This window comes from Numenius arquata, chromosome 9 (assembly GCF_964106895.1).
Source record: "Numenius arquata chromosome 9, bNumArq3.hap1.1, whole genome shotgun sequence".
NCBI lineage: Eukaryota > Metazoa > Chordata > Aves > Charadriiformes > Scolopacidae > Numenius > Numenius arquata.
Genome location: NC_133584.1, coordinates 2,700,485 through 2,844,663, shown reverse-complemented (window position 1 = coordinate 2,844,663; position 144,179 = coordinate 2,700,485). Strand labels below are relative to the sequence as shown.

General features: G+C 42.3%; 1 protein-coding gene across 1 annotated transcript; it reads right to left on the bottom strand.

The window, feature by feature from the left end:
- Positions 1-44,124: 44,124 nt before the first annotated feature.
- On the bottom strand, positions 44,125-106,826 carry TBL1XR1 (TBL1X/Y related 1). Its single transcript, XM_074152942.1, has 15 exons — positions 106,760-106,826; positions 62,713-62,815; positions 61,087-61,232; positions 59,390-59,609; positions 57,164-57,296; positions 56,147-56,288; positions 55,796-55,859; positions 55,597-55,694; positions 53,778-53,838; positions 52,455-52,576; positions 51,327-51,401; positions 48,614-48,741; positions 48,267-48,432; positions 47,269-47,370; positions 44,125-45,519 (listed from the first exon to the last, which is right to left on the bottom strand). Exons 2-15 carry the CDS (start codon positions 62,768-62,770, stop codon positions 45,493-45,495), a joined length of 1,542 nt encoding a protein of 513 aa, XP_074009043.1. The 5' UTR covers positions 62,771-62,815; positions 106,760-106,826; the 3' UTR covers positions 44,125-45,492.
- Between the last annotated feature and the right edge of the window lie 37,353 nt (positions 106,827-144,179).

The following is a 144,179-nucleotide window of genomic DNA, read 5'->3' as shown; positions in this document are numbered from 1 at the left end:
AAAATGATGCCCTGGAAACTGAATACCAATTTAATATGTTTACATAAAGAAGAAAAAGAAAAAAAAAAAAAAAGGCAGTTATTTTGAGGCTGTTGAACTATGTTACCTTTATGTGATGCAAATGCTTTAAGCCCATGTTTCGCACTCAGCCTACTTGCTTGTCAGAGGAGACCAACAGCAGCAAACTCAGCTACCAGAAACTATGAACTGCCAGGAACCGGCGATGTGGGTTTTTAATAAGTTACACCAAACAAGACGCTTTCGCTTGGGTGGAAAGTAGCAACGTGAGCACAAAACAGAGCAACTCCATTCCCACTCTGTCAAGTGTCATCACACCTGCAGTTCAGTGGGATGGAAAACATTTGGTCAGGGGCTCGATTGCCCAGAAACCCAAGCCAGGACTGGCATCCTTTTCCTTCCCTTAAAGCTGTGGAGCTTGTAGTCAATTATTAGAAAGCAAAACGTAAAAGGGAGGATGTAGGTGCATGCTAGGGTTAAAAAGAAGGTCTTTGGGGGACTCAGATTTCTGAGGCATCCAGGACAGATGCCTTTAATTCATGTAAGTAAAGACATCACCTAGAACAACAAGTAGACACACAGAAGATTAAACTCCCTGTAATGATGCAGACTTTTTCCTTCCTTCCATTTTGCTGTTCATAAGGATCATTTTATATTGCTTACTCAGAAAACAGTTGAGAAATTATGTGTAATAAATATTTCCTTAAATTGAACTGGCAGAATCTATTTCTTCTTTTAAAATATATTGTTCCCAGTTTACTTATTACTCTATGCTGGGACTTGCCTCTTAAAGAGAAATATTGCTTGAGGGTCTACTCCTCATTTAAACAAATGCTATTAAGCCCGAGTGTGAAGATAGTACGGAAACTACTGAAAGGCTTCCCTGGCTGCACTAAATCAAAGCTAATGGCTTGAGATAAAGTAAGTGGAGCTGTTCTTCTGTTCTTTGTCAGTATTAATATTTTAAGTTACAGGTCCTCACTAGACTCTCTCTGCTTCTATCCCCCTTCTTTTGGGCCAGAAATTCCAGAATGCTTCTCTTACATGTGGCTCACATTTTTATTCCTTGTGTTTGGCCGTTGCTTCCAAACTACCTCGACTGCCTGACATTTACCGAGCTTGGAGTAGCGCTCACAAAACATTCAATTTTTCTTCTGAATGCCATGTTAATCACAAGCAAGCACCAGGCCAATTGCAAGCACAATTTACCTGGAATATGTGGTCTGGTAAACTAATTAGGGCAACATAGAGTGCTAATGCCCTGCTTCACAGAGGGTAATAACATAAGGAATGAAGAGCTTTCAGGAGATTTTGCTGTTGAACTACAAATTATTTCCTGACCTTTAATTATTTTTTTGCCTTGCAACAAGCACGGTTTCCATCTCCGTAGCCTACATCTCTCTTGAATGCACCCCGGAGTTAAGTATTCTCATGACTCTTTCCCACTCTCTTTAACTAGAAAAATCTCTTCAGAGTTTCTTTCCTGAAAGCACTAGATGGCCTTTTTGGCTGTTTCTGAACAGAAGATTTCTCAAAGACCACAGAAACTTCCCCCCATATATTATAGTGCTTCAACTGTTTCCAATAATGCAATTAGATCTGTGTGAATTTTTTTCAGAAAGCAGTAAAACCATTAGAGAGCGCGGCTTTAGGGGCACAGAAACACTCATAAATTCACTTCCAGTTTAGGGAACAGATTCTGCCAAATTGAAGGCAAGGAGACATTTTTAGGAAAATCTGAGCACTGACTTCTGTAATTTGTCAGACACCAAAGTCAGTCAAATTGGCAGCCATCATGAAGTGGTTGCCTACCACTAGCAGCTCTCGACTCTTTGGTGGAGAAGAGGAGGAGAGCGGAGAAGACAGACCATGGATGGACAATGGTCAGGAAATGCCTACAGTGTGGCTCAAAAAATAGCAGCTTCATGTAAATAAGTGTGGGAGGAGAACAAGCCAGGACAGTTTAAGAAAGGCTGGAAAAAAGGGAAGTTCTTAGAGAGTGGGTGTTTTCTTTTTTTCCTTAGATAAATTATTTTAAGTAGTTAATATTATAGAGAAGTTACAAAGAGCAAGAACAAGGTGAGATGTTTATAACAGAGACTAAAAGCGAGTGTACGGACTAAATCAGAGAGATCAAGGCACACAGCAAGATCAAACTAGTAATAGATGTGAAGAACAAGAAATCGCGCTCAAATAACATTAGGAAGAGGAAGGAAGACAATTTATCAACAATGAGCAGAGGAAAGCTATCTACAGAGGGGAGCCCTGCGATTTCAATGACTTATTCTGAGTCAACCCTTACTTAAAATCTCCCCTTGCAAGTAAATGGTCAGCACAATTAGTGCTCTTGAGAAATGAGCAAACTCTCAGATAGACTAATGAACGTTACCGGGGTTGCCGAAAGAGCTGGCTGAAGCAATCGAAGAACTATTAGCATTCATCTTTGCGATCCTATACAGGAGGGGTAAGCTACTGGAAGACTGAAAAAAGATCAGCATAGTGCAGTTCTTTAAAAAGAGAGCAAAAAGGAGTAGCTGGGAGATTTATAAATCAATCAGATTAACTCCAGTTCCCGCAGAAACAAATCAAACCATTTGTCAGAATCGGGAAGATAACAAGGAGATGAGATGCAGTCGACAGCAGATTTGTTAAGAGGAAAGCATGCCAAAGATATATTTTATTTCTACAGCAGGTAACAAACCTGCTGGAGGTGAGAAACAGTAGATACCATTGATCTCAAAGTAAGGCTTTCACCACTGTTTTATTCAACCAGTCTCAGAAACAAACTAGGGAAAAAAAATCTTGTTAAAACTTTTCCCATGTGATAGGTGAGCAGATAGTGACAGGGTGGCTGTATCTAAAGGGTGAACATCCATGGTACAATCTCAATAAGTAAAGATATATACTGATGGGTGCTGCAGGGCCTCTCCCAGGTCTCAAATTGTTCAACACAGAATCACAGAATGACAGAATCATAGGATGATACGGGGATGGAAGAGACCTCTGGAGATCATCCAGTCCAACCACCCCTGCCAAAGTAGGTCCACCCAGAGCAGGTTGCACAGGAACATGTCCAGGTGGGTTTTGAATGTCTCCAGAGAAGGAGACTCCACCACCTCTCTGGGCAGCCTGTCCCTCACAGGAAAGAAGTTCCTCCTCATGTTTAGAAAGAACCTCTTATGTTCAAGTTTGTGCCCATTACCTCTTGTCCTGTCACTGGGCACCACTGAAAAAAGACTGGCTCCATCCTCCTGACACCTCCCTTTAAGTATTAATAAGCATTGATCAGATTCCCCCTCAGTCTTTTCTTCTCCAGACTAAAAAGACCCAAGTCCCTCAGCCTTTCCTCATAAGAAAGATGTTCTAGGCCCCTAACCATCTTTGTAGCCCTAAACACTTTCATTAATTATAAAGGTGATGGAACAGGGAGTATGTTATTAAATTTTCAGGTGAGAGGAAGCCTGGAAGGACTGTGGTCATACTGAATGACACATCCAGAATTCAAAATTATTTTAAGAAAAAAGAAAAATGATCTCTGGCATTCAACCAAGAGATGTACACTGTTCCTTAAGCTGGGTAGGGATAATCAACTGCTGAATTCCTTTGGAAATCCTTTAAAGAAATAAAATAAAATGAATCTGAGGGTTGTGGATTAGCAGCTGAAGATGGGTTGTGGAAAAGGCAAGCGCCCTGGTGGAAGGTTTAACAGGAGGATAGTCTGCAAACTGTACCCTGTAATCGTTCCTCTGGGTACCTTGCTCAGCATTAATAAGGTCTCAGGTAGAGCACTCTGTCCACGTTTGTGCCATATGGGTACCAATTGATGAAAGGTCAGGGGAAAGCCAGAATGACCAAGAGTCTAGGAAAAGCACTCCACAAAGACTGAATTATATGGGTGGGTTTTTTTCATTTGAAGAAGAGCCTGCTCTGCTGCAGATAGATCCGGAGGTAATAGATTTAAATCACAGCAAAGCAGATTCATGTTGAGTGTTAAAAAGCTCTCCAGTGGGAAAAATAAAATTCTGAAATGGACTGCCAGGGGAATGGCTGTCTTCATCCCTGGATGTCCTTAAGGCAGTTAGACAAACTCTGTAAGGAGTAGCACTGTTGGAGCTGATCTGGCTTAGGCCATGGGTCACGAACTAATCAACCTGTCCTCCAGATTCATTTGCCACAAACCTGTAATCCAGCAGATTTGCTGCCCGAATGCACATGGGTGCAACGAGAAGAGGAAAGCAGAATCTCGCTGGCATCCTCTGAGCTGTGCACAAACGCAGGAGCAGGGGGGTCCAGCTCAGGGCTGCACACACACACACCCCCACCCCCCACTCGCAGGCTGTCATTTTGGGCAGATAATACCCTGCTCTCCACTCCTTTCTCCTTTTGCAATAATCAGATCTCCTCTTACGCTAATTAGGTAAGACTAGTAAAGGGTAATTTTTTTTCCAGAAGCTCCTACCTGAGGCCATAACACAACACGGTGGTCTGTCTTTTGGTTGCTGTCTCCAGGTATTATGAAATACAGAGAAGAGTGATGCCTAAGGCGTTGGGGAATTACCTAGAGACACCATGTACAGCAGGTGGGGATGCCTCAACATCAGGCCTATCAGTCAAGCAGCACCTCCTCTCAACACCGCGAGCATCCCATTCATTTTATGTCCTGTGCAGGTTTCGTAGATGATGGTCCCTCACTGTACCTGAGAGGGCACCTCACCTTCCCCTGCTCTGCACTAGTGCCATCTGAAAGACTGTAAAAATCCTAACAAAAAAACAAATCCTCTATTTTGGTTTTTGGTTGTGGTGGTGGTGGTGTTGTTGTTTAGGTTTCTTTTAACAGAAGTAGAACATAAACCAGCACTGACCTGGGAGCAAACCATTTCTCTCTTTCTCGCTTTGCTCCAGTACCACTCGCATCTCCATGTATTTTGTTGCTGCTGGTCCCCAAGCCCCTCCTTTGCAGTGATCCTCAGCCTCCTCTCTGGCGGTTGCTACAGCTCGAGGACGACTTTTCTTCTGGTAGCCGTGTTTGCTGTTTAGTCCAAATTGATGGAAAATGAATGGCTTGGCTGAAAACTAAAGCAAGCAAAGGATTGTTGGAAAAAAAGAAAAAAAAAAGAATTTTCAGGAATTCAGAGAATTTGACAATGCTAAGAGTCCAGATACAAACAAACCAACCAGAAGAGGCACAAACTCAGCACATGACCTGAGTTACTGGTCTGTGAAGCACACATGGGGCAAAGGAATTACTCGGTTCTGGCTGGTGTTGAAAGCAACTAAGAACTGCCTAAAACCTTATTCCAAGTCTTATTATTCCAAGTCTAGTATAAATCACTAAGGCAGGAGAGCAGCACACTAATCCTCCCTTTCGTATGAACATGGAACAACTCCTGAAAGCAAAGTCAATGGCATAGATTTATCATGGGGATACGTGCTATCCTGTGGGGTAATCATGAGCTAAAAGGGATGAGCATCACGTACAGCCCAGTCCCTGCTGGAGACACCAGGTTCCCCTTCCCTATGAACACGCTCTCTCATGTAGAGCAGGTGGTGGTACCACTTATCTCCTCTGAGGAAATTTTCAGTCTTTTTCTTTGAAGTATTTTAGGGTTTTTCTCTCTGCAGACAGTGCCACAGCAGTGCTGTCCTGATTGCGTTTTGTGCCAAGAGAGATCTGGTGTGCCTGAAAAAGGCATTTTTAGAATGTGTCCAAACTAGCCTAAGCTTTGAAGCAAAGCAAAATAGAGCAGCTTCTTTGTGGATCCAAAATTTGCATACGAATGATGAGGCTGAGACGCTGAACCCTTTCCGAGTTCAGTGACATCTATGGTTACATGGCTGCTAATTGAGATTTTCAGGAGCTTGAGTGCAAACATGCAATATCCAAGTCCCGGTTTACGCTTTTTTTGGCTCTACCTAGGAGTGAAAAATATCTAGACACGTTTTCACAGCTGCAGTTCCACCACAACTACCTCAAATACAGACCATACTGTTTTCAGTGTGAAACCAACAACATACCTAAATGCAGCTGAATAAAACAGCTCTTTGTGTGTGTCGTGGCTTGACACTGCCTAGTGTTAAGGAACTTATTTTTCACAGATGCCTGTCTCTGTGAAATGGAGCCACCAGGCTCAGCCGTGCATCATGAACCTTTGCTGCCTCAGCTACCACAGGTTCTTCTTGATTTACTGTTAGAGGCTCCAGGATTTGGAGCACAAAACTTCAGCTGCTGCCACAGCAAAACTCAAAATGTCAGGGAGCAAACAATATGACCATTGGCAGCAAAATTACACGATATTTATGATTTGCTGTGCAAAGCAGTAGTTCTAAACAAGCATGAGCATTCCTATTTTCCTTTATGGCCTAATCTATACTTTCTTGTGCATGAGCATCAAGTCAGTAACGAAGAGTTATTTGCAAACACTGACCAGGTATTTGGCTCCAAATGAGTCCGAGTCTCCAGCTTGGGAATGTGGCTGTGAGAAAAAGCTTTTAAGAGAAGCAGCTTCTCATTACAATAAAGTTAATACACTATTGTGCTGCCTTCTGTCGTCAAATGGAAGACCAGGCAGAAAATGTAATGCTTTAGAAGACAGTGCATTGGAAATGATTCCACATTTAGCCTATTCGCGTTGATGGGAAGGCCTTCACACACATTTGAAAGAGCCCAAAAGAGAAACCCTGTGGGAGGAAACATAGGACTGTAAGCCCTAAAGCTTTAAAAGAAAATCATTGCCCCCAAACAATATTCTTCTTCCTAACAGGTTTAGGGGAAACGTCATTATTTTATTAAAGTGATCCATCTGTTCCTTCAGGACTGGCTCAGTGGCAGTGCTCAGGATTCAAGCTGGTGTCATGAGGTACAGTCTCTACTATAAACCTTAAAGAAAATAGCCACCGAAAATATTTCTCCAGCAGTCTTTGAAAGATGTGGTCAGACATGATCATATGGAGGATACTTTCAGGTTTAACATCACTCTCTCCAGCCTGGTGGAAGGGTGCATTCGTCTGCACAAACAGGATGCACCAAGACACACAGCTAAGAAGAAATTGAAAAAATACTTCAGAGAAGTTGTGAAATAGCATCAAATCCAATAGCAGGCAGGCTTCTAGCAATTTCTCGCCTCCTACAGTACACAAGTCTCAAGAATCCTAGTTGATAAAGAGAGAGCTTTGGAATAAGATGAACCCACCAATGTCTTCTCGGGGCCAGACTTCAAAGGAGCTTTCTTCACCATAGCATCGCATGTATCTAGGCCACTTGTGAGATCTGTCCCTGAGGGTGATGCTTATATGGGAGATGGGTTCTCCAGACCTTGTCCTGACAAAACTGGGATAAAGATTGGCTACAGGTTGCATGGTAATGCCTACTAGACTCTGCACCATATTGCTAGAACAAAAATCCATTTACAATTCAGTGTTCAGCTCTTTTAATCCAATAAAACTAAATATTTGCACGGGTACAAAGTTCCTGTGTTGGAACAGAAATTCAAGCCTATGAGTCAAATTCTTATATCCTTAAATTTAGGTGGGGTATAGAAATTAATATTTGCTGAGAATCTGGCCTGGAGATGGGGACACAATCAGCCTCTGAAGAGAGCACCATATGTTCAGTCAAACGTTTTGCATCTCCTTTTCAGAGTCTTTAACTTGACACCGAAATCAGAATTAAACGAGGTACAACCGGTGCATGTGGCAATGCAGGACAGTGTATACCTGCACTTTAGACTTTAGTGAGACTTTAGTTTCTCACAAACAGCCTCATACAGTACTAAATAAAGCACACTTGCAGCTACGATGGCCCTTCCCTCTTTCAGCACATGGAAGCAGGATGAGGGAGGTTTAATGAATTTAAGGATACCTTTCTATGCAAAATGCTGAGCTTGTGTGTGTGGACCCTCCCTGCTTCAGACTGCTCCTTCTCCTCCACGCCATAATTCCCAGACGCCTCTCAGTGGCCTTTCCAAGTCTTAATATCAGCACAGCAGTTGTCTTGTTACACTCAAAAGATAATGCTATAAGAGGGACTTGGGCTTAAAGGAAATTAAATGCGAGTCTTATGTGTGCAAAAGAGACAGGCTTTTGTTTGATAAGATGTACACTGCACTTAGCATTGTTAGTGAGCAATTACTTTAGAGGCTCGGGCAGCCTCATTTATCCTCGGATGACACAGCTCAGTCAAGTGTTCCATGTCAGGCTTACGTTTAATAGCAGGCTTTCCATTTCTTCCTTCCACTGTTGTCAGTGCTAAAAGCAAGAAGCCCCATGAACTTCCTTGGGAGAAGAGGTGCCACAGCCTGGTCCTTCCCACCAGGGAGTTTACACATGCCAAACCCCAGCACGTCCCTCACAGCACCACAACCAACACTCACCTTGTTACCTAATTGGCCTCATTTAGATGGTGATCCCCATCCTACCAGCACATTTCTCTCCGTATTGAGAGTTCTGTTTCCAAGTCTCTCTCTGTTGCAGATGTCTGTCCAGTTTTGGGCCAGTCATGTAGGATGATGAGGATGCGTAGCACATCTATAAAATAACAAGAATAATACCCTTTTACACAGGATACTTATCCTCCTAAGATAGTCAAAATTGTAAGTGGGTCTAGTGAACTAAAGAAGATCCCAGTTAAACATAATAATTTAATTGTCAACATTTTCTTGATGGGGGGCAAATTATAGTGCAATGTTAAAGAGCAAGAATTATCTTTTAGTTATACTTTTCTCTCTGTAAATATCTTTACTGTCTATGATATTTTTTACATAGGAGATCATTATCTTTCTTATTCTGAGATGCAATTAACTTCTGATATTAAAATCACAGCGGTGCATACTCCTGTCCCGTGCTTTGTGACTCCTCATTGCTTCCTGGACCATGGCTGTCTCTAAACAGTCATTTCCTCCTCATTGTGGCCTTCAAGATAAGAACTATTTTAAATGCTGAAGACTTCAGCTTACTTACAAACAAAGGTTTCTGCGCCAACGCGAGCGACTGAGCCAGACTGCTCGAATCCCCTATTCCCATCTCATGAGACTCGTGTGTCTTTTATCATCTCAGAAGTGCCAATCTAATGCACCTACAACTGGCAGGCACTTGCACATCTGCCTGCTGGCATCCCCCTCCCGCGGGAACCACGTGAAACTGGAGGTAGACAGGATTTAATAAAATATCCTTGGTGAACGGCAGCATACTTAGGGTGACGTTTCACCCTTGGACTTTCCCGCTGCAAACTGACACTTCAGCTTGATTTATTTTGCCATTCTCCCGCTTCCCTCCTGGTCACAACTACTTCTTTGGTTTCACCAGCAAAATGAGTGTTTGGCCTTTGATTTTACTGGGGACCAGAAATTCAGTGCTTGCCCTGACTGGTCAGTTCTTTCATCCAAGTATTCAGAGAATATTAACCTTTTCCAACTCTCCTGCAAGTGAATCTTACCCGGGATCTTGGCAGTAGAAAAGCTATGATTTGATTAATACTAAGCATGAGGTGGCTGTGGAAGGAGCGTTTCTTGTAAGGAAAATCAGCTCTTTCTTGTCAGTAAACGAATGCTAATACTCTTTCCCTATTAAGGCAAACTACTGCTTTAAAACTTTTATGTCTTCCATACATCATGTTTTTGGAAGAAAGTTTTGCTATTTAAATAGCTGCCAGAGTGTTACAGGCTTATATGATTGCAATTTACAGTACTTCATAAATCAGCAGACCTAAGATGCATTGGACAGATGAGCCTTTAAATTGACATCCTGTCTTTTTATGAACATTAAAAGGCTTGATCTCATGACATATTTACACAGAAGTATCCCTGCTGCCTTGTCCAAATTGTTCCTAAAGTATAAAGTACTTTACATGAACAAACATAATGGCGACAACCTGAAGCTTTGTACGTTAAATTATCTAAGTGTTACGTCTAGTCCAGAGGGGTTAGCTCCAGACCAGGAGAGATCTCCGTGGTGTCTGTTGCTCCCGCATAAAAATGGTGGAAGTGGCTACTTTGGCCTTTAAATAAGAATCACATGCGGGAATCCCATGGGCAGAGGTGACCTTGAAGACTGGAAAAAATACATTCACCTTCACTTAAACAAGAGCTGGCTGAAGGCTGGGACATCCTACCAATGGGATCAACTGCCAAATCAACACGTTTAGCATGGCACTACTGCAGTCACTAGATAAAGGCATGTCAAAAACACCTGCATGAGTGGCTAAAGATGACTATGGGAAGACACAGAATTGATAAGATTTTTTTTTTTAAGATAGTGTAAAGAAACACGTAGATGTCTTCAGATGAAAGAAGCTGAAGGGTCTAGTACCTCTGACTTGAGAGTGAAGGTGTCAGCAGCAGTGGAATATGTCCCAAAATAAAACACTGATACTGAAAAACAACTTCTTATTCTTAACCAAAATGTTTCAAATAATCAGACGCACTTTCCATATAGGAATCATTTCTTTATACTTCAGGAATGCCTATGTGGAGTGACATATGTGATGAGAGTTGACCTTGGATGCTGGGGTACCCCAATTCAGGCTTACTCAACTTTTCCATGCTGGGTTATTTTGAATGAAGACGACATAATATAATTGCAGGAACACCCCCCCCACCCCCAGCAAAAAGAACAAAGTGACTCACATGATCAAAACAGAGCAGGACCCAAGACATCTTAGCTATCTCCAAAGGCCAAGTAGATGTGCTCTTTTTCTAATTTACTTGGATCTTCCTGCATCTCTCTGCAATTGAAAAGTGCCTTTTCTGCCTCTAGCTGACAGGATAACCTGTGCAAACATCCCAGGTAATTGGAAATGCACAACCCTTTGAAGCTTCGAAGACCACATTTCAGTGCAGAGACATAACGCAGTGCTGGATACCATTACCCACGTTTCTAGAAGAGTCAGCAGACTTTCTTGTAAAATTTACTCTTTTGAGAACATATCTTCAGTCAATGCTCTGGCCCAAATCCTCCAAAAATGCATACTGACACAAGTAATTTCATCTAGCTACGGAGCGCTGTTGAAGAAAATGAGACTACATAGATATAGATAGATATAGATATAGATGATACAGATATAGCAGTGGAGTTATATACTAGCCATTTTAATAAATACATGTTTTGGAAAAGACAGGAGGGTGACAACCCCAGGACAAACTCCCTTGAATGAGAGCATATCTTGAAGTTCACAGACAGAGTAACTTCGCTCCAGGACCCCAGTTTACTGCATGCAGTTGCTGAGTCAGATCTTTTCAGGCTTCTGCCTCAAAGTTGCTTTTTTTTTGACAACTCTCTTTGTATAGACAAAGACTAAACATTCACAGACTGGGATTACCTCAGGAGAAAAATAATTTTTAGCCCCTCAGCATACAATTCACCCACAAAACTATCTATCTGATGATACATTTCAAGTAGAAAACAGAGTTGAATATTTACATACTATTACCTAACTGGGCTAGCCATCTTTTAATGACTACACATCTCCCAGCAAAGCTGGAGCCAGGTATTTCAGAGATTCTTTCCAATCAGAGGGCAACAGTCCATTTCTCATCATGAAGAAAAATGAGCAAATAAGCCAGAAAAAAATCACCACATCATTGGGAAGAACCCCAGGAGGTAGACAACTGCCTTAAATGATGTGACTCATATTGGCTGTCTGTGAAATGATACCAAAGAAATTATTTGGTTATTAAAAAGCACCAAGAAAAAGCAACCACCCTCTGGACTTTAGTTGCTGGCTCTAATCGAACAAACGTTCATTCACATCCCCTATCACTCAGCCACACACTCAAAGCTGAAAGAACAAAAGTAATCAACGTTAATAATAAACTCCAACTTGCTCCTGGTAAACCTCACTCACTTTTTAGTTATGCTTTCCCGCTTAAAAATGTATTGCTTAAAGAAATCATATCCTCCCTCCTGCCAACAAGCACAGCTAACAGAAGACGTGAAATATTACGGCTATCATTATTGCCCTTGTATGAGCCAGCCATTCTGAATATCTCCCTTCCCTACAGCCACAGAGCTGAATGGTTACAGCCAAGAGAGGAGCGAAGAGCAAGCTCTGCTATTAGTTATGCTGCTGCAAACGCCAGCAGAAGCTGAGCCTGTTGTTAACATCAGTGGAATTATTGTTACAACCACTTCGTCTCGTGGTCGGGGTGTGGGTTCATTTTTTCTAAGCACCATGGAATAAACAACACCTGCTCAACAGCCGCTTCACCGACCGGGATGTGCAGAAAGTTGTACGGGATCACAGTACACCCCGGTCTCAAAACACGGCTGAATTATGGATGAGGGAATTCAGGCGCAGAGAGATGCTGGAAGACATTAGGTACCCAAATGTGCAACGAGAAGACTCTTAAATATGAATGGATTCAGCTACCTTGCTCTCCAGCCAGGCAAGAACATCTGCATTGCCTCTACTACACAGGGAAATTACGGTGTAGACAAAAAAATTCAATGCTTCTAAAGGTATTTTTGACACTTGAGTCTGAGTCTGCCCTATCTAGTCTCAGGCACCTGATTGAGGCTCTTAAATTGTGGCTATTTGGCAAATCAAATCCCCTCTGTAGAAGCCCATCTCCCTCTGTTGACCACAACTTTCCTGACCGCAGTCACCTCTGTCACGTGTCAACGGTTTGATGGCAGAATTTCACCCCCAACTTCCCCAAATGTGGTTGCATCTTAATTACCCAGAGCTCAGCCAAGTGGCCGTGCCAGGACTGAACGGGAGCCAGGTCTGGTCCTGCTCCCAGCCACCTGCCCGCTGAAGGGCCCTGCTCCTGTGAGTCCTACCCAAATATCCACTCCTACCCAAATATCCACTCCTACCCAAACATCCTGCCTGCCAAAACACTGTGTGTTTTCTGACCCCACTGCTCCTTTCCACGGGGCGGCCAACAACTCAAGCAAGACGGCTCATGCCATGTTTCACCCATTTGCCAGTCAGTGAATATAACAATTACATCCACAGGATTAAGTAATCTCCAGAGAGTCATGAAATGTATAAACTTTAACCCTGACGTACGGTCCCAGACACACCTATCTCATCATGTTCACGTCATCATAGAATCATAGAATGGTTTGCGTTGGAAGGGACCTTAAAGATCATCCAGTTCCAACCCCCTGCCCTGGGCAGGGACACCTCCCACCAGACCAGGTTGCTCAAAGCCCCATTCAGCCTGGCCTTGAACACCTCCAGGGATGGGGCATCCACAACTTCTCTGGGCAACCTGGGCCAGGGTCTCATCATCCTCGCAGGAAAGAATTTCTTTCTAGTATCTAATCTAAATCTCCCCTCTTTCAATTTAAAACCATTACCCCTCATGTTCTTGCTCACATCCCCACAAAGGCCTTTTTACAAAATTAAACTTGGTAGAGGTGCGAAAGGACCTTTCTTTCCTATAAATACAAGTTCAGACAGCAAGCATAAGGAAATACAATAAATTTCATAACAAATATACACCATAAGAAACTATACAATCAGTGCAAACTCAGTGGATAATTTGGATAATTTGTTAGCACAGAGGAAGCAAGCAGAACAGAAAAAAAAGTAGGAATACCAGCGCAGTTTCTCCTGATCCTGATACGGAAACTCAGCCAGGCAGTCAGTGCACATCCTTTTTTGTATTTAGCACTAATTAGCAAGGTTAATCCAATATCTATCTGAATCTTTCCAACTGCTGTGAAGTGCCTTCACTGACTGTGTAACAGTTTACAAAGCACTGCCAATTTTCAACAATGGAAATCTTGACTGCAGTTGCCCCAGTACCATGGCAAAATTTGATTACTTTAAAATCATGAAGTTAAAAAAAAAAATTAAAAAAAAAATCAATAAATAATAACAGCATTTAACAATCATTTGTGGGTGACGTTTACTTTTCTGGGTAAGAACTAACTTCTGATCTTTGAAATGCAGGGTCATATTTGCTTAACGTTTTAAACTTTTCTCTGGCTCAGGAAGATGAGAGCCTAACCTTTTCTTTTCTTTTTTTAACGAAAGCTGAGATTTGCCTGAAATAATGTGATTACAGCAACCAGACTGGTTTTTATTATTGGGGTTTTTTTAGTTGCTAGACCAGCTGATATGGCTGCAGCAGAACGACTTGTTCAGCTTATTATTGTTGCAGTACAGTCAACAACAACCGCGTTACCGCTTATTTGCTTTAAAGCAACCCCAGGTGACCCACAGCTGATGTCGGGTCTTCTGCTGCACCCACACATTGTGGCAGCTGAGTTTCTGTCCCACAGGGACACAGCAGCAATAATGCAACATAACGGGAAGATGGAGAAGAGACACTTCACTCTCTCTTTATTCCTGGGAAGATAAGGCACAGCAAAAAAATATACAGTATGCCACTGTAGGGCTTTTCTGTCAAACACACTGTGCTCACCCTCAGAAGCGGCTGGACTCAGGTTGTCTCTTCAGTCACGGCCACAGAGCGTTTGCTTATGTCCAGCATGGTGTCCAGCTCGGGGCTGGCTCCCGGCAAGGCAGATCAGAGTCTGGACATCGTTGTCTCGCATTAGCCCACTCCAGACGTGTTCACCGAGGAGTGGGGACTCCTGCCAGGCCAACTGTCACTGCTGCTGGCATATACAGGAGCAAACCCGCAACTCTGGGGACATCCTGAGGTGGTAGCCAAGTTCTGCGCACGGAATGGCCAGGCACATGGGCAACTGCCAGAAAAATGCATTTCAATGTTATCGCAGGAACATTTTGTCCAGCTTCTCAAGAGAGCGCTGCTGTGGCTCTGTGTCCCCTGTTCCCAAGGCCGTGCTGCATGTGTGCGATCTGCCGGGCTGTGACCATCAAGCCCACTGTGAATGTGATACCTCCCTAACTGGAGATGCCTTGCTCTGATCTTTGGAGGTCTCTCTCGTGGAGAGGAAAACTTGAGGACAGGAAAGCAAATATTTCCAGGATGTTTCTATCTGGAGCAGTCCTGAATAGGTTCTGGGAGGGATGTATGGAAACTGAACTGCCCTCAGGAAAGACAATAGATGGTTTTCTCCTCTGAGCCAGCCCTGAAGGCACAACGGTGACTAGTGGGGTCCTTGCCCCAGCACCACCAACCCTCACGCCTTGTCTCTCATCAAGGCACAGATAAGGGAGGGCAAGATCCTACACAACAGGAGAACCCTTGAAAAGGTCAAGTTGTTTGTGTATACATTGTCATGACAAAAATTCATACCAAGTAAGTGCACTCAAAGGCAAAAATCTAAAGAATACTTTCCTGAGCTCTGTTTTTCTCTTCCTTCCCACACTCAAAGTTTATATCCTTCTGACAATCAGAAAATACAAGCCTTTTGTCATTCCAGTGCAAACTTTATGAAATTAAGTGGTTTACATAGCTACAAGCCAAAGGTTAAATTCACATATTTTCCTACTGACTTCACTAGTTTTAACCTTTGAAGTTTGGTTGTGAAAAATCCCTAGCCCATCCACACAAAGCAAACAGAAAAACTCAGAGAGCAGTACTATTTGGGATTACTCGGGGATGTTTGAGAAGGTATTATCTTTGCCTCTTTCAAAGCACTTCAAAAATGGTTTGCCTCCCTGTAAAAAACCAAGACATCCCTTTCCTATGCAGACACACATGTGCACATCCTCACAGGAGCAGGACAGAGGAGAAAAGTTACTGTTTACCTTTGCTATTTTAAAGATAAGAGTTGAACCATTCCTCTCTGTGATGTGCCACAGCCACAAGTACTTTCCTGTATCTGAAAATGCCTCTTGAACAGGGACGGCTCCCAGCAGGTCCAGGAGAGGACTTGGATGCACCGGTAACACCAGGAGAAGCAGCAGTCTATCCTACACAGAGCTGCTCCAGGGAGCTGGTGAGGACCTCAGGGACACAGACTTGCAGAGAAACCATCCTGGGCAAAGCTACCTGGAGGAGGGATGCAAAGAGGCAAAGGGAGGGAAGTTTTGGGGTATGTCTTCAACAGGGGGAAAATCTTGAGAATTAGCTCAAATATATATGCAAGAGCCTTAATTCTAGACTAAGGTTTTTATTGTATTCATGTGGTCAAACTCAAGCCTGGGAGGGAGCTGAGCGTTCACAGCTATTTACAGGTTCTTGTCAAAACCCTGTGCTGCCCTGTCCTTCGTTAAGGGTCTCCTCTCACGTCAGCTCAAGAACACGTTTGTGCTAATAAAGACAAGGTCTCGTGTGCCACATGGGATGAGAACAGAGGGGGGCAGAGATCTACAGAAAGGGCATCTTGAGGGTTACACCTCGCAGGAGGGAGTGTTGGAAAAGCAGGAACTATTTTCCAGGAGTGTGGTACATCTAATTATATTTCATATTCTGTAGTGAGGGCTACAGCATCAGGAGCTGAAAGCAACGTGGCCCATGGTCTGTATCTGCAGGAGTCCCAGCCCACTCTGGTACCTGTGCAGAGCTTGAGGTGGGGCTGACCAAGGGCATGAGCGTCATCGCCTCCTGCTCAGAAAACACCCTCATTACGGAAAACGTCCATAGCAAACAATCAATTAGAGGAACAAAGGAAGAGTTCAGAGCCAGGACTAGAAACACATCTGCATCTGTTCCTCTTTTGTCACGAGAGTCACCTTGTGCTTCCGGAGGGTCCGATCCTGCTTTCGATGCACGAGCATCGTCGAGAGCTGCATGCACAACAGCAAGGAGAGAGCGAGACCCTGTGAGCAAAATCACTCGGCGTCGCTGGAGCACATCTCGGGCTGATGACAATGCTTTTGACAAGGGAAGAGATGCAGAAGCACACCCGGAGATGCAGCAGATAGCATATGTCAACATCAGCGCTTCCCATGTTTATGAAGAATTTGATTGAATAAAAGGCCCCGGCAATAAACCACATGAGTGATTCCAGATTGCAGCACACATATCCATCACACGCCTTTTCTCCCCCAGAGTATTATATTTCACCAAATTGGTGACACGTGTTAAGCGCCGCAGACTGTCGGCCACCCACGCAGAGCGACGGTTCCCGTGCTGCTGCGCCTTCCCAGGAACAGCGATTCCTCCAGGTTCCCCAAAGCCACCGCCTTTCACGTGGGGACGTTCCTCCGCCTGCAGCGGGAACGCAGCACGGGCACATGAACCTGTGATAGTAAAACGTAATTTGTTCAGATCTTTGCCTTCGGGGTGAACACTAAGATGCTGCCATCAGCCAGAAAATTTGTGATCTAATTTAGAGGCAGCGAGGCGTGTCTTTTCTCCGAGGCTTTTGGAAAACAGAGCTGGGTTCCCACTTTTACATGACCTAGCAAAATTTTTTATTTTTTATTGTTTTTGAAGTGCTAAACAATGGTCATCTTTCCTCCGTAGGGCAGCATGACAGAAATGAAGGCACACTAGACAGGGCTGTTGGCTGGGCATGGGGTACAACCCCATGCTCCAGCTGGGATGGCAGGTCCTGCACTGGGACACTGACTTTGGTACTGGGGTTCCCCAGCCCTGTGCATCCCAGCTGCTGCTGGCGATGGTCATTCACAACCACCAGAAAGGGGGAAAAGTGGGGTTTGGTGATCCATTTTTGTCACAGCTGCCCCATTAAGATGGCTGTTCTACAATTTTCCATGCGCTTTCTCCTTAGCCCTCAATTGTCAGGAGCGGTGCAGAATAATACGGCTATAATGAGTGATAGGAGGTTTCAGCTGCAATTTTAATGCACAGCATCCCATTTCACCCGTTTAACCCTGCCTCCTGTGGAGAGAGAGCGATGGGCTTAGAAATATCACACAAACAGGCCCGGGATCTTTTTTTCCCCCGCTTTTAGAAAATTTCTGGGTGAAGTCTGCTGTTTTCAGTCAAGCTAAAAATACTGCGGGAAGAGTCTTTCATTGTGAAGCAGCACTTGGAAAGGTTTCCTAAAGGTCACAGACTGGGACTGAGAGTTTGAGCTCCTGAGATTTACACTTTGCTCCTGCACTGAACTGTTATGTGTTATATGGCTTTGTTCTCCTTTGCCCCTGGTGTACTCCGAGGAGTGAGAACCGCAGGGTTGGAGATGCCAGCATGTCCATCATAGAATCATAGAATGGTTAGAGTTGGAAGGCACCTTAAAGATCATCCAGTTCCAACCCCCTGCCATAGGCAGGGACGCCTTCCACTAGGTGGGGAGGTGTCCCACCCACAGATTGCTCAAAGCTGCATCCAGCCTGGTCTTGAACACCTCCAGGGATGGGGCATCCACAACTTCTCTGGGCAACCTGGGCCAGTACCTCACCACCCTCATAGTAAAGAATTTCTTTCTAGTATCTAATCTAAATCTCCCCTCTTTCAATTTAAAAATGTTACTCCTCATCCTATCCTTACATTCCCTGATAAAACGTCCCTCCTCATCTCTCCTGTAGGCCCCCTTCAGGTACTGGAAGGCCGTTATGAGGTCACCCTGGAGCCTTCTCTTCTCCAGGCTGAACAACCCCAATTCTGTCAGCCTGTCTTCATAAGGAAGGTGCTCCAGCCCTCTGATCATTTTCGTGGCCCTCTGCTGGACCCGTTCCAACAGGTCCATGTCCTTCCTGTGTTGAGGACTCCAAAGCTGGACGCAGTACTCCAGGTGGGATCTCACAAGAGCAGAGTAGAGGGGTAGAATCACTTTCCTCAACCTGCTGGCCATGCTTCTTTTGACGCTTCTTTTTGATCACCTTGGCTGCTGGTAGTTTGGGTGAAGAGCTTCTTTGTCAGGGAGGGCTTTCAGCAGTGGCCCTGCCCCATCTCCAGCCAGTCTCCCATGTGATACCTTGCTCTGGCTCTGTCCCCAGGAGATAACACAGCAGATGAGCAGTACAGAAGTATGACTGACACCAGAAAGCACTGGATTTGGGGCAAAGAAACAAAGACATTGGCAGATCCATCCCTTCTCCTAATGGGAGAAGTTTCTCCTTTCCATCTTTCCTTCCCACAAGGAACTCCCTAGGGACACCAGGAGACTGAGCAGTGAGGTGATGCACGTCATCTTTGCTCACTAAGGCAATGCTGTATTTTTGGCATTTCCCAGCTGGGCCTGTCACCAAAAAAACATGAGTTTTACTCAACATCCTCGCCATTCCTGCTGCCTCCCCGGGGATCCCCCCACTGCAGGGGAGGAGACACGGAGATCCAGGGCCAAACCTGAGACCTGAAGAGGAAAACCACCTCCAGTCCAGCTCCTTGCTTCCACCATGGCAGTTTCAGGAGTTATGTGCTAACCTAATTTAGCAGGAAGCTTTGCTGCTTTGGTAGGGATAATGCTTTAGAATCATAGAATCATAGAATGGTTAGAGTTGGAAGGGACCTTAAAGATCATCCAGTTCCAACCCCCCTGCCATGGGCAGGGACACCTCCCACCAGACCAGGTTGCTCAAAGCCCCATCCAACCTGGCCTTGAACCCCTCCAGGGATGGGGCAACCACAACTTCCCTGGGCAACCTGTTCCAGTGCCTCACCACCCTCACAGTAAAGAAATTCTTCCTAATATCTAATCTAAATCTCTCCTCTTCCAATTTAAAACCATTACCCCTTGTCCTGTCACTACATTTCCTGACAAAGAGTCCCTCTCCGGCTCTCCTGGAGGCTCCCTTCAGATATTGGAAGGCTGCTATGAGGTCTCCCCGGAGCCTAGAGGTAAAGCCACTGTCCTATAAGAGCCCAGCTGCTGTTGGGGAACCCACACCCCCTCTCCCCCAGTCCGGTACAGCTTAAGAGAAGCGACTGCTTCGGTGTCCCCCCTTAGGTGCTTCCAAGCTAGGCATACGTTCAGTAGATATGGAAAAAAAATAACCCACCCAAAACACAAACTGAGCCTGCCTCGTGAATACTAATTTCCAGGGAACTTTTTATCTATACAATAAAAAGGTTTTCTAGGCTTTTTTGTATTCTTCCCCGCAGCTCAGCAGCAGCGCCGGCAGGACGACAAATACCATTCTCGGCAACGCACGGCGGTAATGTATTAACAAGTGAGAAATAAGTGTGAGCCGCTTGTTCGGCAGCCGCCGCCTGCACCTTCAACCAACCTCGGCGGTGACAAGGGACATCCATCAGGGACGCGGCGACGAACCCCGCGCAACGGCTCCCGCGGCCCCCTCTCACGCTTAAAAATCTCAATGGCGGCGCGGTGGCGGGAAAGCCACCCTGCCCCAAACCCCGCGGAGCTGGGCGCGAAGTAAACATGGAAGTGCTTGACGTCGCTTGTCACCCCGCTCCGCACCTGCGGAATGCTTCTGGGGGGTGGCCGCTAGCAGTGGGGCGCGGAGGGAGGGCGGAGAAGGGGTGGAGGGGGGGCGGAGGGAGGGTAGAGGGGGACGGAGGGGAGCGGAGAGAGGGTTGGGGGGGGCGGAGATGCGCGGAGAGAGGGTGAAGGGAGGGCGGAGACGCGCGGCGCTGCGCGGAGGGAGGGTGAAGGGAGGGCGGAGATGCGCGGCGCTGCGCGGAGGGAGGGCGGGCGCCGCGGAGCGTCGGCGGAGCGCTAGCGCCACCTGGCGGCGGCGGGCGGCGCCTGCAGCTCCCCCCCCACACCTCACAGCGGGCCCCGCCGCCGGCTCCCCCGCCGCTTTGGGGGAAATTGAACTGAAATCGGTGCCTGAAGCCGCTGGAAGGCTGGGGGACCGCCAGCGCCCCGTTCTGCCGGCTTCACCCGGCAAAAAAAAAAAGGCCAAAGACCCTATAACAGCATTTTTATGGCCGCAGCCCACACGGCGCCATGGCTGTAGTGCAGTCTGTGGAGTCCCTGAGGTGCCAGGGAGGCCTGCAGTCACCTACCCACCGCCCTGTGTAATAACTCTTATTATTATAAATAATACTAAGTTACCAAACTCCTCCGACAGAGGAAATGGCCTCAAGTTGCGCCAGGAGAGATTTAGAATGGATATTAGGAAAAAAATCCTCACAGAAAGGGTTGTCAAGCCTTGGAAGAGGCTGCCCAGAGAACTGGTGGAGTCGCCATCCCCGGAGGTATTTAAGAGCCCAGCAGACGCGGTGCTGAGGGACATGGTTTGGTGATGTTTGTTGTCAGTGTTGGGTTGATGGCTGGACTCAATAATTTGAAAGGTCCCTTCCAACCGAGACAATTCTATGGTTCTATGATTCTTGCCTTTCACGGCTGTGCAGGCTGAGGACATCCCAGCAGCACCCAGAGCACCCTCAGGAGGGAGGCCAGTTTCACCGGTGGCTTCAGCAAGCAGGATTTCTCTCCTGAGATGGATGTCTCAACACATGGAAGAGCTGACACCGCTTCTGTTGTATTGATAAGACCCTCTGCTGGTGGCTGAGCAGCTCCCCTGACACAGAGCTGGCCACCCAAGCCAGGATGGTGGGATGGGACCAGCTCCTTCAGCCCCATCAGCCACCAGCCAGTAGGCTGAGGCATGGAGATGAGTTTGGGCATTGGGGCATCAGCACCTCCTCTGAAGAACCAGCCACAAGCCAAGGTGATAAGTGGAAGCGAGCTGTGCAATGCCCGATCCTACTTCCCAACGGACTTTGTCTCATCCACAAAGCTCCAGCATAAGAACTGGCAGAAATGACTATTACAGGCATTTATGCTCAATTCCTGCTCCGCAGGAACTAAGCTCTTCCAGCAATTAACGGGAGTCAGCAGTATCCTGGATAGTGTAAACATTTGCAACCGGTAATTACAGATATCACTTCCCCATCTGAGCTGCTGAATGACTGCTGCCATCTGATACCCCTCCACCCCCTCCACTTTTCCACTTTTTTTAAAAAAGAAAAGAAACCAAACATTTTGCGTTGCTTGAGCAATCACCACCCGCCATCTGAGACACACGGGACTGTATCAGTGTTTAAATTATATCAGTAAAGACAGTGTGAAAAATACGGGTTTAAACCACTCACGTACAATGGTGCCATCCCATTCCATAGGCCAAGGGACCTGAGAATATTTGTTAGGTCCTCAGCTGAAGTCTCTTGACTACGCAGCGCTGTTGGCTTTTGAGGTGAGAAGAGCTGGAACACAAAAATGGAAACTCACATTTAACTCTCGGCCATTCCCTGAGGCTCCCCCATGGCTGATCCCAGAGTCCCTTCCCAGCACCACGACCTGGACATACAAACCAGCAGATCCGCAGGGTGTGGGGTGAGTATTTCTGATTTTGGGGCAGTTGTCCCGTGGCTCAGTTTCCCAACCGTGTTGTGGGAAGACAGATGACTGCTGCAGAGGCTTTGGTGGGTGTCTGATACAGGTATTAAGCCAGCCACAAACTTTTCCCTTACACTTCTCACACATCTCAGGGAACAAAGATACCACCACGGCACCTTGCTGCTGGGAGATCGGAGAGAAGATGTGGGATATGCCCAGGAGCAGCTGCCCTGCTCCCCACATTGGCACAAGCTGGCTTGCAGTTGGGAAGCTATCAGCTGGCTTTCCCAGACGCCTGGGACAAATATTTACATTTGCCTGCAGACCCCATTTGTCTGTGTATTTAAGCCTTTCTGTCGTAGCCAGTTGGGGGGGAAGAGGGTGGTCCCAGACAACACAGAGTGAGGTGCCAGGAATCCTCCAAGCTCACAGCCCGAAGCAGGATCACAACTAGCATGGGACCAGGGTATTCAGCATCACCAGGGACTAAAGTGAGCATGAAGCCAACAGGATTCAGTGCTACATAGAGGTCGAGCTGCACATTTGGACAGTGTCTTACCCCAGAATTGCTTTTCTGGGGGAGTATTAGCCCAACCACGGTGCTTCCTGAGGATGCACTGAATAACCAGTGCTGTTCCCATTTAACAGGTGGGTAAGGGAGATGTAGACAAAAGGGCTCACTTACCCAAATATCACTCCATGTGTCCCACCAGCAAACTCCACTCCAGCACTTCCACCCAGGAACTCCCAGGCCTTAAATCTGGCTTTTATTCTAGCTGCTCTCCACCAGGGAAGATGACCTAAAGACTGAAATGTCACCTAAGGTGAACAGCAGAGGGTTTTCCCAGTACAGGAAAGTTTTCACCTCATATAAAATGAAAGCTTTCCAGAAAGCTGAATTTCTGAATTTCAGGGGAAGTACTAACATCCCAAAATTTCTTTTTAATCACTACTAAGAGAAAAGCAAGCTCTTCCATGAGACAAAGACACAAAATTTTTATGTTTCCACAATGCTGAACCATTTCATTTCGATAATGTCAAAACATCCTCAAATATTGTCTCATGCAAAACAGTAAACAGCTTGACCATTTTAATAAACAAAAATGAAACTAATTTACACAAGCAAGTCGGAATGATTTGTTTTGACTTTCTCCTTTAAAAAACTGACAAATTGCCAGAAACCTGAGATTTCAACACTAATAATACCGCCTTTTCCTACACGGTAACGCTTCCAGGCTGTGTTTTAGACCAGCCCTGCTCGTAACGGCCAGACTGGCTTCAGCCCCAGCAATACCCATTGCTTTATTGATGTGTGGTCCAAACCCTGCTCTTCTGGAGCTCCTGGAAGGGAGGCAAGGCCCATGGTGACAGTTTTTGGTGACAATTACAATGTGTACAACATGCGTGCAGTACCCTTGGGGCTACCTCTGCTTTGTCTTCTGCTGGTCCTGGGGTCTGAGCAGCTGAAACTAAAGAAAGCGGCAACCCAGGTGACAGCCCAAAAGGTAACTGTAGTCATCAGAAGTCAGAGCCTGGAAAATAATCACGATCATCTCTGTGGAATCGCCAAGTGCACGTACGGCTGAGACTGGTCACTTCAATCTTGACTTCTAGAGCTGCACCAAACCACTCAGACTGTGCTAATTTGTAATTACGAGCAGGCGATTTATTGCACATTGAGAGCCCTGTAAATCAAGCTGAAAATCCAGGCTTGTCAGAGGCTGCCTGTTAACATTTCCATTTCTTTCTATGCTTACTGCTGCTGAAGAAACTTCAGACTGTGCCATTCCAGGTCCCGCTTTCCTTTCAGTTGGCATTTTCAAGTATTTCAGCTCCTGTGGAAGCGCTGAAAAATCTGGGGTTTGATGCTGTGGGTCACGGCCAAAAATGTTTGCCCCCCAAGTCTTTTCCTCTAGAGAACACAAAAACCCTCTCTCCTCATCTACCACAGCTCGTGTCCCACATTTCAGAAACACTCAAAGACGAGCCGGCTACAGCTCCTGAAAGCGGCGAGGGCAACCAGCTACAGTGCAACGCAGGCTCAGAAAAATGAGAGAAAATGGTTTAATTTCCACAAAACTGCTTGCCAGCCTGTCTGCAGGAAGCCTGGCTCTCGTGAGCTCCCTGCCGGCTGCCACAGACCGTTTTGACAAGGGAAAGATCCTCCTCTTTGACATTTTGCTTTCCATCTCCCCGGCTGCGGGTTTTCCCAGAGTGCCAGCCATTGCATGCACCACCACCCCCCCTCTGAAGGTTTCTCCATCCATCTTACAGAAAGACAATAAAAGAGATAGATCCATTAAACACTATTAATATATTTATACCAGGTAACTACTCCCACCAGCCAGTCTGGTTGCCCTGGGGTGGTGGTAGGAAGGACCACAAAGGTCCAGGCACATTTTCTCCATGACTCAGTCTCCCCCACCAAGAGCTGTCTGGCCTTTTCCCACTTCAACACCAGATTCAGGAAATTTTCTCCCTGACCCCATCAAGTTGTGCCCTGGAACATGAAAATAGATTAAATTTAGAGATGACAATTTTTTTGTCAAACCATTTTTATTTTTTTTTATTTTCATAAATTTCTCCTGTTTAAGGTTCTTGGCTGCTTGCATACTAAATAGCCTGCCTTGTTTTCACTTTGCCACATCTTTGCATTATATTATTTTTACAGCTGACAAGCACCGTTAGACTATGGGAACACTGAAGTGTCAAAAGCAGATTGAATTTGCTGATTGCTGAAGTTCTTTGTGCTGCTCACACAAAATTTCTTTCCCCTATAATACATCTGTTGTTTGTATATTCGATAAAGTTAATATCTGTGAAATCAGTCATTTCCCTTAGCTCTAAATTATACTGCAACAGACAGAAGATTGACTTAATTGTATTGACAAGAGAGAAGTCTCGATGCTTATTATTTGTGGTGACTTGGAGAGATTAAAACAGCACACAGAATGGCTTTACCAGGGGACTGTATTTCTATAAAAAGCTGATAAGGTGATGTATGCACGTTAACAGTGGGAATAGTTAGTTTTTAACAAACTTCAACTTTTTTAGTATTTTGGGGAGGAAGAACTAAAGGAATAGTATAAATCAATGTATCATTCCCTTCCTTTCTTCATGTATCCTGTTTAACACTGGTCTCATGTGCAATATTTATGTCTACATAAATAATTCAGGAACTAATTAATCCAATTCTTTTATAATTACCTCTTATAATGGCATACAGCCCAAATCCCAGCAGTTTAATTGCTACTTAATGGAGATATTTATGACACCAACACTAGTAAAGAATATAGGCGCTCTCGCTTATTTCAATTAGGGACAAGGCTGAAGCTACTGAGCTCCCGATTTGGGTTTTCAAACACTTCTGAAGTTCTGGCATTGGAAGACACACGGGTTTTTCACTTCAGATCAAGAGGCTCCAACTCTCCTATTTTACATGTGACCTGGCACGAGAGTCAGTACCCATTTTCTGCAAGACGACAATAGCATAGTTCCATTTCTCTAGTGCTTTGGCTCTCGCCGTGGGGCTGTACCAGATTTTGGGCACGTATTGCGAGATACGACCAAGTTTTCCCAGGCTTAACATGTCGCAGATGTAACCACAACATGGATCCAAGTCCAAAAGCCTTGCTCAGGACATGGGAGCAGCCTGAGGGTTAAGGGCATCTCAGATGGGAACAGAATACGATGCACCATGAATCCTGTCTTAATCAACCACCCTGCGGACCAAATTAGACACTTACTGAAGAACATCGCTCAAACGGGCGAGAGCAGAAATGTATTGTGTAAATCTGGGAATGTTAGAATCGGGTGAAGATTTCTTGTGTACTACTCACCCCAGTCAGATAGCAAGATGGGAGGGAAACCTCCAGCTTTCCCAGTCTCCCCACCAGTGCCCTTATGCAGGTTCAGGAGTTTATCGTTTTTCATCCGTGACCAGCATCGTAGTGACCCAGAAACCTGCTTGACATGGATAACGTCTGGTGCTCCACACAGCTGCCGACACTAAAAATATAATTGGGGACCACAGATACAGAAGGAAAGGGTAACATGGTCAACAGAAGCCCCATGCCCAGCATCACCAGGCCACTCTGCGTGGTCCCCACGGAAAGGAGGTCTGGGATTTTTCTAGGTTGGAATGGTTTGAGAGGGTTTTTTGCCTTATTTTCCACATGGAAATACAGAGTTTAAGAACAGCACAGACTTACAGTAGCTGCAGGTAGCCGCTTAGCAAGTATTTCTGATAGTTACCTGCAAGAACTGGATAACCAGCTTTGTCAGCTGATAGGAGATTAGAAAACACTTGGAAAAGTAAATAGCATATAAATGGATCTTTCAGGGTGTAATACTGTGGAGCTTTTGCTCTAGTCCATCTGTCAACATTTTGATGTCTAATTTATTTTATGGCGTCAGGTTAATAAGGGAATTAAGATCATAAGCAGAGTCATGGAAGTGTGTCCAGGTGTCACTGGTCACATCCTCTTGTTCTGTCATTTATGTCTCACTGCCTTGATTTAGAAATAAAAGGAGGTTAGTTATCCCTGCTTCAGCTTAGCAGGCCTGCGATTTTCCCGTCATCCCTTCAGAGGAAAAAAGCGGGAGGGAAACCTCGCAGAAGGAGGAAATGTTTAATGAGCTATCTAATTTGGTAGTCATGCTCTTAAACGTGATTTCAGGCGAGCAGGATATTTCCAGAGCACAGTTTGATACACGCTGCCTGCTCTGTGAGCATCTTGTGAGGTTGTCTCGCACGTCGCTTAAAATAAATCTCTTTGAAAATATGAGAGCAGCATTCCTTGTCATGCAATTAAATCTGGGGTGTCTTCTCCTTTGCGTACATCACACATCTCCCTGCTCCCCTCCTCTGAGGGATGCTCCATGCTCGTGGCCTGTTTTAAGCAACACATTACAATATCAGCCTGGGAAAGGGGCCGAAATTCAGAAAGGGGCCAGAATTCGGACAGCCACAGGCAAGCGAATTTAGGGACTCTTTATCAGGGAGGGCAGCCATAGGACGAGGGGTAATGGTTTTAAACTGAAAGAGGGGAGATTTAGATGAGATATTTGGAAGAAATTCTTTGCTGTGAGGGTGGTGAGACACTGGCCCAGGTTGCCCAGAGAAGCTGTGGCTGCCCCATCCCTGGAGGGGTTCAAGACCAGGTTGAACGGGGCTTTGAGGTTGGAACCCCCAAGGGGCTGGCACCGCCCCCCGCCCAGGGCAGGGGGTTGGAACTGGATGATCTTTAAGGTCCATTCCAACTCTAACCATTCTACGAGCGTGGCGTTTCTGAGTCAGGCTTTGTCTGCCTTGGGTCATTGGATCGATCTGGTTTACTTCAGCCTCAGAAACAAGCAAGTTTAGGCAGCAGAAACAGCTATAGGGGCGTTTGCGTTTTGGATTCAAAGGACTGCATTTAGTTCAACATGAATGTGTTCTCCATTGATTTAAATTAAGGGAAAATAAACAGTTCTTAAATGAAAAATGAACGCCCCCAGATTGGCTGGCACAGGTTTAACTGCAGTCTCGGATTTTTCTGTGCAATTTTCCCATTGTGAAGAAGTTCTAAAACGTTAATGGCTTTCAACTTGCAAAAACACAACACCCTGAAACTTTGCCCTGTTACTTGTAAAGTGTGCTGTACCAAAAAAAGGTACTTGATAATTAGAGGCAATGTTCTGGTGTGAATATAGAATTCTCATTTTAAAGCCTTTAAAAGCTTAAGAATAACATCTTCAAACTGAGAGTCACTTAGTTTTTATGATTGCTTTTATCTTTACTAGCAGCTAAAGACATCCTCTGCAGCCTTAAACTAGTCCTAATCAAATGTTTTAGTCAGTGTATTTTCATGAGACCTGGCAAACATATTCCCTTGTGCTGCTATTAACTGGTGGATATTTATGCATTAGGATGCAAAGGAGCGACTCCTACAACTGCCGTTTCACTAAGGAAGGTTTTGTAATTACACCAAGAGATTGGGAATTAGGATTCCGGGGTTTCTTCGGAGCTGCAGGACAGACATAATGCGCTGTCCCCAAAGTGAGTCGCTTTGATTCCCGCACCCACTGAATCCATCGTAACGGTGATAAGAAATTATTGTGAAGTGTGTCAAGACGTGTTCAATAAAAGGACGACTTTTGGGGCATTCTACCCCCTCCTCTGCATGCTCGCTCTAGGGCATTTTACTGCCTTTAAGGTTCTTTGAGATTCTCAGGTGAAATACACTGTTAAGAGCACTTTTATTGGTGTTTACAGGTGGTTAATGAATTAATCCCTTTCTCCCTGACTTGAGTCACAAAATTGGGAAGCTGAATTTGACCTAACAACACTGGATAAGAAGTAGAACAGGGAGGTTTACAAGGAAATTAAAGAGAAATTGAGCTGTTACTAAAGGTGTTTTCAAATAGGCCCTTTTTATTTGGGGAGAGGATTACACTTTTACAGAACTATCCAACTTTTTTTTGAAAGAAAATGAAACCAGCTCCACTCTAAGACCCAAAGACTGAAAACGTCTCTATTTTCAATAAAATCTTCCAAGCTTTGTTTTTCAATAAAAAAAGAGTCTGACCTTCTATGTGTATGCTCCTAGATCCTTCACTTCCAGCACTTGATGAACAGACAGGGCAGAGAAGTATTACAGATTGATCACCTGAAGAAGCATCACGTGGCAGTTGGCAGAGGTCTCAGAGGGACACCACTTCAGTCCTCTGAAGAAATCCCCAAGGACAGCTTAGAGGGGGCTGGAGGGACCACCAGGCTTCCTCTCCCATCTCTGCAGAGACCTGGACAGACAACTCTCAACAGATTTTCTTCTAATTTCAGCCTCTCATTCCTCTGTTTCTTAATAAACCCACCCCCAAGGACAAGGATGTGAACACGCCTTTGGAGAGTCCCATATTTTTTAGTGTTATAACCCTTTCTTGTTACTCTTAGGGCAACTTCATCACCGGTGGGACTGTACCAGGACTGTGTCGTAGGACAGTGGAGCAGTGCTGATCTCCAGTGTCCTGACTTGTCCTGGGGACCAAAGAACCACTATGAAAATTCAAGAGAGGGGAACAAAACTGCGCTCTGTCAAAACCTGTCACGAAAAATGGGAGGAATCCCATGCCAGGACAGCTTTCTGCTGGTTTCCTCACCGCAGGTGGACAACCCAACCTTTGGCTGCTGCATCTGCCGGTGTTGTCTCAGGTGCAAGAAACCGTTGGGTTGAAATTTTCCACTGCAACAGCTCTACCTGGCTGAAATGTTCAACAAAGCACTCTGTAGAGAAAGATATTTTATCTCAAAGAACGTCTTGAGTTTAGTAACTCCGCTAACTTTGGTGGAATAAGTCTGCTTTCTGAGCTGATGGTGATTTATCTGCTCTATTAAGCCCAATGACAAAGCACATAGTGCTTTCGACGGGACCAGAAATTAGAGTGTCTGCGAAGAGGCAACGGACGGAGGTTCCACCTCACTTACTCTGATTTAAATGCAGAGAAGCTCCTGTGGCTTCTTTTGTGTTATTTCAGCTCTGAAGGAAGGGAACGGAGAGCGGAGCTGGGCCGGTGAACAGCAGCACCGCAATTGCTTGGGCTGAAAATAGCAAATAGTTTGAGCTCTTTTATTATGGAATTCCCAAGTGTGTTTGGGAAATTACTGATTCATTTCTCAAAAGTAACATGAATTCTTTTCATTTAATGCAAAGAAAAAACACAAATGAAAAAACCACACAAAAATCACTCATTTTTAGAATATTCTTACCTGGACACGTGTGTCTTCTTTCCACATTTCTCGCCATGTTCAATTCAGCTAATAATAAATACCAATATGTTATCCCCTGTATTTAACAAATAAAATTCTATGGTAATTTCACAATCAGCAATGCCTGATGTTAAGGATTTCATTATTAAATCTGATTGAATATGATTAAATATGGCTCATGCTTTCCAAAATAGGTTGCATGATAGATTTAAATGAACTCATTAGCGGTTAATGCAGCAAAGCGCTTTCTAAATGCTAATGTTTGGCTGCCTTTGGCTCGTTAATTAATTTGAAGATTGTGTAATTATCAGAGCTTTCAATTAGCATACGTCTACTTCTTTTTATTCCCAAACGGCAGTTGTTTGCGTGTAACTATTGGAAATTCAATTATATTTATAATAAAAAGAGGACATCAAACTGCCCAAACAAGCACACTCTGCATGGGAACAGCCTCTTTTCCTTTAAAGTCTTTTTTTTTTTTTTTTTTTTTTTACTGTTATTTTCAGAAAGAGCCCAGGCTCAGCAGCTTTCTCTCAGCACAGAGAAGGGATAGCAAAGTACATGGCTTTGCCAGATAATTACAAACCTCTGAAGAGCTGTGTGTTGTGTAAGATGCGCCGAGTCTGAAAAGAGCTTGGAAAGAAACAGGAACGGAGTCTGGCTTGTTTTCTGTCTCGTTCTCTGGTTTTGGTTTGATTATTTTTTTTTTTTATTTTTTTTTTTTTCTTTCTATACTTTGCTTTTAAAGGCCAGTAGCCATGAAATGGGGCAATGAGGCCCAAGTGGTTTATCCAGAAGAGATGAGCTGGTGTGTGCGTGCGGACACGGGACAAACTGGTGGTGGATTTGCAGAACCACGGAGCCACTGGCTTTGGCTCGGGCTGGGAAAATGGCACCTGATATTCAGGGCAATGAAGGTACTGACAGCTCTCCTTTAAATAACACAAAAGCACGGGAATAAAACAGAAATAGTCTCTTAAGCAGGTATCAGACATACGATGGGGCCATAAAAGCAACAGAAACAGAGAACTGAACAAAGAGTTTCAGTCAAAGCTCGTGTCTGTAAGAGAAAGACGCGGGTTATGAGATAAACGAGCACTTCATAAACATCAGCGTGGACTCATAAGAGATGCTGTAGGGATAACTCGAGTTGGAGATTCCCAGAGCTGCAGGGCTCTCAGGTGGAAGAAGAACAGAGTTTTATCTCCTGCAGGTTATGAATGACAATAACTAAAGAATTAAATCGACTGTCTGGATCATTTCTCCCATGCTTTTTAAAGGCATGTCTGATTTCTCTAACAAGTCTCCGTGGCTGTCTGCACATCACACGCTGAATTCACACCGGTCCTTACCACATCTAACGGGGAGCTTGTTTGCCATCAAAAGCTGCTGTTTCCACTAAATAATGGGATTCTCCGCTGTCATTATCCAGGGCCGCAAACAGCTGGAGCGGCAGAACGAGTGTAAAAGCCCAAAAAACAAACCTTGGGGTTCATTAGCATTCGTGCCACTGCCTGAAAGGAGCCCTTCTCTGCCAGCAGCTGCGAGAGCGACAATGCATTAACATACGGAATAATTAAGCCCAATAAGTAACTATTACATTTTCTAGTAGAATAGACCAACTTCATTTTCTCAGTCAACTTGTGTATCAAAAAAAAAATCCAACACTTACTTAGATAAATCATCTGATGAGTTTGGTTTTTAAATTGCTATTAATCATGGATGTTTACCCTATGCACTTTTATACCGATATTTATTATTCAAAAATGAGTAACTAGGCATGATTAAGTTGCCCTTCATACCTCCCGCCCTCCCCCGCCCCCCCAAACCCCTCAAATCGTCATCCAAGGGAAAAACCCAAGGAATTATTATAAAGCAAAACGTGTCACCTTTAATTTCTTAGCTACTGCTGTTTCAATGCCAAAAAAACCCTGTTAATTCTTTGGTTTTCACTAAAGTTGCTGACTTGCTATGTGATTCCTATTTCACTGAATTTCACTGAATTTTTTAGAGTTGGAAGGGACCATAAAGATCATCTAGTCCAACTCCCCTGCCGAGCAGGATTGCCCAGAGCATGTCAGAGCATTTCAGACAGAGGCTACCTCAATCAGTAGCAGGGGGATTAAGAAAGATAGGGCTTGGTAGCACTAATAATTGATGGAGAAATAGGAATGCCAAGATGGGAATCTTAGAGATAAAAGAAATCAAACCTCCAGTGGCTGGAAAGGTGCGTCACCAGCTTTGCTGTCACACGGAAACTCAGGAGTGTCGCTGGACAGGATACCCAGTGCTCAGCCAAGTTGATTAATGCCTGAAAACCCTCTCAGCACCTCCTTCCCATCTCCAAACCACGCAAAGCCGGGTGTTTGCAGCACCTCCTAGAAGCTGGCAGTGACCCCAGCAGCAGCTCGCAAAGCCACCACGAGCTTGAAGGGACACCAGACATAGACCAAGGAGAAACTTCATCCAGGAGCAGAAGATACAAGATCTGTTGTCTGGGCTGAATCACAGGATGGCAGGGGTTGGAAAGGACCTTCAGAGATCATCCAGTCCAACCCCCCCCCCCTCCCCCCGCCAAAGCAGGGTCACCAAGAGCAGGTTGGACAGGAACAAGTCCAGGTGGCATTTGAATATCTCCAGAGAAGGAGAAAAGCTGCTGCTCCCTGAAACAGCCCCATCAGGCTGCCCACGAGGGTGACGTGGAGAGTTCCTAACAATGTCTCAGCGATGCCCATTTTAAAGCCTCAGCCACCTCCATAGCAGCGTTGGCGTTTCAGGCATGAGGGTAAGAATTCCGATAGTCACAGAGATGACCTGCTGCTGTCCAAAACCAGCAGAAGATGCAGGAATATAAAGGGGCCAGTGAAAAATATTATTGCTGAAGGGTGCAGGGACAGGCAAGAAACAGAAAAATCAACAGAGCTTTTGCCACAGCCTCTGACGGTCCCGGCAGGGAGTGAGGAGGAGGGAACCAGGCTCCCAGGCAGCTCCCGGCACCTGTGGGGAGTCTCTTGGGCTGATGAAAAATAAATAAAAAAACCCTTAAACCACACACTTAAACCCTGGCATTGGCTTCAGGACAAGGTGCAGCACGGTTTAGCAGGACACCACTGAAAAATGACAGGGAAGTACCAGATTTAAATAAAGAATTGGAACCACTGTCTGAGGCGCAGGTCACACCAAACATCTACAATGGATTTTTAAAGCCAAAGTGACAGAGACGGGGGTGAAAATTTTGTTGTGCTGAAATTCCCAGGGATTTGGCTGTTGACTTTCATGGAGCCGGCAGTCAGCCACCCTAGAAATAGCTATAATTCCAAGAGGGAAAACTCTTCCCACCCTCCTGGATGAGAAGGGCAAAATGTGGCATGCTCAAATACCCTTCCCTGTTGCTGGTTTGGAGTCTGCCCTTGGTATTAATCATACAAACACCACTTGTAACAGCAGAGTTTTCTTGGGAAGAGCCCTCCATCCATCCGTCCACCCACCCGTCAGCCGGAAGGACTGTGGTCCCAATTCATCATCTGCTGTATCTGCCTTTCAATCTCCTTTTTTTCCTGAACTTACGGCACACTCCGGCATCTTCACTTCTGCAGATAACGAAGGCCCGCGCACCGCCACTTACTCAGCGGAGGACGAATCCGACAGTCTAATCTTAACTTCTTAACAGCTGTGTTTATTTACTAAAGTAGTAAATTGTTTCCTCTAAAGCACAGAGGGATTGGTTCGAACAAACTAACAGCTCCCCGCAATTTGGTGAGATTTGGTGCTCGCACATGCTTTCTCTTGAAACTATACATTTTTCTATCACTGAAGTATCTGAATTATAGGCAATCGTGGGATCCAATCTTTGTTTTAATGACTCCTCCGGCTGCTGTTTTGTGTAGAGGAGAAGGCAGGCTGGAAGTACAGTAAATTGGCTTAGAGGAAATGGGAAATAATAACACCACTTATGTTCTGAGTCTTACTGACTACATTTGCTCCCGTTCCAAGACGCTTTTCTCTTTCCTACTTGCTGTTGAGTTCAGATAACACAAATCCTTGCAACACCCCGTTGCTCTTTCAGCCTGTCGAGAGGTGTTGGGGTACCTTAGTGATAGTCACACACCTGCATGCTCAAAACCCCAGCCCTATTAGTCCAGAGCAAGTTGTTATCTGAGGTTTTTTGTGGAAATGGCCTTCAATAGGAGGTGCCCGGCTTCTCCCACTCCGTTGGATGCTCCTGCTCTTGCCCCAGGACCGTGGCTGCTTCGGAGCCTACACAAAGCACAACTACTGCCCAAACACTGGGGAAAAGAAAGAGAAAACGATATCTTGCAGCTCATTGTGAACCACGTATGGCGTTGCTGCAGCAATCCCAGCTGGAGCAGCAAGTTTTGGAAAACAGCGGAGAGACAGAAATCTAACGGGAAAATAACACATCCTTCTTGCTCAGCGGCAATGATAAAACAATGCTAATAAAACCTCCCCTTCTATTTCCCACTTCTCCTAGGAGGTATGGAAGCAGCTGGGAATACAGTACACGTCTACTCCCTCCACCGCTGCTGAGACTGTTGGATCCTTAAGATCTCTCTCAACTAGGGCTGATGAAGGAGATGCCATTTCTTCTGATTTACTCCCCACTGCAGCATCAGTCACACTCCAGCCCCTCAGAGGAAGGGTTCAGGTTGCTCCCCGATACAGGCAAGAGCAGAGCAGGGAATAACCCCGAGCTAGAGGTGACCTGTGGACTGAAAATACAGTTTATAACCTCTGCACCCTTTTCCAGTCATTCCCCGCGTACCCATAAACACGGCGCCACCCGCTTGCTGGGGAACACATCAGAAATCAGCAGTTGGGCCGGTCGAACAGCCCACCCTGCTGCTGGGCCACCCCGCTGCCTCCCATCTCTGCTCTTCCACTCCAGAAAGGGAAAAATATCAAAATAAAACCAGCCAGTGATTTTTCTGCTGGGTCCGTGAGCTGGAGCAGGTCACAGAGAGGACCCTCCTCTCTCCTTTGGGGAGCTTTTAACTGTTTCTGTGCCCATGAACACCTGCTGGAGGCTCTTACCTTGGATGGATAGATGCCACCTAAGTAATGCACCTGGAGCCAGCTGCTTTGGTGGCCTTTCAAGGGCTGTCTCACAGCAGCCACGGCTCAGCCACCTGTGACCACTAAGCAGAGAACTTGAGAGAAGTTCCAGATACTTGATTTTTACAACTTAGAGTTTTTCCCTCAAAATCTCCATCTGGATTGAAGTTCTAGGCTGTCCCAGTTGAGAAATGGCACCTCGGTTGGTTTGCAGGTGTTTGGGGTTCCCCAGTTCTAAAAAGCGGTACGTGTTTAAGGCTTTTTATTTGCAATAGATCTGCTTATTTTTGAATCCTTGTGACACTGGTCTATTTAACAGAAGCTCTTTGGGAGACAAACAGCCGCGTGGCCAGAAATCAGGAGCTCGTAGGTCTCTGCAGACAGAGGCAGCCTTGACTGAAATATATTTTTATCACATTAAAAAACATTGACTGCCTGAAAGCACGTTTGATATAAAGCAGCAAAAGTTCTTTCTCTCTTTTTTCAGTTCTCTTACCAAGTGTATTATTGGCATATCACTGGAGCATTTTATGGATTCACTCGCCTGGTTTGTTTCAGCGCCGGCATCACGACCATCTCCAGCTCCCAGGGCGCCCTTCCCCAGTCTCACTATTTCTGGAACATTTCTGCAGCAGTTCTGGTTTGGGAGAGTGGTCCCAGGTGGAAACCATGGGCAGATCCAACCCTCAGCCTGGTCTCCTCCATCCTATTTTGGGGGAAATACCTTCGGAGTTGTTCAGTTCTGGGCTCCCCAGTTCAAGAAGGACAGGGAACTGCTGGAGAGGGTACAGCAGAGGGCTACAGAGATGATGAGGGGCCTGGAGCATCTCCCTTACGAAGGAAGGCTGAGGGACTTGGGTCTGTTTAGTCTGGAGAAGAGCAGACTGAGGGGGGATCTGATCAACACCTATAAATACTTCAAGGGTGGGTGTCAGGAGGATGGGGCCAGTCTTTTTTCAGTGGTGCCCAGGGACAGGACAAGAGGTAACGGGCACAAACTTGAACATAAGAAGTTCCATCTAAACATGAGGAGGAACTTCTTTACTTTGAGGGTGGCAGAGCCCTGGAAGAGGCTGCCCAGAGAGGTGGTGGAGTCTCCTCTGGAGACGTTCAAAACCCACCTGGACACGTTCCTGTGCAACCTGCTCTGGGTGGGCCTGCTTTGGCCGGGGGTTGGACTGGATGATCTCCAGAGGTCCCTTCCAACCCCATAGCACTCTGTGATTCGGAGTAGGGAATTTTATTCCTAGCTTTGCCATAGACCTGCTGGGCAACTCTGGAGAAAACCTGTCACCAGCTGAAAGCCAGGAAGGGGAACAGCACTAACTTGTAGAAGAAAGGTGTTTACCTAAAAATTCCAAAAGCAAAGGGGTCCCATCTTGGCTGGGACATCAGTAATTAAAACATACAAATTACTGAGCCACTGTTTGTATTTATTATAGCAGAATTGCAGAACTGGGAGCCTTATTTCATTTTCACAGTTTCCCCCCCTCTCTCTTTTCCTCTCTGGCGCCAGAGACCGTATTTCTTATAAACGAGATTCTTATTTCAGTATTCATTAGATTGTTTGTCAAGAAGAGCAGCTGGTGTTGATGAATTGATTAAGATGTGCTGAGGACGGCTCAGCCTGGAGAAGGAAAGACACAACAACAGATTTCAAATATGTAAAAAGGCTGCTGCGAACAATAAAGAAACAGCTTTTTTTTTTTTTCTTCCTCCGTTCCGCCCCCCCCCCCCCTCCTCAATTCAGGGTGGACAAACCAGAAAGTTTTTAATTGCAACAAGATTTAGATCAGACAGAAAAGCGCTTTAAGGCTATGACGGTATTGGAACAGATTGCTCGGGAAAGCCTTCGAGAGCAGCCGAGTCCGTCAGAAACAGGGGAGCGCAGCCTGACGAGCTCGCTCTCAGCCCCGCAACAGAGCTCCCCTCGCCCTCCGAATTCTTTCATGACCCCATTATCCAAAAGCGAGAGTATTCAATTTGATCCTGCTTATTTAAAAGCCCTACTAAATAAAGGGGAATAAAATGGCTGAAAAGCTGGAGAGACGGAACTCTCCCAATTCCTGATTCCCTGCGTATAAAAACTGAGTCAGCCACAAACGACGCGGAAGAGCCACGGAACGGGCTGATGTTCAAACCAGCAGAGCACTAGGGGCACGCATTTCTTATCCTTATTCCTATTATTTCTCACTTCTCATTTCTTATTCCTTGTCCAATTCGGAGGCGTAACCTACCTGCGATGAGAAAAGCATCCGATGGAAACGCGGAGTTGATTTACCCGCCCAGCCAAGCAAACAGGAATGAACCAGGAGATAAATAAATACATAAACAGGTCTGTGGCCCCCGTGTTTCGCACTTGAATGCTCCAGGTAAAAAAAATCATACACCCGAAACGCAAACTTAAGAGGCACCAGCGACAGGCTACACCTCTGCTTAAATGACATTTCCAACGGGTACCAAACAGGGATTTTCCCTGCTTTAACAACCCACAGTTGTAATTTGAAATTTTAACACCACAAAGTTATAATTTGTTTTCTATGAAAGCTCTATTGAGCGATTTCCTGCAAAATTAGCTGCAGGAACTGAACGGGAACAGAACATCTAATAGAAGAAAATAATAGAGTATTTAATTCAGCACACGCAGCAAGATCGGCCGGTTTGAGCAGGAGACGGTAAACAACGCAACTGCGACAAACCACCACGCTCCTGCTTCCGTGCCTCGGGAATTGGCTTCTGGCCTCAAATTACTTACTGCCGGAGAGCGCTTTGTTCCCATCCACCCCAGCAGCCGCAGCATTCCAGCAAACTGAAGATAGATGAGAGGTGGCGAGAGAAAGTGAAAGAGCTGCAAAACTTCCAAATCACAGTTTAAAAAGTAAACTGAGCGTCGGTAATTGCAATTCTTCACCGTTTTCCCCGAGGTGGGAATTTCCGACCTTAAAAATGATTCACTTGCAAGGAATTAAGGGATGTACGTCAGGATCTACGGCGGCTCCTAATTTAAGAATTAGGAGCGCAGGGTTATTATATCATAAAAAAGTCCTTTTTCCGTATTTATAAAGCGTAAAGCCACAGTTCAAGCGTAAGAGCGACCAGGCGTTACGCTCCTCGTAGCTTTTGTCATTGCAAATTACGGTTCTAACAGCAGCACGACTCCATGAGCAAGAGAGAGACTGCGAAGACCCAACGCAACTTTGGAGAACCACCAGCCAGGCCCAGAGGACTCAACCCGACCTGTCCCCGGCATTTACTAACGACTGACCCGACCCCTCCAGATGTTCTTTTCAGTATTTGTTCTTCTCACCGTTTGAAGCAGGGACAAAGGTAGAAATTAAACTAAACGGAGCCCACGGGTTTAATGTTTTCTCTCAAGGCTGAGACAACACGCAAGAAGAGCAAAAGGTGCCTTAGCTTCGTTGCGTGCGCGCTTCTGCATAGTGGAATGGGAAACGGGATCTTTAATAGATGGATTTTTCATCTTTGTCAGAAAACAACCCTTCATCCACCAACATTTCTCCTCTCAGAAGTGCTGCCCTCCGTCTGCTTGCACTGAAGCAACTGGAAATTTGCCCCCAGCATCGCTGTGAGCAGGGACCTTTCAGGAGGACACTCCATCCGAGCTGCCACCAGGCTGGTGAAGGAGCCTGGAAATGTTCAAGAACATGTAATTCAGAAAGCTCGAAATGCAGCTCTCTCAAGGTAACAAATCAGGGTTCTCAGCATCTAGGACAAGTCGGAAAATCTCCGGGGAAACAAGAAAACGGTCTGTTGGAAGCACTTGACCTCTACTGAGACTTTTTGACATCTTCTTGAGAGCACAATCTTGATTCGGTACCTGAAGAATGAATCCGGGAGCTGAACACTTTCACACTAAGTCTCATCAAGAAAATCTGGTCGTCTTTAATCCTTCCAACTATCCTTTGCGGTACCAATTTCCAGTTGGTCGGATAAATAAGAAAGCCTCCGCACTGCAGATCTCCTGGGTCAGTTTTCCTTAAGGACAATTTGTACTTAGTGGAGCATCATCGTTCTCTACGGAATCATGGATAAATTCCTCTTAAATTATTATTCTGTTACAGCCCCCTGTGGGGTCATCAGGGAACCAAAGATGCTGCTCAGCCTTCATTAAATCATTTCCCTACGAGGTAGGGAACACGGACTTCATCAATACCTGAAATCACAAGTTCCTACGGAGTTACAACCCCCGGATTGTTACAGCACGAGGATAAACGAATTGCAAAGGGAAGATCTGGGCAGTATTGGCACAATGTACCTACCTGGAGCATCTCGTTAGTATCTCATTAGCACCTGCGCTAATGAAACGTCAAGACACACAAACCTTCTGTATCGTGACATTAGAGAGTACACACAGCCCGTCTCCAACGCACGACGCCGCTTCGATATTGCTCTCTCCAAACTCAAACGACAGAGAAATCCTCAAGGGCGCTCAGAGGCCGGGTGAAGGGAACCCACAACAGGTTTTACACTTGTAACGAACAGTTCCCTCCTCCATTTTCACTCTTTACCTACGTTTTTCAACCGCAAGTTTCAATGTATTAAAAACAAATTGATTTTGGTAACATTACTGATATATCAAAGCTATTCCTTTTGAACACAGCATAGCAAACAAATAGTTTGAAAAAGCAGTAATTTCAGTTTCACTAGAGCTTTATGGTGAAAAGAAACCATCTGGGTTCGCTCTCTTGGAATGTGACACGAGCCAGAATTCCAAAGGAATTAAAACACCCTTACGTAGGGACGGGTGCATGTTATTCCATGTGTAGATCGAAATAGTTCCAAATATCTAAAATACAGCAACGCAAATAACGTTCCTTTCCCTAACCAGATGGAATCTCTCCGTAGGAAAGGACCCCTCTGACGCGAGACGGCGCTTCGCTCTGTCACTTCCCCAACATCATCGTCCGCAAATCTGCCGTACCAAAGACTTCAAATTACATTCAGCCAAGGTAATATCAAAATATATTTTATTCTGGACCTCTTTCAGATCTGATTCAAATTACAGTTGTCAAAGCAATACAATGCAAAGGGAAACTGCAACAGAAAATGTGCCTAGAAGGGATATAAGGGCCTTGGGGACAAATCATTGTGATGTAGAACCAAAATACATCATAAAGTGTAATTAACATGGTCCAGGACAGTATAGAACATCTATATCAGTCTTCTTTAGACAATAATCATGAAAACTGAACAATAAAAGTCCTTTAAACAAGTACAAAAAACTGTCATGGGCTGGTTTACACTTTTACAACAGTTGTAATTTAACTGGATAACTGAAGAAATGATGCAGACATTTTAATCCAGTGCTATAGGTAGGCTCACAGAATTAGACCCAAAGGATTTGTAACTCCAAATGAAACCATTTACAACTACAATGTCAATGTCAGGAGAGAGAGAAAATCACTTCTGTATTCTAGAATTACTGCTCTGCACACTGCAGTCTGTTGAGGACGAGATTGCAAAGTACACTGGACTAGCAACAACATGCAGACTGGTTTTCTCGTATTTACCCACAAATGTCAAAAAAACATCATGAAGTAAAAATGAATGATTATTTTTAAAAAAAAAAAAAAAAAAAAAAAAAAAAAAAAGGAAATAGAAACCCCAACAAACAAAACAAAAACATGCCTCAAGTTATTGTCAAGCTTCAAACTTAAAGGCAGAGAAAGCGAATTATGTACTCAAAACTACTGCTCTGAAGCACTATTAACACTAAAAACCTGCGATCCGCACCCGACGGCAGATTTTCCTGGTTCGTTCTGCCTTCCCTCGGCCTGACGGCGGCGACAACCTGGGATTTCAGAGCTTTTCTCTGGAGGGAGGAGCGAAGGCTGCTCCACGGGCTCTCTCCCTACGGAAAAACGTCACGGGGGGGATCTCGATGGAGATTTACTGCTGTCTCCCCGAAGCCATATTTTGCTTCTAACATGCCACAATGTTGCTTCTGCTTTCTTCAGACTTCTGGAGAGCGTGAAACCGGTCCCACTGGGGAACGGCTCTACAGGACTTTGTGATGGGAGAAGCTAAGAGGGGGTGTCGATGGGAAAGGAAGGAACCCTGGCCTAAATCCGGCAGGTCCGGGGCTAAAAATCCGGCAAAAGCCCCACCGATGCCAAGGGGGGATGTGTCTTGGCTCGAGTGAGACGTGGCTGGTTTTACCTCCACGTCTCGTTCTACCTCCGCGGTTACCACACGGACCCAACGCCTCCCAAGGCTCCCTGGGGCAAGGTTTTCTGGTGAAGCAAAAGACGATGGGATTTCTGGTTGAGTAAAAGATCGTGGGGGGGAAAAAAAAAAAAATAAAAAATAAAAAAAAATAAAATAAATCGGGTCCCAAGGCTCCTCTTCGCTAAACAGACAAAAAAAAAAACCAACCCCAAAAACGTACAACCTTTTATTTACAAGCTGAAAAAGCCAGTTTGCCATTTTAAGGAAAATTCCTTCATTGGGCAGAACCAACGGCGTCTCGGCTGCTGGGATTGCTCCGAGGGCAAACCGGCACGACCGCCCTACGCCACCTCCTGTTCCTCCTAAACACAAAGAACATTTCCAAGGTACAACGTCCCGTTAGACACCCTAAAGCATGAGGTAAGCAGTGTCAGGAAAAAGGAGTGCTTTTTTTTTTTTTTTTTTTTTTTTCCATTTTATTTTAAAAAAATGAAAATGAATTAAAATCGGTAGAAATCTTTGGCCTTTCTCTCAAGATGCATTTAAAGTGTCGTGAAATCAAGAAACATGCTTCAAAATGCCATGTCATTCTGACTCTGGTAACTATTAACCTCCCTCCACCCAACCCAGAAAAAAAGAGGCACTTTTAGTGTTTCGTACAAGATTTCCAATCCTCTCGTAGACACGCGGAATAACCCTGCACAATCGGAGTCCCAGAATAAACCGAGTTTATCAACGTTACAAAGAGTCTAAAAAAAAAAAAAAGAAAAAGCTTTTATGAGGACCTAGATATTCTCTTAACTACACTAAAAAGTCCACCGGTTGGGAATCTTGACATCGATTTAAAAAAAAAATGCAGAAAAAGGTAAAGCAAAAATAGGAAAAAAAAAAAACCAAACAAAAAAAAAAGAGGAACTCAACAGAAACCTGGACCTAACGCCGAAATGAGGAAGGGGGTTCCGAGGTGGACGCACAGAAAGTCAGCGAACTCAAGAGCAGCTCATTTCTTATCCCGTCATTCATTCTGAGCCTGGTTTTCCCCCCCCCCTTTCCTTTTAAATCCCCTATTTGGATATTTGCCCATTAATGGGTGGAACTGGGAAAAAACAGGAAGCGCAACGTACGCAAAGGCTTAGGCGCACGGTTGCCTTTACACGTGGAAAAGGAGAGATTTACTACGTGTGTGTGAGACTAAGCACGGGCACACGGCTGCACAAAGCGAGGGTCTCGCCGGCGGTTGGCGTCCTCAATTTACAGGGACAATCCGGAGCCCCCGCCTCGCTACCCCGCACCGGGTCTCCGCGCGATAGGAGACAACGATTAACGTCACGGTTCTCTTTTTCACCTGGCGGCAGAACCCGGCAGGCGTTTCGGGGGGGAGTAAGGGCAGCGGGGTGAGCAGGAGCAGCACTGTGGCACGCTAGGAAAGGACAACAATAAAAGAGCGAGGGGGCCAGATCCTTCGCTTCCCCCCCCCCGTGGGAACCGGGCCTCGCTCCTCTCCCGTGGGGTGCCGGGGTGGGGAGGGGGGCGGTGGCGTTTCTCGGCCTGTGCCTCCAGAGCCCTCGAGTCAACGGATCCGACCTCCCCGAAAAACCTGTGATCCCGAAGCTCCGTTTTCTCTATTTCTGAATACGTGATTCCTTACGCTGAAGCGACTAGAACTACAACCAAAACAGCTGATGATCGAGAAAGAGGAAGATGGCAATACCCTAAAAAACATGGCTGGGTGATTTTTTGCAGCTATGTCACAGAATTCCACCACAATTGTTTCCATTGGCTGAAAGAATCATCCAATAACTTTGATGAAAATGAATAAACTGTCCGTATTAAAATACAAAAGTACTATCGAGAATCACTTCTGACTTTCAGATTTCAATTCAGTGCAATTGACAAATGCGTTGCTAAACGAAAAAATGCAGCTTAAACATACTCAAAACATTTGTGTCTATTCCTGGGAGCACAGTTTAAAATTATTGCACAGAATTTTTTTTTTTTATTTTTATTTTTTTGTTGTTTTTTTTTTTTTTTCTCCATTAAATGACAGAGGTCAGCCACAGTCATGGACCTCCAGCGATAGAAGCAATTATTTCAAGTGCCAGACGCTCAATATCTTAGGTTTCCCACATATTGTAAGTCACCGGGTAATCGCTCTCAACATTAGCAACGTGTTCCAAAAAAGCCCTAGAAGTAGCTGGCACCGAACCACCGCCGATGACTGGCTTCATGGATATGAATTTTTTGTTGGTTTTAAACGCTGTGTGTGATCGTAATATCATCCTGGGGTATAAAGAACGTATCGTTGACTTCTCTTTACCACCGGCAAATTGCTACCCTACCTTAGCCAAACTCAGACTTGCTTCAAGTCGTGTTTATTCCATGGAAATAGCAGAAATCACGGCCTAAAGAACAACGGTTAAAACGTCAAAAGCTGCATTATCTCAATTAAATCAATTTTCACCTAACTTAGAGGGGAAAAAAAAAAAAAAAAAAAAAAAAATAAAAGTTGGAGACTAGCAATCATAAGCCACAAAATTATTTGTGATTGAAATAGTGTTATAAAACCGATAACTTTGCAAAGCTCTGTAATATAAACCATTCCTTAAGTAAAATGCCTGTGACATAAATTTGACAACCTCTCTTTTTATAAATTTACACTCTTGGAATCTTATGCAAGACGTGATGCAACCTTTTCGACTACACGTACGCGTAAAACACAACCTCATGCTATCATTTACAAATAAAATCACTATCAGTATACTTTTAATCACATGAGCAGAAAAAGGTTCGCCATATACATCTGTCATTGTAAGAAAAATACTTGATATTGTAAACAGAGTAAAAGACACTATATAGTAGTGATTATTAAAAAAATAGCAGCTTACTTCTACCCTATATTTGGAAAAAAATGTAGTCACAAGATACAATAAACTGCAGGACCGGAGCAGCAGGGGAATTAGTGCAAGTATTCATCTTTTAAATAAGCTGAATCACTGCTATTAAAATAAACTTGAAGCAAGTCCTCTGTTTAAGATTTTTTTTTTTTTTTTTTTTTTAAATCTAAGGTAGTAAACATTTTGCCTCTTAATGGCAGTGTTATCAAATATATGCCAAAGATTTTATTTTAATAAAGAAAAAAATTACATGAGATACTTTTAATACTGGAGTTTGGTTACAATTACACATCTAAGCTCCTACAAATAACGATGGGCGACTCTCAGAGAAGCTGTGGCATGAACCCTTGTCCAGAAAGATCTTAAACCTTTTAAAAACGATCCCCCAACTTATACTTTGCTCCTTTTCACAATAGTGCACAATTTCACCATATTTTAGCTATGGTCTTAAAGCAACAGAAGATGCATTTTTTTTTTTTCCCTCTTTTTTTTTTTTGTCCTTTTTTTATTATTTATTTTTGCATCCCTGTATTTTTCTTTGCTGTATTTTTGTGCCCTTCTATTCTTAAGTTTGGCAGAATCATGTCCCAAATAAGAAACTACTGCATTTCAGCCATGTCACCAGCAATAAAACATAGCATTATACCCATTATTGTCATACTTCGTAGATGAGCAGGACGTGAAATATCACGCCTCAAAGAAGGATTATTTTATAATTTTTTTTCTTCTCTCTCCATAATCCCTTTTCCACCCTCCCTCTGTTCACGAAATTGTGCTCTGGGAGCCACAAAATGTACCAAACATTATCAGGTTCAATCTACCTCTTCAAAGAATGCGTTAAAATATGTTTCAAAGAAACATTGTTTTTTTTTTCCAAGGTGAAAAAAAGAAAAAAAATATAAACGAGAAACTAATTCACTCCCTTACTTCATGCATCCGTAAACTCAACCAAAACAAAACAGAAAACCCAATGTTTAAAAGCAAAGAAAAAAACCCAACAAAACTACTGCTGCAGATTTCTGTAAGTCCATTTTCTCTGTACACACAAACTGCTCAACTACTGAGAAGGAAAACAAAAAATACCCCCCAATCCATTGCGGTCATGGATTTAAAGGGAGGAAGGGGTAATGAAGGCTGCCGTTAGTATCTTCTGAATTTGGTATGTATATGGGTCTGCTCTCGTATACGGTTTATTTCTCTCTCTCTCTTCTGTTTTTCATATCCAAAAACCTTTAAATGTTATTTTGGGGCACAGCAGATTCCAGCACTTGGTGAACAGGATTCACAAGCTGTGACAAAACTCTGTCATCCTCTTCAGGGTGTAAATTCTTTTTTTCTTTTTTTTTTCCTCTTTTTTTTTTGTTTTTTTTTTGTTTTGTTTTATATACAGTATATGTATATATTTCTTTTACGTTTGGCTGTAGTGGACTGGCCATGGTTCAATTGGGACTATAGCAGTACATGGGTCAGGGACAGTCATTTTGGCTATGTACACATTCATAGTCGGTCCATGGCTTCCAACTAGTAGCGCTATTTCCGTAGGTCTAATACACAAACCTGTAAGGAAAAAAAACAAAAAAAAGAAAAAAAAAAAAAAAGAGAGAGAAATTGCAATATTGCACCAATATTCCACGTTTATACAATTCTCTGGGAAATACCTGGGCAAAAGCTACAGCACAGATTGTGCAAACGTCACCTTGTATCTCTTAACATCAGAGCGGGGGGTGGGAAATCTAGTAAAATATAATCATATAAAAGTTATGCTTTTAGTCATCAAACAGTTCAACTGTGCCTCTCTTTGCTTAATAGTTGTTGTTGTTGTTGTTGTTATTATTATTATATTAAAACCGAGGGGATGAGGAAGGCTTTCGCTAGCAAACAATAGAAAACGAAATGAAATGAACCCAACGTTTTGAAAAGAGCAAAAATTAAATGAAAACGAATCTGTTTCAAGTAGAACCAGCCTCTTGGGTCAAATTAGCTAAAGACTGTTAAGGTTACGTAGTACGGATATAAAAAGGTCATCTGGGGTGGAAGGACAGTTTCTACTCAGGATATGCCTTGAGCTTTTGTTCCGGTTATGACCTTGTCTATACTTAGAAGACTAAAATGATAAGAAAGACCATTGAAAATGAATTCTCTGGAGTTTAGTCTACTTAAAATTCAGAACTTCCTATTTTCTGTTCCGAACTCTACCCAAGCGATCTCGCCCGCCCGCCTGGAGCTGCGGGACAGGAGAATTCCTTTATCACTCCCATTTTATGCTAATTTTCCCTTTCCTTTAGGCTCTCGTCTCCTTTCTTTTAAAATCACAGCAAGAGAGGTGCAAGCAAAAAAACCAACGATTGTACTTGTTATGAAGAACTGCACATTGATATTTTACTGCAGGACGATGTCTGAAGAGCCAGGAGGTGACGCTACACTACGAGATGACAGAGGCTGTACATTTTATTCCCTACTTCTTCTAAGCCCCGTAGGCAGACTGGTATTTACGTATAGCTCCTGTCATTTTGGGGAGCTTTTTAATTATAAACACTCAGAAACTGGACTTCGTTTTGCTGCTCTTTCTGTTGAACGCGATGCAGAAGAGATTTCATTCCTCTCACGCATTACAATAATATCACCTACACTGAGCGTTTTCACTGGAAAAGGGCAAAGAGGCAAAAATGAACTGGTTTCCAGACTATAATGAAAAGACCTTGTAGAGAGGTGGGGGTCGGTCTCTTCTCCCAAGGAACAGGCAATGGGACAAGAGGAAATGGCCTCAAGTTGCGCCAGGGGAGGTTCAGATTGGATATTGGGAAACATTTCTACACGGAAAGGGTTCTCAAGCATTGGAATGGGCTGCCCAGGGAAGGGGTTGAGGCACCACCCCTGGAGGGATTTAAAAGATGGGTTGACATGGTGCTGAGGGACATGGTTTAGTGATGGGTTTTATCAGAGTTAGGTTGATGGTTGGAGTAGATGATCTTAAAGGTCCCTTCCAACCTGGACAATTCTATGATTCTATTCTATGACCAGCCACAATGAGCACATTTCCCTGGAAAGCCCCAGAAGGGACAGAAAATTTAAATTAGAGGCATCTTTGCTTTCTGAGATTTTTGGAGGGTTTAGAACAGTAACGCATTAAGCGAATAAAGACATGTTCTCTTTTCAATGATCCAGCACCTTTATATGTGAAAATCTACATGTGATGTGGCTGTATTAAATTTCAGCTACAGAAGGACATTTTGTCCCCATTGTTAGTCAAAAGATTTGCAAAAGTTGCTTGTTGTTAGAACATCAACCGCATCAGGCTGCACTTACTGAACCATCTGAAGCACTTGCTCCAACTTTGTCTCCTGCTGCATTCCAGCAAACCTCAAAAATCCCGCCTGTTCCCCGATAACTGTGAACTAGGGCACCTGTCTAAAAAGGGACAAAACAGGTAATTAATATAACAAAATCCAGGTGAACGAGTAAAATTTGGACAACGTGTAAAATTTCCCCACTGCTTTTAAAAGCTGGAATTCTCAGAAATGGCCCAGACGAGACTCCTGGACAATCTCAGCATGTGACAAAGCCAGTTATCGCCTCTATCTCTTGTGTTTGACAGGCAAAATTGGGGATGGACGTGACCGCTTCCAATCACTAAAACGAGCCTTTCAGAAATTAATATCCAATTCCCAGTAGCCAGAGATAACATCTTGCTTAACAAGGTCTTTAGATTTTCATTCGCGACCAGCCATTTTTTTTGCCAGAAACACAAAACAAGTAGTAAGAGTCGTTTCTTAGAAAATGATGTAGAAACGTTTTGTCGTCATCATCTCCTCTCACTTCCCATTTTCTTGTTTTTCAGTAAAATTCCATGAAATAGCTGATACTCAACGAATATCAGATTTGTATGTGTACATGGACGTCTGCATCCAGTCACCCTTTTTCACAGCAAACCTGTTGTATCGGGAGTTTAAAATTTAGAGTTGACAAGGACAATTTTGGGATGCAACTTGTTATTAGAGACACTTTGTTGAATATGTTTTGTTGTTGGTTTTTTGGTTGGATTGTTTTGGTGGTAGTTTGGGGTTTTTTTGCTAAGTAAAGACAATGTAAAGACAACTATTAGCTCGCCATAGTCAAACACTCAAAGAGAGAAATTAAATGTACATCCATTAACAGAAGGAGCCTTAGAAGAAAGAGGAAGCGAACCAGCGCGTTAGCAAGGACAAAGCCCTTGGTGGCCCAAACATGACGGAGAAACATAGGTTGTAAGGATCCTGACGGAAAAGACCAAACCCCAAACTTGTGAAAAGAGAGAAGAGCTGTACCTGTGTATTCCAGATGTGCACACATTTATCAAAGGAGCCGCTGGCCAGGTACCTGCCGTCAGGACTGAAAGCTACACTGTACACAGGTTCTTGATGCTTTGTCAGAGTGTGAATACAAATTCCTCTGTCTACATCCCATAACCTAACAGTAGAATCAAAGGATGCACTGCCAAGGGGAAAAAAACCACAGATTAATTACATCTCAATTTGGCATGTTTTTGTTTCTAATATAAACATAGTATGACAAAGTATCCTACGCGCTTCAAAACATTCTGTGAACCTACACACATAAAAAACGAAGTAAAAATAAAACTTAACGGGAATTTAAAACCAGGATTAAATAGTACCTTGCTAACATAAGATTGGCATTTGGATTATTTGTTCCTGGTCCTGTAGGACTCCATTTGATAGTATAAATTTCTTTGTTGTGTGCTTGTAAATCATGGACACAACTGTCTTGTTTCATACTCCAGATCTATGACAAAAAAAGGAACAAAAAGCAAAGACATTGAGCACGATATTGCACTAAAACACATTTTACATCTTCCTGCTTTGTTATCTGCAGTCTGACTGCTACCTTTTAGGCCACTCAAAATATTTGCTATGACTGCTGAGTTTCTCGAGTAATTATTACAAGTATTACTCCAGTACCCTCCCTTGAGTTATAAGTACCCGATGGGGTTAATGAGTAATAAAGGTACCGTCTAGAAAAACCAATCTGCATGTGCTAATTACAAGCCCCTTGATAAGTGCAGGGATGACAACAGATGCTAAAATGAGAAGAGCAATATGTGTATGTTCACGTCTGAGTTGACAAAGTATCACAGTCCTATTTTTAAATGAACTTCTTGCCACGCAGATTGAGTGAAATAAAGGGAGAGTAGAGAAATGTAGACATTTTCTGTTTTCTTACAGCGCCAGCGATGCACAAAAAAGCAACATGGCATTTTCCTGGCGCATCAGGATTTGCACGGCCAGGTGTTTGCTCAGTACTTCAAACAAAAGAGGGGTTCCTTCCGACTCCAACTCCTGCACGATAACCTTCAGCAAATAAAATAACTTTACTCTATCCCAAGTTTGCATTGCACACAGGAGGGAAGGCTTTTATACCTTTTCCTAAATATGAAGCTTGATACAGTAGTTAATCATCTGAATGCTTTTTTTTTAACGATATCTGGTTTAGTAGTGCTTTTAGCTCGTCTTTTATTAGCAAAAGCCAACAGGAGCATGTTTAAACCCAACTGTATTTAAGCTGCAATCGAGGCGTATGTTGAAATGAATGATGCTTTTCAGAACCGGTGCCTCACTGAAGGGGAAGCTGATTTTCAATGAGCAGACAGAATTAAAATTGTATTTCCAGCTTAAATTGAAGGGATCAAAATCTAGCTTCTCTTCCCAAAAGTAGGATAGATGGAAAAGAGTCCATATTAGCCCTAGAGAACATCAAGTTGGCATCAAAAAGAGAGAAAAATAAGTAAATAAAGAGATCAGTAGGCATCTTCCACACGCTTCAAAACTTGATGTTCGCTCCTGCTGCCATTGAAAAGTAAGTGATCTACAAGTGATTAGTGATGTGTGGACTTATCTACAAGCAGTTAGTCTTCCAGTTAACCCAGAACAAAATCATAAAATTCTTTCCAGGCTGGGCCAAAGTCAAAACAGCAACCAAGAAGTTAACTGCCTGAACCCACAAAGGGTGACACGTTCTCAGTTGTCACCTCTCCACTCACCCAGAAGCAGCAGCAACTGCTTGAGCTCTAGATTGAAAATTCATCCTACCTGGGTTTCAGCTGCCTCAGTTTTAAATACCCATCTTAACCTGGGTATTTTGGACTTAAACTGGCTATTTTGCCTCCATCCATTGCCAATGGAGAACAACTCGATGTTCTCAGAGGTTTACTCATCACTTGACTTAGACACTTAACTTTGGAAAGGATGAATTGCTCTTCAGTGGTGCTGGACACTCTGTTGACTAAAGCCGTCTGGACATCTAGCTTTGGACTGGAGGACTCCTCTTTGGCAGGGAGTGTAGTGATAGGACAAGGGGTAATGGTTTTAAATTGGAAGAGGGGAGATTTAGATTAGATACTAGAAAGAAATTCTTTCCTGTGAGGGTGGTGAGACACCGGAACAGGTTGCCCAGAGAAGTTGTGGATGCCCCATCCCTGAAGGGGTTCAAGAACAGGTTGGATGGGGCTTTGAGCAACCTGGTCCAGTGGGAGGTGTCCCTGCCCAGGGCAGGGGGGTTGGAACTCAATCTTTAAGGTCCCTTCCAACTCTGACCATTCTGTGGTTCTGATTAATCCTTAAACGTTTATATTTAGGTAAAGTGATTTCCATTGCAAGCGCCGGGCTGTGCCAGCACAGGAGGGCGTATCTTGCCACTCATGAAGCCATTCCCTGTCTCTGATTAAACTATGATGAGCAAGATGGAAGTAACTGTCCCCAGGGCTACTTGGTGGTATTTTTGGATGGGTCTCTAGTGCGCCTTGAAGTCATATGTAAAAAAATTACGGTACCCTCTGCATTGACAAGTTTCCCCAGTCCTACAAGAAAGTAGGTTGCCATGAATTATTTGGAGGAAAAGTGCAGGTGCGACTGAAAACTGCAGAACGACTGGAAAAAACCAAGGAGTGAGCAGAGTCTCTTAAGAAACAATATGCCAAAGATTTTAACTAGAAAGAAGGGGAAAACCGGGAAGGGAGGTAGTCACCCATTCTTGTATGTGTTACACGACACGCACTCCAACTCTTCCTTTCAAGCAAAAGCAACCATTGAGTGTGACAGCTTAATGTTTAATGACCCGATTCTGTAAACGGCGAAAAGCACCTAATAAATCACGCTCCGAGTCGCAGAGTGGCAGCCTGTAACGAGTTCCCTGGACCAAAGCTTGGCTCTGATTAACAAGGATTTGCTAGGATTGCCTAATCTTGTTATATTAAAAAAGAACCAATATTAGACACCACAGGAAATACAGCGATACTGGTGGATTGCCCGAGCTAATGGTGTACGTTCCAGAGCTCTGCACGGCCAAGAGCCAGTCCCAGAATTCCCAGTTACCTTTAGAGTCATATCGTCAGAGCAGGATGCCAGAAGGTTACCAGTTGGATCCCATTTGATTGCGTTTACTTCATTCTAAAATTGAACAGTGAGAATAAAGTTGGAGTCTTCACTTCCATTACAACTGACAGCTTACGAAAGATAAAGTTGGACAGAAATTATGAGTATTTGTATAATTTGTCAGTGTTTTAACATTTCTTTTTCATTCCTAGCTTTGCCTTCAATAACAACAGCTTTTTGCTACCTGTTCACCCCATTTTCCCGGGTGTGCTCTTGCACAACGTAGGCTGTGTGTAGCAAAGTCGTAAAGTTACCATCTTTCTTCTTCTAAAGATGATGTACAAATACAGGTTGGGAGGAGAATGGCTGGAGAGCAGCTCTGAGAAGAAGGACTTGGGAGTGCTTGTAGATGAGAAGCTCAACATGAGCCGGCAGTGCGCCAGCGCTGGCAGCCCAGAAAGCCAACCGCATCCTGGGCTGCATCAAAAGAAGCGTGGCCAGCAGGGCAAGGGAGGTGATTCTACCCCTCTACTCTGCTCTTGTGAGACCCCACCTGGAGTACTGTGTCCAGCTTTGGAGTCCTCAACACAGGAAGGACATGGACCTGTTGGAACGGGTCCAGCAGAGGGCCACGAAAATGATCAGAGGGCTGGAGCACCTCTGCTATGAAGACAGGCTGAGAGAGTTGGGGTTGTTCAGCCTGGACAAGAGAAGGCTCTGGGGAGACCTTATAACGGCCTTCTAGTACCTGAAGAGGGCTACAGGAGAGCTGGGGAGGGACTCTTCATCAGGGAATGTAGCGATAGGACAGGGGGATTGGAACTGGATGATTTTTAAGGTCCCTTCCAACTCTAACCATTCTGTGATTCTAAGAAAATTATCACTTTTGCTGTGCCATCCTGGCACTGGTGAAAAAATCTGCGCATGGGAGTGGTAACTGTTCTAATTAACAATAGAGACTACAGTTACCATATGACCTTAATTACAACTACCTGCATATCTCTATCTATTGCCTGTTGCCAGGGACCAACCGTTACACTAGTGCTCTATACTGGTGAACATACTGGGCCTCCCATCTCTCATTGATAAAAATATCACATAGCAACCCCCCAATTTTCCAGTACTTACTGTGTGACCCTGGAAGGTTTTGATGGGCCTATCTTGTCCTAGTTTACAGACGTGAATACACATGTCTGTACTGCAAGAGGCAAATGTGTTGTTACTCTGCCAATCAACATCTAATGCTGGTGCTAAAAGAAAAAGAAAGATATTTAAAACTCTGGTACGGATTCTGCAGGAGTTTGATTCGCAACTTCATCACGCACCACCTTAGAACAAATGCCAACAGGAAGAAAACACTAATTTTACAGCAGTTCTAAAGATAAAACACTATGAACAGTGCGAAATGCAGCCCAGACCAGTCTTGCACAAAGAAATGAAACAAAATTCAATAGAAGTAATTAAAACATGGAACGTATCTGACATGAAACAGTTACAGAGAAGACAGTGCTGTGGTTAAACCATCTATAAATAAACCTCAGCAGTCAGCGTGAGGAACAGGTTGCCACAACTTAACACACCGTCGTGCATGAGCTCATCTCCACTAACAGTCCGTGCTGATAGATGGCAGCCAGTGAAAGGGAGTGATTTATTTCCTTTCTTAATTCCGGCATTATAAGGTGTGGTAACTTGAAGCTTAATCAGGGGTAACATATTCAACATATTCCATTTGATCGAGCCAAGATATTTATGTGGGAGAGCACACGGCATGGCTTGGAGTAAATCAAGAAGTGATGGGTTTGATTGTTGTCACGCCACCGAAAACGTAGCGCAAGCGGAATAAAAACTGTAAATGAGACACGTTTCTTAAAGGCCCTTCAATGCCACGTTCCTCATCCTCGCTGCTCTGTTTTCCAGCTGATCCTGGCAGGCTGGCACAGCACGCAGCCCACCGAGCAATTTGTCTGACCTCCCGAGAGGCTGCACTCTCATCCCAGCTGGCCAGTGACCAGCCTTTCAGCCAGCTGGTCGCCAAACAAATTGGGGACAGCGCAGGACAAAGGGACGGGGAGCCGGGATTACTGCAGCAGGAGGATGACAAACCCAGCCCTGAGCTGATAAACACCGATCCTGCGTGGCCCACCCACTCCATTTGTCTGCTACTGTATTACCCCGAGTCAGTGATTTTTGGATTCTCTCATGACTTTCACAGAATTGCAATAAAACAGTGAGTTATAAAGTTATAAAAATCAGAACAATTCTATCTTTGTTTACATTCTCAAAATTCCTAAGGCTACAAACATGGGAGTCAGCATCCAAAGACTGCCTGCAAGACTTTACAATGGTGTAAATAAGCACCATAAACTTCAGATTTTTTAGATTTATTTTAGTAAATAACACTTTTTTAGTCATTTCAGATGACAGTCCTGAATGATCAAAATCAAGACTTACCAGAATGGAAAGGAAACTGCTGCTTGGCTTCGCCAGTGTGGGCATCCCAAATAATTGTGGTCTGTATTAAACATAAACAAACAATAAACAAAGTTGTACAAATCGCTAATTTCCCCACAACTACCACGATTCGCATGTATCAGACTACCCAGCCTATTCCCCACAGCCCAAACCTGCTCCTGATTCTGCATTTCTAGTGTTTCACCCAGTACTAAAAGGAATTGTAGACGATGTACAGAGAACAAGGTGTTTATCACAGAATCGTGGGGTCTGGAGGGAAGGAGGGGGTTGTGGGCTTTTCTTTTTTTTTATGTAAACAAAAATTAAATAGATTTATCTCCCTAGTCCTACTTATATTCTTGTAATCTACTCCACACACCTATTTTAACTTCAGATACTTGTATATTCAAATTGTAATTTCAAACACTCAGTTGTCCCTAAGGAGATCTTTGTATAAACAAGTAAGTCTCAGAGTTAAGAATCTGAAAGATTTGATTCAAGGGTGTAATTTTGTTCCGAGTTCTTCTCTGCCAATACTTCTGATATCTCCCTGATGAAAGAAATCTTACACGACAAAATTAGTATTTTATAATCGCTATATTCTATGCCGATGTTCCTGACCTGCCTCAATGGTCAGTGAAAATTTTGACGCAGAATTCGGTGGAAGCATGAACTGACCACACAAATTATTTATGGGAAAAGAAGCGTAAGGGTGAGCCAACCTTTCTGCTAATGCAGAATATTTTTCAAAGCATAATCTCAGCTGCTTTATCCAAGGCGTTTTATTGACTGAAACAACGAGGCCTTTATCTCCTCCGGAATATTTTTTCTGCAAATTAAAGCTGTACCTCCAACAAAGATTTAAAACCTGGCATAAGCCATTACAGCTGCCAAAAGAAGAAACCCATCTTTCTGTGCTTTGAGATATTTATTTTTCCTTCCTTTGTGCTAGCACACGCACTTATGAAGGTGGGCACTGAAGCAAACCAGGTTAAACGCGTGCAGGAAAAATATAATAAATTAAGGAGAAAATCTATTACTTTCCAGTGGCACTGCCAGTTTTAAGCATTGTGGGCTCGTGGCCTTACTGAGCTTGCAGTTTTCTGGTCTCACTAAGAGTGTAACTGTGTTTATTTCTGCACCTTGAATCAGTTACAGAGGAAAAATTAACTCCTCTTACTCCTTGAATAGCCTATTCTATTCCTTGAATTCATTCTAAGTCTATTCCTCATCACTGTGTGCCCTTCCTACCACTCATAAACTCTCTCACACTAACAACAGCTTTGAATTTAAAGACCTCGTGTGCCTTTGTTTGTTTAGAGACGGGAAATAAAACAGTTAAACAATGAGCTTCATGGCTGTGCACCACTGGCACCTCCCCAGTCAGATATATTGACTTTTCTTAGGTTCCAGCTCTAACCTTTTAAAACATTCTCAGGCTCGACTGATACCCAAATCAGACCGAACCTACTCCTCCTGTATGACTTTTTTTCTGAGGCTTTGCATAAAGCGCTTCACTAAATTTTAGATGACCCAGTTTTACGGAAGTTTAACGTTCCTGCGTTCAATGCACTTACTTCCCAACTTACCCTAACCTAATTGGGAAGAGATCCAGGGACACTGAAATCCAATAAATTAAAATATTTCAATAAACGACTATAAAACACAAGGAAACAAAGCGAGCATAACAAGTTCTTTGTAAGTACACATTTACGTCCCACGCCTTTAATTTACTCCCTTTCTATAGCTTTGCTATTAGCTTACAATTAGATTATAACGGTGAAGGAAAGAATTTTAATTTTACCAAAGATTCTCTCACCTTGTCCACTCCTGCACTTAAAATGAAGTTTCCTTTCTTGTTCCATTTTAACGCAAATATAGGACCTTTATGTTGCCCTAAGGTGCTGGCAAGATTACCTGAAAATTTATATTGATATGAATACATTAAAAAAAATAAAAAACTATGCTGTGAGCCACAATACAGGAAAATATACTGGAAATAAAAGTATTTCACTTACCATCTTTAGTCCATATCCTTGCAAAGCCGTCGTAAGACCCAGTTGCTAGAAGTGTACCTTCACTCTGTCAACAAAAAGGTCATTTGATTTATTTATTTTTACTGTATAACTCAAAGCTAAAGAGCACAGAGCAAATTTCAGGTAGAATACAGCTGCGGAAGATTTATCATATTTATTCCATTGACTACAACTTATTAAAAAGAAGTCCCCGAAGTACAATACAACTCAAAAATAGACATATTTCAGCAGCCATAGCAGAGGGTGCGCAGTTGCTGTCACTTAAAATTTGACTACACCAAATTAGAGGGAGAATTTTCTCGGGGCGTTTAGAGCGTCACCGCTTCTACTTACGTTCCAGTCCAGCGACGTCACGTCTTTGTTGCTGGGTACATCCTGCCCTCCTTCCCGTATACAGTGTCGAAGTACCAGCTGCGTAGAGCCGCTCGTGCTGTTTTCGCTGAGGTTCCATATCCGTGCTGTCGAATCGCCAGATCTACAACACGGTTTGTGAGAATAGAAACCCTTCTTTCAATTTTGGAGCTGCCCGGCAGAAAAGGACCTGGGGCTGTTGGTCGACTGTCGGCTAAACGTGAGCCAGCAGTGTGCCCAGGTGGCCAAGAAGGCCAACAGCATCCTGGCCCGTATCAGGAACTGTGTGGTGAGTAGGGCTCGGGAGGTGATCATCCCCCTGTCCTCAGCACTGGTGAGGCCCCACCTCGAGGGCTGTGTCCAGTTTTGGGGCCCTTACCACAAAAAAGACATTGAGGTGCTGGAGCGGGTCCAGAGAAGGGCAATGGAGCTGGTGAGGGGTCTGAGCACAAGTCTTATGAGGAGCGGCTGAGGGAGCTGGGGGTGTTCAGCCTGGAGAAAAGGAGGCTGAGGGGAGACCTTCTCGCTCTCTACAACTCCCTGAAAGGAGGGTGCAGCCGGGGGGGTCGGTCTCTTCTCCCAAGTCACAGGCGATGGGACAAGAGGAAACGGCCTCAAGTTGTGCCGGGAGGGTTCAGATTGGATATTAGGAAAAATATTTACACTGAAAAGGTTATTAAGCATTGGAATGGGCTGCCCAGGGAAGTGGTGGAGTCACCATCCCTGGAGGTATTTAAAAGACATGGTGCTGAGGGGCATGGTTTACTGATGGTTTTTATCCGAGTTAGGTTGATGGTTGGACTAGATGATCTTAAAGGTCCCTTCCAACCTGGACAATTCTATGATTCTATGAATTCATTCCATTTTAAAAAGGTATTTTTTTCAAGACAGCAAATGTTGTGGCATTTGATGTAGAGGGCGTTGGGGCAGGTATCATTTTAACCGGTTCCCGTGCCGATGAGCATCAATATTAGGTACAAAAATGGTAAATGCACATACCCTGAGGCCAAAAGGTCACTAACGGGATTCCAGGCACAGATGAATACTTCAGATTCATGCCCTCGCAGCACCACTGCCTTGTTGGGAGGGATTTCAACATCTCCATCTACTTCCATCATATCTGTGTGATTATCTGCATTATGGGAAACAACAGTAGAGAGAGGTGGATTTGAATATTTTGGGACAAAATAACTGTATAACTACGGTATGGTTCGTATTCTTCTGTGATAAGTGTAGCTATTAATTCACAATTTACGTGGATGAAAATATGACAAAGCCGTAATCTCCCTTTATTTTTCCAGTTCCAGTTTATGAAGTGCTATAAACAGACGAGGAGTTTCACAAACGTGAGAAAGCTCTTAGCCCTTCTCAACCTCAGAAACCAAATGGATTTAATTTTGAAACTTCAAAATGGAGGCCAAAACTTAATTTTTTTTTTTTTTTTTTGCTATGTTAAAAAATAAAGGGTGATGTTAAAAGCACTCACAGTTTCTCAGGCACAATACCGCACAGTACAATATGTTACTACTCTATCTTGTGCTTTAAAAATATGTTTATGACACATTCCTTTTCCTTTTTTAAAAAATCTCTCTTTTCACCAACTGTAGTCAAACAGGCTTTAAATCTCTGTCTCAGACACTTGATTTACAAAATGGCTTTAATTAATATAATAACATTTGGTGATACAGTAAACTGATAAGAGATCTTTTGAAACTGCACTGGCAATTACCATGGAATTGTGGCAATACATTGCTTTCCACGTGGAAATGATGTTGAATCCATATTGTTCTGTAAAACATACTGGGGGTAATTCAACTGACAAAACAGTTTTCTTGGCAGCTACCGTCAATCATTTTCTATTATTAAAAATAAATTCACACCGAGTGTAAATGCAGAACATAAAAAAAAAAAACCCGCTGAACAGTTCACCTGCTCCGTATCTATTCAACATGGTTGAACAAACCATTTCACATCTATTGCTCAATTTAAAATTAAGGGTTTCTGTCACCGTTTGTACATGTGAGAAAACAGAAAAGGCTATTAGAATATGCGTATTTTTAAGAAAGAAGCACCATATAAAACACTGCTTCAAATTAAAGAGAATCAATGCCAGTATAATTTGGTGTCCCAGCCAGCAGGGGTTGCTGGTATATCACGTTTAACAGTGGCCGAGAGCTGAAGTTTACACTTATTCTATCCAGTTCACAGTTAACAAGTAAATATTCTTTTGACTTTTTTTTTTAAATTAAAGCATTGAAGTAGAGACCTTATTTAAGACAAAGATTATATTTGCAGTTTATTTATCATAAGTAAGAAATAATGAGACAAACCTAGTAAAATCCAGCTGTAAAATGCAAAACTTTTACATGGCTTGATAGGAAAATCAAAAATATCTTTTTTTCGGGTGCTTTTACAGCGAGAATTGTAACTCCCCCTCTCGAAGGTGTAATTTTCAGACTTCCAGAACAATATTTTCATAATCACATTTTAATCCTTGAGCTGAACATTTCCATACTCAGCCTGACTGTAAGGTATGTTCCTTTGACCAGGGATCACAAATGGCGAAACGACTGAGTTTTAATCACAACTAAAATGGAACCAATGAATAACCCAAACCTGCAACCAGTTCCATCAAATAATTCTGAATAGCAAATCATGAAAACTGACTGTGATTAAGGAGACCAAGGACCCAGGATTTGTCTCAGCAACCAGGACGATCTCAGCCTGACACGGAGGTCTGTCCTACAGAGAACCTGTCAAAAGTAGTTTGTGGAGCTTCACAAGCAACGCTCGACTTCTAACCAGCTGCAGCTCAGCAGACTCCTCTCCTTAGTCCTTGGTAGAGTGGCCAAAGATGATGGAATGCAATATTTAAGGAGTTGTCTCCGATTTATTTTTTTCCCCTCTCTTTCTGCAAGAGCTCTCGGGGGATCCCGTGAAAAACCTTCGGGGTGATAGGAAAGGAGCAGGACTGGAAGTGAGACTGGTCAGTGGAATATTGTGAATTAATGAGTGCAGAAGTTTGCATCTCCTCCTGCAATTCCAAATATCACACTGGGGACAATCAAAGGTGGGACACCAGCTGTGAAAGTATCACCTACGACAAAGGTATTCTCTGCAAGGGAAGGGTTCCTAGTACATCTCCACATTCACCTCATTGTCTACAGGCTCGTGCTACAATAAATGACATTAACATAGGTTAAGGTCATTTCAGTCTCAACTTACTTGCTATAGTATGTGCTCCGTTCTCTTCTCCATTTGCAGTATTTTCCCCATTTTTCGCTGCTCCCTGTTGGTTGGTGGCGGCTGCGGCTGCGGCAGCGGCCGCCTGCTGTTGTGCAAGTTTATCTCTGTAGGCCTGTTGTCTGGTCTGGACCACATCAGGCATCACTGCATCTATCAGTGAGAGAGACTCTATCGGCCTACCATCAAACAAGGTACCATCCTAAATTCCGGCAGAGGAAGAAAACGAAACAACAAAAAAAAGACAACACCAAGTACAAGTTAACATTTCAGGCAACAATTCCAAGGAAAACCAAAGCAAAAGTTTTGATTTAATGTAATAGAACGGTTTACAAGCGGTGCTGGAAGCAATCTCCCATCATTGTTGAGGTTGAGATTGGAATTTTAGTCTAAATTTAAATGGCCAGCATCGTTATGCAAAAAAAAAAAAAAAAAAGCCACCGCAGGCCTTTGGCAGAGCTTCTGGAATCAGAAGTTACACACTTCAGGTTTGCTAAATCGTCTGCTAAAGCAAAAAAACTCTGTAAGCTATCTATGAATATGATTTCAAACATGAGCGGCTGCAACAAAAACCTAATGGCTTGTTCGAAGAGCTGCAAACATTGCAAGTCGGGTCACTGGCTTGTGAAGTTATTCTATCTTATTAGACTAATACTTTCCATAAACACATTATCTGGAGAGTTGACTAGTTTTCTTCCTTTTTTTAAGCAGGGCTGGCGTGCTTTCAAACGACAAGGAAGGATTTTATCCTGAAATGGACAAGGCCCAGTTAAAAATACCCGTATACATATGCTGGGGCTTTGTAAGGATCTATTTTTAGGAGTTAGAAGGATTCCTTGCGATAAATATAGGGTCTCCTTCTTCTATTCCAATCACTTGCCTTATTTTTCTGAGGCTTCCTAAGGGAAAGGATTTGCTTCTGTGGGACTACGAAAACTACACGTAAACAGAAGACGTAAGAGAGACTGGAAAGAGAGTAGAATTAGTGATAAAAATTGTTTCCTTTTGCAATAAAAGTGAGATTCCAGGGCTGCTAACCTTCCAGGCATAAATGAGAAGGGAAATTGAGGGCATCTGCAGCATCAGGCAGGAAGATGCACGGCTTTCCGTACTGCTGGAATAACCATTTAAACATCAAACGTAATAGATCCTGCTCAAGATGAATCAACCGGCAGAGGCAAAAAGCAAACTGGCATCTACCTTCATCCTTCCTGCCACAAACTGAAACCCTCTCTCTGTTTGGAAACCTCACCCTTGGGCTCTCGTTACATCATTATAACGAGATATCACCCAAACGAGAGCCACATAAAGTTCTCCCACCTCCTTAGCGCAGGTCAACAAAACCCCAAAATTAAGAGGTTTACTTGTCTCAATGATTCTCTTATTGCGCTTGTCTGGATTTAGCACAACATATATTAGGGTAAAAACTCTACAGACAACGGACTTTAAGCAATGAGCCAGAACACCATGGCTGGTGTTGTGTGGCTGCACTGGGCAGAACCCCTGCCCAGTTATGTCACTCTGTTCTGGGTTCCACCACTAGAGTCATGGTGAACACCAGCAGTAAGGAATCTAAAGTAAATAAATTGGATACAAGAAAGTTAAGAAAAAAAAACATACTAACATTCAAACTCACTGCAAGCAAGGACGTAACGCTCCTGCCGGCAAAGGCTCCTTACCTCATTAATACTGACTTCTGCCTCTACATACTGCAGACCTTTCTGGATGATGGAAATCAAAGCAGCTGGTGGCACCAGAGCACCGTTTATATTAGACTGGCTGATATGGCTCTCTATACCGAAGGTAAATGCTGAATGGGAAAACCCTGAAGACAAGGTAAAAACCATCAGAATTGATTTATGGATAGGCAATACTACTCACATTAAAAAATATGTAATATATATATTATTTGCAATAGAATTTACATATATTTATATATTCTAAAACTATATATATGTATTGTATCATACATCTAATTTAATAAAATACATCTCGCCAGGACACCAAGACTCACTTGTTATTTTTCCTCACTGACGAAAGTAAAACGCATCTGTACGTAGAACAGAATTCACCTCACAGCACAGCACTGTCATAACTGTGTGTGTTTTGGCACTCAGAACTACATCAGTACTGTGCGCCGATTACGAAGCAGCAAGCACGTTACGGTGCAGCGCTGGTAGTTGCTTGCTATTTATTTGATCGCCCTGAAAAGGCAAATTTAACCTAGAGAAAAATGGTTGTTTCAGAAAATTAACTTTACTCTCACAGAATTTTGTCTTAAACTTTTGTTTTGTTTTGTTTTTCTGCTGACAGGTAACTGGGAAGCTGCCTGCAAACTTTCGGATGAAGATAAAGCAATTTTGTAAGTTTAGCTTCTGTGACAAAAGCAATCTGCAGCCGGAATAAGAACGTATAATAATTTTCAGTAAATTCAGGCGGAACAATGAGTTTCTCCTTTCTTCTGACAAGCAGAGACTGAAAAACTCCGCTATCCACCACTGCTTCTGGTGCTTCTTTGAGTTTGAGAAGTCCACAAGCAGTGGACATAAGCAGTAAGGCAGATGTTGCATCACTCAAATGCATTTTCAAGTTTGTTTTCAAGTTTGACGATATTCATCTGTCTTTTGCTCTTCATCCTAAGAAGGAGTAGGCTTTGGGCTAGCTTGACACCAAAGGACAAAGCCCCCAAGAAAGAGTCCTCCAGGGAGGGAGGATTTTGAGAACCCAAGAGTCATTCCTGTAAAAAATACCCGTTTTTCTGTATTTAGATGATATTTAGATTTTATCTGTATTTAGATGACGAATGATGAGTCTCATGGTCACAGTTGCCCCTTCTTCCTTTGAAATACAGCAATGTCTGCCCTCCCAGTGTCACATTTGGGCAAGGAATCTGGCCACGCAAGACCAGCTCGCAGGAACACCAACAGAACAGGAAAACACACTATTTTGGTGGTCTTCCTTTTTTCTTCTTCAAGTAGTCCCAAAGAAAATGGTGCAAAGTGCCATCATCGCCCTGTAGATCAAAGTCATCTCCAGGAAAACGCATTTCTAGCAATCAAGTGAGTCCCGAGTTGGTTGACTGCCATCTGAAGGCTCCAAATGACTACATCTGATTAAGTTACAGAAGGTAACTTGGCAGGAATTCATTCTCTTGTTGAGAAGAAACACCAAGAAACAGTTCAGAGAGAAGCACATGCCTACTGGCAAAATAATTAAATGAGTCTGCGTTTGCTAAAGCCAGTTGCAGATGAATACCAAATAAATCACGCATTGTTTTAACAACCAGAATTGAAAGAAAAACTCACCTGATTCTTGCAAGTATCTATATACCAGGAAGTTAACCTCATCACTGCTTATACTCATCTTTATTCCCAGTTAAACCATGAGGTCACAACAAAGGACACAACCCTGAAAATAAAAAAGTAGGTCAATTAAGTATTTTTAGTATCTAGTATGTATTTCTCAACAAATGCCGTATTTATAAAGTAAGCGGCTCCCTGGCAGCACAGACAATGGTTTTATTTTATAATGCAAATAAGTCTAAGACCATAGTCATTAAAAAGTCATTTGTCTCACCACAACATAAAGGTCAGTAAATTCAATATTGAAGGGCCGGATTCTCAAATGATGCAAATTGGGATGGACTGGGGAAATACGCTGCTGAATACCAGTATTAAAAAGGCCTAATTTTCACAGTTTTTTTTTAAAGCAATAATCAAGTGAGTTTAACAGAATCAACATTATTAGTATGGAACACATTTTTTAAAACGTGGATTTCTCTCTCTCTGGCCAACAGAGAATTTGGTTTCACGTTGGTACCCAGGCAAGTTCTCACTTTTACTTTCTGATCTACTTCAATTTTCAGGTACTCCTGCTCTGGTAAAAAGGTGCAACATGGGCTACTACACTGGATCTGTTCAAAGATGTTTCGGCACTGGTGAGGCCCCACCTCGAGTGCTGTGTCCAGTTTTGGGCCCCTTACCACAGAAAAGACATTGAGGTGCTGGAGCAGGTTCAGTGACTGGTGAGGGCTCTGGAGCACAAGTCTTGTGAGGAGCGGCTGAGGGAGCTGGGGGTGTTCAGCCTGGAGAAAAGGAGGCTGAGGGGAGACCTTCTCCCTCGCTACAACTCCCTGAAAGGAGGGTGTAGCCAGAGGGGGTCAGTCTCTTTTCCCAAGTCACAGGCGACAGGACTACAGGAAACGGCCTCAAGTTGCTCCAGGGGAGGTTCAGATTGGATATTAGGAAGAATTTTGACAATGAAAGGGTTATCAAGCATTGGAATGGGCTGCCCAGGGAAGTGGTTGAGGCACCATCCCTGGAGGTGTTCAAAAGACGGGTTGACATGGTGCTGCTGTGACATGGTGCTGCTGGGGGACATGGTTTAGTGATAGTTGTTTTTCTTTTTTTTTTTTTTTTTTTGTCAATTAGGTTGATGGTTGGACTAGATGATCTTGAAGGTCCCTTCCAACCTGGATGATTCTATGATCCTATGAAAGAAAGCCCAACTATTTCCGCTAAAAACTAGAAAACGTCTCAGCCACGCACTTACACTTTGCAAAAAGAATTCTTGAAATTAGAGACAAACCTTAAACAGCGTGGTTTTTGTAACATTTCTCTGGGGTTTTTAATCAATGCTTTAAAAAACATTGAGGGATATACACACCCCCCCCCCCCATTTCCCTTTGATTTTATTAATGGTAAATAATTAGCAAGACAAATAACGTATCAGGCTATATATATATTTGATGACAAATTTTGAAAATATGAGACAACAGTCTGTAAAGGATGAAGAGAGAGAATACAGTATTTTTTTCTAACTTTAAGCCTCATTTTTGAAACCATTCTCATGACTTCTCAATGTCTGAAAATTAAAATTCCGATCTTTCCACGAGTAAACAAGTAAAAAATCAGCTTCCAGAGCATAGTATGAAATAAGGTCCATCTCCTATTCCCAGTATCCACCCAGCACTTTCCATCAGCAGGTCTTCAAGCGTTTTACCCAGCCACCACCATCATTTTCTTTATGGAACTGGAGTCTGAGCGGGTAAGCAACTTCCCTACTATGATTTGACAAAGTTTGACCTGGATTCAATGTGAAGAAAAAAAAAAGAAAAAAAAAAAAAAAAAGCAGTGGAGAACAGGTTTTCTTGCATTGTTCAAAATAAAAAGGTTTTGCTGTATTTGCCACTGTTGCTTCAGGTGGGAAAGCGGTGAACGCAGCAGAACGCGACAACTCCAAGATCAGGATGGCCATTATAAGGCTGCCATACATAGTCTTTCTAGGCATCTTTTCCCAGCAAGATTTCCCAAAAAAGGAGGGCAAAATTATCATGCTTTCTTATCATTTAACTTGTGAATTCTACCAGTCAACCACAACCAAATTTGACACTGAGAAGAGCTCTCCAAGATGTGACTTTCCTACAAGTCCCATAATACTGTAGAGGAAAGACCCAATTAAGCTCCTCGAGGAGAGGCTACAGGATGAAGCTGGACATCAGAAGTAGAGTGTTTGCCCAAAATCACACACGAACGTCAGTGAGTCAATGAGCACATGGACACCCCCAAACCCATCCCAGCAAACAGGGCAATGGGGGCCTGTACACCATGCTGGACACGTCCATAGAAACCCAGATCTCCTGCTTAGAGAGCATCTCGAGCACGATGCGCTACTGAAGGGAGGAAGACCGGCTTGATTTCTTAAGGAAATAAATATAAAATGCAGAGCTACTTAAATCCTCATTTCTCAAGAGAAAAATATAATTGTTCCAGTGCAATAACTTCTAGCTGGTGCAACACAACTTGTAAATACAGGCGGATTGATACCAACCCAACTCCGCTCATCCACAGCCCCCAGCCATGCCCGACAGACACGCTGTACCTGCCAAATTACAATATGCTTTGAGGGCTCGTTTATTGAGCAGTGTGTGAAATTAATGTTATTTTGAGCCATTTCATGCATTAGCAAAGAATTCTGCCACGTGCAGGACCAAATACTAATTTTATTCAGCTATGCTTTGTGGTCGTACCTGGCGCAAATCCTCTTTATTTAAGACTGCTCGTTACACAGAAGTTCTGTAGGAAGAGGAACAATATTCTCCTTCAGAAAAAAAAAGGTAATTAAATTTAAAAAGACTCATAAAAAAGCCTTTTTACATTACATACACACACAAGCGGTAGTGGTTTTTTTTCATGAGTCTGTTACTGATTTTTAAAATCTTGCTGCATCATCCAAAGAAATAGCTCAAAATGCGGAAACCAGCTGAAAGTGCTATTTGCAACACAGAGACGACCCGCGTTATTAATATCAGGAAGGCTCCCCACTCCAACCAGAACTGTGGAGATGCCACCTAAACTCCCCTGTTAGGAAAAAAAAAAAAAAAAAAAAAAAATCCCTAACATTTTGCTCGTCTGTCAAAAGTGTTTTTCACCCTGCCCAACGAGTATAATTTTTCAAAGCTGGTTCGAAGTGTTTCCCACAAGCTGCTTTGGTAAGAAAGGACAAGTCCTGCCACACGCCATCCTGCCCGGCCATCGAGAGATGGCAGTGCAACACCGGCTTTTCTACCCTAACAACTAGAAAAACACAGAAATGTGGTCAAATAAACACAGGGCTTTGCCTGATGAGGACACGAAACTAAAAAGGGTGGAAAAGGTTCCGATTTTTTACCGAGATATTGCTTTATCAGTTTTTTTCAGTGCTTATTTAAATTATCTGAAAGCTCGTTTCTGTATTTACACCCCATCACGGGCCCAGCCAGCCCGGAGACACCCCTCGCCCGGCTATCAAGATGTGAAGAATTGTGAGAAGAATTTCTTAAACTGAAAGAGGGGAGATTTGGATATTGGGAAGAAATTCTTTATTGTGAGGGTGGTGAGAACCTGGCCCAGGTTGCCCAGAGAAGCTGTGGCTGCCCCATCCCCGGAGGGGTTCAAGGCCAGGCTGGATGGGGCTTTGAGCAACCTGGTCTGGTGGGAGGTGTCCCTGCCCAGGGCAGGGGGTTGGAACTGGATGATCTTCAAAGTCCCTTCCAACCCAAACCATTCTATGATTCTATGATAAGAACAGGCAACACCAAACCATCCTCCCTTCCCATCCCAAAGGCAAACTATAGCACTAAACAGAAAACACAGCAGAAATACAGATAGGAGAAGATAAAATAACTTATTTCCCTTTAACAAATTTTGAATTGATACTGGGCCTCTGCTGCCCACCCTCAAAATTAAGGGCAAAGCCAGACACCCCCCCAGCAGCGTGGCCACTTCCAGCCGCGGGCGCAGACTTTGTGGAGAGCTGAAGAAGCAGCCCAGATCTGCAGGAACCCCACTTCACGTGATGGGGAAGCTGCTGCTGTTTCCAGCCCCAGGACCTTGCTGCCTCCCTCCGTCTCGCTCATAGTTTCTTGGGAAGCAACCAGTGGGAATGACCAGAGATGACGGCGAAAAGAAGCGGGATGGAGAGGAGACTCACCGACCACGGTGCTCTCAGTGCTCAACACCCCTTCACTTCATGCTGAAGTTACAATTTGCCAATGATTTTTGCCAAGGAAAAACAGTAATGGGAAAGGAAATAAACCCGACAACCTACGGACCACGGGAACTCCATTTTCCCTAATGCCCCAACACAGCCCCAGGGCTCGTTTGGGAGGCGACGGAGAAGATTTCTTAAAAGCAGCCTCACGTAAGTGGAAACGGAAACACGAATACAGGAGCAAAGGCTGAAGAGGAGAAAAAAAATAAATTTATGTGTGCACTCATGCATGTATACACACACATCTACGTCATTAACGCTGGTTTATATCCCCCAAATCCACCATTTCCATGTGCAATCAACTACTTATCTTACACACTTAATAGATATTAATATTGCTCCTTTGTTTATATACAGCAATTAAATAACTGAAGAGACAAAAAAATGAGCCAAAAATAAGCAGAAATGACACAGAATTCCTCCTAGTCTTAGATTTCTAGCTTAATTTGCAAAGGGCCCATTAAAAATATCTCGAGATACTTGCACTTGCATGTCCCAAATCCATTCTGAAAATAGAACAAGATCCTTGAGGCCCTTTCTTCTGGCCCTTCTAAAAATTCCCAGTCTTCCTCAAAAAATTCCATGGATTTTCAGGAAATATGGCAAAGCACGACGCACCCCAACGACTGTTTTAGCTCCAAACGCACTTTTAAAGGAAATCCCTCCCGCTTGCCCCTACTTTTGTTTCACACCTTGGAGCAGTCCCAGTGCATGCGAAGAAGATTCCTTACTGGTAAAACTAGGATTACATAATAAAAAAAAAAAAAAAAAAAAAAAAAAAAGAAAAAACCCCAAAAAACAGGTAAAAGAAGGGTGTGCACGAGGGCTTACAAACCATGCCCAAATTGCTCACGGGCTTCCAGACCCTGGGACCACTCAAAACATCACCTTTCAACTAGAACCAGCAGAGTATCGAGATATCCCAGGTAATTTTTAAATGTTTCTATAGAGAGTCCCTGAACTCCCAAAATTTATCAGGTATAAAACGTATCAACCATAAAATAAAAGTCAACTGTCTGTGCCGATGTTGGCCTCAAGACCTACTCAAGAGCTGGATGTGCTTTAGACAAAGTGACCCACTCATTCCAACTCTGAATCCGCGTCAGAAATCGCACAAAAAGTCTTTTGGAAACTGCTTTTTTCAAAGGAAATGAGGTTTCTTGCCCCAGAGCCAACACACCGACGCCGACTTAGCTTCCATGTAGCCAAAACATGCTGGTAGTTCTGTAATGTGCCGATCATAACTCCGGCAACCCAACGTGCGGGGTCTCACATGGGCTTCTCCATCTCTTGAGGACCATTCACACGCTTTCATACCTTGGGTACAATTTACGAGTAAAACCTGTTATAAAGAGGACCAAGTTCCAGTATCGCCAACACCGGACCTGCAGGCTGATGATGGGCGCCCAACGGTACAAATCCGATTGCATTTCAGACAAATTATTATTCTACCCTGCGTGTTTACGCTGGCTTTCTGCTCTTCTTCCAGGTTCATGCCAAACGCTAGAGAACAGATGCCGCTCGATATGGCTCCCGGCCTAATAGGTTTTTTGGTTGGGTTTTTGTCGTCGTCGTTGTTTTTTAATTATTTTTTAAAAAAAAACACCCTGAACTGGCAGAGAAAGTTTACATGTCAGATTAGCACTTTGCATCTCTTAATCACAGTTTTATAACCTATACTAGGATTTACTACAGCCAGATTTATTGTATCATCAAACAACAGCCTAAGAAAATAATATTTCTTCAGTTTTAGGTGGACTCTAACACAGTCTAATTAGGTAGGATAACAGAAAAACCTGGCAGGCTGCTGTGAATAATAATTCCCCCAAACATACCAATCATTAGTTTGATAGCAATTATGATACGTTAAAGGGAACAGCTAATGCTTTGGGTAGCTCTGAAAAATGTTTAACGTTCAGATATAAACAGACTGCTACATTTCTCCACGGAAAACAGAAGTCTGGCCACAGAAACAATAAACCTCCTGCAACAGAAATATTGTCACCAGTCCTCTTATTTTTTTCCTCTTTCACAAGAAATCCGGACAAATGTTTTGCCAGCATGTCTGCACATAGACAGTGATACCATTTTTATTTTTTTTTTAATTGCTGCTTAAGAATCGTCCTTTTTTTAAATGACGGTACCAGTTCAAAACCAAAGCAAATTGGATGATGCAACCTGGGAATGCCTAATTTTCTAATTCCACCCAAAAAACTTGAGGGTGCGTACAAGTCCTTCGGAAAGTTTTATCACAATTCTGCTTTACAGCTGTATTACCTCTCTTAAAAATAATAAAAAAATAAGTCCTGTGTGTTATACACAATTTTTCACTACACTTTGCCACTGACACTGGGAGTCACTCAGCCTGGCAAAGTTACCACTGAACTCGACCGCTACGGGACTGCTGTCACCGTGGCCGGGGGACAGACAGTACCCTGTAGATCAGGAAAGTGCCAATTCACCAAATCCACCACTTCTCCAACTGCATCCAGGACGATTAAGACATCAAATCCGCCCTGGGAGTAGCTGGGGGAACTGGAGTTTTTAATCCAGGGCTCCGCAAAACGCTGATACTGGTGGCTGCTCTTCTATTAAAGAGCTCTCCAAAGGCTCTTCCCCAAGACATGGTGGGTCTGCCCCAAACTGAACTCAGTAAGACCACAGCCAAAGAATGACATATAATCGTTTAGAAATGGGTTATAAAGCGAAACTCATAAAATAGCGTTTCCTGTATGTCAAGCATGCAGGAATGACCAATGTCGTACATCCTCCTGCATAAGAATCTATTAGACATCAGTTTCAATCAAAACGAAGATTTTCTCATCCTTTAAAAAGAAGAAAAAATGAGTTTTCTTTAACTGTATCAACTAATTGTTCTAAACCCTGCTCTTTGCTCTTTCACATCTTCGCTTGAGAGATGGGGTCCAATACCGTATTGGGCACAATGCAAATGAGCCCTTATTAAAGTTCTACTACCTGACAATCTGCAATTAGGGATTCTTTCTAACCTTCTGAATTTAAAGGAAAACATTTTTTAAATTAAATGCATAAGCGTTGTTATAATATACTTGAAAATGAAAGTTATCGCATTTTCTGCATTTTCACCTGTCTCCAAATTGCTATTATTTAAAAGTGCCCTTTTTTTTTATTATAAGATTCAATAATCTATGTCAAATGTGAACTTGCCTAAAAAAATTATCTGTAATTCTACATAACGAACCTTCGTACTGATTTCCCATATGATCAAGCTTTGCTAGTTTCCCTTCCAGCAATTTAAAACAAGAGATGCTTCTCAGGCTCGTCTTTTAACTCCACTGCTTCGCCTTTCATCTCAAGAACACAGCTTCACTGCCGAATACTAAAAAAAATACTTTTTTCCTTTCCTCATCTGAATTGTTTTCCTGTAGCTCAGGCGATAAATATTTGTATTCTGTACTTCAGCTTCAGTGACCTAATTTATGGCAACAGTCTCTGTCTTTCCGTGCCAATTTGAGAGTATGAAGCATATAAAATGACGAAGCCAGTTTGAAATTTTCTGAAGGAAAAAAGAATTACAACCCCGAAAGCGGAAAAAAAACCAAAACCAAAACCCAACAACAAAACAAAACCACCCAAAACCTTAGCTAAAAATAACAATTACTGTCTACTTATCTGAGTACTCAGTCCCCAGAAACGCCAAGCACAGTCCTGAGAACTATTACAAAATAAGCTGCAGATGAAGCCCATTTGTTGGTTTTGCCTGGAGCAAAGTAGTATTTAATTACTGAACTATGAATCTCCTCCCCAAAGTCATACGCTGCGTGACCCGGGAGACTGGGATTCCGGATGTTACAGCCGAGAGACGAGCGACAGTATATTCCGTATCGTATTTCCAGGGCTACGGCTACAAAGCTGCAAACTTCTATGCTTTCTAGAGTTAAAAATATATCTTCCTGGAGAGCTATAGGGCATCTTGCAGTGATTCTTGGCAACCATATTTTGTAAATCCCTAGATCGACTAAAGAAACGGGGATGTTTCTGGTACTGACACTTTTATTCAAGGCTCTTTAGCTTCTTAAACCTCTTTTTTCCTTGTTACAATGCAACATAAGAAGGAATGATACGTTTGCGGGAGATTTTTCTCCCTATTTGCTGTATCAGAATAGCAAAAACATATTGTATATTACTATTTTCAAGACTTTTCAATTCTTTGGGAAACAAGGAAAACAGACATTTCTTTCCAGGCACAACTTTTCTGCATAATAATTACACCCCTGTTGAAATTGGGGTAGTTCTGATACATCTTTCTTCAGGAGCAAATATGCTCATAGAATCATGGAGTGGTTTGGGTTGGAAGGGACCTTAAAGACCATCTAGTAGTTCCAATCCCCCTGCCATGGGCAGGGACACCTCCCACCAGACCAGGTTGCTCAAAGCCCCATCCAGCCTGGTCATCCTTTAAAACTTCATTTTCATAAAGTTATTCCTTTAAAACTTCAAGGCCAAACCCAGCTGCTCCAAACACCTGTGTGCCAGTAAAACCACCAGCTGAATGTCCTGCTTCAATTTTGACTACTTCACGAAAGTCATCCCTCCCCAGTTCCCCACAAGATGCCAAACCCAAACATCGCATCTTGCCCCCCTGAAGGCCACCAAGGAGAGGGCTTTCAATCACAGAGCTCAAGTCCACCAACACAGGCAAACTAGGATTAAATGAAAACTCTCCAGAAGTAGTAGTTAGAAAGTTAAATCACCACCCTCTTTCTCAATACTTAAACATCAGAGGACACCAGTAAATATAAGCAAACATCATTCAATTCTCCATGATCAAACACTTAGTCCAGACCTTTGGAAAGGAAGAACCCATAGCTTGATGAGATGACCTTCAGGATCAGACTGTCCCACCTGCACACAAGCTGGGCAGATGCCTACAGCAGCAAAACTGGAAACGTGGCATTTCTAAATCCAATAAAACACAGATGCCTTCTGACTGATGGCCAGAATTAGCACATTTACCCAGGGAAGCAGTAGTATAGGTTTGGCCAGTATGGGTTACCTCACAAAATGACTCGCAAAGTCCACCTTCTAGGCTCTGTACACTAAATATATCTATATTTACTCTGTGATGGGGAGTTAAGTACCGACAAATACTTGTCATTACTCCAGGGAGAGATATTTGTCCCCTAAAAACGAAAACTTTCTTACTGGAGGGGTCATCATGGGAACAGTGGTAACGTCAAGCAAGCTGCCGAGCTTCCATTCTGAGGCCATGAGAAGAATATACCTTTAGATAAAATTACAATCCTTCAGGAATACCTAATTTAAATAAATTAAGACTTTTGCAACCAAACTTACAGACCCTGTCTCCAGAAGGCTTTGTAAAACTGTTAAACGGCTTTACTAAGTGCTAAAACAACCATCTACTAATAATCTCTGGATCTAGACACAGAACAGCGGGAGGTTGGTGGAATCAAGTGCGAGAAAGATGAAAACTGGAAGACGCATTATCTGCTACTTGTTTAAAATCCTGTGCTACGTCCAAAAAACTTCTTCTATTTGAGACCACGCGCTGTTAAATATAAGCACAAGTACTACAGCTCACACTTTTTGATCAAGAACATGCAGAAATTAAACAGTTAAATGAAGTTAAAGATCTCCATATTGCAGATTTAGTCTCATTTGCACCGCTCAGCCGATTTATTCTCATTTGCACCGCTGGAAAACCCACCGAATAAGGTGGCCTGTAAGTGTGATCAAGAACATTCCATTTTTTCCAATACGTTGTTCCTGATGTTCCCACAATAGATCATTCAGGGCTCCAAGGGACTGTGTCAATTGAATTGAATGATGTGGTCGCCTGCTGGTACATAAATGCAAAAGCAAAGCTGAGGGGGTTTATTTTCAAAACAGGAGACATTGATCCTGTGACAATGTTCCATTACCCCGACTTTATTTCTATTAGAGACAGTGATTACATCTACATCAATGGCTTGAGCTGATGGATATCGGTGCACTAACAGTGACACAGTTTTTCACTAGGCTGCTGCTGCTGCTGCCGCTACCCTGCATATTGAGGGCTTACAGAAAACAGATTAATTCCGAGCTGGGACTAATGCTACTTATTTCTCAATGAAAAGCTTCTGAAGTTTGGGCAGACTTTTGCAATTAGTCGGTTTTCAACTGTCTGTGGTTTGGGGTTTTTTTGACGTTCTGGAAATCTTATTGTGGATGGGTGATTAGTGACCGTGTAGCCTGGCAAGGGTTCTATTTGTTACGATTACAGTATTTATATTGCTACCTGATGGTACGAAAACAGCATATGTAGTTCTTAACAAGCATCTGTGGAAAGATCTCGGCACTCCTGCAATAGCATCCCAATCTTAACTGGGGTTTTTTCATAGGGGTGTATGGATTCCTCTTCCATTTCCCTTTTACAGTTTCCATCCGCTGCCCTCGCTATCTTTCCCGCGCTGGTGATCCATCTCCTGACTTTCATCTCTTGATCTGACACACGATCTCCAGCCCGTGGTCACGCGTTTGCCCTGGTTTTCACCTCTTCCCCATGCGCTGCCTGCACGGACTCCACGCTCCCAAATTCATCTCTTCTGCCGCGTCCTGACTTTATCTCTACTTCCTTCAGTCGTTTCTTTTTTTTTTTCCTACGTTCTTCTTTCGCTACTTTTCCATTGCAACGCCCGAGTTGCTAACATTTTGCACAAATAAACTCTGGTGGTTGAAAAAAAAAAACAACAAAAAAACCCCAAACCTCAATTCATCTTCAACAACGGTGATTTCTATTCCAACTAAGCCCTGTTCTTTTTATTTGTCCTTGTTTATTTAGCCTTGTGCCCCGAGTCACGCCTGAGCTGCCTGCGGGAGAAAGGCCTTTGTCTGACTGGCTTTGGTGTATTTACCGCAGTGGGTTCCCTCAAGTCTTGATTAGGGAGGTTTTTTTTAATGCTGCCATAACAACAACAAATTGAGGTGATTTAGGTTATACCTACGCAGAGGAACAAAACACAGCAGAGAGCGGAGTTAACGGCATCCGAAGGAGTGCAGAAAGCGGGACAACATCACGCCTGCCAGAGTTGGCCAACGTCTTCTCCTGGCACCCCCCTGCCCCACGCCGACACCTACAACTCATGGGGCATAAGGCTGGGAGGGCAGCTCCTCACTCAAGTCCATTCTATACTGCACATCCAAAATTTTTCCAAAAACCAAAAGCAAAATGAAAAGACCCCAAATCTTCCTCTGTAGGGACCTGAGCAGTCCTTTCCTAAGGGATTCGAGAGCATTCCACTCTACAGCAAGGAGTTTTGCTAGAATCTTAAGTTTTGAAACACCCATTAGAGGCTACCACCGCTTCATGGTTTCAGATTGAGTCTTTTTTTTGGTGAAATGTCAGGTTTTTATCTTTTATTAAGTTTGCTATCATTGCTCAGGTAATTACGCTAAATTCCTGCAGGTCTTTGGGGTCTGTTTTTAATTTCCCAGTGAACAACTAAAGACAATGACTTTGGGCTGGTCACAGCTACACGAACGAGACCTTTTCCAATAAAGGATCCACTTGTTTGCCCTGAATATGTGAGCCTGAATGCTCTCACCTCAGCTTTTTAAGCACCTACAAAGCTAATATCAAGTGTAAGTTTTATTCTCAACATAGAAGTTGACAGAACTACCCTATTAAAAAAAAAAAAAAATACTAACCACATAAATGAAGCAAGAGAAGCATTTTCTGCAGTGGAAGACCCAGGAGAAAGGGTGCTATGAACCCAGTTGGAGTAAAGAATTTACAACATCTGAGCATCTTCCTCAACTCCTACATTACTTTAGAAAAGATCTTGGATTATCAGGCATAGCGCATGGCTTCTGCAGTGTCGGGGATATAAACATGCAATTCGATTGGGGGGGGGGGGAAAGAGAGTAACGAGGTGCTCTGTTCACAGAGCAGGTGAAGGGGGTTTGATCTACTCTAAATGCAAATAAACCCAGCTTATTTCCCCATCTTCTACGCCTTTCCCACGAGAAAAGAAGTTTTGGAATTATGTACTCTGGCAGCATTTAGTTTGGGGATAACAAATAATTTTTCTGAAATTCCTTCATGAGTGCACAAAAGCTGCCAATGTTTTCCTGAGGCAGATGCTTAGTTGAATGTTAACAGCTCTGCGTCCACTGGTTATGAAAAATGAAGGATGAAATTCAAAACCCCTGTAAGAAAATACCATCACGGGGTGGAAAAAACAAAACAAAACAAAACAAAACAAAAAAAAACCCTAACAACCTCACAGAACACAGAGAAGATCCTTCAGTTACAATTTATTAAAATCTCAAGTCAGGAAAATACCAACTGTAACAGTGAAGGATATAGTCTCCAGCTTCAGTGGCCATTAATCAAGCACAACAGAATCACAGAATGCTATGGGGTTGGAAGGGACCTCTGGAGATCATCCAGTCCAACCCCCGGCCAAAGCAGGTCTACCCAGAGCAGGTTGCACAGGAACGTGTCCAGGCGGGTTTGGAACATCTCCAGAGAAGGAGACTCCACCACCTCTCTGGGCAGCCTCTTCCAGGGCTCTGCCACCCTCAAAGTGAAGAAGTTCCTCCTCATGTTTAGATGGAACTTCTTGTATTCAACTTTGTGCCCATTTCCTCTTGTCCTGTCCCTGGGCACCACTGAAAAAAGCCTGGCCCCATCCTCTTGACACCCACCCGTAAAGTATTTATAGGTGTTGATCAGATCCCCCCTCAGCCTTCTCTTCTCCAGACTAAAAAGACCCAAGTCTTTCAACAACATCAGAACCTGCTACTTACTAAAGAGGAGGCCAAATTGTTTGACTTATTTTTTAAATTGGGATGAAGAAAAAGCAAACAGTGCCCTCCAGATAGGGAAAACAATTAATTAATTATACCAAGAATGCAGGGGTTTGTTTTGGGGTTTTTCTGATAAAAAAACTGACTAATTCTGACTATTTGGGTCAAGGCCAACATGACTCATGAGTTATGGACTGATAGCAAACATGTAGATTGGTACTTATGAATGATAATAGTAGAAATACGCTGTGCTTTAGACACGTTTTTCTCTATTAACCCAGCTACTAAACACGTTGAAAGTGTAACTGCAGTCAGGCAGCAGAACTTGGTATTGAAAATATGTGCTAAATAACATCCATCATATTTAGCGTTCAAAGTTCTCCACAGCCATGAAACATATCCCAAAGCCTGGAATAAATTAAATGTGAAGCGACAAGTTCTTTCTAGCTCCAAGACATTCACCTAAAAGATTTAAAGACGTGTAACTCCTGATTGACTGCAGCATTTTAAAGAGTTTTAAAGAAGGCTTAGGAAAGTTTACCCTCAGATTAAAAACTCAACTCTTCCCTTTACCCAAACATTTTCACGTCCAGCCCCATTTACTAAAGCAGCCTGAAATGAGCCTGTGGGAATCTGCAGGTAAATAACCATTAGGAGTTCAGGGCCTTAAAAAAACCCCAAACACCCCACCTTTTGCAAAAATAATATGCTTCTGAACGTAAAAAAAAAAGAACAACATGTGAATCTATGTTGGATATATCTACTCCCACACTCCTCCACTCTCCTAATCTGCAAAACAAGACATCCTTTCCTCGTAACCACTCCACCGACACCACCTACGACACCACTTTCTTTTATTCCCAAATAAAACTAAATGCAACAACAGCATTAAAAAGTGCAAACCACAGCTCAGCATCTTTAAAAGCTGTATGAGAACTGTAGCACACTTTTGTTCAAGAATAATCAAGCACATTTTGTTCAAAACCTGTTCTGTCGCAGTCTCTGACCTTAAATGACAGAAACGAGCTTCCAACGCAAACAAGATCAAGTGCAAAAGGGCAGTATGAAACCATCTTCACCCAGGATATATTTTTTTTAAATTAAAGATTGATTAGCAGGAAGAAGTTATGAAATCAGAGCATTTCTTAGAAAAGAGAGATGTAATAATTAAAATGAATTTAACACTTACAAGTTTATTTTAGAAAAAGGAGCATTGCAGCGGATCAGAAACCAACCAACTTTAGCACCTCAAGATTTAACTTCAAGTGGACTTTGAAATTAGGTAGCCAGATTTTCCAGAAGCACCTAAATCACTTAGAAGCCTTATTGGAATTGACTTCTAACAAAGAACAGGACGTGAAGTACTTGCCTTTTCTGGGTACTTCCTAAGACCTAGTTGACGCGTCTCTCAAAACCCATGAAATAAATTAAGAAACACTGTCTGACAAACGTTATTTTTGGTATTCAAAGAGTCAAAGCTCTTCTTATCTGCTGATTTCAAATCAAGTATTACAGTAAGAGTTTAATATCCATGATTTTAGCCCTCCTAAAGAGACCGGGCATGGCCACTCACGAGCGATTGCAGCCGCAGGCAACTCGCACCGATTCGTTTGTCTTCGGCTGTGACACAGCACGATCAACGTACTTGTCCTGTTTTCTAGTTACAACCTAAAATAACAACAACTTGAGACCAATGTAAAGTTCTCATTCCTTCTTTAACGGCACTACATACCAATCTGCAATACAGACGCGATCTATTAAGAAGTAACAGAGAAATAAAGCAATAACCACCCAAGATGTTGGGTTTACAAAGATGTAAAGATAAGAGTACTGCTTAACTTTCAACTTAAATAAACCACTGGGCATTCCTGGGCGACCGTTCTGTCACCGTTGGTCTCTCAGGACTGTCACTGTCTCTGCCACACAGGGTCTAGGAGGCAGCGAAGCAATAAGCAAAGGCTGAGAGGGGCAATGGAGTGACTTGCAGAGCCCACGTCCAGCTTCCACCATGGCACTGGATGCTCAAGTACACAAGAAGTTGAGCTTCAGACATGAGACCTTTGCCGGGACACAGGTAGCTCCGACAAAAACACCTCACCCCTAGTAATTCCACAACCAGAGCAAGATTGTTTTCCAAGCCTGCAAGCATCTCTTTCCTTAATTTATCCAATTTTCAGTTTCTGCTACAATAACCACCTTCAATGCAGACGTTCAATCTCTGCATCCTACTCGGTACCACATCTCAAAGTTTGACTGTGTGCTGTCACGGGCAAAAACTATACGGTCTAGGCATCAGTGCCATGGATTTTGGCAGAGAATGTCTCCATCTCTATTAGGTATACCCAAATTTCCATAAGAAATAGTATTGATTTTTCCCTTCAAGTATATACATTTAATGAAAAACTCACTTGTGCCTCCAAAGGTCGTCTAGACATTAAGTTGGTTCATCTTCCTGCCTTCAGCATCTGCTTGTTTTTTCTCTAAATGGAGTTATATCAAGGGTCTTTCGGCAGAATATTCAGAATAGTATATATGCTGAGGTGATATGCCTCCAATACATAGAAAAGACATGCAATACATTCATCATCCTTGACCAGATTTTCCATACCCTGCAATATATCCTTTTTTCTTTTTTCCTGGGAGCTGTTCCAATATCTGAATCATCAAGATCAGTCTTTTCTTTTACAGAACGCCCTGAAAAAAATAAAAACAAGCTTCTTTCCTTGTCTGTTGAAAATGGAATATTTCACCTAACTCAAATTATCCTAGACCAAGGACAACTTTGAACAAATGCCAAGTTCTGATACTTCATCAGTGTTTTAAGTCTACAGGCGTATTTATACTACTGGGAAGGAAAAATTCCCAGAGATCCGATGAACGCGCCTGCCATAACAGAGCCCCGGATGGCTCCCACACATTGTAAAAAGTCACCTGTATCAGCAGAAGCAATTGCGTTGTTGATCTTAGAAGATTAAAGAAATGTTCTTCTTGCTAATTTGGCACTGTACGGAGGGTCTGACTAGCAAAAGGAACCTGAACACACCTGTAGAGGGATGGGCAATGAGTTTCAAAATAATATTAAAAGATGGTTTAAAAGAACACTATTTTTGCTTTTCTGTATAGCACACGGGATATAAAAAAAAGCTATTCCAAAGCAGCCCGCTGTATAGAAAGGCTTTGTTTTGTAAGGGAAGCATCCTTCAAAGCCATATGCAAATGCCTGCATGAGTGCCCATACACACGCATAAAAACCTTAAAATTTAAAACTGTTGGCTTTGTACAGTAGAACGGGAGAGTCTACTGAAGAAACTCTTATCAAATAGGCTGAAAGCCAAAAAGGATCCAATTAAGATAAAAAGTTCAAACCCAGGACATTTCCTCTTCTTTCTGACTGCTCAGGCCAACATCAGGCATTTGTTCTCACTAATTTTTGAATTAATCCCCTTTGAAGCAAACTATTGAAACCTGGAGATACATCATCTGTCTGATAATGATCCCCCTCCTCCATCAGAAGGTGCTATTTTGGATTAAACGGTCTCCTCTACTGGCGCAGTTGGAAATATGGTCATAGCTTTGTGTGGAGAAAACAGTTTTGCTTAGTCTAGTTAAAGCATCGGCAGAGATGGAAATAGATCGTGACTTCTAACTCTGGACTATTGCATAGGCAGCTACACCGAAATGGTCCTCAAACTGTCCCAAAAATGACCCCTATCTTCTGCAGAATTAAGCAATCACAGTAACCACTGCTGCTAGTTCAGATTTAAACAAATCAGATAGGACGGCTTGTTCAAAAAAACCCAGAAACTCACAGTGTTAGCTTATCTTTCCCTTACCTCAAACACTGGAATAACAGGTTCCACACCTGAAAAATTCTGCTCACCCATTTCCAGTAATAGGAGCATTATTTGAAAATAAAGAGATTTTAGAGAGAGAGAGAAGTCCCTGACTTCTCCAGATGACATTATACTTTAATAAGTACTGCACAAATTGCTCACAACATTTTGAAAAATTTTCAGCATTTCTCAGACTCCAAAGAGCTCCCATCATCTTTCTTTTCTTACAATATTTATAAAGCTGTGATGTCTTTACTTTGCAGAATTGCCGTTTAACATTCTTGAGTAATGCTACTCCAAACTTCACAATGCCATTTCTCTCGCATCAGCCTGAAAGCCTATTTTCTGCTTTTCCAAGGTTTAGAATGTTTTCAAGGTTTAGACTTACTGTAATGTAAGTCTACAGGCATTATTTCTGCGTGCTCAAAGTATTATGTATCTATAGGGCTGGAAACCACACAGTGTAGATGTATCATGCCCAAATATTTTAGATTGACTGATCTAGAAGAAGTCCTGTGAGGAGAGGCTGAGGGAGCTGGGAGTGTTCAGCCTGGAGAAAAGGAGGCTGAGGGGAGACCTTCTCCCTCTCTACAACTCCCTGAAAGGAGGGTGTAGCCAGGGGAGGTCGGTCTCTTCTCCCAAGTCACAGGTGATAGGACAAGGGGAAACTGCCTCAAGTTGCTCCAGGGGAGGTTTAGGATGGATATCAGGAAAAAATTCTACACCAAAAGGGTTATTAAGCGTTGGAACAGGCTGCGCAGGGAAGTGGTGAAGTCACCATCCCTGGAGGTATTTAAAAGAAAGGCAGACGTGGTGCCGAGGGACACGGGTTAGTGGTGGTTTTGTCAGTGTTGGGTTGATGGTTGGACTCGATGATCTGAAAGGTCCCTTCCAACCGAGACAATTCTATGATTCTAATGCAATGACAGCAGAGAAAATGGCTTCAGTCTTTACACCAATCCACTCGCGTCTTCAAATAGCATCCTTTTGCCTCCCTAATTTATCAGCCTCCAGAGCCTTCCCAAACAAGCTCTACCACCCGTATCTCCCAACACAGAAAGATCTACTACTGGATTCTTAGGTTGACTAGAGAAGCCCATTAAGAAGTTCTTGTGTACCTCATACAAGAAAGTACCACCCCTTGTGAAAGTATACGTAGATAGAGATCAATCCAGAAGAGTATTTAAACATATTCTAGTCCCACTGACTTCAATTGCTTAAGTGATTTGTTGGGGCAGGGCCAGCACAAGAGCTCCCTGGAAGAGCAGGGCTGTGAAGAACAGTCAGCAACATCCTTCTCCACCATATGCGGGTCCTACTTGCAAGGTAAGGTTTGTTAAAACGAACTCCCTCTGGCTTTGAGTGCCCTCTACAGACCTAAGATAGTCCACAAATAGAGCTTCCTAAAAACTTTCAAGAGATGGTGAGGGTTTTTTTTTTAAATAAAGAAAAAAAAAAAGGACATCCGCTACACCCAGCAGACATTTGTTAAATTACAGCATATATTAAAAATTCTACAGATACAAATGTGGTATCAGTTATCTGCTGCCGAAAGAACAAATACTCAATTGTGCTCTTGCACAACGCTTCAGCACGGCTGGCGGTAGACTGGTTCAGAATGAATTTTCCCTTTATTAGAGAAAAGTAAAGTAATCTCATCTTGTAAGTCTAGCCTTGGAGAAGAGATAAGAAAATATGTTTAAGGAAAGCACGCAAAAATCCAAAGAAATGATAGAGGGATTGCAGTTACATACATTTAAAGAAAACAATTGCAAAATCGTAGCTATATGTTAAATTTAAGAAGAGGAGACTAGTAACAGCTCACGGTCTGGATATTTGCCCTCTGAACCACATATTCATAGTTCCCTTCAGGAAGCCAAGACTTTAGTACTTAAAAAAAAACATACTATAATCAAAACACAGTAACTTTCCCCCCTTTTTTAAAAACTGATACACACTAAGGCAACAGAGACTCCCTGCTTCAGGTAGACAATACAGTTTTTACAAGGTGTTTTGTTAAAAGGTCTATTTATTAATATTTCCATGCTATGATTTGATGTTATAACTCTCAAGGAAATGAATACGGATTTACACGAGACCATAACAGCTCCAAAAGGAGCTGTTAAAGACCACTGACTAAAAGAACACTTAATGTAAAGACTCAGCGGGCCCGATACCTGACAAACACTGTAAATGCATGGAATTGCAATTACTAATACTGCATCGTACCAAACTCTCACTCCACTTTTATGACAAATAAATAGATAAATCATTGAGTGTCCTTACCAGAACTACTCTCTGAAACCCCACAAAATTGAGATGTGGCAGCAGTACAGCCCTTGGTATTACACCACCTGTAACACAAACCATATTACGATAGTTTCTATCAATATTGATTTTAAAGGACGAAAAAAGGATAAAAGCTATTTTTCTACCAGTCTTTTACTGAAAGCATTAAAACGACATTCAGTTTCCTCCTGATTATAATACACGTTTAGGTAAGAAAATAAACAAACAAAAATTAAAGACCATCTTTTGATTACTTACATGGAATATGTTTAAAAAAAATTACAGGCAGACCTTCAAGTCTCTTCTCACTCTCTCAGTTGAAAACAAAACCCTAGCACTGAATAGAGCATCAGGCTTGAATGGAGTTTCTGTTCTTTTTGGCTGCTTGTATTGACAAAAGGGAATTTTATGAGAATCCAGATTAAAGCTTACAAACGGCAGGGTATCGATGCGGTAGCTTATTTTAGTGTTAGCTAAGCTATACAACTGAAATGACTCAATTTTAAGGTAAAAAACAGGAAACACAAGCCCATGATCAAACCAGCCAGCGTTTCCAAAATTGACCATTTTGGATCTGAATTGAATACCAACAAATTAAAAAGAGCATGTTATGGGAAAGAATCTTTAAAACACCTTCATGGAGTAAATTTTCCCAAGGGACTTCAAACCTTAAACACTCCCCAGGAGTGAAGAACGTTACGCACCTGTGATCAGAACCAACCACTGATCCTCTACTGGTGTAACAGAGTGGGTCCTACCACCAATATTCATTACAGATGGAAGTCATTAGAGAGTAATCTTACATAAAGTAAGGGATTAAATAGAAAGGTTTGAAGGTAAGAGCGCAGGAACACTGTGTGCACTGCAAGAAAAGCATCTGTGTATCAAAAAAATGCCGTTTGAAGCAGGATATACTTAATAGTAAACAAGATAACCCTGCCCTAAATGGAAGAGGCTCGGGAAAAGAGCAAACTGTTTTCTAATTACTGAACTCCAGCCACAAAGGCTCACCAAATACATTACAACTAACGCTTAAACTTCCCAAAGACCTCCTTAAAATGAGGACTAAAACCAAAGAAGGCAACACATGCCATAAACAGCATGGAGCATTTAAGACCTTCCATCATCTTAAAAATAACCGCTGACCTCTAAGAAACCCTCCACTATTTAGTCTGTTACTAAGCTGAACACAGCTTGAAAATGTTTTTTTCCTTGTTTTCATTGAGGAACCAGAGAATATTTTGGTCAGCGATCATTTTCTGTGTTTAAATTCCCAAGAGATTCAAATAAACTTCTCCTCCCTCCTTACTGCAGAGGGGATGTCAGCCTGAAAACTACGGGAAGGGCCCTGGGCGAGAGAAAGGAGACCGCGATGAACGGTGATGGCACTACGCTCCTCCACGGACAGGGAAACTGCAGCATTTGTTTAATTACTATTTAATTAATACTGACATATTAATGGTTCTTATGTTCAGAATGAGAAGATATAAATATTATGACCTAGTGGTGTGAAAAGCAAATGCTATAAAGCATCACCTGGAGATCACCAGCTGCCTAATAATAAAAGTCAACTAATTCAGGGCTACATTTCTGAAAAAAAAAAATAAAATAGGTAAAGACACTCCAGTACCACCACCCTGGACTTGAAACGCATCCTCGTCCCTCTCTGGAACAACATTTACTGAGAGCAGCTCACAAGAGAAGTGAAAAGGTCCCTACCTTATATTAATGAAATTTTAGTTCTCTGCTGGGCTATTATGTACTGCCTTGATCATTTCTGCAAACCCAACTGGATGTGTCAACTGTATTGCTAAAATTTAATTTAAAAAAAATAAATAAATCATAAGTAAAAGTTTAAAACACTTTTAAAATTTTAACTCCAAGATGAAAGATAGCGCAAAAAGTCGTTAAAAGGGGATGCGAATCCTGCTGGGCAAACAAACAAGAGGGAGCCATAAGTTTCAACACCGACATGCTTTGAACTTTGAAAGAAAAATACTTAACGTAAAGAGAAACCCCACATTTAGAGTGAACTCTGACTCAAGGAAATAAACTGATATTACCCCCAAAATGATGCCAAACAGGAGAAGGACCCAGGAGGGCCGCGTACTATCACTCCCTCCGCAGAAGCCGCTTTAAGAGGAATTCCGTTCCTTTCCACAATTCCCCGCAGAGCATAAAACAAAAGCTCAATATACATGGAACATCACAAATTCATCACTGCATCAGCCTCCCTACAACTACAAGAGGAAACTCATTTACAGGTAACTAATTTGCCATGGGATGGGGGGGGGGGCTGAGAGGAGCACAGCAAGAATTAAACGCGTGGCCCAACTTAACAGCTCTTTTCAGAACGACTAAGTGGCAAAAGTCATTTTTCAGATGGATCCTTGTAGCCACCTACTCCTGCAGTCACTTGCATCACATGATGTGACCATCAGAGTACCCCCAACATTCTATTTATCCTGGAAACACTTTTATCCTGTTTGAAATTAATAAGAGTAAAATTTATTGCGTGTGCTGCAAAGACTTACACATTACATAGAGAGAATACGTTCATTTTTTTTTTTTAATATATACAAGTCAGTGACGTGAACGGAATTATAGTAGGATGTAGGATAAAAACTTCACATTTAATTATATTCCTACCAAGCGAGGTGCTGAGATGAAGCACATCACAGGGTGCTCACCTATAATGACAAGGTAGAATTTGTGATTTCCCATACTATATCCACTCTTCAACCTCCCGCTCTGCAGCGATGCTGTGGGTTTCTTCCTAGTTACGTGCTTGGTCTTTTATTTTTCTTTCTTACGAGATGCCTATGTACATGCATTTCAGAGAATCTAAAAAGAATCCAACTGCAAAGCTACAGTCTCATTAAAGAAAAAAAATAAGAGCTGAGGAGGAGGGGAAGGGCTGAAGAGATTCACCAGCCTCGGGGAGAGGACAAGAACAGAAAACACTGCAAAAACGTGGATAATTTTGAGAACCCAACATTTTACCTGACACTAACTGCCAATCTTAATGACTGTATCTCTTACTAAAATGCTCAAACGCTGTAAGAATTTGTGCATCGTGGCATGAAATCTTTTCCTCCGCAGCTTAAAATATCTATGCATTTAAAAACCACATACAAAAATACACATTAACTCTCCATTTCCAAATTAATTACAGGGCAGGGATTTTATCACACTACCATCCGTACACGTGATGATGCCACACGTAAAGAATATTGCACTTGTTTTGGCACAGGAGAACAAGAGAAATGATAAATTTAAGAAGATTCTGTGAAAATGTCACACTCTTTCTGGAAGTGGTTGGTTATTATGGGTGAAGCTGGAGGACGAGGTACCCCAGGAGGCCACGCTGGATTCATCTGCTGCTTGATCAGCACCGAGTCCTACTGACCCATTTCACAGGTATTTTCCACAACCTTTCTAATTTTGCTAACTGAAAGAGTGCATCTGGTACTTCTCTAAATTAACGGAACCCAGCTGACCAAACTAGACCGACTTCATCTCTTAAAATGATAGCTTTTTGTGTGCATCCTTCCCAAGCTTGTGGCCAGCAATTTTCGTTACAGGTTCTTCCCTTCCACGACTTGTAACTGAAACGCTTATTACTATTAGATTGGGACTTATTAAGTCAATGCAAATTTTTTTAGAAAAATAATCAAAAATGGATTTTTTTAACAAACAAGTGGCATTTCTTTTTTGAATGACTGTCAAGGCTATTTACTTGTTTGATATTAAATCATTTATAGTTGGGGAAAAAAAGACAAAAAAAAGTAAATTACGTGCTCATAAAAAGCACTGACGTGTGTTTTATAAATTGGATGTGGCCCATGAGGGAGAGAGAACTGATCTGCTTTTAGGAAGTATTGTTTACTGCTGGCTTCCCCACTAGACCACCTCTTAATATTTGCTGTTGTTTTCTTCCTGCGTGACTATAGCAAAGGCTGCTACTAAACCAATGAAACGTGCACCACAGAAAAAGAATTCAGTATGAACTACCATTAAATAAAAATGTAAGTCTCTCTCTTGAACTTACAAGCAATGCATAAAGCATTCGGCACCGGTGAGGCCTCACCTCGAGGGCTGTGTTCAGTTCTGGGCCCCTCACTACAGGAAGGACATTGAGCTGCTGGAGCGTGTCCAGAGGAGAGCCACCAAGCTGGTGAGGGGTCTGGAGAACAAGTCACACGAGGAGAGGCTGAGGGAACTGGCATGTTTAGTTTGGAGAAGAGGAGGCTGAGGGGAGACCTCATTGCCCTCTACAACTACCTGAAAGGAGGGTGTAGAGAGGTGGGTGTTGGCCTCTTCTCCCAAGGGAATAATGACAGGACCAGAGGAAATGGTCTGAAGTTGGGGCAGGGGAGGTTTAGATTAGATATTAGGAAGAATTACTTTACTGAGAGAGTGGTCAGGCACTGGAACAGCCTGCCCAGGGAGGTGGTGGAGTCGCCATCCCTGGAGGTATTTAAGAAACGTGTAGACATGGCACTTCAGGGCATGCTCTAGTGCCCGAGACTGTGGGGGGGTCTTTTGTGTGTGCATGGTTGGACTTGGTGATCTCAGAGGACCCTTCAACCACGAAGATTCTGTGATTCTATGAGATCGGAGAGATCTTCAGAGAGCCCAGTGCATGAATAAAGCCTTATTTTTAGTCTGGCCTGTGAGAGCGGCATCATTTCTGTGCTTCTCCCTCCATTTGCATAAACCCAAATCTTACCACTGAGATACTCGATCTGCTCGTTACCACTTCCCACTAATTCCCGCTAATCCCTCTATTTCAAAGACCATCCAACCAACAAATGTCACCAGCAGAGAAACTGAAACCCGAATAACGCTTTAACAAAATAAAGGTTGGTTCATCTACAACAAGAACAAAATTTCTTTTTCTTTTTTTTTTTCCTCTGCAGATGTCCCTTTTTGCCACATCTAAGAAAAAAACCACAACTCACCCAAGAGGCGGCTTAGACAAAACCAAAGTCTTGGGTTGAAAAATTCACATCGGCCTCTTAGAATTGCTCCGCGAAACGTAAGCAAATCTGTTTAATTTTCAAGTAGGACCGCACCGATGGCTAAATATTTTGGCGTGATCCAGCCGTTTACACACTGTACAACCGAACACAGCGCCAGAAGATAAACCGACAATAAATCATTTATCACACGCAAAGTTTAAGATCACAATTCACTGAATAATATTTATGATCTCAAAGTAAACACGACAAAAGTGGTATTTCCTTGATAATAGCAGACATAGTAATTTCAGGAGAAAACACTCATCGCCGGGTAAGACTCCAAAACCGTGAACAGCCCTAATCCCGCCAAAAGGGACTGAATGAGACTACTAAGATCCTGAAAAAATATATGCAGGGAAGTTAGAGCATTAGAAAACCTTAAAAATCTTTGGGTCGTAACCATACCCAAGTAAAAAAAAACTCAGGAAAATTTTATCCCATAAATTTATAGCCCAGATGACTAACGTTTTCCATAAAGCTCCCCCGGCAGACGACGACGACCAGACATGGATTAAAATGCTACAGAAAAGCAAAGCTTCAGCAGTGTCGCATCTTCACGTGTAACTGTGCTATTAAACATCACTTGTTAGCAAAATAGTTACTCCAGGTTCTGAAAATGAAACTTATGAAGTTTAAGATCTTTATCTGTAAAACACAAATCTTCTGCTTTGGCTACCTCAAGGCAATGTCACAAGTGACCGCGCATCTTTTCTTCTCTCCCTTATCCACCATCACTTCCAGAATTCATTCTTTTAATGATTTAAGAAGTCCTACCAGTGCAGAGGATATTTTCAGAGTACATTAGTGGTGCTCAAAAAGTCCAACTGGGCTTTAATCTCCTTGGGTATGCATGGAAAAATAGCGGGACTTGGTCCTAAATTGGACCAAAAGCAGGTTATATCATAATTACATCATATCTAATTAAAAGTCTGTATCGCTAAAATAGAGACTTGTCAATGTAGATACAAACGTCATGTGGCAGCCACAGAGGTTCTCAACCCTGCAGCTGGAAGACAGCTCAGGATATGAAAGAATAACAAAGCCACTGATTAAATAGCCCGATTTCTAGAATTTTCAGTAATTTTGGTTTATTTTATAGCATTGTAGTAACGCTTTACTAGAGGGAAAGACAGGTTCTTGGATTTCAGAGTTGCAATTCAATAGGTACATGGAGTTACAACACAGATCGCTCTTGCACTCTCTCGGGAGATTCGAGTTAAATTCTTGGCTCAGGTTTGCAGCGAAAATAAACAGACGGCATTAATCCAGTCACCATTTCTGCATAAATTACGTTAAAAAAACACCCAAACTGTGGTTTACTAAACGACAGCCCAAAAGGCTGTGAATGTATCCGTCAGGACTAACAGCCAAAAGAAGGTGCCTGGCAATTTATTTTTTTAAAATAGCTCTTGTAATCTGTGTATTATCTACTTAACGGAGACAAAAAAAATCACCTCGGGAGAGATGGATTCACAAAGTCAACCGAACGACTCAAACCAGCCTTCCCAGCGCCCGCGGGTCCTCCTCTACGGAAAAGCTTTTGACAAGGAAATAAAGAGTCTACTTTTCTCCACTTTTGGAAGTATTGCAGCTGTACATTGCTTAATAATTTAGTTTATTAAAGGCAACAACTGTCAAAATCTATACAAGCTAATTTGTCGCGCGGCAATTTTACACTATTGGAATCTTGTTATCATCTTAACGCATGCGATCGCTTTCTAACCATGCCTATAATTGGGTTCTCGGCTGTACAGGCCTAAAGACATTAATCCAAAACATCTCCCAATTACACTGAAAAATATGCATGTTTGCGGAAAGTCGCATTACTTAATTGTCACACTTGATGGGCCTTTAATAATAAGAGATTTTAAAAAAACCCTTGCAAAAGAATGCTATTTTTTGGTGCTGTTCAGAAAGTTACGTATTTGTGTAGGAAAATACCACCTCGAGACCTGCAAACACGTACTGAGATACTCGTGGAACATGAGACAAACTGGAGGAAAAAAGGCCAAAACATAAAAATTCATTCAGATGGAAGAATGTATTCTATTCTATGATTCCAAATGTCCATACACCCAAACCAAGAAACCCAGTTATTAAAAAGTCTCGTACCTCAAAACCTGTGTAGGTGTGATAGTTACTCATAGATTTCATTTCTTTACTTCCAACCCATGCAACCGTCTCTTGCCCTTGCCTACAATCCTTCAGAGGCATTGGAATCTCCTTGAATTTGTTGGTAGATCAGCAGAAGTTCAAAACACGAGAAATTTGTATGGGAATTATTGCTTAATATTTCCAGAGCACGGTATTTGACTGTCAGAGGCTTTCCTTGCGGTACCAGGACTGGCATAGATGTAATTTTTAAGATGCTTTAAATGTTGCGGTCTGCTATTTTAGTACTTTGGCAAATACGGTTGACTATTTTTTGATAGAAAAGATTAGCAAGTAAACATTACAAGGACAAGCAGGATTGCCCAGCTGAAGATACGCTTCTTAGCGGAGGAGAAAACATTGATGTTGTCACTTGAAATGCTAGAGAATTTTTGTAAATTTTTAACTTATCAGAGATTTTCTTTTAAAATACTACAGAATCTTAAAATTTGTCTATAAACCTTGGCAAATGAAGTGTGCACCTTGTGATGGATTCTCATGAATACAGAGAAATCAACAGGACGACGTTACATAAAACCACCTTAAAATCGAAATCTTGGGATATGTACAAGAAAACAGAAGCAAGAAGCTTGCTGCAGAGAGTCTGTCCATCCTTCATGGTTTCTTTCACAATTATAACACTATGCATTACACTGAAACACACGCAGAGACACAGCTGTGGCAGCAGAGACAAAATAAAAAGAGCTCATCACCTTCGGAAGGAGACTGAGAGTTGCCAGGAGGGCTCTGAAAGCTCCAAGCCCCGCGTTACGCTTCCCCTAGCATCGATAAACCGTGCCTGTAGCAGCCTGGGTATTAAATTGATTAAAATTAGGGTATTAAAAGAGAGGAAAGTACATTTGCATGTCATTAGGTACTTGGCACTAATATGGGTTTTTCCTCACACTTGCAACCGATGCCGAGAAGACCTTAATGCAGAAGATGCAGTGTGTGGTTGAAGGTACCGCTGACGCTTCCACTGCAAGATGAGTTTCACAGATAACAGCCAGCAGGGGTTTAATCCAGCAACAGCAAACGCTTTCTAGGACACAGCATAAACCTCCGAGGACAACCAGCTAAATGAATAACGTAAACTCTACAGATAGCAGGGAGAACCATTTTTGTTGCCCATGAGTGGAGCGCTCACAGCAAAGTTACTCGCGACAAGAGGGACGAGACGCAAAGAGGACGCACATCAATCCCGCAGTCCCAGCCCCAGGTATCGCAGCACTGCACTGCCAAGGTTAGCGGGATGCATTTAAAAACGCTTGAATAGGTGACAAAACAGATCTAAAAATATATATATGTGTGTGTGTATATATATATATATATAATGCATCTCTCACATATTATATTTTAATTATAAATTCATGTAAGAATTCAAAAAAGGACAAGTATTACATACACTTCCTAATTTACAGATGAGTGTAAGTGGGAGAGGGAAGGCAGGAGGAAAGGTGGAAAGGCAGAAGAGGTACAATCCCACGTAGAATTTTTTCCCATCAGAGCAAACCAGAACATAAGATCTCTGGGGTACAGTAACACGTGTGCTGTGAGAAGTGATGGGCACTTGAACGCACGTTTTACTCTGATCCCAAAGGATAAAGCTTCTTGTGAGATGCTCCTTCTTATTTTATTCCTTCCAACAGAGGTATAAAAACTGCCTTATGTTTTACTCTATACACGGGAAAACATATAATACTGATGCTGATTTAGGACTCGCCGATTAAGGAGACACACAGGCAACGCATGAGTGGTTCTTCTCTTAGGCCTTGGTTCAAGAGGGAGGTTTTGCTTAAGATAGCTGAAGCGCTGTTACTTTGAACCTGCCATCCTCAGAAAGCGGTTTTGAGAAATAAAACCAACTTGGCTTTCAAGCTTTTGGTTGCAAAGGCACATAAGCGTGAATGTTACCGGAGCAAAAGTTTCAGAGTTAAACGTATATGCAAAGGAGGATATACAGCATAGATGAATAATATATGCCTATAAATAAGCAGAAAAATAGACTTAAAATATCCACATAACTATTAATTAGTTATTAATATTAGATCTCTGGTCTATTTCCCTTCAAATTAGCAATTAGCCACCCACCAGCAAAATGTCAATTGCAAAACAAGAGACTATATTTATAGTACAACCTACCTGGAGTTTTGAGAGACATGTCAGCCACTTCTAAATTACAATACCCCTATTGTGTGCCTTCTCAAGTTAACACCTCACTTTCATTATAGTCAGCTATACCTACAAAAGTCACATTAGATTTTAATAGTCTTTATTACATCACATGAGCTGGTGCAAACATTTTTCCATATAGAAGCCTACGTAGAAAGAAAAAAAAAAAAAAAAAGGGGGAGTTTTAAGTAATTCCTGGGTATGAAGCGGGGTCGGACCCTGGCATAGATGTATCTTAAAAGGTCCTGTGCAGCAGGGATGCTGGAGGAAACGGAGGGATTACCGTTCAGGAGACGGTAATAAGAAAATCTTGGATTTAATTGTACTATTTCCCATCCAGAGACTAGCTCTGATTGCACAAGCAACGCATGGTGAGATGCAACGCAAGATACCACCTCATCTTTAGAGTGTATTCATACAGAAGAGTCGCCAAGAAAGGGAAAACAACCTCTCTAACAATATATCTTAGCAATCATAAGATAAGTACCTTACTAGGTCCACACCAAGTGCCCCAGGTACCTACTGAAAGGCAGAGGTCCCTCTATGGCCTCTCCAGCTTCTCTTCTATCATGGAAAACCCATGTATAACCACCATGGGACAGCTCTTCTCTGCAGCTTTTGCACATGATGTAATTCAGGACTTCTCTGGCCAAACCAGACCGTGTTGGGGGAACCTGGTCTAGTGGGAGGTGTCCCTGCCCATGGCAGGGGGTCAGAAGTAGATGATTTTTCAGGTCCCTTCCAACCTAAACCCTTCCGTGATTTCAGGGGAGGTCAAGTGTCACTGCAATGAGTTACATTTTTAAAGAATATGGCCTGTTCCATTGAGTTTTTTCTGGTTTGTCTTATGTGATTTGCCTTTAAAACACTTCTCCTCCCTTCCTCTCTCCAGATGCCTGACACTATCTGCAGAACAGAAGAAGGAGGATCCTGCAGAGGTTCACTGAAGACGGAGAGCTGGCAGGAGAAAGCCTGGCAATACCCACTAAATTGCCTCAAGCCTTCTGCTGAGAGAGAAGTGGGACTCGTTGTTTCAGGCACATTTGCCATAGAGATGAAATAGAAACAGAAAGAATTACACAGAAACAGTTCTCTAAACAAACTTAAGACTAAGGAACACCATCTCCTCAACAAGAGGTGACCTGTGCTCACATTTCGGTGGATAATAGTCTGTTTTATGGTTTTATAGCAGATTAATTTGGAATGCTCAGAAATGTCTGAGATATAAGACTTGAAGCGAAACACAGTAATCATCGCTGCTCATCTTTCCTCTTGATATAAAATCACATCACTCTCCATCAGGTTGCAGAAGCACACTCCTCCTAATAATGCCTTTTACAGAGCTTCCTTCCACAGCTACCTCTTTTATTCTTGTAAGAAATAAAAAAAATCATCCTCCTAGTCTCAGGATTTGCACAAAACCAGGGGCCCTGTGCCAGCTGTTTAATTTCTCATGTATTTATGCATAACAAAGTATTTGTACGAAGAAATCAATTGCGGCTGCAACTAATTCTGCACGTTGCCGATTCACCTTTAAATCCATAGGGAGTGAAGAGAATCCTGAATTATTAAGATCAGGATTTGCTATCTGGGAATGGGATTGTGTATGTTTTTCCATTTCCTAAATTTTGCTTTTATCTTTAAATTCACTTTAGCACTATAGCTATTAGAAACTAGAGGAGTCAAAATTGTGAAAGGGAAACAAGAACTGCAAGAAGAAATAAAATATGAAGCCAGCTGGGATCCAAAGCCACTTTCACCACATGGGATATTTTTATATCCATTGTACATTTTATTTTTTTCTAATAACTGTCACACACGTAAGCAGGAAAGCTGCGAGGTACTTTAAAAGGAGATAAGAAAGAAAAGATGAACGCAGTCCCATCCATCCCTTGCTGGACTTTTCCTTTATATGTGCTGAAAATATTTAAACCTTAAGGAGATTATTTAAAATTTTTCGGGATTAGGGTGGGCTTGACCAGCTCAGGGAAAGGCTCCACTATCAGCAAATTTCATTCAATCAAAGGCTTTGGGGATCCACATGTCTTATACCTATGAATAAATCCTGGAGCCCAGCTATCGATAAGCAAATTTGCCTCTGTGGCTGTGACACTGCAATAAATCTCACACCTCCTGCCTTATATCAAACCAGCACCACGTCAAGACCTAGTTCATATCTTTTGATTTTTCTCCTATCCCAAATCAGTTTACTGCAAGAGCTTATCTTAAAACATGCAAACACTATCAGCAGAAGGAAAAGATTGTATTAATTTAAAAGTTATTTTTTAGTTACACGTATCCGAGGCAAAGCTGGCATTAGAGGGAAGGACATTTTTACAGTTTAATTACTCTTAATAGAAGTAGGGATAGAATTTAGAGGTGTGGGTATGTTATGGAGATGAAGGCAACTGGTTTTCTGGGAAGTCCTGGCTCATACAGATCACTCAAAAAAATCCACAACAAAAACTTCTTCAAACCACAGAAAAAGAACAAGCCAATAACGGACGCTTAACCCTATTGCAGATAGAAAACACCCATTTCTAAGTATACTATGTTTTCAGATGATTATTTCATGTCCCACTGGTTCCCAGTCACTGCTGAGGGCTGTTTCCACCACACAAACCACAGACTGCACAGTTGATCTGGGTACACCTCCTGGTAAGAGTATTCCCCTCAAAGATGCCAAGGAAGCTGCCTTTCCACTGTCTTTAACTGAATTAATTCAGTTAATATATTAACTGAACTGAAAATTATAACTGAATACTCTATTACATACCCACAGAAACAATAAATTCTTTGCCATCACATCCTCCACCTCAACTGCAGTCAAGAAGAGCCAAATCGGATGACCCTGTGCGTTACAGCAAGAAAAGCAGACGCAGTTATTCGCTTGTACAACTTCTGGGGATAAAGATGAGGGCAAAAGCCTGATCCAGGCTATAGAGGGTGGTCAGAGGCAGAAGAATGAGGCAGCACTGTCAAGTGATCATGGACTTCAACTTTGGCTCCTAAATCTGCTAGACTCTTACAAATGTTATTCAAAATATATCAAAAATGTTATTTTCTGCCTCAGGTGGAGCCAACTGGTCTGTCTATTCAGAATAGCAACACCCAGATGACAGAGGTTCGCTGTAGATACGCCGCAACATATATTATTGAAAAAAAACCCCAAATATTAGTTCATTTTGTCAAGAAGTAAACTGAGAGCACTTGCAAAGTAATTACAGGTTTGTAGGGCTTTCTAGAGCTATTGTACTTTACATTTATACTTACATGCTATATTTTTATAAGCTAGAAAAAGATAATAGCAGATCCATTTTTGTTCCCTTCATATCGAGAAGCAAACTATTTAAGCACTAACTACCCCTGACAATGCAATTAAAACCTGACCCAATTTTCTAGACACAAACGAGCTGCTTTTTTCACAGCACAGCCACGGGTAACCAAATTCATCCCTATTTACCCTGCCCCTAATTCCCTTCGTAACACTGAAATCAGAGAAAAAAAAAAACCCAAGGCTACTACAAATCGGTGCCTGGGAAGAGGATGAGCAGGAGTGGGCACAGGGGAGTGGGTGACAAACCACCCAGGTGGACTTCGATGGTGTGGAGAGAAGGAGAAGCCAAAGGAGATGATGTGCAGGGTTTAAATCACTTCTCGGCACTGGAAAACAGACACAGAGTGAATTACAAGGCTGCAAGGCCAGGTTTATATAAAACCAAAAAACCTCTGGCAGTCATCATCTTTACTATCTGCGTATAAATCACAGCGTGCCTTGATACAAACCCTTGTAAAAACTCTGATGTGGTTCGACACACTTGGAGAAAACATACAAAAGAGATCTACAAAACACACAATTAAAAACCAACACATGCAACAGATCATGGAGATTTTACTCATTTCACTTAATTTTTTTTTCTATTCTATTCCAGGCACCTCCCTTTTTACTCAAAGAACCTTCACAACAATTAAAACCAGCCGTTAGGAACATTATTATTACCACTATTTATTTGAATAACAGCCCCATCCAAAAGACCCTTTTTCAAGAAGGGGGGGCCCCATTTGTGCTAACGTTGCATAAACATGTAAGGCTTCATTCCTGTGCTGAAGAGATTGTAATCTAACCAGACGAGGTCGATAAACAACATAAAAGCAAAATGTCAACAATAAAAAAAAAAAAAAAATCTCCCATGCAGGACTTTTGTTGTTTTGTTTTAATATATTTTCTTTAGACCATCTGCTACTCTTTCTTACTGAGATCCTCCAGATCAACTGCATCACTGCTGCTGAGCCTGTCCTCCTAGCACATCCCATAATAAATAAAAAAAAAAAAAAAATAATAATAAAAAATCCTCTTCTGTGGGAGACAAAAAAACACTGAAGAGACTTCAAAGATAATGAAAGTGCCAAGATGTAACACAGCTCTTCTAGGCATTCCTGAAAGTGCCGGCTGTTTCTGAGTTAGGATAAATGCGATGTTGAATATTGCCATCTCCATCTAAATTCAGTAACTTCTTCTCCTATCAGTGAAATATTTGCAGTTCTGAACGAGGATTAAATGCTAGCCCTTGCTTTATGTGCGAAAAAACTAGATAAAGAGCTATATAAGAAGGATATTCTGCGGAAAAAAACCTGTATACAGCTAGAAGTGAGAGAATGTGATTTCTCTTTATTTTCTAAACCTACAGCAAACAGCCTCCCACTGGTAAGTCCTGGCTCAGCCCCAGCGAGGGCGGCAGAAATACAGGTACTGAGGTAGAAAGTGCCTTATAAAAGAGCTGAAGCTCTACAAATTTGCAGCCTTTATTCTAGTGTGAGGCAAAACATTACACACACGCTCCTGCCTGCCTTGGATGCTTTCTTCATTCCGCAAGTATTTAGTAGATATAAGATTCCCCAAACAAACGATTTTTCTAGGCGTTACTAAAAAAATCCATACAGCTCGCCTAGATTTGGTTAAAAGTGATAAATAGATGCGTTTCCTACAGCAAAGTCCACGCTTTCCAGATCCTACAGTCGCTTCTCTCATTGCAACTTAGCACAGGAGAAAGGAAGCAAAACCCCTTCTTCAAAATGCTCCGTTTCGGAGGATTTTTTGGCATTCACCGAAAAATCGTCCCTCTCCCCCTTTTAGGATACTCCCGACTTTTTGACAGCATTGTTTTTTTCATTTAACACACAATGTCGATCGTGAAATTCTTCTAGGAATACACAGCAAGTCAGAGAACGCTTTTACCTATTGACAAATCCACTAGACTTAAGGAATAGAAGTGTTTCCCCACCCAATTCTTCAACTGAGTTCCCTAATTATAGCAGTTTTATCTACCATAGGAGAGCAGAGGCTCTGTATAGCACACTGGGAATTTAAAGTCAGAATAGCCACAAAATTCCTCTTCAAATACCCTAAAACCACGGATGTGTTAATGTCGTACCATTGTTTCTCAGCCCTGACACTGGGTGCAGCAAGTTGCTCACGCGGACGAGCCACCAAATCTTCCAAACTTGTCCCAGGTGATACTCAGCTCCCATAAACTACCCAAGGAAAGGCTGCCAACACCTCTCACCGGGCAATCACGTCTCACCCACTTCTGTTCCCAAACAGACCCTTTCAGTTGACTTCTAGGCAATTTTCATGGGTGTAGCCAGAGGAGGTATGTGACACAGGGCTAGATTTTTTTTTTTTTTTAATTTTTTTTTCTATATAACTACTCTGACACGCATTCATTTTCCAATGGAAGATTCCCAGGGAGGTAGCTCTGTTCAAAACACAAACGGCAGGCTGCCAGGGCAAAAGAATAAGGAAGCAAGTGTGTTTTTCTCTGACCCGGATCTCCTCCTGGGATCTCCAAGCTCCCTTCCCTACCCAGAGCACTGAGCCGACAAACCACTGCGGATTTTCCAGTGGATGGAGTTATAAGTCACAAAAATATGTGGAACAATTAACTTTGCTTAAGCTACGGCGCTTTTTCTTCAAAAGCAAGCACTGGGGTTCCAAACCGATGAGTCTTGCATAGCTGAGATCTTTTTAAGTAGATGTCACTCGCTGCAGCTGTAACTTGGCACTTCCAGCAATTCTCCGCTCAAGCTCTGCCTCTGCTGATGTTTCTCCACTCGTGCCTTGTCCAAAAATTCCCAGATCAATCCTGGAGTAACAACAGAACCTTACAAACCCCAAAACTAAGTTTTTTCCATAGGTTTACTATGTATAGATGTCACGAGTTCTCTTTGGAAGGCTTTAGAATTTACATACATAACACTCCTTTTCAAAGCATAAATTCAAAGACATTTCCATAACAGATTAAACCGTTTTGCAAGTCAGACAAAAAAATGAGTCCGAGACCTGTTCCGTGCTTCTGAATTTGCTGAGCCATAATGCTCGTATTCATTATATTGTTTTTCTCCCAGGCGGCAGTTTCTGTCCCGTGTTCCTAACAGGAAGACGTGATTTACTTCTCTACGTGTCAAATTTGCTAATCTGGCAAAAACAGAACCCAGCTGAAAGAGCGCTGATGTTCTCTCCGAGTTACACAACAGTAAGCTCTCACCTTTCAAAGACAAACCTTGGTATTCCACAAACCAGCTGTGCTTGTTGGGAAGACCCCCAGGCTCCCCCCTTGAGCCCACTCTGGATTAACGAATGTCCATCTCAAAACTAGCAAGGGATTTTTTGCCTCACATTGTATTATGGGAAGATTATCCCAAAATCTTACTCCCCTGATGGATGGATGAGATCTGTTTTCCAATTTCTAGCCTGAATATACTCCTTGCTAAGATATACATATTTTGAAGTCATATGTGTCTATTTTGATTATAAATATATACACACACACACACACAAAATGCAGAGTAGCAACCTTTCCTCAGTTCCCTTCCAACACAAACCCAGAGCTCCCATGAGCTCCAGACACGGGGGTGTTTAGGACTAAGATATTTCAGAAGATCGGGGTTACATCAAGCCACGTGACATTCATTCTTCTTCCAAACATGCTCCAATGCACGTCCGACAAAAAGCAGCCTGATTAAAATGAGAAGCAGCGACAGTCCAAGGTGTATTGCCAACCTCAGCTGGGTAGTCACACAGTCATAGAATGGTTTGGGTTGGAAGGGACCTTAAGGACCATCCAGTTCCAACCCCCCTGCCCTGGGCAGGGACACCTCCCACCAGACCAGGTGGCTCAAAGCCCCATCCAGCCTGGCCTTGAACACCTCCAGGGATGGGGCAGCCACAGCTTCTCTGGGCAACCTGGGCCCCTCAACACCCTCACAGCAAAGAATTTCCTCCTAATATCTCATCTAAATCTCCCCTCTTTCAGTTTAAAACTGTTCCCCCTTGTCCTATGGCTCCACTCCCTGATGAAGAGTCCCTCCCCATCTCTCCTGTAGCCCCCTTTAGGTAATGCCTGCAGCTGCCACGGCATCATCATAATGCGAGACAAAAATCAGCAGTTTATTTAGTTTGGGTTAGGCGAAAAAGGAAATTCAATTGAAATACACGGACCACCATAGAGACAACCACAGCGCGTGTGGCTGAAAAACCAAAAAAAGAGGCAATGCTTGTTCCCATAGGCTACGAGGAGACAGACCTGCCGAGAAACTTCAGTCACCTTCGGCAAAGAGGTGGAAAAAAACTGGATGGGTCAATGAAAGAGACTTCGCTTCACAGCAGCCTATTCCTGACGGCTTCCAGCTTTGGGCAAAAACCAGGACACACAAGAAGAGCCTGCCCACTGAGTGCGGTGGACTTTCAACCGGGTTTCCAGTAAACCACCACATCATAGGAGATATCCAAGTAATAACCCAAACGGAACGACTCAGCACAAAAGGATTTGGGGTTTCGAAAAAGTTAAATATAAAAGAAAGTGGGAATTAGGCGAGTGGAAAGGTATGCCAACAATCCGCTCTGAGCTGCATTCACAGGCACAAGCTCATAAGCAAAGCAGTTACTTTATCGTAAAAAGCATGAACTCTGCAGGAGAAAAGGCAGCAACGACCTTGCCCAGAGAGCAACACGTCACCTCGGGGCTGCCCATGGTAGGAAATAACAATTCGTACAGTATCTTCTCGTCAGAGCAAATCCCAGCATCTCTAAGGCTGCTTCCATCTGGAATTTATGTAATTAACAGTCGTCTCTTCACGGCGGGTCCCTGGGATCAGATACCCTGAACCTGCTCCTCAGGTTCCTTCCCGTTTCCCAGATGGTCAGTCTCCAGAAAACACCTTCTGCGCCTCAGCCACTTCTTGGTTAAATCCGATTTTGATGGCTCATTAGAAGAATAATTCATCAACCGTTGCGAGAATAGCTGTTATAAATTTGTTTTCTATGTAAATCAGGCTCCATGCAACTCAGATGGAATTCCAGCCTTTTCAAACACATTTTAATGTGAAGTGCTGACATCAAGTCTTAAGTTCATTTGATTATTTTTTCCATTTATATTATTAGTAATCAGTTTTTCTGGCACTCTTTTCTGTTCCAGTTCAATCACTCAGTTGAATTAGTTGAACTCCTGGTGAACCGCACCGAAAAAAAAGGAAAATTAACTAATGCCTCATTTGATCTTGTGACCATAAAACTTGTGTTTTCATTCCCTCTTTAACCTTTGACCGTCTATTTTTTCCCCTTAATTTGTGTGTTATGTACCTGATAGTTTTAAATTTGTTTCTTTTATTCACGAAAAAAGCAGCCGCTCCGACGCCTGAGCTGCCCTCTATTCATTTGAGCCGTCGCTGACTTTAGTTTACATTCTCGGTAACAAAAATGCACGTAAAATCACTTCTTCATAGTCCCTCGTAGATGCGCGTTATTAGACTCACTGCATTCTCCTCACTCAGAAGTACACGCCTGTTTTCATAAAAATTGGCAACTATGCTAATAAAGCTTAGAAAGGAGTGAAATGGCTGATTTCATAAAAGCTCATTTGCCAGTTTGTTACTTTATTAAACTCCTCTCCTTTTCATATTCTTATGATGAACTTAAACTACAGGGTTTTTTGTTTTGTTTTGTTTTTTAAATAGATGACAAACACCTAAACACGTGATAAAACAATAAAGCATTTTTAAAACACCTGCAGACCATAATAAAATATGGTCCACCTACAGCCAAAAGAAATTAAACGAAAGGGGAAAAATTCATGAAAATCATTAATGAGGACAAATATTCCAACTATGGCTCACGTTTGACGTCAATAGCCTCCAACTTGTGCGAATATTAAATTCATGGATGTCAATCCTACATCCGTATGTCAAATATCAACCCCGGGAGGATTCGGTTCTCTTATCTTGAATAGATTTTGATATATGTTCATTAAATCACAGCAAGAACATCACACATGACCTTCATTTCCAAATACGGCTGCACTAAGCCAGCGACCACAATCTTTATTGCTATTTATTTGGTGAACTAGAGAATTGGCACAGAAGTACAGACTTTTAGATCTGGCATCCGTGTTGGTGGCCACCCAGACGCGGGTTCCCTGGTCGTTGGTGGCCAGCAGGGCTCAGTTTCTCCCAAGCAAATAAAAATCAGTATATTCAGTATCGTTCCCCCCCACCAACCTACAGACTTCCTGTTGTTCTGCAGCAACACTCGTTAACTCCCAGCATCAACACCATGGAGACTAAGGGCAGCTTTTACTTTTATTGACTTGAACTAATATCAACTTTCTGTTGACAACAAGGAAACCAGGATGAAGACCTGATTGTGGAAGTGACACATTAACATGATCTGCTGTGAAATAAGCCCTGCTCTTCTCCGGAAGGTAACGCTCACGTGGGTGGACACAAAAGAGCCCGTCCTTTGGTTTTCTCTACAGCATCCTACTTCACGTACACATTTTTTAAAACATTCAAACTGTCAAGAACATTGAAAAGCTGTATTTCTAATTCTTTCACATATTAGAGCGGGGAAAGGGTCATTTCAGGACACACAATCTTCACCACAGGCACACGGCAGTGAACCCACAGCAGAAATATAAAATCTCCCTCTCCTCTAAAGCAGATGGCACGCTGAGCAAGGAAGATATAATCCAATGCTAGCTGCACTTCTACTGCTGCTATTAACTATTGAACTAAAACCAGTATAAAATGGTAAAGACAGAAAAACCCAAGGCGGGGAGGTGAAGAAGGAGGAAGACGACAAGGAAAAAACCCACAGATTAAAAAAGCTGTAACCTAAAACAACCTATTGCAACAGAAACAGCCTCTTTTCGGGCCCATTTAAGATTTAAACCATGGGAATGGCAATAAGCAAACAACAACAAGGGCCCTCATCCTGGTTTAGAGGACGTCCCCCCAGTTTGAGGAACTGGCCCCATTCCCTTTGCTCCTGTGATTGCACTGCGCTGGGCACCTGCCAGGGGCTACATCTCTCGGCTGCTTCGATAATTACATATTTATGATTCTGCCGAGAATTCTGAGTCAAAGCTTATTTCTGAACGGTAAAACACTTAGAGAATCAGCAGAGAAAGTTCTCTGGCAAACGCTGCTTCAAAATAGAGCCACCACTTCTCAAATTTTTTAAAGACAGCAGTTTCCCTTTCAGTTGATTCATTCAGTAGCGAAGTTTAGCTAATGGTAGAAAAGGGAGGCAAGGGATGTTTTCCCTCTGAATCAGAACGGGATCTCACTAGTGTGTTTACTTGCTTTCTGCAAAAAAACTCCAGAAAATTAAAAAACCCTTTCAAAAATAGATCAGAATGCAGCAGTACATAATTTTTTTAACGCTTATCACAGTACGCACCCTACCACACCACAATTTTTCTTCCGTATCACATTATTAGCGCTTCCTCTTCAACACATATACCACTAGATCAGCTAATTCACACCGATCCAATAAACAGAATTTATGGATGAACACTCTGAAATATCACTGTTCAGCTGTAACAAATCATCGGACAAAATACATTGTACTTCACCTTCATTGGTAACAGCTCCCATTGATTTTAGAAGGAGCAGAACAGTCCAAAAGTTCATGTTGTCACTTAGACTATTTCAGAAACTGCCAGACATGCATCTATTTATTTTTTTTTAGTTTTAAAGGTGTACTCCGTAAACCGTACAACCAACAGTCTCAATAATAAATTTCACGCGCGCTTTTAGGCCCCGCCATTGAAAACACTTTCAAGCTTGGTTAGCTTTATGCATGCGAGTCCTCCTTATTTATATCCCAAAAGGACTATTTCTACACTTGAAGATGCACTGATGCACACACGTGTGCATTTGAAGAATAAGGGCGTTAGTCTTGCAGGGTTATTTGTTTTGAAGCATCTATTCACGTCGCTTGCAGCCAACATCTGAAGTGCTGCCAAGTTTCATAAACTCTTGAAAGCAGGGGTCCCTGTTCTCAGGGTAATGAAAACCAACCTTCAGCTTTACCATCTCTCAAAGGTCTGCCCACCTGCAGATAGTCTTTTGTACACATTTAATAGCTGTAAGATGACATTCGGCTCCTGTTGAAACAAAGTCAATTTTGCAATTCCCATGCAAACCCTGGAGCCAGAAGCATGGACCTCCCATTGTCCTTGGCAGGCACCGGCAGAAGCCGGGCTTCCACACCAAACCCAGCTCCTCCAGTTCTGGGTGCAGGCTCCTGTCCTCTCACTTGCTGGTCTTCCTTTGCATGAAACCATTTTGACATAATGGACTGGCAGAAGATTAACCTGGCAGATAGATCACAATTTAGGTGATCAGCATTGAAGCTGTGGCTGCCCCATCCCTGGAGGGGTTCAAGACCAGGCCGGATGGGGCTTTGAGCAACCTGGTCCAGCGGGAGGTGTCCCTGACCAGGGCAGGGGGTTGGAACTCGATGATCTTTCAGGTCCCTTCCAACCCAAACCATTCTATGATTCTATGGGTTTAGCTGTCGTGGAATAGTTATATTCATTTATTCCGTCAGCTGTCTTCTGAGGAGTGGTAAAGGTCGCAGGATGACACTACAGAAGGCACCACAAAGGGGTTTGAAGAAAAAGCCTTGTGGAAATTTTTGTAGACATCTTCCACTCCCTTCACTGAATGCCTTTTTCTTTGGAGTGACTAATTCATCCTCCCCAGCTCCTCCAACCACTCCTGCCGTTTCTGGTCTAAATCCGCCAGGCAGATAATCACGTTGAGGTGTTGCACCCATGGAATTTCCAAGAAACTCATTGCCTGCAGAGCTGTTCTCCTGGAAGAGGTCTCTTACACGTACAACAGTTGATGTAACACCTAATGGGTGGGTTACAACTTCAAAGCACAATATGACATATCCACCTAGAAGTAGACAACATTGAAAAGAATGGATTTAAAGCACCTACTTTGTATTTCCCTCAAGAGACTGAGGACATGATTTAGCAGTTGATGACCCCGCTTTCCTGGAGACGAAGTAACTCTGTGCTCACTGCTTGTCCTCAGCCTTCGCCTGTGTCAGCTTGTAATAAATGATAAAATCCTCTATTCTCTTCCACGGGAGACCTTTTTAACTGATCAGTGAGTTGATCTTTGCCACTAACCATGTAGTAAGAGGTGGAGCCGAGAACCTGGGCAGAGTGTTTTTCAGGATGCCTCTCAGAAGGCCACTGTGTTGCCTTTCTCACTACGATTCTTCCATAGCCCTTTTGGGTTACTTCCTGAGAAATTAAATCCATGACAGCAAGCTGTTGTGTGACGGTCACAAACTGGTACTTCCCAGCTTTCTCTAAGTTCCTGGGCTTTGCACACGCCTTTTTACGTATGTGAATATACATATATAGAGATAAATGCACACGCAAGCACACCCATATAGAGCCACACATATTTAAATACACACACCTGCTTCCATCGCTGGTAGAAGACAGTTAGTTCTACTTCTAAAACTCGCAGGAGAAGCCTTGCAAAGTCTGATGAAAATCCCTCTCAGAGAAGCTGCCTGTTCCAACATGTAACAAGAAAATTCATGTGCTAAAGCCTTTGTGGAAAGCCTGACGTGATTTTCTTGCCTCGGCCAAAGGTCCAGGACTTTCGATTTTTATTTCCAACACATTCATGGGTCCTTGTGACCACGGATTAAGTACCCAGTTATCAGCCTCTAAATGAACCTTTGAAATCCCAGAAAAAGTAGCATTGTACACTAATTTTCCTTCACTTAACAGGCCTTTTTTGTTAAGCCTTTGCACATCTTTCCTTTGGGACTCTGGGGAACATTACAGGTGTCCAGAAGAATGGGAAGGAGAACTTACATCAACTGAAGTTGTTGAACATACTCTCTTCTAGCAGGCTGTATCACAGTATAAATGTTTAATTTTAAAAAAAATAAAAATTGCCAACAATTCCAGTATTTTTAAGGAGTAACTGACATTTTACCCTAGTTAATTATCATTTAACATATCACATTGATGCAAAAAATAAACATCTTGTAATTACCTTCAAAATAGAAAGGCAGAGAAAGAACAAAAGAGCATGTGTAACTTCTGCATTTTACTTTTTTATTTTGGAGTACTAAGATATGGAACTGACAATCACGACTAAAAAAGCCGATCAAAAATGCCAGTATCATTTCTCAAGGGAATCAGAAAAGTATTTCTGATTGAAATATCTGTATCGAACACGGGGGAGCCAAGTTAAACCAAGTCTTGTTCGGGAAAACATCACAAACTGCTTTTTTAAGGTCACCCTCTGGCCCGTACTTTGTCTACGAACATCAGACAGAAAAACAACCTAATAAAAACTGATAAAAGTCTTTTTTACTATAAACATGATTAAGTTATGATTACTTTTGGGATGATGAAGAACATGTCTAGCTTGTCTCTTAAATCTACGTTCAAACTGTTTCAAAGTTAATTAAGAGATGAGTGACTGTTTAGAAATCACTAGAATAATAAAATATAACAACTTATAGCACAAAAGCGGCCCTTAAAGAAAAGAGTGGGGAGTATTTCACTTCACTCCAAGTAACAGTTGAGTATGTTTTATGATCGCTGTAACAACTAGCATGCCTTTGAGACCGTGCAATTCTGAATTTCTAATATAATTTGTAGGGGGAAAATTAGGACAAAATGCAGTAACATTTGAAGTACAGTCTCTCAGTATTTTAAAATTTTATGAAGTATAAGGACTAGGTTAATATGGAATGAGTCATGTTTTTAAGAGAAGCAGTAATACAGACCTGTATTTCAAATCATAACTAAAACCATTCTCAACTAATACAAAATAAAAAGAAATCAGAGTAGCTTTTTGTTGGAAAAATGTCAACGCCAACGACGAAAACTGAAAAAAAAAAAAAAAACAAAAACCCAGAAAAGGCTGAAAGTGCTGCTAGTTCCAGTTTGGGAAAGTGAAAAGACCAGGGTAAGCGACCAGCTAAAAATCACACCTTCTCACACATCGAATCCCTTCCCACCAGCTGAAATTCATCCCAAATCAACAGAAACGTTAGACATACCAACTCAGGCTGTTAAATGACATACACATTTGGTGCAGATCTTCTGATTTCAGAGTTGTATTTGCTTTATTTCCTGCAAAATATTTGCTGCATTACAGTTCAACCCCATGACATCTTCCGAGAGTCACCAGAATTACTTACTACATTTCAAAGTCAAGCAGTTACATCCAAGCAAACTCCTTGGAGTGTCATTTTTTCCTCGCGGGGCAAAGCCCATGGAGTTGCAAAGGTATAAGAGAGGCTAGAATTTATTTACATATTCTTTGGATCCATACACTCCCGTGCAAACCAACGGTACCCAGCTCAGCTCTCAGATCCCAAATTGAGTTTTCAAAGCCAGTGGTTAGAAATATTATCCCTTTACTCCTGCCCCCGAGCACAAGGATCTAGAGATGCTTGAAATACAAAACGCAGGCCGCCACTTTATGCATTTATTTCTTAAGGCTAATGCTGCAATTACCATTCTCACAGTACACCTCAACTGTGACAACACAAGATACCAAAACCGCTTAATTTGATCAAAGCTGGAGCAGTAAATTCCAGTCCAGACCTCGCTTCTGCCTTCCATCTGTGCAACTCTCAGGAAGCATAAATAAACCAGAAAGACAGCCCACAAATACGAACTTCCAGTATTCTGTAGCCTTCACTTTCCAGAGATGGAATAAGATCACATCAACCAAGCCCCTTTCTATCTGAGCTAAGATTTTATCTTCACTAGTCTCGTGCTGCCAAACGTGATAAAGCAAAATACACCTGGCACTGCATAATTATATTTATTTTTTTTTATAGGAGAAGCTGTTAGTACTGAAACAAACTGCAGAAAGCACCCAACTGGGGGCAATAGAGCACTCGGCTCAGCTACGGCTTGCCCCAAACCAGGCTTTTGGCCAAAAGAGGAAACAAAACCAGTCACCAACAGGATGAGCTGCTGTTATTCTCAAGTCACACTTCTCGCTTCAAAATTAACACGCTGCCCTGTTTTCCACAGGGCAAAATCCAGGTGCAATTGCAATATCTTTGTCAAACAGAATAATGGTCTAGATCTTTCTTAAAAAATTAATATAATCCACTAAAGAGTGGTTATTCTAAAGATACTATTTGCAATACAAGACAGCTTAGGGTCTATCTGCAGGAAGGAACCACACCACCTTTAGTTGGTTAAAAAGGTACTTACCATTGGCAGTGCATTGATATGCGGAAGTTTTCCTCACAGGTGCCTCTTGCCACAGAAGGGTGATGCTGAGAAGGAAATAAGAAGACAGAACAGGAAGCATTAATATTTATTATTTTGAATTAACACTTAACACAATAAAATGTTATCAAGTGTGGGCCTTCGTGGCTCTCGCAGCCTTTTCCGTCAGAGGAATTGAGCGATTTCCACTGAATTTGCGCGCAGCGCACGATCCCTTTTGCTTTGGAAATAGACATGGGAGCTTGGATACATCCTGCCGCTACCCACATCATCCCAACCGCTCCTGCGGGGAACTTGAAACACAGACTTTTGAACAAATAAGCCCGGCGAATGAATACTTGTACCGTCAGACCTCCAGACAGTCGCACCCATTCAGCGGGAGCGTACAACAAACAAGACAACCTGTGTATAAAAATCCTGATGGCTGGATTTTGCCTTTGCTCTCCAGAAAAGGCTTCGGGAAGTTAACCGGGTAAAGTAGGCAGTTTACAGCATCTTCTGCACATGCCAAATTCCTTTCTGGAAATAAACCTCAGCTACCGACTTCTAAACACTCTGAAAAGCCCCAAATAAAAAAATCAACATTCCCGCGGTTTCACTTCCAAAATGGTTACATCCACTGAAAAAACCAGTAAAAAATAGAAATGTTTTCCTAACAGATATTGCACTAAATAACTCCATTTATGTACACAGGTGTCCCCATGCACCCAGGTAGCGCAAACTCCTGCAGTGACCTCAGTAATTAAAAGAAACCACCCCAGCTCATACTAGTTGCTGGCTACATTTGAGAACGTGGACGTAATAAAAGCCTTCCTAGTGCAATACTCAAGAGAAATCTTTCCTATCTTCAAAAACCAAATCAAAACATAATCAAAAAAAATCCACGTTCTCCTACATTTTAGTAATTTTCCTTATATATCAATAGTAATTTTCTGCATCTAATAATAAAATAGTTAAGTATAAGCAAACACATTTAGATGTCTAAATATGCGTTAACTCCATCCATTGAATTACCCATTTTTATTCAGTCATGACAAATGATTTTTATTCACACTAATATCCCCGAGTGGTTGCTCTCCATACAAATACTTGCCAGACTACTTTTCTTGTTAGGAAATAATCTAATCACCCACTCAACCAGAAGGGAAGGGGACAGATGGACAGAATGAGTAATAAACTATTAACCAACTATTTTTAGATTAAACTACGTACAAAGCATCCGTAAACTGTTCAAAACTTTTACTAGGAGTAAAGAATACGGTTTTCGGGGCTCATGATCAACACAAAGTTCTTGCGTGCAATTTTCAAGCTCAAGCAGTAGGATGGGGTGGATCAAGAAGAGTGTGACCAGCAGGTCGAGGGAGGTTATCCTGCCCCTCTGCTCTGCCCTGGTGAGGCCCCAGCTGGAGCACTGGGTCCAGTTCTGGGCTCCCCAGTTCAAGAAGGACAGGCAACTGCTGGAGAGGGTACAGCAGAGGGCTACAAAGATGACGAAGGGCCTGGAGAACCTCTCTGATTAGGAAAGGCTGAGGGACTTGGGTCTTTTTAGTGTGGAGAAGAGAAGGCTGAGGGGGGATCTGATCAACACCTATAAATACTTAAAGGGAGGGTGTCAGGAGGATGGGGCCAGTCTTTTTTCAGTGGTGCCCAGTGACAGGACAAGAGGGAACGGGCACAAACTTGAATACAAGAAGCTCCATCTAAACACGAGGAGGAACTTTCCCATGAGGGTGGCAGAGCCCTGGAAGAGGCTGCCCAGAGAGGTGGTGGAGTCTCCTTCTCTGGAGACATTCAAAACCCATCTGGGCACGTTCCTGTGCAACCTGCTCTGGGTGACCCTGCTTTGGCAGGAGGGTTGGACTGGATGATCTCCAGAGGTCCCTTCCAACCCCGTATCATTCTGTGATTCTGTGAAATGGTTTATTATAAAGCCATCTTTGGACCCAGATGAAAAAAGGGCTGGAACAGTTGGGTTTATTTTATTCTTAGAAGATGCCACCGCCCCACTGAGGCGGGCAGAAAGGCAATCTTGGGAGTGCAAGCGGCGCTGCAGAGGATGCTGAAGAATGCAGGAATGCTGGGAATTGAAAGAATTTGCAAAGAAGCTCTTGTTCCCTTGCTTAGTTATACTGATGCCACAGAAATTATGTAAATAGGCTGAGGAAAACTCTACTCCTCCAGCCGCACGGTTTTTCTTTGCCCAGCTACTCGGAAAGTTTGTTTTTCCACAGCCGGAGCCGCAGACCAGCAGAGAAAAGCTGTATCACCTCGCTCGGCAGACCCCGTATACAAACATCACTTGCTTATAATAAGAATTTTCCTTAAAAACAGAACACACCAACCGAGCAATATCTGTGTTCTCCTTTTAAGAACAGAATAGATCATTATAAAAGCCGAGCGTGGAGAAAGACAGAGGAGGGCTCGGCTGCCCTGTTCTGAGCACGCTGCTTGGTTTGGGTTATTTCATTTGGGAAGGAACGGGGCAAACATAAATAAAAGGATGATTGCACAAACATAAACCATTTTCTTCAATGAAAAAAGGCTTTCTTTGGTATACACTGCCCAAACTGTCTCCTTCCAACACCCTTTTGCCCTTGTGCAATCTTCCGAGTGCTGTACTTATCGTCGAAGCCGGAGAAGGAAACCTTTCCGTCTGATCCGTGGAAGAAGCTTCTTGTCCTTCGCTTTCTATCTGAAACAGGGCAGTGACACGGAAAGAAGCTGGAAGCAAAGACTCAAGAGAGCAGAGAATGAGAAAAGAAAGGGTTCACTGACTCCGCTTCATTTCTCACTCATGTTAATTGGTTGTAGGCTCCAGTTTTAAATAAGAGCGCTCGAAATGACTCATAAACATTTAGAAAACTCTGCGATGTCCTTCTTCAGAATCAAGTATGAGTACAAATACCTCAGCAGCAGCTGTTCTCTTTCCAAATTTATCCTATTGGATTTTGCCATTTTGGCATGTACCTTGAAACAATGCAGGGGACAGCTATAATTTATTGATTTTAGCCTATCTCTCACCTTCATATACCTTAAACCATTGACCAGGTGTAACAGCCACACTACGTAACACTTAAAAATAATCCACCAGCTACCCTTGAAGTTGATAAAGTACAACTGGGGAATGTACAGTAGCTTGTGAGTTTGGATCCGTCATGTCAGAAGGTCTGGAGGTTCACCACTGACTGATGACTAACGCCTGCCTTCAACATCGACCAAACACTGCTCCCCTCAACTTCCAAAGAAATGAGATTTTGCTGTGTGTGAACCGAGCTGCTCCCAGCCAGCGCTCACCAGCTTTGCCCATCTTAGGTTTTTCTGCACAAGACTGACCCCACCAAATGCTCTGTACAATACCCAACAACATCTCCTTGGGACAGCAGCACCCGAAGACATGAACTCTTGAGACCTTCTCCCAAGGAACAGGCTAGGTAGGACGAGAGGACACGGCCTCAAGTTGCACCAGGGGAGGTTTAGATTGGATATTAGGAAAAATTTCTTCACTGAAAGGGTAATCAAGCCTTGGAACAGGCTGCCCAGGGAGGTGGGGGAATCATCATCCCTGGACGTATTTAAAAGCCGGGCAGACATGGTGCTGAGGGACATGGGCTAGTGGTGGGCTTGTCAGTGTTTGGTTGATGGCTGGACTTGATGATCTTAAAGGTCCCTTCCAACCGAGACAACTCTATGACTACAATTCTAAAAAGGCCCAGGCAAAGAGGTTGCACCAGGCAGGCAGTTCCCATCTGTAGGGCCAAAACCAACACCCCAAAACAGCTACACCAAAAAAATCAAACACCAATCCACGCTGCAGAACAGATTGGGCCACTGTTAGCAACCAAGTAATAATTGTGTGGCACAAAGACGAAACCACAGATAAAACCACCCGTGGCACCGCACAGCGACAGATCCGGTTACAGACAGCGCAGATGTACACTAACATTATTCCTTACCTGTTTCCAAACATAATCAGTTCAAAACAAGGATTTCTCTAGAAGCTATTTACAAAAATATTTAACCATTTTCTGCTAGAAATGCCAACATTTGTGTTGTTTTCTCCTACCTATCCCATTATACAAGGAATTACACTGGGTTCGTGCTACGGCTAAAACAACGTTTTCTGCATGAGCTTTGAGTCGCTCCTGCTCCTCATGTGAACTTGTGCTCTCGTGTTCTTCTTCTAATCCTCTTAGGATCACACTGCTTATACTGCTTTCTGAGATTTTGGTGCTATTTGAGCTCTAACAACAAATTTAGTCATTAGATGTTGTGCTTTGTGAATTACAAAAGCCTTTTAAGGACACAGTATCTTTTCTCCTAAATTCTGCTTTTATCTGGATTCAGTATCTGGAAAGACTGTCCCAATCGAACCAGAATTAAAAATAACTAAATCCTGGATATTCCCCTCAGTAACTAGGCGGCAAAACGCATCAGACAATAGTCTTAAAAGCCCAAATTGAAAACTAATCACTCCATTGAATCTTTCCTTTCATTTGGTTAATAGGCCTATACAAAAGCTAGCGGTGACTCTACTGCCGCCCGCTTAGAACATAAACAGAGAAAAAGTTATTTCTTTTAATCACAGTTCCACAGCAACGTATGGCAATTTTTTTTTTTAACAATTCAGCAGCTCTACAATAACGTTCACTTTTCAGATCTAACAGAGGAGCTGAACTGAGATAAATACCCATTCAAAAAATTCAAGAGAAACAAATACGTATGGGGGGAGGGGGAGAGAGGGTTGGGGTGGAAATCAGGACCACACGCAAGACAGCATTAAAAATTGTCATTACCTACAATTAGCTGGTAGCAATAGAGTCTCCAGTGACAATATGACACACGCAAACTGCACCAGCATTCCACTCGGCACAGCACTGGAGTATACTGGGATGGAGGGGGATCACCAAGGATGTTCTACAAGAAGCCTCAACAGGGAACACTCAAAGCACCCGAGACCTGCCCAGAGACACATCCGTGTATATTCTTACACTCTGTCTGAAATGGCTTTTTCTCTGTCAATGAGAAACCTTTTATTTCCCGATCCTTGTTCTACCTTTAGACCTTTATTATGTCAGAAATACAGAAAAACCTGACACAAGCTGACTTTCTGGCTGTTTGAAAGAAGAAACGCATAACATGTACATTCATATCACACAGAAGTTGCACAACTTTCCACACTTCAGAAATGCTCTTTCATATACCATATCCATATGTCTGCGGATGAATCAACTATTGAAACTATTGAAAAAAAAAAAAAAACTATTAAAAACCCAGGGTATCTGAGGGAATAAAGAGTAAGAACCAGGTACGCAGACTACACTGTTGGATAGAGGAACCTCCCAACCTGCACAGAAAGGGGATTCCTTGGGCAGTGAGAAACACAGGAAAAGTCAGACCAGAGCACAAGAAAACTGTAGATAACTTGTATGTGCAAGTTTAAACACCAATTTCTATAAAAGTCAAAAATTGAGGCAATCACAGAAGGCAGTTTATGGCCCACTGAAAGGAAAGGAAGTTAAATTGCTGGAGAGGAAACCGTCTTCTATTAAAAACACCTAACGCCCAGGGGCGATGGTGGTCAATACCCAGCAGTGGGTACCACTGGGGAGAGGGGGGGTGGCGAGTCGTGCTGCCCCAACAGTTCACTTGCAAGGCATTTAAATGGTATTTATTACAGAGTCACCTAATTCTTACAAGCTGGAAGTTAAAAGATCCGAGAAAATGAAGTTAAATCCAGTCTAGACTGGGAAAGAGTATAAATAGTTATTACTCAAAGAGCTGAGCATTACGTGAAGGGACTTTGGTCTCTAGAGGAGTCACAAAATCCCACCCCTGCTACACCTAGGACGGGGGCCCACCTACCTATCCAAATTTAAGGTAGTTTCTAACTTGTGTTGCTTGTCTGCTTTCTGAAAATAGTGGACATGATGACCAATGACAGATTGATAATAACAGCAGCATATTAATAAATAATTTTTTGTGGGTTTATTCTAGAACTGAGTTTTAGATTTAAATTCATCACTACAAGATTAATCAGAGAAAAGACTGAGAATAATAAGCCGTGAAACCGGGTTCTCTCAGCAGACTCACATCAATAACAGCCCTTCAAACTGGGTGCTCTCGGCAGACTCACCTCAAACTGGAAGGTGAAACACAAAATCATTTTCTTTGTGTAAAAAAAAAACCTAAATCTGATGTGTAGCATTTAGAGGCCACTCTGTTATGCTCAGTAAGTTTATTACAGATTTCAAATACATACCCAAAGACACAAATAAAATATACCACTTAAAAAAAAGACTAAATCAGAATATTTTTCTTTTCCATTCCCTTTCCTCAAGGTAGGAAGAGCCATATTTCCCATGACACTAATTCAGCCTGCCCCAGCCAAACCGAGTCAGCCACGCTGCTCAGTGACAACCTTTCCCTTCGCCATGCGGAGCCTGTTAATTCTGACGAGCCTTTCCAGCTGAGCGGAGGCAGCACCCGCTTGTGACAACGGGGCTACGTGTTTGGAGGGAGCTGGGAGCTGCAAGGTCACCAGGACTTTAAAACTGGGCTGCAATTTGGGGGTATGGAACAAAGATCAAACTGCTTCCCTGGAAAAAATACCTATTTCCTTGGGAAAAATATCTTCTCCTCCCTTTCCCCGCTTCTTCTACCGGTGCCTGCCTTGTCTGTGTTCTTAAGATATTCAGAACAAGATATCCCTCTGCTTTGGGATTGACGGTGGCCTTGCAGAAGAACCGATCTAGATTATGGCAAGCGTCAGAAATCATTAACAGTGGGACAAAAGCCCAACTGTACATATTTCTTAAAGAGCTTAACTTATTGAATTCTTTAAAATTCTGTCTCAAATGTGCCATGCTCCGGGAGGTGGGATACATGTTTTAAGTAGACATCACATTTGGAACTGGGCTCAAAATTATTAAATGAGGATATCTCAAAAAATAACAAGAGGACACGACAATATTATGTTATTTTCAACCCTTAATGAACGTAACCACCACCCAAGCCCTGTCTGTGTTTCCCTCAGTATCCCTACCACTACCACCCTTATTTTTAGGAAAATCAGGAAGTCATACGGGACATTTTTTCAGATTAAAAGCTTGATCTGCATTTTTGTCGAGCCAAGCCAATGAGCTGCAGAGGACATTCAGATGATGCAGCAAGACTCGGGTTCTGCTGCAAGGCACGGCCTTTGACGTCAATGGGCTCAAGAAGTCCCGTCGTGGCCACTGACCCTGAACATCGCGTACACCCAGCGTTGAAGTTGTGGCTCTCCTCCTATCTAAGAACACTATAGGAAGGCTGGTTGCCCTCCGTCTGCCTTCTGCAGGAGCATCTTCCAGGATATTTGCCCTCAAAGAAAATATTTGGTTTAAAAAACAGATGGATAACCAAAATGTTCTAAAAATCCACTTTAGTTATTATATCGGGCATGTAAAAGTAATAGCACAGTCTGAAGAATTGGGATCCAAGAATTCTTTTCCTATAGCCCTCAAAATTATGAGTTACTTTTAATACTCGTTAGCACTTAACAATCTGTAGGTATAAAAAAGTTTTTCTGAAAACTTATAATCATACCAGAGGTCAAAAGTAAAGTTTGTGGCGGAGCTTGGGCTCATATACTCCAGGTGTTCCTGGAATGCAGCTCCCCTAAAATAAGGTGTTTATAATACGTTCCAGATTCTTCCTAGTATTATTATTACTATTACTATTTTGTGCAAAGCCAGAGAAAAACGTAAGCCTCTCACACTGCCAAAAAAAAAGGTAACACTGACTGCCCTGAAACCACCCATTAAATGCATAAAAGAATAATTATTTTTTCCAAAAATACTGCATATGAAAAGCTGCTGCACTTCTGCTTAACAGTCCCCTCTCACTTCCCCAGGAATTTTTCAAAACTGAGTGACATTTGGTGCATAATGCACCCGTGCAGTAGAATCATAGAACTGTCCAGGTTGGAAGGGACCTTTCAGATCATCAAGTCCAAACATCAACCTAACACTGGCAAAAAACATCACTAAACCATATCTCTAAGCACCACGTCTGCCCGGCTTTTAGATACCTCCAGGGATGGTGACTCAACCACTTCCCCGGCCAGCCCATTCCAATGCTTGAGAACCCTTTCAGTGTCAAAATTTTTCCTAATATCCAACCTGACCCTCCCCTGGCGCAACTTGAGGCCGCAGCACCACCATCTTCCTATACAAATTCTGTTTCTTCATCTTATTTTCACACAAATAACCTACACATTAATCTCTTTCTATACAGGTAAACCCTGCGATTAAGCAGCAGTTCAAGTTGCCCAAGACCAAGGAACACACAAGGAATTTTTCCCTTTTTCAAATCTCCACACCCTACCACCAGCAAACAATACCGTCTTTTCTCCAAACCCTCCTGCCTCTGCCCTTCCCATGCTCCCATCATTTCTCTAACGAGGTTAATTTTGCAGCGTTATACGAGGGCTCTGACTCACAAGGAGTTAAAACCTACCCGGGGAGGGCTGCCCTTGTTCATGCACTGGTTCTCCAGCCGTCCCTGCTAAAAGGACAACTTTAACACCGCAGCTACTGAACCGTGACAAACTGCAGAGCAGGGTATGAGAAAAAAGACTGTTCCTCTCCATCCCTGCAGGAGGGGCTAAGAACTCCGAGGGCAGAGGGACAGCAAGGTCCCAAATAAGCTGCTTCTTGTCCCTAAGAGCTCAGAGGGTGCAGCTCACCTGAAGGCTTTGGTTTGGTTTTATTCTCAAGCCACATCCCACCTGCAATTGCACGGGGAAGCCTCCATACCCCACATCTACCCACTCCCGGTTGGGTGCTTTTGCCCCTTCCTTTCCCCCAAAAATGGAAATTAATGGTTTTCTACTGCTCAGCTCCTGAAGCATCTCATGGCAGGGTCAGAAAAGGACAGAACCAGCTCAAGAGAGGAAGAGGGAACAGGAAGAAATGTGGGAAAAGCACTGCCCTATAGCTCTGTCGTCAAAATCCACCTCTGTTTCCAAGGCATGGATGACAATGGGGATCCCAGCACAAAAATCTCATAGCAAACATGGAATGATGTACAAGGTAACGTGAGTCATACCAGGAACAACACAGGCACTAACCGTATAAAATATATATATATATTATATTATTCTCTTGTCTTTTCAAACCATTTAGATACCAGAGCTGAGAAACTACATTTGTCATGCTGATTGAACAGCAAAATAATTGCATCATTATTAGACTTATACATGGATTAAGAGACACCGAAACCTGTTCCAAAGAATAAGCAGCCTACAGTACAGATAAACAGAGCAAAATATTTGCTTAATGGTATGGTCAAGGAGAATAGCATTTATTAAACAAATGGATTGAAATCATTAATCAACAGCAAGCAGCATTAGACTAATCGAATCATGCCACTTGTTCTTCACCTTTTTTTTTTTTAAAAACAACGGGACCTAACCATGATCAAGGAAAACAAATCTATTTGATTCATCAATGACAGCACATTCAAAGGATTTGATGAGCATCAGGAAATGAAGCCACAGGAGAGAGGTCTCGCATAAAGATCGTCACTAGGCTGTGATTAATTGATAACAACCTCACAGCGCTCTTATTCAAGTCTGCTGGAAGTAGTGAAGTGGGGCTACATGTATACAGTTAAACTATTAAAATATGTACCTCCCGCCCCAGGTGGTCTATTCTGAAATAAATATTAAAAAAGCTTTTCCTAAAAAGCACTGTTCATTACCATTTCAATTACGTTGGGCTTTCCTACTGTAGGAAAAGGTTTTTCCTCATTGCAAATGAGTGCGAAAAAACCTAAGCAAACTTAATTTGTTGCCAAAATGAGGGAACTTAGTAATTTTGTTTCATTGGATGTAGTTTCTGTTGAATTTCCTAGGGTCACTGCAGTCAGATACATCCATTTATAGCCCCTTTGAACTAATGCATTACAGGTACAGAGCACCACATCGCAGCTGTGTAGCCTACAAAGAGTGATTAACCCCTTACGCCGCTTTGCAAACAGTTAAAAAAAGTGAAAAAAACTTGCTAATGTTAATTCCCCAGCACCTTGTATTTTCCTTTAGACATGAGAAAAGATTATATCCAAACCAAACTGCATGAGACCTGGATGAGACCTGAAGAGTGGCCACACCGGGGCAGGGTAAAGGGGTCCCCAGCCCATTACCCCCTTCCCAGAGGTGACCCAAAGGCAGATGCCCCAAAGGAAGAGCGAAAACAGCACGCGCGTGATCTAATCCCCTAAACAATCTCCTCGCCTCCAGCTGTTTTCAACTCAGATGACTTTTCAGAGCACATTTTGTTTGGTTTCTGTGTATTTAGTAAACTCAAAGAAATTATCTGCCATTAACATTTTCAGTCCCATAAACACTTAGCACCTCCCTCTTCTGGTAAGAAGTTTTACAGGTCTGTTCCCTGCTCAGAAGAAAAATAGCTTGTGTTTTTCTTTACAGTTTTATATACCTGCCTCTTATTTGCTTAACTTGACATTCCTACAAGAGAAAAGGAACCTCTCACCCCTATTCACCCCTCTCTATGGCTCTCGTGACTCCACAGAACCCCCATATAGCCCACTCCCACCTTTTAACCAGTTAAACTGGTTAACCAGTTGCTGCATGAAACAGCTTCCTGGGCTCTGTGTTACATTTTGATATGACATCTGCACACTTGGCATGGGATTAACTGAAATCTTTGCATTTCCAACTCTCCTGCCCTTTCGGATCTTTCTAGAGTTTCCATCTTGTAGTCAGAAATGCAGATCCACTTCTCCGGACCACTCATAGAGCACCCAAAAAAACCCAAAAGAAAAGCACTTAACACATTGCTATTGAAGGTGTTCATCTATAAAAGTGTTCATCTAGGGATGTGAAGCGGGGCATCGAGCATCTAACATGGTAAATGTTAAAACAATGCCATTAAATTCAAGACTTGTTTTGGAAAGGGCATCGGCCAATACATGCTCCTCAGCACAAGCTCACGCCTACAACAGAACTCAGTTTCTTACATATTAGTTTTTAATTCAGGAAGCTATTAACTTCTAAAGCTTATCTCCCCGGCAATCTGACTAATACTCTTCTCAGTGTCTCACCTTTCCATTCTTATTTTCCCTTCTGCTCCTCAGCAGAGCTCCCTGTAAACAGGGTTAAAAGCGTCTTGTTTTCTCTGTAATGGGTACGTCCTAATAGTAACTGCAAAGGATGTGTCAATGCCATCAAGAATGACTTGAATTTAAGAAGAATTGAATTTCAGCTTTTCTGAAGAACTGACACTAAATTCACTGCCCTAAAAAGCATCCCAGAGAAAAAATGAGTTTTGTCAAGCATGTTATTTATTATTTTCAAAATCAATATAAAAATGGAACTAGTTACTACCCTTGGCATTAAATGTCTTTTTAACCTTGTTGAACAAGTCTGCCTGTTATCTCTAAAAGCTGTTCACGGACCAGGTCTCAGGTCCAGGTAAGGAACATCTCCGACCTGGAAAAGAGACATAGCCATTTAACAGCAGCAAAAGTCAAAGGCAAGAAAAGATCTAGGTTTTAGGGGAAAAAAAATAATCTACTGAAGATGGTGTAACCGGTAACACATTTAAATAACCAGGAACAACCTCCCCAAACAAAATCATGCAGTGGAATAATAGTTATGAGAAACAGCCTATTTTAAGCACTGGAAGGAGCAATTCTGCCTAAGGAGACATCTAGTGTATAGCGTTTGATCTCACAGGGCTTTTCCCTTTCTTTACTTTTTGATTCTTATCTTGGTTGTTGCACAGCAGGAATCTAAAATTGGCCAAGCTGCGCATCCTGCAAATCTCGCTTTTCAGACTGGAATAGGCTGAAGGCAGGATTTCACCATTTGGGAATTTCATTGACAGAATTCTGCCTTCGCTGTTGCCTGCAGAATTCTCCACAACTGCCATCAGGAATTCATGAAAAGGGTGGGTTTAGGCCTTATTTTTATTTTTTTTTTAAAGTCAACTCACATTTATCGCTGTGATCTACTCGACTGATCACACAAAGTAACAAAGCCTCGAGTCCTCTAGTCTTGGTTTTGGGGAAAAAAAAATAATCTTTAATCTATCAATTTGTGAGAGAGAGAGAATTTACCCACACCTTAATTTTAAGATATGCTAGATAGGTATCATCACTGAAATTACTTGCTCCTTGCATGTTTTTTGCTGCTCTTATATATATTTACTAAAGCATCCACAGACTAGCCTGGTTCTCATTTTTAAAAAAAAAAGAAAAAAAACCGATGAATGCCTATAAATTTTTAAAAATTAAAACAACAAAGAAAACTATGCTTCTGTTTTCAGTCTGAAAATACAGATATTTAGTTCTTTTTCTTGATGAAGAACGCATTGGAGGCCTGTACATTTTGCCCCTTCCTTTTACGATGATGCTAACAGACGCCCCCGAACCAAGGAAACAACTGACAAATGCTCGAGCGAGGAGTATCCCCCCCCCCCCCACGTACGTTTGTCAAAAATCCTCCACCTCACAGAAGTATTTCCCTTCGGTGTCAGACATGTCAAATACTGGGCTCTGGTTCATCTCCAAACAGAACGCTGTAGATATTATTTTAGTCACACCTAGTCAAGGGGTTTTCTTGCCTATTTTTTTTCCTGAAGCATGCTTTTCTGCCAGGCATTTCAAAGTCAGCAGGAGGATTTGAAAACGGAACAATAGGATGTATTTAGCACTATCTAATAGATACGTGAAACCTACAGAGCGCTGTGTAATAAATGCACAGAACCTGACAGCCCAATAATGATGTATCTTCCATCAGCCCACAATTAATAACGACCCAGGTTTATAAGCTGCTGCACTTCAGAAGAGACTGTTTACCAGATCACATAAAAACAAGGTTTTTTATATATATATATATATATATATAGTTGCCTGACACTGTACAGCTGCAATCATTTATCAGACTTCTTGTCTTGTGTCTTATCATTCTTATCACTGCCTGAGGAAGCAGCAAAATCTTGGAATTACAAAAATGTCTCAAACGCTAGCACTTCTGACCCATTTAACACATAGCCATATTTTTTTTTTTTTTTTACGCCAACTTTATCCAGAAATAAATCCACTTGCCATATTCTCACAGGAATACTGCTACTAGACTGATTTTGACACCTTTTCGGAGAAGTCTTATTTGACCCCCTCGAACTACACACCACAGACACACTGACCCTCCCACAAAACCAAAAAGGACGCCATTTTGACATTTTTAGACTAAACAAGCCAAGTTTAAGAGCAATTAGCACTATTTGTTCTTTTGTCAAGTTCAGATAATTTCCTTGTGGCATTTTTAACTAAATAATTTGTTCATGCAATGATTCGGAAAACAATATTAGTTTTGTCTTTCTGTTCCTAATAATATCACCCTGAAAAGTAGTAAAAATAAATATGAAACTATATTATTTTTTTTCTGCATACAAACAGTTAATTTTTATTACTTCAGTGCATAAAGACTTTACTACAAAATTCTTAAGTAACTCGGACAATCGTCAGTCCTCAAAATGGCACGTGCCAAAGACTCAAACCAAATTGTGAAGATACTGGCTCCATGGACCATCCCGGAACACACTGTACAGTCACAAACAGTAAGATAAAGAAAAACGTGAATTCTATGGTGTAGTGAAACTCAGTGTATGCACATAAACGATGGGAAATGGAAATAAAAAGAGGTTTTCTTCTTGCCATTTCAGCTTAGGGATTCAGCTTTTCGCTTTAGGTAGTACCTAATAAAATTGCCAATAGGGCAATTTGATTTCCCACGTAAGTCTCCACGTAAAAACCTCTCATGTGACACAATTTAGAAAAAGAGAGAGGTATCTGCAAAATACTGAAGGCAATATTTGCATTTTTTTGATTAACAAAACGGAAAGATACTACTGAGGATCCAAACAGTCTGCTCATCCTTAGTTACCAGAAGACTTGACCTGCTGAGGTCATTTCAGCAGTGGTATCTGAGGCGCTCCACCCAAACCCTCCTCGGGGCTTTGGGGTTTTGTCTTTTTTAAATAAACCATTTCTCACCCTTAACTATGAATTAACAAGGATATAAATCAAATTTAAAGGAGAGACATTTCCTCCCAACAGGTAGCTGCAGCACTGCCCTTGCTATTTCCCCCTTAGCTGAATAAAATTACCTCTGGTAAAGGAAATGTATGGGCACTGCCTGAGATCAGCAGCTGAGTTATTCCTGGCCAGAGAGACCCAAAAAAGCCAGAATTCAGGCACAGTGAACTTAATAATTCTGGTAAGGACACAGAGCAAACTTAAAAATTCTGGTAAAGATACAGAGCATAGACACTTTCATGATACCAATATTAATTATGTTTGGAATTAACACAGATTGAAATAGAAACCTTACAGATACCACACAATAAATTTGAAACCCCACTGCTTATTATTTTAACCAACAAAAATAAATGATGGTGCCTAAAGAGAACTGGAACCCAATAACTGTGGCTCCTGCCCGGTACTGCTGTCTTGCCGGGGAATCACGGCATGAGAAATCACGGCAGAAAAGAAGAGGGAACATCACAGAAGCATTTCTGTTTGTTCTTTTTAAAGAGTTTTTTTTTTTATTCATGTTTGCCAAAAATTTCTATTAGGAAAAAAAAAAAAAAAGTATCTTTTGTTACTCTTAATTGAAATTCTTCACCGCGTTTTGACAACAGAACCCCACTGCAGCATCTTTGGTATGTGCGCTGACAATTATTCTCTTAAGAAAACAAAGCTTTTGCAGAGATACAGTTTGTCTTGGACCATATAATTTTAAGGTTGAGATTAAGAGATGTTGGTCGATATCAGCAAGATCTGAGAAGGAGAGAAATCCATAAATCTCCCCAATGCCCCGAAACCAGCTGGAGAGGGTGCACGGGCTCCGATTCGCGCCACAGTTCTTGTAAAAGCCCCTTGAGGGAAAAGCTGCATCACATCCAGTCACACAGGAGGTCCTTCAAGCGTAGGAAAACCTTCAAAATTCAGGAACGCAACCTCAATTTACAGGAAATCACACATCAGTATTTCCACTTTCCATAGAGTAACTAATGGCAGGCAAAAATAACCCACCACCCCTCTCACATCTTTGAAATGTAATGATGGTCAAAGTACAACCCAGTATCAAACCATTTACACGTTTGGAAGTTAAAACTGTCACACCCAGCACTCACAAACAGCATTTATATTAAAAGTGTTAAGTAGTAAGCTTTTACAGTGGCATAGAAATTATTTTTAATACCCCCAACCAGCTTCAGTACTTTGAGTATACTCTGTATATTCAAGGATGAGAAGTTTATCTGCCAATATAAGAGGACAAACCCCCACTAACTCTGAAAATACCGAATAACCAAATCAGTTCATTCCGTTACTTAAAAAATAGTACTTTTCCCTAGTTTTAAATGCAAAAGTGTTTACAAAATGTCCATTTATCCAGTACACGGCAACAGTGAAAACAAGTGAAGATTCTGTGCAGTAGATACCCGCTTTCATCTAAATGTGGTTTGACACAGTAAATAAGAAACGCACTCTTCATCAACTTGCAACTTCATAAAAGGTCATAAAAACTTAAATAATCTGTATAAACGAAGGCTAAGTTACGTGCTTTAACAAAAGCAGAGCAAAGCAGTAAATCAGCCTGAGCAGCAAAAGAAAGACCACGTTTACTACACAACTCAATACTAGTAGCAAATCAAACATTTTAATAGATCGCAGCACAGTTATTTTCTCGACAAAGCTTGATTTCTCTAAATCCAAAACAAAATTACAATCAATTACTTCAAACAAGGGCTTCTGCGTGTTGATTAAATTGTTTTCACTTTGATCCACCCTGGGCCTAGCAGAGTTTTCTTCTAGTGTTAAGTAGTCAAAGGTGTAAATTAAGGCTTGAAAGACCTCCTTAAAGCAATATCTATAATAAGCCTTGATATTCAAAGAGCGGTCCAATACTTTCAAAAGAAAAAGCTTTTAAATAGGGGAGCAAAGGCAGGCAGCAAGAGGAAACCTCTGTCTCTGGATGCCCATCATGGAAAAGACATACCCACGTCCTGAGGGGGCTGGTGCTCCTTCAGAATTAAAAGAACGAGCACCCAAATGATTAAGGAACTTTAACTACTCTGTTAATCTGAGAAAGAAGGGTAAAATAAGACGGCAATTAGCACATACAGTCACCTGTCTTAATTGTACCTGCAATTATTTTTGTATCCGGTATGCATTCAAAACTCATCTTTTTGTACTTCACTCCTCTAATTCATATGCAGAACTGCCACGCTTGGTCTCGCTTCTGCAGGCAAGCGCTCCCCCAAAAATTCACTTTGGATATCATAAAACCTAAACTCATCGACAACTAACTTGTACGACTCATCCAGAAGTCTCTTCCCAGTTCCTCCTCTGTATCCCTGCTGGAACATCAGTAAAAAACATCAATGACCAGGCCAAGAGGCCTGATTTTAAATACAAACAATGTCAGAAGAATAATAAAGTTATTCTCATTTGTACGGTAGCAAATAAGGAATCAATAATAATACAAAATACATACCTTATATAAAAAAAAAAAAACCACTCAGAAACTCCTTTCTAAATTTAGGATTTTCACCGTCTTATATACTTCAAAAACGTGAAGGACCCTGAAAGATCAATACAACTCACAAGATGCTAAGGTGCAAAAATCAGGTATTTTATTTTTTTTAAAATATGTTAAATTGTACAGTGCAAACACTGAGATAAATCAAACTGTTCTTCATACAAGAAACAAAACAGGTTATAAATCAAGCAATTCTAAAGCCCCCGTATGATCAAATAGGGGGTTGTGGTGCAAAGAATGCATGCCAGAGAAATTGCTTTCTCGCGAGCATTCAAGTTTTTCCTCATTTCAAGTAAAAACTTTTACTGAAGGAATGTGATCTCTAAGGATTTATCTCTGGGGCTTCCCCTCCTCCTCCCATCTTGTTAAATTTTAAAGAGCTTTCTGAAAATTCGCTTTGCATTGAGTATCACTGGTCGAGGATGCCAAAGGAAGAGGGCAGTACCCTTTGATCAGCAGATACAAACCTTTTGCTAGTTTTGGCAGGATTTTCACAGAATCACAGAGTGCTATGAGGTTGGAAGGGACCTCTGGAGATCATCTAGTCCAACCTTCCTGCCAAAGCAGGTCCACCCAGAGCAGGTTGCACAGGAACATGTCCAGGCGGGTTTGGAATGTCTCCAGAGAAGGAGACTCCACCACCTCTCTGGGCAGCCTCTTCCAGGGCTCTGCCACCCTCAAAGTAAAGAAGTTCCTCCTCATGTTTAGATGGACCTTCTTATGTTCAAGCTTGTGCCCGTTTCCTCTTGTCCTGTCACTGGGCACCACTGAAAAAAGACTGGTCCCATCCTCCTGACACCCTCCCTTTAAGTATTTATAGGTGTTGATCAGATCCCCCCTCAGCCTTCTCTTCTCCACACTAAAAAGACCCAAGTCCCTCAGCCTTTCCTAATCAGAGAGGTTCTCCAGGCCCCTCATCATCTTTGTGGTCCTCTGCAGTACCCTCTCCAGTAGTGCCCTGTCCTTCTTGAACTGGGGAGCCCAGAACTGGACCCAGTGCTCCAGCTGGGGCCTCACCAGGGCAGAGCAGAGGGGGAGGATGACCTCCCTCCAACCTGCTGGTCACACTCTTCCTGATGCACCCCAGGATGCCATTGGCCTTCTTGGCCACAAGGGCACATTGCTAGTTCATGGGCATCCTGTTGTCCACCAGGACTCCCAGGTCTTTTTCCTCAGAGATGCTCTCCAGCAGGTCAGCCCCCAGCTTGTACTGGTGCAGGGGGTTATTCCCTCCCAGGTGCAGCCCCCTACACTTGCCCTTGCTGAATTTCATCAGGTTCCTCTGTTTCGATCATAGCACCAAAGTCTCATTTCAGATCAGTCCTGGTTTGGAGACACTGGGGATTCGCGTTCTGCCAAGTCATCCCTTGTGTGAAGTAACTGAGCTGAGACACTGGAGTCCCTCAGCAGAATGTGCATAAAAGGATCCAGCGAGACAGGACCGGCATCTAATTGCCACTCTGGCTCCATCAACTTGCTGTCAGCTTCACTTTTCTTCACTTCAGTGCCTGAGAAATTTCCAAACAAGGCAGAATGAATCTGCCAAGCCCTGAAGTATCTCCACGCCACCAGGACACTTTACTGGACTGTTTCTAAGAATGGGACGCTGTTTGGGAAAGCTAACAACCCATTAAGCACCAGGAGAAAATCCTTTCCTCCTAGGACAGTGCTGTGCCACATAATAGAAAATGCTATTAAAGAAAAATGATTGACTGCAAACAAGCACGGATGATTTACCCAACAAAAAATATCTTGCAGTTAAGAGACGATATAAATTACCATACGTGGACAACCCATATGCCAAAAGGGCAGGGGACTTGCTGCCCCACAAAAATGAAGCCGTAAATGCAGAGAGACGGTTACTGACGGAATTTAAAATAATCCAAAATTTAGGATGTAATTGCCAAAAAGGAACAAACAAACAACACAGAAAAAGAATAATCAAGACTGGAGGAAAGGAGATCACCAAAGTCACCTGCTATCACAAGAATAGAAATGACATCTGGAAAAGCCCTGAAGGACTCCTTATGGAAAAGAAACAAAAAAAGCTATTAAAAAAATCCAAGAAAGTGATCATTACTGATTTGATCATTTTGGCACACAAACAGAGATGTACTAGGGATGGCAGAGACTGCCAAAGGGAAGAAAAAAGGGAAAAAAAAAAAAAAAGGGAGGGAGGGGTGGTGTCCTGTATTTCCCCTTGCCTGTGCCATCCCAGGCGCACTCCCCGTCTTTGCCACCTGTATCCAAACCCCGCAACCTGTTGGTTCTGCGGCGGCTGCATCATTCACAGGCCACAGCTACAGCGCTCCGGGAAAACAGACTCCAGGGTGTAAACATCTCCGTGAGACTAATGCATCATCTTCTGAAAGATTTCCACCCACTGCACCGTCGATGGCTCCAGCCCCAAGACAGAATTATTGCTTTATTGAGAGCAGGAAACACACCGTGGCAAAACAACGCAGGAGTTTCACTGCAGCTTTCCTTCCCAGCACCTGGGTTGACCAAACATATTGAATGAGCTACTGATTTCCACAAATTAAACATAAAATAAATCTAAAACCTATCAGTTTCTGTCACAGTTTTACTTACAGAACTTAAAATTCCCATAGGAGGAGGATCCTGTTTGATGTTTGAATGCCCTACTGTAGGTATCTGAGATACAAAGGAAATACTGTTTTAGAACAAACAAATTCTTTACATTTCTAATTTGAAAGATGACCCAGTGAGAAGTTCTACGGAGAAGACTTTAATTTTGTTCACTCACACCCTCCATCTATCGATTCCTTGATTCCACGCAGGAATTCCCAAAGCCTTCAGGAAAAACCAGAAGAGCCCAGTGGGTAGGGATGGAGAGAACGCACATTATTTAATAACTAGAATCTATGTGTGAGAGACTTTTCCAGTTTTATTTTTAGCACAACGTATCCATTGGTCCAAAGACTGTATTTTAACGCTGAGAGGAATGTAATGGGAAATTTATTTTAAGCCTACAATTCTAGCAGGTCATAAAGATTGCATCATTATCCTCCTCGGACAGTAACTGGCAATAAGAATACATGTTTTTCTCTTAGTTTTTGTTTCATTGATGAGTTGCAAGGAAAGAGAAATTGCTGTTCATCCAACACGCTGTTTATTTAATATTCAGCTTTCTTGAACTCTTCTTCTTATGCAAAGCACAAATGTTGATGATCAATTATTTTAGCAATCATAATCCAAGCTGGAATTTTACACTCGGTAAACACATTATCGTGACCACCACATTACGCCTTTGAAAAATTCCCGTTGCAGCAACTCATACAAATGAACACGCTGCATGAGGTTTACAGTACAATTCCGTTCTGGCTGGATGTACAAGGGGTTTTTTCTAAACATTAAAATGAATGAAGAACACATATATGCTGAGTATTTTTCTACGCGGTGTACAAATGCACACATTCATACACTAAAACATTCATGCACTTGCTTTAAATATTAAGTAAAAATGAAAAATATTTATACTTCTCTCTAACAAGAAGTTATGTCAAGATGATGTTATGTTTTTAAAATTAAATTATCAGATAAGACAGAGAAGTCAAAGGAGAGCTGGAATATTTTCTGTAGGCAATATTTCCTGTAAACTTCATCAGGTTGATGACAAGGAGAACCAAATTTTCCTGAAGCAACCGCTAGATTTTTGGGAGCGATCTAGAACACCCTCACACACAGTGGGTGGCCTAATACATCTCGAAATTCAAGTCTATAATTAAATCAGAATTTGCAGAATCCAGTTTAGACTTAATGCACATATAATTGGGGTGTAACACATACTGCATTATATTCCACTGATAAACCATAACTTTTCAAATCAACGTTTCATGAAAACGCTTAGCAAATAGTTTGACATTTAATGCTGCAAATAATAGTAAAGGGCTAAAGAGGGAAGAAGTGGGCCTGCTGCTGAAGGAGGTGGATGATTTAGGGACAGCAGATGGAGATAAGGCTGAGGCTTACTTATATCAGCGATTATTTCAACCAGACCCATGGGACCAGAATGGCTGTGTCCAAGGGGGCAGAGAGCCAATGCCATAGCAAGGCCACCGTCATATCAGAAAGCTCCTGGAGGTTGAGGGGGACCTCGATGGCTGCAGAAAGATGGATCCTGCACCATCTTCAAAAAAAAGAGGGAGAGCAGTAGAGGCTTTTATCCCAACTTCAGCAAGGCTTGACATCGCCTGCCACAATATTCACATATCCAGCCTGGGATGTTGCCATCTGCATGAGAGACCACCAGATGGGTGGAAACCTGGTCGGATGGTTGGGCTCCACAGGTTCTTCAGGTACTGACCTGGAGGCCAGTAATATATGTGGTACTGCAGCCATCTGTCCTGGGACCTGGCCCACTCAGTGTCTCTATCAACGATGGCTGATGGTTGGAAGGTCCCTTCCAACCTATGCAATTCTATGATTCTATGACTTAAGAGAAAGCCAGGGAGTACGCTCTCAGCAAGCTTGTGGATGATACCGGTTTGTGGGGAACTAGCAGGTATGCTTGATGGACTGTCGTCCAGAGGGACCAGGAACTCCCTGCAATTCCACAAGGACAAGGGCAAAGTGCTACTCCGGGGAGGGAAGAGCCCTTCCATCATCCTGGGCTGGGACCAGCCTTCTATTTGCCAACCTTCTTGATCTTACAATGGTTTATTCTGTCTATTCACTGTCTTTGGAGTATTTGACTCTGAAACCTTAATAAATATTATTTCGGCAGTTCTTTTTATAAAATAAAGTAGCTCTGGTAGAAAGCATGACGCCAGCACATCTACGTCCAGCAGGTACTGCTCGCTGAGGACTTTTTGTTTCCAAAATGCACATTCTGTCCTCAGAGAGAGCCAGTGCAGAGCCTTCAGCAAAATAACTGAAAATTGTGATTCCTGTGTCTATAATTAAGCCACGATTGGCACTTTAAGGGGCACGTTCTACAGTGCACGCTGCAAAAGTAAACACTATGTACATGAAAATTGCCACACGGTGACTGCAACAAGCATCTACGCTCATTTGCCAAAGGAGTTCCTTGAATTTGTATTTAACTCCTATTCCTTATGAAGCGTGTTAAAAAAATCAAGCAATTGCAAAATCCCATAAATATAAATCGCTATTTGCATTTTCATTAATACAGTACTTAACCCCCAAAACCAAATTAATTTATTTCCACATGCAAGACTCTGAATGCGTTGGAGAGACAGCACATGCTCACACATGCTCGGAACCGAGCAAACTATTACAAATTTACTGGAAAAATTGTATACTGGGCAGATGTAATAGGCAATTTGTGAACAGATAATTGCTATTTCTAACCCAAACCAAAGCAAATCTATCCAAGAAACATGTTCATATAAACACATTTTTTTTTTTAATATATATATATGCACATAGATACTTATATTTTATATAGAAGCGCCTTTTGAAAGCATGAAAAACGAAATGCACTGGGGACATAAGGAGCCCCAGATGAAAAGCAAGCTAAGAACGTGCGCCCACCCCGTAACCCATGTCCCCCCCCAAGTTATTTTCTGCCAGGAAACCGAACAGCAGCTGCACAAAAAGAAAGTAAGAAGTTAAATCGTGAGCATCCAGAGGGAAGAAAAAGAGGTAAGAAACTTTAACTTGAATGTTTTCCCAAGCTCAAAGAGCAGCCCTACCTTCAACCCATCCCATCCTGCTAATATTCCAAGATATAACATCCATCATACAAACATACTGAACTAAGTGACGTATTTTAATTGTATGAGCACAAGGCTTCTAACATTTACGTAAATAAAAATCAAGTTCAGAGTTGTTAAAAGGAATTCTCTTAAAAGCTAAGGTTTAAACCACAACCTGAGGTTAAGGTAGATTTAACTGGACAGGGTGATGTGTATAGTGTTCCTAGAATTTTGAAATACCTGCAAAATTCTTCCCTTTTCTCTTAATGTAAAATTTCTTCCCACAGCAAAACTCCATCTTCTAACATAAAAAATGAAGAAATATCCTAGACATTCACAAATCAAGGTTTCAAAAAAGAACCTGTGGCATGTTATCTGAGCAATACTTGGCAGATCACAACATACTCTCATGTAACGATCACTTTGGAAGAAAAAAGTTTAATTAAAGCATATGATTGGAATATTAGCTGCAAGGCTGACATACGCCATCATTCGATTTCCATCGCTCTTCAACAGAAATCCTCTGAACTAAGCCTGCACAATCACAACATCTACTCCTTAAATAATCACTAAAAAAGTGAGACCATTTTGCTTCTTGAAGTCTCAGTGCACATTCCAAGGCTCCTTATACTTTAAGCAAACAGCAGTAAAACCCAAAGGTATTCTTATTTTGAAAGTGTTTTTGTAGGCCTAGGGACTGTGATGGTACATCTTCAAAATGCTCGAGTACATACATATAGAAGATGCAAAACATCAGTGTCACTCGTTGAAAAATCCACAATTTTTTACTGGTCTATATGCCTCTATCTTTATATAGACTATGGGTTTAACTAGGTTATATCTTAATTTTGCTGTTCTCGCTGCATAGCACTTCTAAAACATGCCCTACTCTGTCCATTCATACAACTGAAGTTCTCCTCCAGACTTTCATTATCTCATGCCTGAGCTTACGCTGGTCTTGGCAAAAGCAAATTTGCCCCACTCAGATCCACTTAGGAGCCTTCTGAAAAGATCATTATCTTTTGTCTTGCCACATCCCTTTGTACTCCCTCACCGGCTTCGCTTTCTCATACCTCAAACACAACACACTTACCAGGCTTCTTTTTAACAGCCAAGAAGGGCCTTCGCACTTCTCTTATTGCTGATTCGGTACCAAAGAGATAACTTCAGCTCCCTCCAAACGGCTAATGATGCACTTGATGTATTTTCAAATGAGCATCAACGTGCTTTCTCGCATAGTGCTCGTTACGAGAAGCGCTCCCAAATTCACAAATCTCCTTTGAATTCCTTTTCAAAAGTCTCCTTTTCTGTGTCAGCCACAAAAAACTGCGTGTTCAGTAGCTCCAGGTGAATTTTTTCTTCCGTGAATATGTATAACGGCTTTCTGAATTTTAGCATTACCATGTTCCAAGGCAATGAGCTCTGCAGGAATATTCTAGGAAAAAATACCTAACTGTGTTTATTTTGGACATCGCTTTCTAGTTTTATTCAACACCTTTAGTCTTTGCATCAAGACCAGGCTGGATGGGGCTTTGAGCAACCTGGTCTGGTGGGAGGTGTCCCTGCCCATGGCAGGGAGCTTGGAACTGGATGACCTTCAAGGTCCTTTCCAACCCAAACTGTTCTATGATTCTATTATTAGAGTAATAACAATCACTCTCTAATTATTTTCACCCTAACACTCCCAGTTTTACAAACCTCTCCCATCACCTCACGCAGCTGATGCTGGGTTCCTGCCACCCAAACTGGAGACAACTCATCTGTTTAATGAAACTTTTCCACTGCTGACTCTGCAGAGAACTTGGGAACTTACTTGTGAACCTGACCAGACACTTGAAGTTTCTAGCAGAGACTTAAAAAGTGGTAAGTTTGTTTGCTCGTTAGCAGGACAGGAATTGTTCTACCTCAGGGACATGAGATGCTGAGTCCGGTGTACAAAGAAAGGTGTCAGCACGACTGATTTCTACTGCCAGGAAAAGAGGGATGCTCCACATTGCCATGGCAGCAGAAGGGAAAGGACAGCGAGCGATACTGAAGACTGTCAAATCCTCCCTCGGCTGCTCTGTGGTTATTCAGGCTCCACACCTTGTCTTACTACCGTGAAAAAAGAATTAGATTTTTCTCTCAAGGGTTGAACTTTACTGAGGATGACGAGGGAGCTGTGACAAACCAGAAACCTGCAGGGAAGCCACAGACCTGGTTCCCGTGCGCTTCGGTAGCAGGTCGAATGACACTGTCGTTAGAGTCTAATCTGCCTCCTGGTCCAATTCCTTATTCTGCAGGACCAGGGAAAAAGCGATCCAGTTCCTGCTGCAGGCAGCAAAAGGGAATGGCTGTGTAAGGAAATTCAACACACGACTCCATTAATTCACTAGATGAGCAACTTCCCCATGATACACACAGCATGGCAGTTACATCCTAATAAATTCGTATTTTCACCTTTGTGTCAGGAAATTCATTTTCAGTACAGATTTGAAGCTGACTGAGACACAAATTAATGAACTGATTCCCTAGTACTGGTTTTCTTTCCTTGGAGCATGAACCTGTAAGAACTTTGGCAAACACACCGAAAGGTTTTATGGTTTCACTGTTCTATGGTTAAATAATTTTATATCCTTCTCTGAGATGTCTCACATCAGTTTGAAGAACTATTGCCTACTGAGTCACAGATATTTCCAAAGCTCTATCCACACCTGAGCACTGTTATTTTTCCAGTCTCCAAAAGAAGCAAGATAATCACTAAGCATAGCATCAGGGAAAAAAAATAATCCGTGCTGCCTCACGAAGTTACTATTGCACATCCAGTAAAAATAATCACTTCAAAAATTATGAAATCATTCAAACAATTTTATCTTTGACATTTCCCATAGTTTCTCTTACTACACTTAGCTGTTTTTTCATGATTCTCTTAACAAGGCTTGCACGAGATGACCTAGTTTATTTGCACTCCTCCCAAACTGTGAAGTAGAATGTGTTAACATAAACCAAATGGTCCCAGTCATTTTGAAACAAGTCTCTCCTCTGCCAACTACTCACCCTCTGCCACCTCTGTCTGCTGCCTTGACACTTTCCAGCCATTTTTCCTGCCAGGCCTTCGCTGCCACCTCCTTGTCCCCAGATCTCACCGCCCCAAATGCCTGATACCTCCTCCCTGCTTTTTTTTTTTCCCCTGGGCTGGTGCCACTTTCTTCTCCCTCGCAGGCTCAGCCTTGCAACCCCAGGCAGTTGGGTTCCACCTTACAACCAGTTGTTCCTCACCTCTAATGTCACCAAATGTCGTAATCGATAAAAATCAGTAGCTCAGGCTAGTGCTGAAGCACAGAGGAGAGGTCGATATATCACCCTATCCCACCGCTAAACAGTCAGAGCTTCATACAGTGATCCAGCGAAGGTGCCAGTGCCATCCCTGGCATATGGTATTACTCAGGTTACTATTTTCATCTTTGCTAAAGCAGTACCGAAGGTAAGATAACAGCCCCGAAATTACATAACATAACACGAGGGAAGAAAAAAATAAAAATTAAATACAAAATACAAAACAAACAAGTAACAGCAGTGAGGAAAAGGCCTTTAAAACTTTTGTACTGCTGTGGCTTTGTTCTGCCATTCAGAAGAAAAATAATATTAAACAACCTGGCAATAAACTGCCTGAAGCAAGAGATTTTCCACTTTCCTCTAGTTTAATGACTACCCATTTCCTCACTCCAGAGCCGTACCTACAAGTGCCGCAGGCCATAGGGGAGCAAACAAGCGCCCGTGGGAGCGAGGAGAACACGCAGCGAACACTCGCCCACTAAGTGCAAGCCTGAAGGACAGATTGCAAATTGCCAACAGGGGATCCAAGGAGCAAATCACACAGAAACCTCAGAGTCCGCCATTCACACAAAATAACTTTCATTTCTTTAAAATTACCTTAACTGCGCACCCCTGTGTCAGAAGTTCACATCCAGAAAAAGATCATGGAGTTTGTTTCTGTATTAAGCAAACTCTCCTCTCTCTCATACTCAAGTTTAAGAGAAGTTGTTTCAGCTGTTGCGAAGTTTCAGAGGACACCAGATAATTCTGTAGGAGCCTGGGACCATGGACTATCACCATTGTAAGAACACAGAGGAACTCTGTCTAGTGTAGGTGACCCACGGCTGTGGCTGTAAAGTACATCTCACCCAGCAGCCTCATGAATAATATACATCAAATCCATAGCAGTGGGTTGATCCACTGTAGAAGGACTGCAAGGACAAACTTCAACAGGCTTTTTCCTTTTACATCTGAAGACTAGAAGGCTACTAGAAAAATTTGTCTTATTCCAGTACTGGCTACCAGAGGTGGTTTCTCTTCACACTTTGTACTGCAATAATCTGAAATTCTTACAATGAAAAATACTGTTCCTTGAATCACAAGGGGGTTTTACCACAAAAATGAGCTTTTTCCTATTCTCTCTGCAACCACACTGAGGACTCCAGCTCAACCAGGTCAAGGGCTCTTTCAACTGAACGTGAAACACCACAGCAAACCCACCACACAAGACAAAGGGAGGAGCTGGTATATAATATGTTGCCAGATTAAATTTGCACAAAAAAGCCCCCAAAGAAGCAGCTGTGATCTGGCATAGGCCACGTTTGATCAGACGCTACCTCTCCTCCAAAGGCAGTGTATCCGTCGTGTCGTGCCGTTGCTGATTTCCTGGAAATAAGAGTCAAAATGCACGCTGCTGACTCATCCATTAGCATGAACGCAGAGCCCTGGCCTACATCTGCTTCTATTTGGGTTTTTATGTAGTTTAGGACAGATAGATACATGCTAAAGGCAACTACTGCAGGAAGCCTCAACTGCAGTGTAGAGATTTGGGGTTCTTCTATACCCACCCTCTGAAACTGTACCGCTGAACAGTTCTTGCTCAAAATAACTAGAAAGTACCAAAATCTCCTACCGCCGCTCAAAACTTACGATTTCCAGGAACACGCAGCTCGGTGAAATACAACAGAAAGTCATGGCTAATCAAGAACACGTCCTGCCTCGTATCCAACCACACACAGCTGCAGAAGGCAGCCCAGAACCAGAAGTCAGAAGCAAGGAAAACTAATTCTGTCCCCTCCACACAAACACAACGTTTCACATGCTGGACCGACCACTTGGAAGATTCAGAGTCTCTCCAGGTTACCACACTTCTCCACCTGCTAGTGTTTTCTTAATTCTTTGGGTAACCGACCCCTCCTTGCCTCAAGCCATAACTGAAAATTATAATTAATAAGATAATGATATAGGAGGAGAAATCTGGTTTCTGTCAATATTGAATTCCTGAGTTCTTGCTCATTGAGAAGGAAGGTAAATCTCATTCTGAATTTTGCACAAATAGCTGCAACCATTCAGAACGGCCTCCTGAGATTTTGCTTTTAGTAGGCATGATAAAAAAGGAAAAAACACATTTCCTAAATGAAATTAAAAAAATAAAGGACTGTGACAAATGGGAAACCAAAGTGCCATGGCAGGCAACCAGCATAACACAACATCCCGTTGAAGGCTCTGTATCTCCACCGACTTCCATGCAGACTGTTCCCCACTTTTAGGGGAAGACCACTGAAAGCAACGTGCATTTACCCAAAGTACAATTCTGACCACGCTTTCTGTGAAGGAGCACAACTGTAACGTGCCTAGGTCTGAAACTAGACATATAAATGATAAATATGCTATGATGAATATATGTAACAAATACAAAGCACCAGAAATTCTCTCCCACAAACACACACGCTTATTTTAATCTCAAATAAATTGAAACATGGAACTGCAACCATCAGTACTACTGTTTAACTGGTTGGAGGCTGTTGTTGAATAATGCAACGCATTATCTCCCAAATAGGATTACATTTTTTGCCTTAAAATTTGGCTATTTAGTCCAGCTCGACAAGGACGAGGACAACAAGAAAGCCTCCAAAAATATCAAACAAAAATTGCCACCCCAACTTACTGCCTCCAGAACATACTCCAGAAACAGGCTCCTCTACAAGAGCAATTTTGTCTTACAGATAGTCTAAAATTCTGACAAATGGGCAATTTTACATTCTGCCTCTCAGATGTGGAAGACCACCCTTTAAAAATTCACTAGTTCACAGCTAACAGTGAAACTCCAATGTATCCTGTATGCCCACGTTACCCAATGTCACCTAGAAATGAGTGTGGTGAACCAATTTAAGCGAATATTCCCCTAGCTCTCAACAGTTTTCAATGAAACCATTAAATGTTCTTCTCAGCTGAGTCCACTGTGAGCAAACATGTGCTGAGAACTTATCTTTCCCTTCCTACTTTGAAACCTGTGTACTGGGTGTTACTAAGTCCCGGACCATTCATTCTCAACTTAAAAAAAAAAAACCCTAAAACTGGCTATTAAACAGACACACCCACTGCAATCCGAAAGGACAAAAAGTAATTTCCTTCAATTGTGGTGCAGAGATAAGGTACAAGTAAGAAAACACTCAAAATACAGTTTAGTTTAATGAAAGTAAAACAGTTCACGTATCCTCCAGCAACAACCCCCAAAAGATCAACCTTCACAGCCTTTACTTGAATAATTTCTCACTCGAGGGCCGTTCCCAAAGCCTTCCCATGCCCTATTTTCCCCCTTCAGTGATACCTACTCTCTCCATGCTTAAAATCTACGTCAACTTGTATTTCTGTCAATGCCTGACCTGCTACGGAACATAAGAAAGTGTCTCTTATCAGATCTGTGCACAAGCCACCCAAACCATCACAAGATTTTTCTCCCAGTCAAGGCAGGGATCAAAGCCAGTCACATTGTCAGCACGAACTCGGACACAGGGGGAGTCAATACACGATGGCACTTCTCAAGCTATGAAATACGCCTCATCACCACGAGGGAGAAATGAAAACAGAAGTCCTTTCTCCTCTGGAAGCCACTTATTTTCATGAGAAGTGAAGTCTGGTTTTAAAAGATCAATTGTTCCAGTTCACAGTCAGATCTACACCTCAATGCATGTAAGATCATTAATATCAGTTGAGGAAAAGGCATTATTTTGAGCTTCAGAAAATACAGCGATGTGAGGAAACTGGATCTGGAGATACCTGAGAAAGGCCTAGGGTCCTAAAGAGCCTTCCTTACTCCTCTCTGTAGCAAAACCCAAGTTAAGAGTTTGCTGGATAACTCAAACCCCACCTCAACGCTCTGATTTTGGATTCTTCCTCGCTGAGCACGGGGAATCGGAGCTGCAGACACCAGAGAGGAGTCAATCAGCTTCTGACTCCAGCAAAGTTACAGATCTAAACCATCTGAGGCCTGAACCAGGCAGTACCAAGAACAGGATTCTCTTCTCCGGTTATTTCTAAAATCCTCAGGGTAGCATCACTAGAAAGACAACCTGGGTCACGTTTCTAATGCAAAGGGTCACTCGAGCCAAGCTGCTGCTAAACTTCATGCTGAACAGAGTGAAAACAGGACACAGGGAAACGCAGCTGAAAAACACCCTTACGAGGACTCCCCACTGATGAGAGTTCAGGCATTTGCATTTCATCATGCTTAGAGTTCCATATAATTTAAACAATTATTTGCATACAATTTATTCCAATTCTTTGCATGCCTGTCACAGGAGTTGGGACATTTTAGTAAAAGGTAAAACAAATAAGTGTTTCACACAAAGCAATTTTATAGGAACCTCGCAGTGAATTAATTGTAAATCAATAGAATGAGCCACAAAATAAAAATAATGAAGTCTTTCAGTCTTCCCCCATACTAGCCTCATTCCAGTAATCATACTGGTTGACTAAATATTAGAGTAATTGCCACCATTCAAATTAAACAGAATGCAACTATTTCATTTACACACACAAATTAGCATCTGTGTCCACAGAACATCAAAGCAGACACCCAGCCTGCAGCCAGGAAGTCACCCAGTTTTCTGCTATGTTTGGACAGCATTCAAAATGTTACCATTTTCCACCTCAACATATGCATCAGAAAAATGTATCTTTTGGAAAAAAAAAAAAAAAAAAATTCAAGCTAGAATGATTCAGCAATCAAAAAAATTCTTGCTCTGCTCCTCCTGCTTGAGTTGTTCACAATCGATTTTTATTGTAAAACTTCTAACAATAACCGTAAAAAAAAAAATCATATCAACAGTAAGGTCAGAACGTAGAAATTGGTGGATGCTCAAGAGAATCTGGTTTGGTATTAGACTTGGATAAAGCCAAATGGGTTGGAGGAGCTGGTTGTTAAACTGGAAACGGATGAAGAATGGGTTTTATTGAGGAAAACCAACACAGGGGAGGGAAGGGAGAGGTGCCGAGGTAACGTTACTACCATCAAAGCCAATTTTGCTCAGGCATAAGGAGGAGTTTGAATGGAAAACAGCAAAGCATTATTTTGTGATTTTTGCTAAACACGCAAAAAAAAATCCTGGCTACAGATTCATGAAATGAGAGATAGGTGGTGGTGGTGGTCAACAGAATACCTTGCAAATTTCAAGAAACAAATATATAGCAGATAAACATCTTGTGGTATAAACTGACAACAAAATGTAAAACCATGAACGAAAAAGAGTTAGGCATATCTTAGGGGAAAAACAACAAAACAAAACAAAGCAGTGATAAGAATAAGAAGTCTATCAAAGCAGTCTAAAGTATACCTGATACAATTTCTAAGTTTCTAATAATTTCAACCAACTTTGATATTAAAAAGAGAATTGGTGGCATCTGTTTGTGGAACTACACTACGTGGCACTTGCTCCTTCTATTTTTCCTCTTGCTTCACTTGGTGAAACCATTGATCCTGCAAGAACACACACGTGGTGACACAGGGGACACCAATACCTTGTTTAGGCCACCACTGACCAATTTTGACAGGAGAGATTTCTGTCCGTATTTCCCAGTGAAAGTAGATTCATAACATACTTCAATATACTGGGGTTTTATTTGCTCACATTTAACAGCTTGGCAGCATAGACAGGTAAGAAATTACTCTCTTACTTTTGGATTTCCATCTAGACTATGACTGTGTTCCTCAGTAGTTTAAAACTGCACTACAGTAAGTGGTAGTTCTTACTACAGTAAGAACACGGGGTTTTTTTCCTTTAAGAACTTAATTGAGATGCATTCATTGTGTAAAAAAACAACAAAAAAAACCCAACAAAAAACAACAACAACAAAAACCCAAAACCACCAACCAAAAAAACACACCAAAAAAATCCCAAGTCCCACTGTATCATAAACATGTCACGCCCTTTCAACAAGCATAAGTAGATAAAAACCTAAAACATTGAATATTGTTATACAACTACCTCATCGCGAAAATACATTCAGAAAACTTTCCCATCGTTTCACTTCCACTGCTCATTACGTTTGCTTTGCTTCTCCCCATCATTCCGCTACTCTCCTTCCTAGCTCCCAGATTTATTAACTCAAGTAAAAGTGATTTCAGTGTTTCTACTAAAGCCATACTCAGCAGATGTCTAGCATCTATATTTATACAACTCTAGAACTGGTAATAAACATGATTTTTCTGTATTGCCACACTACATTTTTTAATGAGGCATCACTCCTTGTCTCTGTTTACCAAGAATTATGTTGGCCACAACTGAGTCCTTACCCTGTACTATTACACCACAGAACAGGAGCCTGGCAAGAGGAATGGAAACTTCTTGTTATATATGAAGGAACGTTTAAGGGCTAAGGATTGCCGTTATTCTCCCCGTGCCTGTGGACGGCAGGGCTACTCGGACGTATCTACAGGCAGGGAGATGGTTGGGAAGGTGTAAAAGCTCAGGTTTTAGAGCTTATTTCCATCCAGATCCCAACCACAGTGACTTTCAGAGGATTGTGCCAAAGCCATTTGTCCAAGACGGAGCGTGTGGTTCCTAGATGACGTCAGATGTCCGGGCAGCCGGCCAGCCAGCCTCCTATGGAAGTGATTGCAATACTGCTGAAGTTCAATCTAATTGTATTTATCATAGGATTACTTATGCAAGGAGCCAGCAGCTTGCATAGGTTAGCCTGTATTTTTGAACCTAATAAAATAAAATACGTTTTGAAAACACAAAGAAAGAGATAGAGCGAGGTAAACAGAAATCATGTTCAAATTTCATTATTTCCTCTAAAGCCATTTATTCCAGAAAGGAACAGATGTTAGCCAAGACAAATTCCACCCTTGCTTAACTGGGACTTGGACAGCCTATGATGCAAAGCAGAGTATTTTCTCACCTGCAAATTTACAGTTGTTCCATACCCATAATTATACCCTAAACGTAAAGCCTTACCCCTTCTACTCACGCTTCATAATAGGTTCTCACTGCCCCAAGGCTTTTCGTAAAATTTGTTTGGGGTTTTTTTTTTCCCCTTTGAGATCTTTCTCTTAAAACTTTGCTGTGACATACAAAAAACTCCACCCACCCAACCAAAAAAAGCCAGACAGATTTGAAGACAGTTATGCTACAGGTTACCGAAATGACCGTTCCTCTTCAGGGACAATATAACATCGGTACTTCCATGTCCAATTTCATCCCTCTGCATCTGTTCACTTACTGCCTCATTTTTAACTGAAGTTATAACCGCACGCGATCAAACACAACTCAGCCCTGTCGCGTGACGAGGACGTCAACAGGCCCCTGTCCCACAGGCAATAAGAGGTGCCACATCGGGTGGCAGCATTCTGTAACATGCTCACCATCATAAAACAGTTGATCGTTAACAAACAGGAATAGGAAGCTGATGAAGTTCCGACCCTGTTATGGCAGGGCATTGAACTTCATGCATTCACACAATCAGTGCTGAGAGTGTTCAGAGATTAATATGCTCCAAGACAGGTTTTGAAAGAGAAGAAACAATTTCCTTTCCCTCTTTCGGCCCCAGTATCCTCTCCCAGTCCTCAAAAAGGCAATACGCATTCGCAACACCCCGGTTCACATTTCAGAGTCTGGCAGAGCGTTTCCAAGGTCTTTGCTGTCCTTTCTGATCATCCCTCTCTCCTAAATAACAGCTCCGAAGTTCAATGACGAACAACAACAGAAGGACAGCAGAAAAGGCTCTGTCCTTCAGCAGGGCCTTCAAGATTCCTGGCATGGCCAAAGACTACACTAACCATTATCAGACTCCTTTTTTTTTTTTTTTTTTTTACTACAACACCACAACTTTTCCATTGAAACCTCCGATTTCTTACCATAAATTAAATTTGGACTATTCTCTAAAAATGTAAATAGAGCAGACAAAAAAATAAAATTAAGTTCAAAACAAATAAACAAACCAAAACCATACACAGACCCCAATGAATGTTTTCCTCTGTGGTGTTTTTTGCACAGTACAAATTTGCAATAGCGTTAATTACTCATCATTATGAGGTATATTGTGCAACAAAGTGTTCAAAAAAATTCTGAAATTTTGGAGAAAATTGATTGGAAGTGTCCATCCAGGTATGCAATATGTTAAGAGTTCCTTATTTGTATCAGCCGATGTTTAAGAACCTCAATCCATTAATCTTCATTTAAAGAAATGTTTTCTCATAACTTGTTACATATGTTACAAATGTTAGAAGAACATTAGCATATTTTATTTCAAAGCTTATTCTGTTCTCTTTACACTTTCACTCATGTACCAATTAGTGCTGTTTTGTCATTTATAGCTTTTTAATAATATTGCACACAATCGCCCTACAGTAAACAATTTACTCGACTGAACAGACTATTTTATTGGAAATGCAACAGTTAAGGTTGTCTATGTCAGACATACGTTTTACAGAATAGTCCCACCCAACACAAAAAAAAACCCCAACCAAACAAAACCATCCCTGACACAAAGTTCACATCTTTGCCAAACTTTAAGCACGTGTTCTCAAACAGGAAAGAAAGCTTTTCAAGAAAATTTTTTAACAGGTACAAAAAAACCCCCAACTTACTCATTTCCCTTGCTGCTGCTTATCACAACAGCTGACCTATTCCAGCTAATTTGGCAGGAAAAACAGTCTACTCGATACAAACCTTATCATGAACTACTTCAGCCTACTTATAAAAATAAAGAGGAAAAAAAAAAAAAAAAGTGATTAAATTTCCCAAGCCCAGTTGTTTTCATAAAGCTTTTTGCCATTGCAACCACATTTCCATGAGGATCATAACCCTAAGCAATCCCATAAACAACTGAATTTCTGGGAGGGCCGTGACCCCACTTTGCAGCTTCCTCTGCCCCATCCTGAGTCACCACCTCACAAGAAAAGCCCTGGGACGGGGACAGAGGGACGGACACCCCCATGCGCTGGTGACCCTGACATTCTCCATTTAAAACATCAGGGAACAAGGAGTATTTTCAAGTTTTGTCTATGATTGCCAAGACTAGGACCAGATCAAAGTCCTAGGAAAAAACAAACCCAAAAAGAGAAGGAATCAATATCTACAACTCCAGCCTGGCTTTTACCCATGGAAAACAAAAGCTGTGAAAAGCCTTTTTTTTTTTTTTTTTTTTTGGCAAATTCTAACACAAATCTCCCCCTCTAGTTGAGCCCACCTTCAGTCACTTGCAGTTATTTTGGTGTTGCCAATGCTCACACACAGAAGGGCTCGCGCGTATATTTACTAATTTACCAGAAGAACCATATAGTATAAGAAATCTCTATATAGTGGAACCATCTTTTATAATAAGTATCAATAAATAGGGCCCTACAGGTTTCCACATGACGAAAATAGGATATCAGACCCAAATATTCTGCTTTTTAAATACTTCTTGGCTTAGTAATATGTTAAGAAAAAACAGGCCATGAATATAGCCTAGAAATTCTGAGCTGCCTCACAACGCAACAGTCACACAAAGGATGCTTCACAGGTAAACACAGAACAGTGAGCATTTCAAAAATTGTCCAGTTTGGTTTATAATTTATTTTGTTAACCCACATTTTGCATAATTTTGGACCACCGTGATGCAGAAAAAAAAAAAAAAAAATTAGATAACATTTTTAGCAATTTATAACCACACAGATATACTTGTCTTAATATCAGGCCTGAGGCTGCACACACAGATCTAGCTCTGCTTTTTCCTGCGTGTACATTATGGACTGTGATGTGATAAATATATAACCATGAAGTCACACGCTCTATTGCAAATAGGATACAGCACTCTTCAGTGACCCCGGAGAAGGCAGGATGCACCATGTTCTAGCCGTGATTTTTTTTTTCCTCCCCCATTTCATTTCCATAATGGTCCAGCGCTTATTTTGCAGACTTTTTTATACCGTCTCCTCTCTAAGGTATGTAAATAATTTAGTCAACAGTAATGCATTATGCAATTTATTTTCAGCCAACAGCACAGCCCTCGTTAGGTGCAATTCATGGGAAGAAGTAGTTAATTATGGTAATTCATCTGCAGACCTAGGTGAGCAATTTCACTGTTATTCTGCTATCCTACTTAATATGCATATGCTGTAGAAGAGCAGTTAAATGGCAACTTTCAAAACTGACATCCCAAACCCTGATTCTCTAACAAGCTCTGAACCCGGGGCTTTAACACAAAGCTACAGCAAACACCACTTCTGGGAGGTGAAGGAGCCAATTTACACGGAACAACTTGCAAGATGAGGGTTTAAGGTATTCTACTGAACAGACCTTTACAAGATCCTAGAAATAATTCTATGCTATTGTATTGCACTATTTGTGGGATGGTATGTGATCATATAATTAGAGATCATATAGCACGTTCACACAAAGAATACTTCAGGGCTTGCTGGGGAGGGGGGGGAGTGTAAAGGGGGAGCTCTTTTAAAAAAAACAGAAAATCACTTTATCTGGAAATTCAGAGCTAATCTCAACAACTCCAAAATGCTACCAGAGCGCTTTTCCTTCACAAACTTTAGAGGAACACATTTCAGGCCTGAGGAAGAATTAGTTCCAAGCAAAACCAGAGGAGGCTTTCAGTCATTAAGATGTTAAAAGTCTGAAGGAAAATAAGCTGAGACGTGTGGATATCAAAAAAAAAAAAAATTTCTAAACTGCAGCTCTGATTGCAATAACAGGGAGCAAAGATGGAATTATTTCAGAACCAACACTGAAAGAAGCGCTCTGGACAGGGGCAAGAAAAATACTGTGGGTTTGGTAGCGAAACCGGAGGAGAGGAGCGAACGAAGGGCAGGTCCCAACGAGACTCAGGAGTGTGGCAGCCTCCTGGAGAACCGCTGTGTGCAAGCACGTTCTACTTAATCCCTCTGTTCGGGACAAGGCTCCAGCCTCTTCTCCTGTCAACCTGGTCCAGAGGCCACCTGGATTGTCCTCCCCATGAAACCTCCTTTGGGGCATCTCAAGTAGCAGCAGCACCAACAGCCTGACCCAGCACCCGCTCCGCAGCCTTGAAAGTCATCCTTCATCTTGGGGCTCTTCTTCACCGCACCTTGCCTCCACCCTTGTCTTTTCTGTCTGCCGGCTCCAGAAACCACACTGCTAAAGGACCCAGCCTGCGTAACTTGGAAGAACACAAATTCCAGAAGGGGCGGCCTTCTGCCAAATCCCTGCCCTCCCGAGCGAAGCACGGTAAATACTGCAAAAACCACCCAAGCCCCACTGGCTCTGGGGAACGGGCAGCCAACTCAGTGCAGCGCTGGTCTTCAGCCCCAAACCAACCCTAAAAACCTGCAATGAAAAGCTTAAAGTCCTAATAACTTTCGGTAGTCACTGCTTTAATGACAGAAGGCACAGCATTTTGACATGAGCGTCCTGAAGGTCTCTGTGGAACACAGGTCCACGGTCTGTCCACAGACAGACAGACATTCAGTTTTAATTTTAATTTTAACCTTCTACACTTTGATAGAGCTGCAGGACTAAACCATTAGCGCTCTCTAGACTGTTTATGACTGACTACATATGCTAGGATGTGTTTTGCCAAAACTCATAGCGAAAATAAAAGCCAGCATTCAAACAGCACAAAACTTCATAAACCAAATAAACAACACATTGCAAATATTTAAGTCTTCCAGGCAAAGGCTTCTTCCATAAATTTCAATATTTAAACTGGCAACAAAGCGTTTCAGACAGTGAAACAAATGACTGGCAAAAAAAAAAAAAAAAGAATGCTACCCCCATCGTCATCATCCTTTTAAAAGGTTCATTTTTCTGTTCTCCCAAAACACTCACAGCACTCAAATTAT

Bases quoted from the DNA above. Each gene is read 5' to 3' on its own strand.
- TBL1XR1 (XM_074152942.1), bottom strand. From the start codon at position 62,770: ATGAGTATAAGCAGTGATGAGGTTAACTTCCTGGTATATAGATACTTG. The intron at 59,610-61,086 runs GTAAGGAGCCTT...GCCGGAATTTAG, and splicing joins CAGAAGTCAGTATTAATGAG to GATGGTACCTTGTTTGATGG. The intron at 48,433-48,613 runs GTACTATTTAAT...TCCCCTTGGCAG, and splicing joins GCCAATCTTATGTTAGCAAG to TGCATCCTTTGATTCTACTG.